Genomic DNA, 144,179 nt, shown 5'->3' with positions numbered 1-144,179 from the left:
GTACAGATCAGAAAGTTCTCACAGTGACAAAACAATTAATAAAAAAATTATGTATCTAAGACTAAAATATCAATCTGTACACATTCAACATCCAAAGAATTAAGTATAAAGACACCATTACCAGTCAGAGAAAAACATGACCTTGTTGCACAGCCAAAATATAGGTATCTACAGATTGTAGTACCCTGAAAGAACATACGTGTTATATTTTATATGGTTTTAATTTACTAATAACAAAATCAATACTTATACCAACAAAATCATTATCCAAAGATTTAACTACTGTTGAATAGGTAAACCTTTTAGATTTTTTTATTCAAATTGTATCTAAATTTCCAGGCTTGATTAACAACATCAATGTAAAATTTAGGATGTTCTATTTCATTTGAAATAAGTTTTCTACAGGACCAGTAAAACTTGCACACCAAATATTTGTATTTATGAGTTAACTGCAATTTTAGTCATGTTGACATATTTGTAGATCTTATCCTGATCATTTTCCTTTTTAGAAGAATTTTCTTCAGAAATAGTTGTTTTTATGATTTCCAGACTGTGCGTCTGTTAGTTCGTTCATCCGCCAGTCTGTCCCACTTTAGATTTAAGTTTTTGGTCAAGTTAGTGTTTGATGAAGTTGAAGTCCAATCAACTTGAAACTTATTACCACGATAGTGCAAGTGAGGCATCCGTGTACTATGGACACATTCTTGCATGTTTTGCTATTTCTTTGATTTTTGTTCACTTATAATTTTGATATTGATGGCAAAGAATAAACAAGTAAAACTATGAGCTACTGCTCACTCAGTCGGATGATACCCCTACTGTGACTGCATTATATCAATAGTATAAAAAGATGTAATTGTTTGGTAAACAAAGTTGTTGATTGATGAATCTGAAAACACATCACAGGGTATAGCTGACTCATAAAACCTTGAACCCAAATTTCAGAAATCATTGTAAAGTAGTTCCTGAGAAAGATGGGACAAAACATATCCATATCCCGACCTTTTTAAAATAATTACTATGGTCTAATCATTTATAGCTTGTTAAGTCTTTGGAGTGATTTAGAGATGAATATTATTTTCCATTTTAGACTACATGTTGACCTCTACATTTTTTCATTTTAAACTTTTATTTGCTGCCTCATTCATGTCCAACCTTTTGCCTTACTCGTACTTTCCGATTAACTTTTAACCCTGCCACATTCTGTATGTGCCTGTCCCAAGTCAAGAGTGTAATTCAGTGGTTGTCGTATGTAGTTGTGTAGCATATTTGTTTTTCATTCATTATTTTGTACATATTAAAATTAGGCGGCAAGTTTTCTCGTTTAAATAGTTTTACATTTGTCATTTCCGGGCTGACTATGGGGTATGGGCTTTGCTCATTGTTAAAGGCCATTGAGTGACCTATAGTTGTTAATTTGTGTCATTTAGTGACTCTGATGGAGAGTTGTCTCATTGACAATCATACCACATCTTCTTGATGTTATATATCAGACTTCCATAATTTGTTGCAGCTAGAAGTTATAGCTATGTCACTGGAAATGCTAGATCATTTTGACATTTTCTTAAAAAATTAGAACTGACACAAGGTTGATATTTAAAGTTTTTTTATTCCGTCAACTTTTAAAATCAATGTCATTAAACTAAATGTTAAAAAAGATTATAATAGTCCTTGGTCATTTTTTGCTGGTCAGGTGCAATTGTTGCAAGCTTCTTGTATCTCTACTGAACCAGTGCAGTGTATTCCTTCATGTTGAGGAGCTGGAGTATTGCATGACCTTTACCTTTCTCTGTAACCTTGACAACCAGAATTGACGATACATGATGACCATTGTCCCCAATCACTGAATTTTCCATTGACAGCTGTCAAGAAAAAAGCAATTATTTATTTGTGTTGTATATAAACAAATATAATACACAATAGGGTTCCTGTATCTTTTGCTCATGGTTTATTTAAACATTATTTTTAAATGTCTGGCAAAATTTGCAATTTTTTTCAAGTGATAAAAAACCCCTCTTTATACAAGAAGTCTAAAAGAACAAAACTTTTATTTCCATCTATGAACATATTTTTTAAGTGGTATGACACATTTTTATATTTCAATATACTTACGACAAGGATGCTCATTACAACTGACAGAATTCACACCATCTCAAACACAGTCTGTGCCGCCATTTGCAGTGGCAGGATTATTACAACTTCTGTACTGAGATTGCTTTCCACCTGTAACATTGAATAAATATAAAGTAGACAAGTATGAATTTAGAGTAGACAACGAAGCCAGCCTTGGGTTACAGGATGTTTTTTAGCTGTGGTGACCTTGGACTATTTTCTGCAGTGCAAAAATCATTATGGTAAATATGTTCAGTCAAGTAACTAACAAAACTGATTTATCTTACTCTGGTTTGTTCACAGATCACATATATGTCATGTTAAAGTTGTTATGCAAATTTGGTTTACCATGCATAAATGTACAATATTTGACACCTTGCTTTACAAAAACAAAGTGATTAGAATTATGATGAAAAATTAATTATTCTATTAATACTTTCCTTTCAACTTCAACAAGCTATGTTCAATATGATTTTCTGATCTCAAATAATTTCACCGGTGATTTCAAACAATATTTGAGAAAGATTGATATGATGCATATTTTATATCATAAGAAGCTATCAATACCTCCACATGTGACAGAACATTCCTCAAATGCTGACCAGCTTGACCAACCACCATTTACAGGTATTCTGGATGTGAATGGAAGCCGAGATCCTGCACCCCAACCCTGTAAACAAATAAAAATGTATAAATAATTAGGTAATGTGTCTCTTTAGCTTTCTGTGCAGCGGTTTGTTGAATGTTGTCGGTCTTTTAACGATATTATTAAACCATCAGAATTTGCTAAAAATTGTCTTTTCAGGGCATTAATTCATCATTTTGCTGTGTATAATTTTACTTCTGTCTAGAATTTTATTTGAATATCAAAAAAAAAATTGCTAATTTTGGTCAAATCTGAATTTAGGGCAAGTTTTAGTCATTTTTGATATTTTTGATTTGCTGTTCATTTTGTTGCATATAATTTATAGCTATCTATCATAGTTTTTTAAATGACTCTGCAAAATCCTAAAAGATAGTCAAATATCATCATTAAGGTGATACCTAACACTACAGGGAGATAACTCTGTAAAATCCTAAAAGATGGTCAAATATCATCATAAAGGACAATAATTCCTGTAAGAAGACTTTCATGATTTTCTATTATGTTGCATTTTTGCACATCTTATACTGATAATTATTTTGCAGTTTAAAGTATATGTATAACTTTTTTAATTACTGTTTTCAACATAAAAGGCAAACATGTTTAGAGATCAAAATCATTATAAGGACAATAACTCTGTCAAGGAGTCAATGAATGGGTTAAGCTATTTGGTAAATTTGTTGACCTTGACTTGCTGATTATTTCAATGAGAAAAATGCATTTTTTAAGATAATAGGTAAAAATGCACAAATTGGCCATACTCATTATTTAAGGGCAATAACTCAAATTTGTCTGGTCATTTTGGCCAAGTTCAGATGGAACTAGAGTTCCGACTAGAGTTCCATATGAACGGTAAATAATTTTGAAGAGTAAGGTCTCTAGATTACCGGAAATACAAGGCCCCTACTCTGAATATGTTAACATTCAAATTCGATTGGATTGACGTCATAACATCAGGGATATCAAGTCGATCTCTAGGAACCCTGCCACAACCCAGGGTTCCTCGAGTGTTAATGGCGGGCAAGCTATATCCAATCATAACAGGTGTTATATATGACCATGTCAATTCCATCTACTCTAGATATCCATCCGAACTTGGTCTTTGGTGTACATAGAAAGTTGGTATAGATCTTGAAATAGTGAGCATATGATACATCGTCAGATTTTCTATTCTGATTTCTAATTTACTATACAATTAGTTGCATTTTATGGTACCCTTATGTTTTATTTTCAGTAGTGGTTACCATGCAAGTAGATTGCAACGGGAACAAATCTGGAACAAGGTTTCATAACGAGATTGTGCTTGGTTTTAATTCAGTTTACTGGTTTTCAATGGAGAACATGTGTGTGATGCTAATAGCTCACACTAGATAGACTACCAGGTGAGCTAAAAATGCAAATAATCAAAATATATGAAAAACGGCAACTAACATTATTATCATTATTTATCTTTGTAATATTAATCAAATAATATGCCCACTAATTACTATAACATATATGTATTACCTTTGGTGGGCTTGGATCTGTAGCAGCTAATGTACGTGTATCTGTAGACATTTGGCCCTAAAAATGGAAACAAAATTTTAAGCACAGAATAGGGGGTCTCATTGTGGGGTTCTGATCCCAGATCCCGCTTACTGTTTTGTTAGATTCCTGTATCCCACTTACACTATGTACGTAAGAAATTCTCATTTTTTTGTGTTATTTCCTGTGTCCCTCTAGACTTCATTTCCCGCTTTCACGGCACATTAATTTGACTTTCACGTGTCACGCTTAGACCCCAATGAGACCCACATAATATATTGCACCTAGACATCTAGAGATTGCAAAAACTCGTTCATAAAATGACATCAAATCAAGAAGTAGGAGGCAAGTTCAAAGCATCCCAAATCTAAACAACTTGTGAATGAATACAAAATTATCTGTGATCTGTGCAGTATATATTTTCCTTGTTTGGATAATTTCAATCGGGCAACAATATCAAAATTAATAGCTGTTCCATTATTTACCAACTAAGAATGTTAAATATAATTATTCCAATGCCGTCAAAAGAGATGTCACTTAGCACCAAAACTTACATTGCTTGTCTTTCTGTAATTTCCAGGATTGTTGTAGGCAGCCTGACGACAATCACCATTTGACCTATCCCCAGACAACACATCTACTTTTACGTAGGGACAATTACCCTCACAATTTAAGGTTGTAGTATCAGTTCTTGATTCGTAGCTGTCATGAACTTCAAAAATAACATTCTACAAAAAAAAAAATCAAATGTATACGCAAATTAGAACAAATCTTTAATTGAACATAATTTACCTTCCTGAACTGTACTCAATTATTTTCTCTAGGATAATGTTAGAACAATGAACTAGACTTAATAATTTGAACAACTGAAACCATAATTGTACAAATAATTTCTGTAGTGGCGTTTATAAAGATTTTATTATCTGCTGTAATCACAATGTGTACATAAGCATTGGTAAATGGTTTTATTTTAACTTCCGTAGCATTTTAAGAAGTGCAATACTTCAATAGATTCACGCTTGAGAAAATTAAATAATGTTTGTTCAGCATCCAATCATTATATTTACTACTTTATAATGAAGAAGTCTCACTCCATTCCAACCCTCTAATTCTGTAATGACCAAAGCAATTTATTATTTCTTTCCAACCATTTGTTTTGTACTTACCCAATCGACTTATCCCAAAAATATCTGTCTCCAAGAGTATCACTATCAAATTCTTCAATAGATTGTACCTCCGTCCAGTCAACCAATTTAAGCGGCCTGAGTGGGGTCCTTGTAAATAGGTTAAAGGTGGCATCAGATGGCATACACATACCAACTCTTACATATTGGTTCCTGCAATAATCAAAAAGATTTTTAAAGGTGAAATAAATGATTCTTCATTCTTTTCTTTCCTTTTTTAAAACTTCTAATAATATAGTTGAAACAGAGTAATGATCACCAAAGGTGTTAATTGGGCCATTAACATTTCACTGAAAGAAAATCTTTATCATCTCATATTATCACCAAAAGTCTGTTTCTGATCAATCAAAACTAGTTTTTCAGGAGTATTAAAAATCTCATAGTTTAGGTTTTTAAAGATAAAACAGGTAAAACCCTGTCTGAAGTTGTATATATTTAGTTCATAGTGCATTTGCTGATGTATTCTCTAGATCATATTCACGTTTTCATGTAGTTAAACCTTCATGGGGATCTTTCCATGCCTTGATTTGGACAACAATTGTTATAGTTTATTGGACACCTAGATTCATGAATAAATCCATTCATCAAAAAATACAAAATTGAACCCCACGAATAAAAGTCACAGTATTCAAAAGTTTAAAAGATATCAAAATGTGCCAGTTTCAAGAAACAACCATTATAGGCTCTGTGTTAAAGACCGTATTTTGACCTATAATGGTTTACTTTTATAAATTGTGACTTGGATATAGAGTTGTCTCATTGGTACTCATATCACATCTTCCTATATCTATTATCAGCATGAGAATATTATATATCAAACTTACAATTCAACTCCTTTGGTACAAAATGTATATATTGCAAATTTCCTTGGAATTCCATTACTCCAATGTAGTGTGTAGCTATGGGTTCCACCCAAGATGGTCAGGAACTCATTTGTTTTTACACCAGTTAGCGTCTCTGGAGAATCAGGTTGGTCATCTCTGACCATTATAGATTCAGTCTGTCCATGTTCTGGAGAACTTGCATCAATTTTGATATTAAGCTGATGAAAAAGTTATAGAATTAGAAAACATTAATTTTGTAAAATTAATAACTGAAAAAAAGATAAAGTGGATGTTCAAATTCATATTAAGCCAAACTGACAATGACACAGCAAAATATAATAAAAAAAAAAGACCAACTAGTCTACAGAATACAGATGTGAAAATGTTCAGCATGCTCTAACAATGTTTGAAACCAAGTTTACAGAAGCTATCACTTGTAGTTTTTGAAAAATAGCGAGGAAAAATTCATACATGGTCATAATGTTTCAGAATTCTATAGTATAATTCTGTAAACAAGAAGTTGATAAGTGACGAATATGAGAATGCATCTCATGGTATAGCATGCTGACATGAAGCTTGATTCAAAATTTCAGGAACTTTAATTTGTAAATCGAGAGAAAAAAGCTATGAAATTTCATGCATTGTCAGTATGCACAAGAATGTTTCAGTATACATGAGGTTGATTAGTGATGGATATAATAATTCAATAAATGATATATCAGGCTCACAGGAAGCTTGATATCAAATACTTTAAGGTAGATAGGGTGTCTTCCTCCATCTTGGATTTTGAAATACTAGAAAACAAGGTCTAGATCTTTGATGAAATGTGCAAATTTTTATAGTAGTAGATGATTCATGTGTAAGAATTTTCATTATAATATAGAAAATGCCATGTTTGATCATATTTATGATTGTATTTCACAAAAATAAGAACTCTTTTGTTTGATTCATTTTTTTCCAACTTTCTCAAATAAGGGGAAGCAACTCAAATGCAAGGGCAGATAATTCAGATAGTGTTACTTTTACAATAGAATGTGTTAGGAATTTACTCATTTTTACATGAAGCAAGAAAACGAGTCCGGTGACCCCATTTTTTCTTTTTCTTATCTGAAAGCATTATATTGGAGCTATCTTCTCATATTTTATCTTAAAATTCTATGGTATGGTTTGCGTTTTATGGCGGAAAAATGGGTTTTCCATGCATAATCTATACAAAATATTGACAATTTTGCACAACCTGTAGTGTGAAAATAAGTCCGGTGACCCATTCTTTTTATTAATGATTTTAAACAAGCAGGATATGAACTACATTTTGGCAAATTATTAAAAGATTCTATGGATTATAATTTAAACACCCCATCTACCTTAAGCACTGATTTGTGCTACGAAAATCTCTTTGTAGAGAAAGGCAGATAGAGTTTCAATTAAATTTGCTGTCCTTTGAGAAGAGGATAATAAATGTTTTTTCTTCATGTTTCTTTTGCAATGGTGTTGCAAGTTTGACTTCAACTTGTAATTTTGAATTTTCATTTATCTGGTTCTCTTCTCGTCTATGATTCTCAAGTCAGAGGAGAAATGAGCAATTATGTGATTTCTTCAGTTATAGCTTTAGCATGTGATGTAAATATCAAGGTGTCCATTAAACAAATCCTTGCAGGACTAACAATAGCCTTACCAAGACATTGTCACACAATTAAGTCTAGATAATATACCACTGTTCAACATTGAGCCTTATATAAGTGTTAAATTTTTGCTTACAAATAATTTAAACACCACTGTAAACTACCCCAAATCAATCGTGTATGTATATGTGTATGTTTATCATACCTTTGCATACTTGTAAGGACATATAGCCATTTTCCAGTTTTTACGATATATACATGAAGGCGTTGTATAAAATAGGCCTGGTTTGACAATTTGTTGGATTGTTGCCAAATTTGTCACACTTCCATCTTCATCTCTAAACGTGGCCATTTGTCACCATCTAAATTATTAAATCTATGGTCTGTTTCATCACCATCATGAACACGATTTCCTCCTGAAGGCTAGAGAAAAGAAATTAAAGAAAGTGTGTATGCAAGTCACATTAGAATGTGAATGTGCATCTGGAACACCACATACAATTTATAGATAGACCCCTCATGAAATTTATTTTAGAAACACATTTTGTGTGCACTGCAAAAGCCTGAATAGGGATTATTAGTTATGTAAATAAAAAATATATACAATTGAATATATAAATGTAACCAAAATCAACACATTGTTAACAGTGTGCATTAATAAAAAAAATAAAAATGTTTTCAAATACAATAAGCATAAGCTAAATATGTACAGAGGAAATATTTGTCTGTTCCTAATTGGATATCTAAACTGCACTAATAGTACCAACAGATTTAACAGAAAACAAGCAAATTTACTAAGTTTTAGATGTATCATTATTTTTGAAATGCTAAGACCATACACTTTAAGTGTATGTCATATTTAATGTTTAGTATGGGTATATTTATTGTGCTTACTGTGGATTCATTTATTTTCGTGGATACCAATTTTCGTGGTTTGAGGAAAACTTGCATATTTGTTGATATTTAATATTGTGGTTTTGGCAAAGTCTGCATACATTCCTATTAAAAAATTGTAATTTGTTGAACATTTAAATTCGTTGTTCCCCTGTGCCCACGAAATCCACGAAAATAGGTTTTCAATGAATATTACTGAATCCACAATATACATCATTGTTGAAGTAAGTAGTGACAACATCAGGAGAACTTTTGAGAGTTTAAACATTTAAGTGAACTTATATTGCGAATTGAACAAATATTTAACTGCCATGCTTTTAGATACTTACATCACTGTAACTAAATTTTAAATTAATGGCAGCACTAACAGGAGAACTGCTAAATTTTTTATTTTTTTTTTTGAATGATAAAGCACCCATGGTATAATTCTCTTTTGGAGTAAACTTGTCAAACCAGACACTATCTAAGTAAACAGGACCATAGTAGAATATAAAACCTTGTATTGGATATTTGCTGTAAAGAAATAAATATGAAAGATAATCTCTAAAATGCTTTGAATACACATAATGGTTTTCTGCAGATTTTCAAAGCAAATAATAAAATTCAACAAAATTTGAATATAGAAGATATCTCTAAAATGCTTTTTAAAAACACATAATGGTTTTCTGCAGATTTTCAAAGCAAATAATAAAATTCAACAAAATTTGAATATAGAAGATATCTCTAAAATGCTTTTTAAATACACATAATGGTTTTCCTTAAGATTTTTAAAGCAAATAATAAAATTTAACCAAATTTAACACTTGATTATTTAGTTTTATCAAAATAAAGGAAGACAAAAAAGGAAATAAAGACAGTTTAAAACATTTCCAAAAAATGTTAAATTTATTATGAAATCTTTGACTGAAAGCAGATGTACTTTTTTCATTTTGAATTTTGTTGTACTAAGGTAAATTTTCACAAAAAATAAAGAATGCAAATATAAATTTATATAGTTTACAGGAAAAGCTGTGAAATTCATAGGCAATATCAAATTCAATAAAATCATGTATGAGGGGGGATAGGACCTTTATCAGGACTCCGGGATTGGGTGTTTTTAAGCTCGGGATTTCAGGATTGACCCTTCCGGGATATGGGAATTCTTTTTTTTGAATTTCGGGACCTCAGGATTTTGTGTTTCTAAGTCCGGGATTTCGGGATCTGGTGTTTTTAAGCCTGGGATTTTGGGATCAGGACACCTCCTACCCCCTCTCATATATAGTAGTCTATTTGAAATTTATTCTAAATGATCTTCTCTATGACAATTTAGTCAAAAAACCACAAATGCTGCTGTAAAAGACTATTGTACCCAAATTGTTTCTTGATACTCATAATTTATATAGATAAGACCAATGGTTTTCCTGTTTAAACTGTTTTACACATTTTGGGGCTCTTTATAGCATGTTATTTGGTGTGAGCCAAAGCTCTGTGTTGAAGGCTGTACTTTGATTCATAATTGTTCACTTTTTTATACATTGTATGTGACATGGATGGATTATAGTTTGTCTCTTTGGCATCATATCACATCTTCGGAGTTTTGAATTAATTAGGAAAATCCTCGTTTAAACTATTTGCAAAACATAAATACAAACAAATAAGTAAGAAAGTTGATTGTATATTGAACACTGTATAAATAAAATCATTTTCTCTATTGCAGCATTTGACGATTTGATCTACTTATAAATCTAATACATGTTGTATACAAATAGTAATAAAGTGACTCTCTTTCTGGTACTTACGGATCCCATGGCATTACAAGTGATCTTGGGTAATCAAGCAGCCTCCTTATACTGTTATCCCAAACTTCTGTTCTTTTACCAATATTATCAGTTTCTCCCATAAACACACTTTTCTCTATTATTTGTGGTGATGGGGTAGAGCTGAAAGAAAAGTTCAAGTCAATTGAAATAACAAAAACCTAGAATCAACATCATTATCCCAAATTTTAATAAGTTTATCTAGTTCTTCAATTTTATATCACATTTTTCTTAAATATTTCAAAGGAAATCATCATCATCATCGTTATCAATTATCACCACCATTATCAATCATCATTATCAATCATCAATATCAATTATCAATCATCAATATCAATTATCAATTATGAATCATCAATATCAATTATCAATCATCAATATCAATTACCAATCATAATTTTCAATGATTACAACAGAACAAAAAAGCTTCTGATGAATTCTTTGAAGGTCTAAAAAATGATTGATATCATAATATAGTCCAAGACTGTACCTTAATGTTAAAATGTCTTAATCATAAAAAAAACCTTGTCATATTGCTTTTTTTCAAAGTCAGCTTTAAAGATTTTATTCATTCAATAAATGAATCTTGTGTTGTAGATAAGTCCAATAATTTTCTTTCATGATCTCTCTGGTGAAAGGAAAGAAGACTAACTTAAACAATTTAAATATATCAATATTCTTGGAACATCATATTCTGTAGAAAAAACAAAGCAAAGGAATAGTTGAAATTATGACGATTCAGCATAGAAAAATTAAATTTGGGTTTAGAACTCAGTCAACTTACGAGTATTGTTGCATTATAATCAAACCACCTCTAACCCATGAGTTCATGAATCTGTTCTTCCAACCTATATATTAAAAATGAATAGAAACTTAAAATATGTATAATGTAAAAATGAAATTAATGTACTTATAATTTTTCAGGAGTTGATAACATTTTTTGTTGCCATTATAAATATTTAAAAGAAAATTGAATTAAAAAATCTTAGAAAATCTTCATACTTCAACAGGGTTATGAAAATCGTTTTAAGTTGTTTCTCTACCATCCTTGGAGAATAGTTCCAGTGAACAATGGTCTTAACTTATTAGCAACTAAGTTATTTTATCATAATTGCTAAAATATCAACTAGCTTTTTTAATTAAGGCAAATTAACAAGAATTAAGAATATAGGCATGCATGTAAAAATGATAACTGCAAAATTTTTATTAATGCAAGTAATATGGCTGGGTGAGTATTGCAGTAAGAAGAACTTGCATTCTGAATCCAATGCAAATGGTTTTTTATGCAGATTTTCTTGAAATCTCAATAAAACAGGCTATTATTTGAACTTGGAATTATTTTTAATTATGGAATTTGCATTATTTCTTGTGCTTGAATTTTTTAATAAATTGTATGTTTATTTGGTATTATAATGTTATAAGCAGTTCATAAAACTTTCCATACAATGTATTTTGTATAAATAGTGTTGTGCGCGGCACAGTACATTTTATGGAAAATGTACTATCTTCTTTGTAATAGGTATTGTTGTGCGCAGCACAGAGCATTTAAGTACAGTATAAGGCAGCAACCATTTGATTTTCTGGGGGGGGCTATGGGTTTTTTTTCTGTGCAAACTTTTTTTTTCGCCTGCGGCGAAAAACAATCTATTTTTTTCGCGACAAGTCGAAAACAATTTTTTTCTTTCAATTTTAGCATTACATATAGTGGCAGCTGAGGGTGAAACAAACAATTTTTTTTTCTCAGAATCAAAAACAAATTATTTTTTTCTCCAAAAACTGGAAACAAACTTTTTTTTCCAAAAAAAACCATAGCCCCCCCCAGAAAATCAAATGGTTGCTGCCTAAACATGGAATTTATTAAAAATTTCAAGCACAAGAAATTATGCAAATTCCATAATTAAAAATAATTCCAAGTTCAAATAATAGCCTGTTATAATTACTCTTCTATTCTATTCAATAATAAATGAATGAAATAATTTCTGAGTTTCCAGTATATGAATTTTTTTATCATTACTATCATTACTTTATTACTTGTTTCTTTTAATAATTAATTTAACGATCAATGGATGGAGCTATTGTTTAAAGTCACTTACAGCACTATTGTGTTATGGCAGCCAGTTTTAATTGGTGGATGATGCTGGAGTGCCAAGAGAGAACCATGACTTTGGTAGGAAAACTGACAATTTACCCTAATCAATTAAGATTAGAGTTGAATGCACCTGCCATGTGTAGAATTTGAACTCACAACCTCATGGTAGATCGGCTAGCTACCTTATATATAGTGAAACAGTTGCTTGACTACTTAGACCACAAAGCCACCAAGGCCAAATTATATAAATTAAAGTCCTTCTTTATTTCTATTTATACTCTAATTACATATACCAAATAATAAGAACAAGAATGTGTCCATAGTACACAGATGCCCAACTCACACTATAATTTTCTATGTTTGGTGGATTATGAAATAGGGGTCAAAACTCTAATTTGGCTTTAGAATTAGAAAGACCATGTCACAGGGAATATGTGTACTAAGTTTCAAGTTTGTTGAACTTGAAGCTCATCAAAAACTACCTTGAACAAAAACTTTATCATGAAGTGGGACAGACGGACAAACAGACAGAGGAGGACAAATGAACAGACGCACAGACTTAAAAAAAACCATATTGCACCTAGGTGGGGCAAAAAAAAAAACTGAATGATTTTTGTCTCGCCTTGACGGAGTCAAAAAGAGAGACATAGGTATGCTGTTTCCGGCGTCAACAATGTATCAGTTTGTGATTAAATCTAGTTTATTTTTAACCACAAGTGGTATGTCAATCATATTTGGTATGCAGTTGTATAGGCATTGGCACATCTGATTTCCATGGAAACTATTTGGCCCTGCCCCCTAAGTCATGGTCTATTGACTTTGAAAATTTTCATGTATCATTTTGATATTAGGTCAGTTGAAGGGGAACCATCAGTGGCAGGCCAATGTTAATTAGTATTCAGTTGTATAAATATTGGCACATCTCATTCCCATCCTGATTATTTGGCCTCGCCCCTCAGTCACAGTCTAATGTCTTTGAAAAACTGATCTTAGTTTACATGTATTAGTTTGTGATTGGATCAGTTCTAGATGAACTGTTCAAGGCCGTAGCTAGGCATCTTATTTTAGTGAGGCAAAATAATTGAGCCGAGCGAAGCGAAGCGAATTTTTTTTTGGAGGGTATGTAATGAATGGTGCAAAATCCTGCATTCTAGGCATTTTTAAAGAGTTTGATAATGTTTTGAATTTGGACACATTTTATATAAATTTTTCATTTTTTTAGACTTTTACCAAGGATTTGTATGTAGTTTACTATACAAATCCTTGCTTTTACTAACACCAAATTTTTAACAACTTTATTTAAATTTATATGTAAGATAATCATCCAAATATCACTGATTTGAGTCTGCTGCCAGAACATAGAACAAACATCGATTCAGTAGAGTTTTCCAAAGTTTTATATGGCCGGTTCAGTCAAATCGTTTCAGAATCATACTTTGGTCTGCTGATATCCTTATCGCGATTAACATGGAGCATGGCAAGACCGCACAATCTCTCGCCACTCATGCATGCTCTTTTCCAAGTTTTCAGTTGTTTCAGGGCAGTCTGTGTTTCTAAAGGTAGCACATCATCATCAACACAATGATCAATGTCTTCTTCCAATTCCTTCTCCATCAGCAATCAAGGCCGTAGCTACCATTGAGGCAAGTGAGGCAATTGCCTCACTAAAATTTCGACACTGATTATTTTTTTTTATACATATATATAAATATAATAGTCATTTGTTGTTCTGTCTCAACCTTAATTTCTATAACTTGTCATCATTAGTTTTAAACTATTCTTCCTGGATATAACTAAGCATCTCAACGGGTGATGTTTCTCGATTACATTAACCTATAGTAACGATAATCATCATGGATCTTGAGTTAAAAACAGGCTCTTGCAGAAAAAGGAAAAGCGACACTGAAGGTAAAGAAGGAACAATATCTAGTAAACTATTTTTTTTTTGACAGAGTCTGAGTATAGCATATAACTTCATTAGAACAATCAAAAAACGATAAGTAGACTGACAAATACAGTACTGGTCTTCGGAAGGGGGCAGTCCTGTCTGCGTATTCATTTCTCCGTTTCAACAACTTTTGACAAATCAAGTACTGGGCATCGCAAGGGGGCAGTCCTGTCTGCGTATTCATTTCACGAACTTTAAACTTTCTCTTTACAGATAAATGAAATATAAATAATATGAAACATGAATGCATGGATTTGTTATTATCCATGTTTCTTTAACCTTAAAAATTGAAAGAATATCCCATATTCCAATTTGATATTATTGAGGAATGGTAGAACCTTTAACACAGGATTTTGTCTTTACTTATTCGGGACTACGGAATTTCGTCTCTTTATATTCGGGGTTTCGGAATCAGACACCCCCAAACCCTAAACCCTAAATTTATAGATTCTGGAACTAAAATACCACCAACTATTTCCAGAAATAATTTGAAATACGGAACTACATGTACAAACGTCAAAAAATCCATTCCAATTCTCCTGTACCCATATATACTTACTCTATAGATAGAATCATATACATGTATCTTATCTCATTCTATCCCTAGTTTGTCTACTCTTTGTCAGCATAAAAGCGAGTTTAATATTTTGTAACTGCGACTGTATGATGGTGCTTACTGGAAAGCTTATTTCCCATTTGCAAACAAAACTGTTAATACCGATGCTGCTACCAGATTGCTGATGGAGAAGGAATTGGAAGAAGACATTGATCATTGTGTTGATGATGATGTGCTACCTTTAGAAACACAGACTGCCCTGAAACAACTGAAAACTTGGAAAAGAGCATGCATGAGTGGCGAGAGATTGTGCGGTCTTGCCATGCTCCATGTTAATCGCGATAAGGATATCAGCAGACCAAAGTATGATTCTGAAACGATTTGACTGAACCGGCCATATAAAACTTTGGAAAACTCTACTGAATCGATGTTTGTTCTATGTTCTGGCAGCAGACTCAAATCAGTGATATTTGGATGATTATCTTACATATAAATTTAAATAAAGTTGTTAAAAATTTGGTGTTAGTAAAAGCAAGGATTTGTATAGTAAACTACATACAAATCCTTGGTAAAAGTCTAAAAAAATGAAAAATTTATATAAAATGTGTCCAAATTCAAAACATTATCAAACTCTCTAAAAATGCCTAGAATGCAGGATTTTGCACCATTCATTACATACCCTCCAAAAAAAATTTCGCTTCGCTTCGCTCGGCTCAATTATTTTGCCTCACTAAAATAAGATGCCTAGCTACGGCCTTGGCAATCTGGTAGCAGCATCGGTATTAACAGTTTTGTTTGCAAATGGGAAATAAGCTTTCCAGTAAGCACCATCATACAGTCGCAGTTACAAAATATTAAACTCGCTTTTATGCTGACAAAGAGTAGACAAACTAGGGATAGAATGAGATAAGATACATGTATATGATTCTATCTATAGAGTAAGTATATATGGGTACAGGAGAATTGGAATGGATTTTTTGACGTTTGTACATGTAGTTCCGTATTTCAAATTATTTCTGGAAATAGTTGGTGGTATTTTAGTTCCAGAATCTATAAATTTAGGGTTTAGGGTTTGGGGGTGTCTGATTCCGAAACCCCGAATATAAAGAGACGAAATTCCGTAGTCCCGAATAAGTAAAGACAAAATCCTGTGTTAAAGGTTCTACCATTCCTCAATAATATCAAATTGGAATATGGGATATTCTTTCAATTTTTAAGGTTAAAGAAACATGGATAATAACAAATCCATGCATTCATGTTTCATATTATTTATATTTCATTTATCTGTAAAGAGAAAGTTTAAAGTTCGTGAAATGAATACGCAGACAGGACTGCCCCCTTGCGATGCCCAGTACTTGATTTGTCAAAAGTTGTTGAAACGGAGAAATGAATACGCAGACAGGACTGCCCCCTTCCGAAGACCAGTACTGTATTTGTCAGTCTACTTATCGTTTTTTGATTGTTCTAATGAAGTTATATGCTATACTCAGACTCTGTCAAAAAAAAAAATAGTTTACTAGATATTGTTCCTTCTTTACCTTCAGTGTCGCTTTTCCTTTTTCTGCAAGAGCCTGTTTTTAACTCAAGATCCATGATGATTATCGTTACTATAGGTTAATGTAATCGAGAAACATCACCCGTTGAGATGCTTAGTTATATCCAGGAAGAATAGTTTAAAACTAATGATGACAAGTTATAGAAATTAAGGTTGAGACAGAACAACAAATGACTATTATATTTATATATATGTATAAAAAAAAATAATCAGTGTCGAAATTTTAGTGAGGCAATTGCCTCACTTGCCTCAATGGTAGCTACGGCCTTGCAGTGTTAATATTAAGTCTATGATATTTGGTATGCAAATTTAAAATAAGTATTGTTTTCATGGAGATTATATAGCCTTCACCCCTCTTCATGGTTTATTGACTTTGAAACTTTTACATAATTTACAAGTTAATGTTTGTATTGCAAGTATTGATTCCATGGAAATTATATAGCCCCACCCCCTTTTCATGGTTCACTGACCTTGAAACTTTTACATAGTTTACAAGTTAATGTTTGTATTTAGGTCTTGGGAAAGACTCATAATTAGTCAATGGTATTTGGTATGCAGTTGTATTAGCATTGGCACATCTCATTTACATGGAGATTGTTTAGCCATGTTACTCATTTATGGTTCATTGACTGAATATTTGCATAATTTGTGTAAGAATCTTAAGTATAATTGCTATTTTGATTTCAACATTTGCATAATCAAGATTACAAAAAGGCAAAACATATCTCTGTGTAAGAATCTTAAGTATTACTATTTTGATTTCAACATTTGCATAATCAAGATTACAAAAAGGCAAAACATATCTCTGTGTAAGAATCTTAAGTATTGCCATTTTGATTTCAACATTTGCATAATCAAGATTACAAAAAGGCAAAACATATCTCTGTGTAAGAATCTTAAGTATTGCTATTTTGATTTCAACATTTGCATAATCAAGATTACAAAAAGGCGAAACATATCTCTGTGTAAGAATTTTAAGTATTGCCATTTTGATTTCAACATTTGCATAATCAAGATTACAAAAAGGCAAAACATATCTCTGTGTAAGAATCTTAAGTATTGCTATTTTGATTTCAACATTTGCATAATCAAGATTACAAAAAGGCAAAACATATCTCTGTGTAAGAATCTTAAGTATTGCCATTTTGATTTCAACATTTGCATAATCAAGATTACAAAAAGGCAAAACATATCTCTGTGATAACATTTTATTTATTTACTGTAACTATGCACTTACATGTCTGTTTAACAATGTATACTGGATCTTCTTCTGACAAGGGGTTGGAAGGATCTATTGGCATAGTTTGAGGGTAATACACATTTGTAAGGTCGGCTATATAGTCTAGTCTGTCTACGGCAAATATTGCATAAATCTAAACAAATTGCAACAGAAATGATTTCAACAGTTTTATAATACCAAAGCATGACACAATCATATATGAAAAGTCTAGAAAAATCGTATGATCGGAAATCACCATTTTGGGCTAAAAACATTGATTTTAACAAAAAATCGAGGAAAATTGTGAAAAAATTTTGAAAATCGAAATTTTGGCACTATGTTAGCCAATCAAATCTCAAAAACGAATTAAGATGACTAAAATAACTACAAAGAACATTTCCGATGTAAAATTTACAATCCAAAGTTAGAATTTATTGGTAGAATTATCCCTTTTAATGATAAAATCACAAAAAAATGCCAAAAAACCCGATATGTTTGAGATTCATATATGGCTGTTTTCAAACGTTTTATTTTGAAGGCAGCTTTAAAGTAAAAACATTAAACACAATTATTTACAATTATTTGCGAATAGAAAAAAGAAAACAAACAGTTGTTTTAAGGAAAATCTATTTATCTATCATCGAAATTAGCCCAAAATTACCCTCCCCCCAAAAAAAAAATGAAATAAATTTCTAAATAAAATGTATTAATGTTAGATTTGTTACAACAGTCATTGAATTAATATTATAAATTGCCTAAACTGTTCAATAATTGATTACTTTGTTTTTACTTGGTTACTTTTGTTTTTATGTAAAAGTATTAGAATGGTAAATACAATTTCTGAAAAATTTATCTTTGAAAATATTAGATTTTGTTTTAATTTAACCAAAAAACAGACAATTTTGATATAAGTCTTCCTAATGTATAGTTAAATGTCTCTGCAATGTACATGCATATTGATGCATTCACATGTCGTCAAGTTCATCGGCTTCTGTAATGTTACTTGTATTTGAACAATTCATTCCCCGACATTCCCCACATGCTGGGGAACATGCAGTCTATTCCGTGTTTACGACAGGAGCATCTTTTTGTGTCACAATTCAATTTGCAATTACATCTGATTATCCTAAGAAGCTTTTCGGGAGCCGGTGGTAGTATTGCTCTAATTGGAAGCAATTTATTGTCCTCAACATGCCAACCCCAGTCCTTTGGATCTAATTTATCACCTTTCCCAATCCAAACTTGGGTTTGATGATAAACTCTCATGTAATGTAGCTTAGCAGCGTCAGATGTTGGTGGGAGAGTGTGCACTTGTACATATATATTTCCAAACTTTGGAGGCGAATATTCTGTAACGCAGCATATCTAATGTTTCAACATCTTGTAACCCTCCATATAATGCAACAAACATTTGTTCTCCTGCTTTATGAATGCTCTCAACATTGGACTCCTGGTAAAAGACAGCTGCATGATCTTGTAATTTAAGGTTAGTACTTATTTTCTTGAAAACCGTGCCCTTGCCTTGACCAAAAATTCGAGATGTTGTGTCGCATCCGCTAAAGGCGTGAATGAATGGCAAAATATTGCAAACAAGTGGTCCAATTTTTCTCCTTGTCTCTGTTATGTCCCAAATCTTTATTTTGTGAGTGTTTTGCTTGGCTTCTGATTTGAAGTAAATCTTGTTTATAGCATCTTTTGAATGATAACAGAGCAGTATGAGTAGGTCAGTGTCCTCTCCTATGACGGTAGTTGTATGTTGTTTCGACTTTTCTATTGCTGTAAGCACAATCTTTAGATCAGCATCATCTTCTGCATGGATAACTTGAACATGTCCGTCCTTAAGTTTTTCTCCAAGGGTATTGATAAGGCAGCAACCATTTGATTTTCTGGGGGGCTATGGTTTTTTTTGGAAAAAAAAGTTTGTTTCCAGTTTTTGGAGAAAAAAATAATTTGTTTTTGATTCTGAGAAAAAAAAAATTGTTAGTTTCACCCTCAGCTGCCACTATATGTAATGCTAAAATTGAAAGAAAAAAATTGTTTTCGACTTGTCGCGAAAAAAATAGATTGTTTTTCGCCGCAGGCGAAAAAAAAAATTTGTCCAGAAAAAAAAAACCATAGCCCCCCCCCCCCCCCCAGAAAATCAAATGGTTGCTGCCTAAAGTGCTGTTTATTTTCTGAATTTGAAAGAAATTCGTCTTTTTTTGTTTTGATTGGTGTGGCATTGTTAAAATTGACTTTTGGAGATATGATTCCTTTAGTACGTCTGAAATGAGTAACGTCTTTTGTAGTTGGAACTGATGGATATCCGTCAAACACAACAGTTGCATCTGTATAGTGATTTTTAACATAATTGACGTAAGTCATACATATGGTGTCAACTGTAGCTCCTTTTGTCCATGGTAAACGGTGTATAAGAGAACCACCATCAAGTACAAAGTGGGTTTCTGTTGGTGCTTTTGGTTTAAGTCCAGTCAAATTCCACATATATTCGGCAAGGGTTGATTTTTGAGGCTCTCTTGGAAGGCCAGTGGTTTCAAATATTGATGAAGGAACTCCACATAATTCAAATTGAAATATCTCTGAAATATCTTCGAAAATACCATGTGCAGCAGTGGTGCATCTCTGAAAAAGGAGCTGTGAATCTATTCTAAGAGGTTCGCCGTCAAGTTTTGCCTGAACTTTGTTGCCAAGCGTAATGGCTTGTTTCTTTCTCTTAAATGTGTGGTCAGCTATATTCTTTCCTACTAGTTCTTGTAGAATGGAAGTCCCAACCTTTTTGGCATCATCCACATTCACGGTTTTATCAGCTACTACTCCTGTCTCAATGTTTCGTAGTGAACGGTCTACCTCTGAATCAATGAATGGATTACGACTTTTCAAGAATGTAAGAAGAGTTTGAATGTCGTTAGTGTCCTTTTTTTGTCTTGCATGTGTTTCGTCTTTGTGTTGTTCACTAGAAAAGTATCCTACTCCGGACAAATCCTGCATAGCTTGTTTGATCTCAGCACATACTGGCATGGACATAAGCCAAAGGGAACGCTGGCTTTCAGTCATTCCTCGACCTCTCGTCAATCCACCCGCTGTTTTCACACTTCTCATTAGAACTTGTTCTATAAATAAATCTGAAGATATTCCAGCCCAGTATACCTATTGCTGCGTCTGATGACATGATTCCCATTGATAAAATTAGCATAAACATCAGGATGGTCTTCGTCTAAAGATTGCATTGTCATTAAGTAGACGTATGCTGTTTTCGTGAACAGATTATGTCCAGATGCTGCCAAAAAAGGCAACATTTCTTGGTTGCTTTGCAAATGAAGAGGCCAGTTTCCGGTTCTCTCTGCTTTGATAAATTGTCTTAAAACCTGGACCATTTCTGAATATTGCAGCCACAACTTTGCTGTACGACTTTGCTTTAAAATTTCAGTTTTTCTCCGGACCGTTGCTTCTAGGTTTTTCAAGATGTCCGATTCACCCGCTTCTGAAGCTGACAGCTCTCCAGAGGATAATTGAGAATATAATTCATCAATTTCCTTCATTTCAGTTGTTTCAAGGGTTGAATTGGGTTCTTCCAAAAGTTTAGATACGTCAATATTAAATATATCTGCAATCAACAAACAATAAAGTGCTGTATCCACCAACATGTGACCTCTAAAAGCTCTAGCTACAGCTTTTCCGCTAAGGATATGCGTGACGGCATTCGGAGTGTATATGAGTTCTAACATCTCTTTCAAACCAGTATTACTCATAAGATTTCCTATTGAGCCGAGGAAGCTCATCTCTGTGTGGAATGGTCCTAATCGTAAAACCATCGACTTCAAGGTGCTTCCTGGATTTTCGTTTTCAACAATTGATAAGGCTTTCCAATACAGAGGTTGATCAAAAGTTAAGATCGCTGTTATGTCATAACGCTTTGCTTGGTTGGCGACGAAGTTCAATGTAGAATAAATACATGTCATGTCCGAAGCATTCAAATCTATCATAGGCAGGAATGAAACTGATGATTTTCCTGGGTAGTCTCCCATCTGAACCATCTGCATGAAGCCAGACCACATTGGTATTGGATACTTTAAAGGCCAAACAATAACCGACAGCAGATCAAGACGGAAAGTCTTATCCAATGTGTTTAGGTTTTTCAACTCAGCATAACTTAATTCAGCCATACGATCTGATTGAGGTTTGTAATATTTGATCTCTATCTTTGCTAATGCCTTTATTTCATCAGTAGAAAAAGCTATTCTAGGAATGGGTTGTGTTCTCTTCGTACCAGGCGTAATTCCAGCTATTATGCCCATGCCATGAAAAGTGTTGAGGCCATCTATCGTTCTTGTGTTGTGGTCAAAGTTATCTGCTACAAATAGTACAAAGCTGTTGCTTATATCACCTGGAAGGTCAACTCCTTGTACAGCTGCAGCACTTGATTCAAACTTCTGGACTTCATAGTATGAGGAACAAAATCCTAAGCTGTTCAATGTGGACACAAGAAATCGTGAAGCGAAGTTGTGATGCACCTGTACTCCTAGACCGAGTTGAAGTGGTGTTATAAGTGCTCGAGGTCGCGAGGCTTGCATTACTGCTTGTCCTATGGAAGCTATTTTCACTGATGGGTCTTTCTCAGAAAATATATTAGAAAGGAATAACAGCAGGCTTTCGAGTAAGTATGATAGATTATTATCAACTGATGCAATGTTGGCTGGAGTTGGATAGATAGACTTTGTGGTATCTACAGATCGGATGTCGCTTTTTATCAGTTTGGCAGCTGCTCTGATCAAAGCTCTCTTTTCGTCATCTGGATTTAAATTGCTTGGTCTCTGGTAATAGTCCTGGAGAATACAAGTCACGGTTTCTCGTAGAGTTACAACACTTTTTCTACCTGGTATGTCTGTAATAATGATTTCGTCTCCAAAATGTTGCTTCAATCTGTTCTTTAAATACATCTGGCTATAAGCATTTCCATCACACATTTCGTCCATTTTTTCAACAAGATCTGATATAGAAATCTGTTCGTCGTCATGATGTTTAAGGAAGTCGACTATTTTGTAGAAGCCGTCTTCTTGCAAAGCTGGCCTTCCTCTTTTGTTTTCAGGCTTTGCGTCTGGTGATATTGGAGAACGGAATACAGGAGTATTTTTGCACGTGCGGAAGTTGACACTACATGCCTGGTGATAAACAGCATCCGCTGCATGGAGGTCGCTTACGCTCTCCAGTCTTTCGCGTACCTCGGCTGCCCAATCATCATTTCGGAGATCACAAGCATCTTGTATGCGACTATCAAAATCATCAGTTCGAACCTGAAATACATTTTTGTCTTTTTTCTTTGAGTCCGTTGCTTCATTTCCACAGAATAAACAATGATGTTTAAAATCAAAATGGGACTTTGATCGTAATTTTGGAGTATTTGTATTTATTTCTCTCAGAACAAGTTTTTCTTTTTTGTATTTCTTTATGTCATTTGGATTGGTATATGTTTTCCTGCAGAGTTGATGGACAAAATTACCCTCTGATGCGGACAAACAGTCTCCTCTTTCCTGGCTAGCTTTGATGATTCCAAGACATCCTTTTTGTCGCAATTTGATCAGCGTTGTTGGGTGGTCATCTTTTAGGCACACAATACATTTCTCCATGGTATAGATGTAGATGAAAAGAATTAGTTCACACATCATTTGTTGTTGTATATTTTAATCATTATATATATGTGTCATATAACATATCAATACACATTAAAATATTATTCAGAACAACAAGAATAAACAACATCGACTCTAAATGAATAATGTTTTCTTGTCCGTGTGATGTTTCTTTTTTAGTGTGTCTATACACTGTAATTCATTTGTCCATTTCTCAATTTATTATGAATTCTAGCACTACTGAAGATAATGCATTATTTGAAAAGTGTCAAAAAGGGTGACAAGAGAAATTGAATCAATAGGCTTAAATCGCGTCAGAGAAAACGAAAAGGACATTGAGACAAACAAGACAAACTATACAAAGTACACACAGAAACGAGCAGCTTGAACTTAAGTACAATATTTATTATAAAGCATTAAAAAAGTATACTATGTTCGATGTTTTCCCTACTTGGAAACTTTCGATTGTGTTTTATTGTAGCATATTGTAGTTGACCACATAAATATTTAGTGCATTTGTTAATACACACCTTTAAAAATAGCAAAGGTTAACTCATTCAATGACCAAAGGAAAAATTACCATTCAATGTTTCAAAAACATGTATATATCATTCATGTTGTTACTCAAGTTTTTGAAGTGAATATATTCCAATAAAGTATTCCATGGAAGGGTGAGGAAGAAAAGTAGTTTTATAATAATTGTGCCAGTGAACACAACATTGAACATTAAACTTAATTACAATAACTTTTAGGATTTGAACTAATTGATATTTAGGTTTATGTTACCTACCTAAACTTCTTGCTTGTCCCATGTTTTCTAATTCCACTCCTTCAATATGAATATTCTTAAAATGACGAAGTACCTGTTAAAGATAAATTCATAATTAAGATTAAGTGCACAAATGAGGATATATCACAACATCTACCATATATAATAAGCTGCAGAACCCTCCCTCACCTACATCCTTAAATCCTTAATTTTATTCCAAAAGTCAAGCTCTAACGATACCCAGTGAAGATTATTCTAAAAACATTTTTCTGCTGTACTTACATACATTACCGTCACTTGGTCATTGCCACTGCCCATTCAGAAGGATGCTATCAGTCAAGTTAAGCCAGTTCTTCAGTACTTACATGATTTGAATGGTACAAGAAATTTTTATATGTGATATTCAGCAACTACTAAGACTTGTTTTTCAGTGGAATTCGTCTGGTTCATGTTTTGTTCTATGTAATTTTTGAAATATTATGTTTTCATATATTTAGTTTTTGTTGGTCAACATTTTATCTATTGCTTGTCATGAAATAAAATTTTTATCTACAATAGTCACTTTGCCAATTACCGATTTAAATCTGTCATTTCACACCTTTTTAACAAATTACTGTAAATTTAGAAATTATTGCGTTTATTATTGCGATTTTGTCATTTGAGACTTAAGGAGGCTCGCGGGTATAAGATTTTCAGAAAAAAAATTAAACATTTATTTTTCATTACAAATTTCATTAGTTAACTTTAGTAGTTGTTACTTTATCATATGGTATAAAAATAATTCCAAAAAATCAATACATGTTACGGGGCGCCGAATGGGACTCTTGTGGTTTTGTACAAAATTCAATTCTGTCATAACAAAATCATTTTTGTCTTACAAAACTATGTGCTACAGACTTGTTTTGTGAGAACTTCAATTTTGTGATGACAAAATTCATTTGTGTAGACAAAATTAATTTTTGTCATGACAAAATTCATTTTTGTAGACAAAATTCATATTTGTCATGACAAAAGTCAATTTTGTCTAAAAGGTATGCAAATATAAACATATTTGCATACAAAATTGACTTTTGTTACCTGATATGGAAATTAAATCACAAAAGTCAATTGTGTGAGGTAAGATTCAATTTTGTGAGACAAAATTGACTTTTGTGAGACAAAATTGACTTTTGTGAGACAAAATTGACTTTTGTGAGACAAAATTAACTTTTGTGAGACAAAATTGACTTTTGTGAGACAAAATTGATTTTTGTGAGACAAAATTCAATTTTGTGAGACAAAATTCAATTTTGTGAGACAAAATTCAATTTTGTCAATTTTGTTGAGACAAAAGTCAATTTTGTTAATTTTGTTGAGACAAAAGTCAATTTTGTCAATTTTGTTGAGACAAAAATCAATTTTGTTGAGACAAAAGTCAATTTTGTTAATTTTGTTGAGACAAAAGTCAATTTTGTTAATTTTGTTGAGACAAAAGTCAATTTTGTCAATTTTGTTGAGACAAAAGTCAATTTTATGAGACAAAATTGACTTTCGTGAGACAAAATTGACTTTCGTGAGACAAAAATCAATTTTGTTGAGACAAAATTCAATTTTGTCAATTTTGTTGAGACAAAAGTCAATTTTGTCAATTTTGTTGAGACAAAAGTCAATTTTGTCTCACAAAAGTCAATTTTGTCAATTTTGTTGAGACAAAAGTCAATTTTGTCAATTTTGTTGAGACAAAAGTCAATTTTGTCAATTTTGTTGAGACAAAATTCAATTTTGTCAATTTTGTTGAGACAAAAGTCAATTTTGTCAATTTTGTTGAGACAAAAGTCAATTTTGTCAATTTTGTTGAGACAAAATTCATTTTTGTCAATTTTGTGTAACAAAAGTCGATTTTGTATGCAAATTAGTTCACAGAAACCAAACTAAACTAATTTGAATACAAAATTGACTTTTGTCGCCCAATTTTCAAATTAGGTAACAAAGTTCAAGTCTGTGTAACAAAAATGAATTTTGTCATGACAAAAGTGACTTTTGTCCGCTGATAGATAATTTTGTATGACAAAATTTTAAATTTGTAGTATGATACAAATTTTGTTAAACTGAACTTATTTTTGTTGAACAAAAGTCACTTTTGTCCGTACAAAATTGAATTTTGAGTACAAAACCACAAGAGTCCCATTCGGCGCCCCGTACATGTTGGCCCCAGGTGACTTTTAAAATGTAGATAGCATTGAAAAAGCTCCAAATTATCTCCCTTTGGTGCCATTTTTTGGCATTAAAATTGAAAAATCTTTTTTTAACTCATCGGTGACCTATATTTTTTATTGTTGTTCGAATAAGCTGTACATAAACTAAATAATTGTAAAATTCAAGCGATTTCTGCAATTTAGTTCTTTTTTATTTCAATATTACCATTATTTCTAATATTAGTTCAACAAAAAAAAAGAACATTAACAATAATGTATGTTTCTTTCTAAGGCAGATTGTGAGCGTAAATGAACGGTGACCCCATTTTTTTTATTTCATTTTTCTATTAAGTATAAGATAAAGTTCATTTATAGAAAAATATAGCGAAATCCTATATTAAATTAAAAAAAAATGATTTAGACCCGGAAGCCCCATAAATGATTTTAATTTTTGATTTTAAGAAAAATCCTGATTAATTTATTAGAATATTTCAAAATGTGAGTTTATATTATTGCATTTACAACTCTGTTGCATTTTTCGCAATAATAAAAACCTCGCAATAATTCTGAATTAACAGTACTTACCATTGTCAATGGTAGTCTGGTTCTATATATACCAGACAAAATTGGCTTTTGTGTACACAAAGCATGATAAGTTTAAAGTGAAATATAGGCATTCTATTACATACTTTTAGTGAAAAATATCAAAGTATCTTAATTTAACAGCAAATTAAATGTACAGTTGAAAAATTATAACTTCTTTTAACCAACGCCTGTGTGAATCATTTCCATAGAGTCCCTAAGGCGGCAACCATTTGATTTTCTGGGGGGGGGGCTATGGTTTTTTTTGGAAAAAAAAGTTTGTTTCCAGTTTTCGGAGAAAAAAATAATTTGTTTTTGATTCAGAGAAAAAAAAATTGTTTGTTTCACCCTCAGCTGCCACTATATGTAATGCTAAAATTGAAAGAAAAAAATTGTTTTCGACTTGGCGCGAAAAAAAATAAATTGAAAACCTTCAAAGTTACATACTTTACGTACTGATGATAATTTGCTATTTCTGCTAGGGCTCCATTTTCCAAAAGTAAATTAGATGTCCCACCTAAGGGAGACAACTAAAAAAGGGATCTTTTATATAAACAGGGTCAATTATTGAAATTGGCAAACAGAACATTCCAATGCTAATCCTAATATTACCTTAACATGTCTACCAAATGTATCAGGTGTGTAGTCTTTACAGTTACCATTGACAGTGGGGCAAGCAAGTTCCATTTCCCCTCTTATCTTTATGTTTCTAGTCAATATAGCTACTTCACCATGCATGTCAACATTATTCTCTAGTTCTCACAGATGGATTCATGACAAAATTGTATTTTGGTGTTGGTGATATGTTTGTAGATCTTACTTTATTGAACAATCTTGCTGCTTACAAATATCTGTATCTATAATTAAATCATCCCAGAATTGACAGTGGAAAAAATTTGTAAAAATTTACGAAAAATTTACAAAATTTATGAAAATTGAATATAAAGGACAATAACTCATTACAGGTTTCAATTGACCACTTTGGTCAAGTTGACTTATTTGTAGCTCTTACTTTGCTGTATATTATTGCAATTTATATAGTTTATCTCTATTTATAATAATATCCAAGATAATAACCAAAAGCTGCAAAAATTTCTTAAAATTACCAATTCAGGGGCAGTAGCCCGACAACAAGTTGCTCGATTAGTCTGAAAATTTCAGGGCAGATAGATTTTGACCTAACGAACAATTTTATTCACAGCAGATTTTCTATAAACGCATTGGTTTCAGAGATTTGAGCCAAAAACTGCATTTTACCCTATGTACTATTTTTAGCCATGTCAGCCATCTTGGTTCACTGGCCGCGTCATCGGACACATTATTATAATCTACATACCCTAATGATGATTGTTGACAAGTTTGATTTAATTTGTCTTAGAAGCTTCAGAGAAGAAGATTTTTGTAAAAGGTTAACTTACAAATATTTATAAAAAATTGTTAAAAATTTCCGGTTTATCAATTATCAATTATACAAAAACAAAGCAAACAACATTATATGTACCATTGTTTGTTTGATTTGTTTCCATTGAATAAGTTTGGGGGTATCTACATATACACGACTTATTATGAGTATAAAATACACTTTCTCTTAAAAAGTACTCAGTCAACAGATTTGGCTGTAAAATAACAAACTCTGTCATCATGAGAAATAAATAAAAACTTTTCCTCATTACTCAAATTGATATTACTACTTTCTATATTACATACACTGTTTAAAAATATCGTTTCGTAAATCTGCATATTCTGTGCATTCTAATAAAACATGTTTTTCGTTTTCAATTATATTCAAATATTTTTTTCTACATTTAAAACAAAACCTTTTATTTACATCTATACCTGCATATCTGCCAGTCTCAATTTTAATTGGAGCAACACCTGCTCTAATTAAGCATATGCACTTTTATATTACCGGGCATAGATTATGTATATAGAAATAAATAGAAAGCGAACTCGCGCAATTGGATTTTCTAGTTCTGTTTAATTTCATATTATAGATTGAGAAAAGATGTTAATCTTCGTTTTAACCTGTATACAATATATGTGTTGTAGATCGAATAAGCCAATCAAATTATTTACCTTTATTTCACTTTCAATGTTGGCATTCTTTTCCTTTAAATAACCGAACGCATATAATTCATACCTTCTCCATCTCTAGCTAAGGGTGTTAAATCGAAGTTCACATGATACAGATTCAATGAGATGTAATTATTCACTTGCAAGTCAGTAATTCATCATTAATTTTTCTTATCTTAATTTGACAAAATCATAGTGAACCATACTGGCTTCCAAATGCGAATTATTTTTTCACTATTTCACTTTCATTCAAATGATTGAACAAAATCATGCAGCGTTTAGATATTTTTTTATATATCTCGTAGCTAGTCTCTTTAAACCAGAGACACATGTGCATATATGTCTCTGTTTAAACTGATACAAATATTCATGTAATATCAGAGACATATATTTTCCCCATTTCCATTATCTCTGTTAATACTTTAATTAGGCCTTTAAGTTAAAAAATGTGCCCGTAGATTAATATTCTAAAGTTCTTACCGAATAACTTCAAAATTAGCTGAGACAACTTTTGTGTTAACTTATAGTAGTCATTTTATGCTGGTTAATATCAGGAACATGTATATCATAAACTGTTAATATCAACAGGAACATACATACTCAATGCAAGACTCAATGTTCCCAGATATTAATTTATATTCGAAAAGAAAGAAAAAGATATTATATAAAACATTACTTAAAATTTAAGTGCCAAAATTTTCGTATACAAAAACTAAGAAATACGAAACTCAGATACATATTTATTTTAACTTAGCACTTAAATTTGTTGTTTTTCTTGCAAAGATGATTATTTCGAATGATAAATAACTATTCAAAAACTTTTTTCTTGTATTAGAGTGATTGAATTGCAATCTTTACTCTAGCAGGTGCCCGTAACTCTAACCAATGGTGTCGCTATTTCAACCCGACGTCATATCCAGGTAAACATGGTAGAAAGTTGGAGGGAAGAAAACATGTTTGAAAATCCATTGTTTACATGGAAAGTATGTTTCTTTGTGTTAATTACGTCAATCTACACATTTCATTAGGTATAATTGCATACTGTTTACAGATTGAAAATACCAATCAACGTATTCTGTTAGACAAGTTATCATTTTTACTAACTTTCTTTTCTTTTTTGACATATCAGAATTATTTATCATACACTTCACTTAGTACAAATAATGAAGTATTTATATCGTCAATGATGTGATTCCAATATGTGCAATATTAGGATTATACAGAGAAAGGCATCATGATACAATGATTTTACAGCAGTTAGTAATCATTAAAAATTTGATGGATAACTGGATACCATAAGAAGAAGAAGAATGGAACTACAGTACAGTGGAAAGAACTTTTAAATCTACAGACTACACTAGTTTAAACATATTTATTTATAGTGGATTGGGAAACAAGTTTTGCAACTTATATTAATCCCTTTCCACTTTGCGGGTGTAAGTGCTGCCTTGTAGCGGCATTAGCCTGCTCTTTTTCGAAATCTACAAGGGTGTCTTTAACGTGCAAGAGATATGTCTCTCTCTTAACACGGGTCAGCCATTTATCGTCCCCTTCCGATAGACTATCATCATTTCCTCAAGACCATACTTGCAAATGGTAAATCTACACTACACCCACTAGTCCTAGATTACAGTCTTCAGGAAATGAGCTCAATTTTTGAAATTTTTTGTTAGACTCGGTGGCCTGTACAGATGATTTTACCCGACAGTTATTTTACAAGTTTGGGCTGCTGGGCCTTTTGGTGTGATTAAGCGTGAACAATGGTGAAGACTGATTCATTTTACAAATTGAGATAACTATGAGGTTGCAGTGGTAAAGATTATTGGGGTCTAAGTGTGACGTAGGATTGCCGATTTTTTGTAAGCGTGACATGTGAAAGTCAAATTATTGTGCTGTGAAAACAGAAAAATAAAGTCTAGTGGGACGCGGGAAATTACTAAAAAATGAGAATTGCTTACGTACATAGTGTAAGCGGGATAAGGGGATCTGACAATAGTAAGTGGGATCCGGGATCAGAACCCCCGAATGAGACCCCCTACATGTAGTGTGTGCTTGATACAGCACTTGGTAAATTCTGACACTGTGTTGCTGGAAATTTCAGTATATACATAATATAAGAAGTAATTTTCATACTACCACTCACAACCAGACCAGTTTCTTCTAGATTCTACAAATGGGTACTTTGGGGGCCTTGATTGATCAAAATTGCCCCAAACTTTGACCAGGAACATATATATTGAGGGGATTTAACACTTCCTAAACTGATTTTATTATCGGGTCATATTTAATAAATAACACGTTACCGAAATATGTGATACTGCAGGGGTGTGGAAATGCTATGCCCGACTCGCCCGACTTGTACATGTGAACACCTGGACAAGTAATTATTTTTGTCTTGGTTGCCCGTGGACAAGTAAAAAAATATAAAAGACAAACTTTAAATCCAACAAAAATATAGAGTTAGTTTCAAAACGTATAAAGATGTTTAATTTATGTATAAGAAACCAATGGTCAGAAAGTAAAAACATCAATGTTCATAATGATAAATATTACATAATACCGGAAATAGATCGATTACCAAAATAAATAAAAATAAGTACGCGAACCTGAGTTACGTAACATTGCATTCTTTTGATTTTTGTATCGAGATTCAGATTGATAAATACTTAATAAAACACCTGACAAGCAAGACAAAAAGAGTTATGAGTCGTGTATAAAACCTAAAATGCAAATGGAGGACACGGAGTATTTAAAAAAAAATGGAAGCAAGAATTTCAGACATCGTGGATATCAGATTGCCCCTGGCCACCTAGGAAAATAAATAAATTTTTTGTCTTATTTCAGGGATGATTCCACTATACAGTTAAGGGCCGCTTATCGGCCCTTAAATCGGCCAGCGGCCCCCAAAATGTTTGTGAATATAAATTCCCAATTGAGGAAAATAAAATAAAAGTCGGTATTTTCGGAAAAGTTTCCGACACCGATACGGCAACTATAATTTTTCATAGTTTGTTGTCAAAATGTAGTAAAATCAGGATAAGAATGTTGACTACGATTGCATTTTATTAACAACAATTTAATTAAACATGAGTTAAACAATTTTAGCAGCCGGTTTCAATTGATTAGGCCAAAAAAAAATATATGTCTGTTTCCTGCTTCCAAGGCAAATAAATCAGGGTCGGTAGGTCGGGATTTTTTTTTTTTTTTTTTTTTTTTTTTTTTATTTTTGCACTCCCTGTCAGATTTGCAGTCGGTTACATGTCATGTTTGGTTAGGGTCCTGTACCCCAAAATGATTTAATCCCTTTAAAGAAGCTTTAATTGAATAATCCTCCCAGTGCTGACATTTTTTAAACCTTAATTGTAGCACATTTGTGCTGGGAGCAGCCATTTTGATTGTTTGGGCATAGTAAAATACGGATCTGGATCGGACCGGAAATGAATTTTTCCGGACCGGAAACGATTTTTTTCCGGATTTGAATAAAAAGATCTAGGGTCGGGGGGTTTGAGTCAGGGTCGGTCGGGAAACAGGAAACAGACATATATTTTTTTTTGGCCTTACAATGTTATGGGAGTATTTGATCTCGTAAAAGTAGATTGCTCAGCAAATTGATCAAAAACATGCTTTTTGTCAAAATGGGTGTCTGAAGCTGACCTCGGCAAAGAGCAAATTCAAATTTTTGTATAACATTGATAAATAAATTTTAATGGGCGCTGATCTCGTTAAAGCAGATCGCCCAGCAGAGCCGGTTATGTAATTTGATGAAAGCTTGTTTTGTAAAAGAAATTATTTTATATTTTGCTCTATTTCATCAAATGACAAAAGTTTGAGCGTGTTTGAAAATAATGTTGATGATAGATCATTCATGAAATGAGCCCCTCCCCCCACCCTCAAACTATACGATGTCATCATTGAACTGTTTCAAAAGATATGAAAATGATCCAAATAATTTTAAAGTTCACTGGTTCAATTGCTTTAAATATCTTATCAATTAAGTATATAAACTTTTGTGATTTTCTGAATTCAACAATTGGCCAGTTCAATTTGAAATACATTTGAATCAAGATAAGTTTATAAAAATGATCTGTTGAAAAAATACCCAATGGATAACTTTTTCAGTGGTTAATATGGCAAGCTGTTTTGCTATTTAATTTAACTTCAAGATATCTCATAAACTTTATAAGATATGATCTTATATAATAGGTCATTAGATATCTAATATAGTTTGTAAGATATCCTATAAAGTTCATGAGATATCTTATATAGTTTATAAGATATCTCATATACTTTTTCTTTGTACTTAAAGTCGCCTGTTTCCTCACTTCCACGTTGAGCAAGCGCTTATATGAATATTTCTGTTTCCTAACCAGTTCATTTTGGGGTCCTCTTCGCGGTCCGTGTTTCAACTATTTCGATTTCTTTGAGAAATTACAGACAATGATTTAGATTTAATTACTAAAGTGTTGGGAGTAATTTCAGGATAAAAACAATATATGTACATTGTATATTTATCAGATATCTTATAAATGATATTAGATATCTTATAAATTATATAAGATAGCTTATACACTATATAAGATATCTTATAAACTATATAAAATATCTTATAAACTATATAAAATATCTTATAAACTATATGATATATCTTATAAACTATATAAGATATCGTATATACTATGTAAGATATCTTATAATCGATATTAGATATCTTCTGTATTATATAAGATAGCTAGTGACAACTCTACAACAGATTTATCCATCGGATCACCAGCTGTGATGGTGATACATGGCTGTGTACATTATGTATATACAACTCGTCTAAACATCAACCCGACAATGTTAGATCTGTAAATTTGATTTCGCAATTTTTTTGTTCTTCCCTTGCCGTGATTCGAACCCATGCTTCTGAGATATAATGACACCAAATCGTCTGCACTGTAGCCGTCCCGCTAGACCACACGATTATGTATATATATATATAATTTATAAAGTATATAAGATACCTTATAAAGTATATAAGATATCTCATAAAGTATATAAGATATCTTATAAAGTTTTAAAACTTTATGAGATATCTTATTAGATATATAATATATCTCATATTATAATATAGGTATATCATATAATTCATAAGATAGCTTTAAAAAATGACATTATATAAGATATCTCATATATTAAATGAGATATCATATATATTACATACGATATCTTATAAAAATCTTCTTATAAAAATCTTATATATTATATAAAATATCTTATAAAAATCTTATATTTTATATAAGATATATTATATAAGATATCTTATATATTATGAGATAATTTGAAATTTGAATTAATAGCTTAACGGTTTATGTTAGCTGGTATATATGTTTTTTGTAATAGGCCTAGTATATCAAAGTTAAGTAAAGATGACAGTGCATCATGTGCAATAATATTCATGTATTACAATTTCCCTGGTCTCAATCTAATAACTTCTTCAATCAGTGTACAGGTGAAATTTAATATACATTTTCCGTTTTTACAGCAAAATGATATTATTTCGTCTTAGATTTTATGCATAAAAAATTCCCAATTTGATGTTCAAGGGACCCATTTGAAAACACCTGGAATCATCCCTGTATTTATAGATGAAAGGTCAACATTATCATGATTATTTGTTGTCAGTGGTACATATAAATAGAAGGGACGCTTTAATTGACCATCAAGACAATTATCAATAATCAAGAAAAAAACAAGTTTGTTAGTTAAGAGAAACACCAAAAAATTATTAGTTTATCTATTATTTAGATTCCATTTCTTCATTCACCGTCCTCAAATTTAGTATATATGTATCTATTGGCTACAATTTTTATTCAAAAACTGCTGCAAAATTGTCCTTTACATTTCATTTCATTTGTTGGTTTGCTGTTAGGTTTGTGTCCCATTGATGTAAACCCATTTCCTACTTACCTAATTTTTTACACACATAAACAAATTGATTTCATTTTGTTTGTTATGCAAAATAGTGCTTAGTAATAGTAAGAATCATATATTAGCTAACAATGAAATACTTCAATATTTATTGTGACCAGGGCAAGTTAAATTTATAGTTTTAATTGCCCAGGGACAAGTTCTCACAACAAATATTTCCACACCCCTGATACTGGCTATTAACTTAAAGTCATATAAAACTTCAAATAAAAAAATCAATCATGCATATGTTTTTTTTATAACTAAATGACTAGTTTTTATTTTAAAACTTGTGTACATATACTTTTTTCTCAAGAAAATTCTATAATTTGTCCAAAGGAGTAGGTCCGGTTAGGACCGATTTTGGCCTCAAATTTCAGGTTCATCTGACGAAAGATTTTGACCACTTTTTAAACACTTAAGTGTCTATTTCATTTGAATCAATTAGTCAATGTGAAAGATTTTAACTGATTTTGTCATTAAAAACGACCCCATTCAAGCTCAAATATTACAAATCTACCAAATATGCCGAAAAATGTCACTTTTTAGATGGTTTTCGTCAAAAATGAAAGTGGCCGCATCCGTGTTCATCCTCAATCTTTATATATGTTATGTATTATCATAAAATACAACTTACATTTTAATATTAAGGATGAACACGAATGCGGCCACTTTCGTTTTACACGAAAACCGTCAAAAATTTAACTAAAATGCTAGAATTGTGAAGATTTCAGTAATTTAGCATGACTTAATGGTGCTAGTACCTGATATATGTGCATTGTATTGTCAAAAACAGCCCATATTTATGTAGCAGAAGCATTATTCTTCCCAAAAAATAACTAACAATTTACATTTTAACAATTTTGTAAAACTGCTATATTTTGGGGCCAAAAAGGGGTCTTACTGGACCTACTCCTTTAGAAGAAATTTTCTGTTTTTTAATTGTTTGCTTCTAGTTAAAAATTGGTCGATACATGTATATGTTTTCTGTATGCAGTGAACTTAGTGTGACCTTTCTCGTAAAAATCCAGTGATCGCAATAAGCATTGATCTGTCATTGAAATAAACTATTATTTGATTGTACATGCTATACACATGGTCAATATCCATGCTTCTTTGTTGATTGTTTTCTAAGGTCAAAATTGGTAAACTACGGCTTCAAAACATGACAATTAATCAGCTGCCAAATTTTCACATCATAACAGACAGAGAATTTTTTTTGAGGATTATACAATATGGATGCAGAAAAAATGATAAAATCATGCACAGAAGACTAAGTTTATGATGTCTACATGGATTGGTTCAAGAATTAGATAGACATTACTTTTCACAAGTCACTCTTTTCATATTGCTATAATATTTTTGATAATGTCAATAAAATAAGAAGTGATGCCAGTGTATTGAATTTGCAATCTGTCACATCAAAATTGTCATAATCACATTCATTTCATCACAGAAGGGTACAGACTCGGTACAGAATGCAAACAGGGTAATGAAAATAGTGTCTATGGCATTTCCATGCCAGTTACTGTGAATTTCATAAACCATTATCAATACTTCACATCCAATAAATCACATTTATGTTGGTCATAGAATGACCAACATAAAATGATAGTTCGGATGAGGCATCCGTGTACTATGGACACATTCTTGTTATAAATATATCAAAAGAACTGAACGTGATGATAATAATTATTGGTAAAAGCAAAAGCTTCCCAGTCATCCCCCTTTTAAAGAAAATTGGTAATATTTGGACTGGAAAAAAAAATCTTTAAACAATTTACCAAAATACTATCGCATTTCCAAAAGTCTTCTTCTTGGTCTAACTTGAAGCATTTTTATGACCAGGAATCATTCGAATGATAATTATAAACAAACGGCTAGCCATCATATTTTGTGTGCACGCTGTTCAGTTGATGATATGCAGCAATAAACCTGATATACAAACATGCCTAACAGTTGCACACTCAAAATTATTCTAACAACAGTTTCGAATTCATAGAACTTTATGATGAAATTGATTGAAAAAATATTTTTAATTAAAACTTAATTGTCTTTTTTTTTGGGGCATGCCTATATATACTATAGCTATGAAACACTAATATGAGATTTAACTCATTAATGGGTTAAGATTTTTACCACTTTAGTTATTCTGTGTATACAAATACATGTATATGTACATATAAATGTGTGGTTTTTTTTCAGGGTGAAGTTTAGTGTTCCTTGAAAAAAAAGACTAGTTTAAATCATTTATCATGGTAAGTACCCTTAGGTTTTGCTCATTGTTGAAGGATGTACAGTAACCTATAATTATTAATTTCTGTGTCATATTTGGTCTCTTGTGGAGAATTGTCTCATTGGCAATCATACCACATCTTATTTCATATTTTAAAGTCACCTTTCATTCACTTTCAGACACTCCCAAATTTTGTCTCTGTAGACTGTACAATTTAGCTCTTTTCAGTGGACACCTTTCTAAGGAGGTTAGCTGTCACCTCATTTTCATACTATATGTAAATCAACATTCCAACTTTTAACAAGTCATGATTTCAATTACCAAGGTAATCATGATAAAAAATACATGTGTTCAGTATTTAGTCAAGTTTGAATTTTAAAAGGTTAACTTTTAGGGTTCTAGAGTTATGTCCCTTTGCTGATTTTTGGTTTCCATTCTCTTACTTAAATTTGCTTCAACTAAATATTATGAAACTTATACACAACGCTTGTTAACACAAAGTACAAATTTGAGTAGCGTCCCTTTTACAGTTCTTGAGTTATTACTCTTTTTAATGTTATATAAAAGGGGGGCATCATTTGTGGACACATTCCCTATTTAATCAAAAATTTTGGAACCTATTTTAAAAGATCACCTCTCTTGACTTTATAATTCCCAAGAGTGACTCGTACTGCTCAATACAGGTTTGACTGTATTATAAATGAAAAAGTAAAGACACCAAGGTCTGACCACCCTTCTATCATGGGGGTCTCATTGGGGGGTTCCGATCCCGGATCCCGCTTACTGTTTTGTCATATTCCCGTATCCTGCTTACACTATGTATGTAAGCAATTCTCATTCTTTTGTCATTTCTAGGGTACCGCTAGACCTCCCGTTTTCACGACACAATAATTTGACTTTCACGTGTCCCGCTTACAAAAAATCGGCAATCCCGCATCACGCTTAGACCCCAATGAGACCCACTATCATGGGCAGCTTGGAACCCTGTAAAGTCTGTTTATTAAAATTCAAGTTGCTGTGATTAAAAGTTTCTTCAGGCTTTCATTATAGAATTAATGAAATGCCAAAATTACAAAACAGTAAAATGCTGAAACTCTAGCTATAGTCTTAGTATAGACATATATGTAATACCCATAGTGGGTATTACATCTATGGTATAGACAAACATACATGTATAATGAAACATTTTGGATTTTATTTCTACCTTTGTGCACTGGCTGTGCTATAAGTTCCCTTAGAATATTCATAGCTGTAGTAATTCTCTATTAGTTACTGTGCTTTGTCTCATGTGCACTTGCTGTCCTATAAGTACTCTTTAAATCGTTATAGCTGTAGTTAATACTGTTTAAATTAGTGTGCTTTGTCTTCTGTAATTCCAGATTTATCGTAGAACTTGAGAATCAATATAACATTGGAGTATGAGTCATCCTCCTGCAGGTGACATACATTAGTTCCTATTGATTTCTATTGTCACAAAAACTATATATTGGATATTGAATTCTTAGAATTATACAGGCTTATTTGTATATTTGATCAAATTGGATGCTGTTTTACAGAGTAGTCTATCTGTGAGACATTGTTGAATTTAATATCGGTAAAGATCATGCAATAAATAAGTTACTTTTTACAGGAGAGGTACATTGCATAGAATTATACCAAATATTGACGACAAACATTTGACAAGTAAAACCTTATGATATTAGTTATTTGTTGAAATTAAAAAAAAAACTCATACCACATCTTCTTATCTCTATTAGCATTTTGTAGAAAAATAAACCCTAGTAAGTAGTTGTGTTTGGTTTTTTGCCTTGTTGGGTTGCTGTCACATTTGCTGATGCCACCCTTTCCCTCCCCCATCACTTAAATTTTGAAAAATTTCATATAAATACTTTTTAAATTGATTAAGAATTAATTATCGTTTTATCCTTTCACATTTACATTTTCATTTCATTTTATTTTTAATTTTAACTTGATGAACTCCGAATTGACCTTTTACAATGTTTTAATTGGGGGTCCATCCAATCTTGTAAGTGTTGTCACTTGTAAAAATCTCTTTCCATATGTTTTTGTGAAATTTATATGAAAGATGTATATATAAATGTCTCAGACTAGTTGTACCACTATGTTAATGAAATTATTTTGGAGTTACATGTATTGCATTTTGAGAAAAAAAATATGTACATTTGGGACAGGGGAGGCAACAATGAAACACCTTTTTGATTAATGATATACTGTAAACCAACTTATTTTCGCGAGCGATTTATTTTAGCGAATTTCGCGAGGAGAAAAATAACGCGAATATAAATCATCGCGAAAATTTAGAAATTAGATCTTTCCTTGCCTAATTACACCAAGTACATTTGAAAATCGCGAAATTAAATTGCCGCGAATTTGGCTAGAAAGTGCTAAACGCGAAATAAAGTATCCGCGAAAATAAGTTGGTTTACAGTATTTCCAGTTTATGAGCAGTGCTATTTTTATGTTCATATTTGAAGTCAGAATGTGCCTTTGGGTAATTATTTTGTATAAATTAATAGAATAAGAAGTTCTACCCAAGAGCTTATTTATTTAGCATGTAAACAGTGAATAGAATAATTCTTTAGACCTGAATATTTTGCTTAAAGACATACATAAATGTACACTTATTATTCTTTGGTTTCATACCATTTGATAGTCAAGACCTCACGATCATATTGATTATAAACTTGAGAAGCTTTGGCCTAATGCCTGCTAAAATCCTCTCATTTTTTGCTATGGATTATATATGAAGTCCAGAAACGTTTCATTTTAGAATTGTCAAATTGATTTATGTGATGTTGGTTAAGTTTTTTTCTCCTTGATGGAATTCCAGCGTTATTGGAAGCATTAGAAACATGTAACTATATATCATATATTGATCAATGGAACATTTGTTTATTTCTTTTTGATTTTAGTAAATTGTTTTATATTCTAATGTTTCCACTGGGAGCTGTGTCATCTGACAATATATGATTATCAGGCTTTAATTTATACTGCTAAATGTTTTTCTCTGGTTGAAGGTGTTTGAATGATGAGCTAAAAACACATCTTTGGGTTTGGTGTTTAGTTATTATGAATCACTGAAATTGACCTGTGATAGATCTTTTGGTTTTGAATCAATAATGTTTTTTTTTCTCCAAGAAAAACATTTTTTTTTCTGCCAGAAGTATGAACTGTTCACATACATGTAAGGCAGGACCTGGCTTGCCTTTGTATAACATTTTCATTGTTAACCGCTCACTGAAATTGACCTGTGATAGATTCTTTGGTTTTGAATCAATGATGTTTTTTTTTCTCCAAGAAAAACATTTTTTTTTTTCTGCCAGAGGTATGAACTGTTCACATACATGTAAGGCAGGACCTGGCTTTGTATAACATTTTCATTGTTAACCAACCTAACAGGTTTCATTAGCCTATTCATGTTATATGATTAGGGAATTTGTTGTTATAAATTCCTATCAGCATCTTTTTATGCCTACTAGGCTTCTATAAAAGAAGGACATTATATTTATGGTATGTGCATCTACATGGTATATGTCCTCCTGTTCATCGATTCCATGAGTTTTGTTCTAGTTAGTTGTTTGCCATGAAGTTGTAGTATCATTTATTGTGGTTTAATTTATTTGGAACTTTGAACACATGATCAAAGTGATTTGAACTTTTTAAAATTGACCCTAGATATCAAAGTTTCACTGAACATGGAGATGTGATATAGTCAATGATAGTGTGAATGGGTAATGTTATAATATGCATATGGTCACATATTGTTGTTTAGGACATGTAAGGTCTTTAAAGTTCCTGAATATCCAATTGAAGAAGCCAGCATCCCTCTTGTCAGTCATTAAAAAGATACAAGTTACATATTAAAAAAAATATTATATATTGAAACATTACAATTTCATTTTCAGGTTTCAGAACATGGCATCATCATCGTATGATGAACTTTTACGACAGGTTGAGAATTTAAGAAGTGAAAACTCCCAACTGAGACAAGAAATCAATGTCAATTCTACGAACGTAACACAGCTGGAAAATGAAGTCACAGAGATGAAAAATCCCACTGCTGCCACCAAAATGGATGAGGAGGATGCTAGTTTTGACGAGTTTGATGAGGAGGGAATCCATGTTTTTGCCCAGGGAGGAGGCGGTGAAAGTAGGGATACAAATCCTAATGGTGAGTTAGAAGCAATGTTTTCTCTGCCGTAGCGCTCAGCTTTGCTTTTTTGTTCTAGAAAGACCTTTTTTTACAGAAAGTACTATTATTATCCCATTAACTCTGCTTTATCAGACATATCCCTAATGGTGAGTTAGAAGCAATGTATTCTCTGCCATAATGTAGACTTTTGCCTTTTGTTCTAGAAATATTTTTTTTACAGAAAGTACCAGAATAATCCCATAAACTCCTGCTTTAACAGACACTGCTATAGAACAAAAATTGACAGAAAACATTAATAAGATATAAGAATTGTTCAATGAAAAGTAAGAACATCTCTGTTGTCAATAAGTTTTCTTTCACTCTTACATCATCTTTTGTTTTCTGATTTAACTCGTAGATTATTTTCGTCTTATTTTCTTCAGGCTTTTAAGACACAAATGTTCAGATCTTAAAAAGCATTGTTAAACTAAAAATATCCAGTTCATATTCCACTTTCAAATTTCATAAATATAGTTTTCTTGCACTGGAGGACTATTTACTTGTCCTTTCAGAAAAATTCAACAGCCTCTTAACTTATAATTGGATGAATACGGTATTTCTATCTTTTGAAAAAGAATGTATTGAAGAATGTTATAATTTAGATCTCTCAAATCCTAGAGTCAACAGTGTTGATCTATGGTGGATTAGAATGTGAATGTAATTGGAATTTTTGGAAGATTTAGTAGAATAAAAGATCAACACACTTTTAACAGATATTTGATACCTGGGTTTAATTAAACTAAAAACTGCTGAAGTTGAAAAAAAATTGTAACAAAAGCAAATGGCTTATAGTGTATGGGGTTACCGGTATCACATTTTTTGTCTAACTATTTGTGTGGAGGTGTCTTTAGGTTTTTAGTAAGCTGAACTCTTTAGGTTGTACTCTATGAGATGATCTGAGCTATCTAACCTATAACCCAAAGCTTTTTTGACATAAAAAAATTATGAAGAATAAAACCTTTAAAATCTTTGGTAAATAGTGGGAACCATAATTTTATAAAAAGTATGCTCTTGTTTTGGAATTTGTTGTCAATGTGCTTTCAATGTCATAAAGCATCTTTTATTGAAAGATATATTAAATAATGAGTTCTTATCTTCAGAATTTCCATTTTTATGATTTGATAAAAAATTGAATGCAGACTTAAAAATAATATGATATATAATAATAAGGAAAAGGATGATAAAAGTTTGGACCACAATTTAAGTGTTCCAACTAATAACAAACTTACTATTTGTTTGTATGCAAATTGGCGAAACTTAGAATTCAAATTTCCACAAATTTCTTTATTCCACGAAAAAATGACCCCCCCCTTTTCCCCCCTATTTTTTTTTAAAAACAATCCACAGTATTTAAAAGTAATGCTGATGCCAGTGATGGCAAGTTTAAATAAGAACTGTATAAATTTAGTACATTTATAAACAGAATAAATGATGTTAGGCCTTAGTAAGTAACCCCCTCCCCCCTTTTGTTTTAAGCATATAAATGATGTTAGGCCTTAGTAAGTAACCCCCTCCCCCCTTTTGATATAAGCTTATAAATGATGTTAGGCCTTAGTAAGTAACCTCTTCCCCCCTTTTGATATAAGCATATAAATGATATTAGGTCTTAGAGTAAGTATCCCCCTCTGACATTGATTATCAGTTAGACTATTGATCTTATAGTGATTGATTGTTATCACCTGATAATTGATTGTTTATAGGTTTATAAAGAGATATTGATACTCTGATAAAGTCAGAGGGGCCATGAAGGAAAAGGGGGGAGAATATAGCATTTATTTAAAAAATGTTTATTTTTATTTTTGACTGATTTTGACACTTTTAGAACAAATTGAAGATTTACATAAAATAAATCATCTGCAAAAATTAAATAAAAACCTGTAATGCAAGCTAATTGAGTATGTTTTCAAGAATAATTTATTCATATAAATGATGGCCTTTTCAGTCTTCTATACTAATACATGTATAGTCTGGTTAAAAGATAGATGATTTGCTTATCTAATTAATCTTATAAATAAAGTTATTGTTACAGTTTTGTGTAAAGTGGTATAAATGATGGATGAATTAAAATAAGTATTGAATAGTTTAAATTCAACATGTAACCTTTACCCCCTCTGGTGAACCCCATGAGAGTTAGCCTTTGATCTTGTACTTGAAAACAACATCAAAGAGCACAGTATGTAAAAACATATTTGATGTCACCTTATTTTTCAATTTTCCAGATATATACATAACATAACACCTGGGTTCCTAACCTCATTCTGAAGTATTTATTTTAATCTTAATATTTTGAATTATAATAAAAACACAATTTGTACAAGGACTCAGTAGAGTACATTTGAAAATGCTACGTTGGTTTAAATGGACTATAATTTAATGGATGATAAAAGTTATGTTAGTATTTCCACTTGAGGTGTATTTGACCAAATTATTACGGAAAGGTAAGTCAAAAATTAAATCGGATATTTGGGGAAGATTTAACACCAGGTGTCATGGATAATTATATTATCAGGTCAGTTTGTCTTAGTAGCTAGTAGGTACCAGTTCTTCTAAAAATGTACAATGACTTGTTTGTCAAGGACTACTTATTTCTTATGTTGAAATGTTGTGGAACTTGTACTGTTTGCCTCAGGCATATCTATACATATATAAACATTGAAATGTTTTAAATGTTTTAAATATACTTTGACCTATAATGGTTAACTTTTATAAATTATGACTTGGATTGAGTGTTGTCTCATATTGCCACTCATACCACATCTTCTTATATCTATCTATATCTAATAATGGTATTTTTGAGATTCTTATTTTCAGTCAATTTTAAGAGACAAATAACTTTTTCGCAACCAATATTTTCCTCTAGCATCATTTCGCAGTATGTAACAAATTTGACAGAAGTCAGAATTATACCTTCATTAGTTAACGCTGAGAAAGATTCTTACTTTTCCATTTATTTTCTACAAAAAATTTCTATGTCTTTCATACTCTAAACCACTCTCTAGTTCTGAACATGCATGAAATATTTGCCACTGGACATTTAGATATATCTGTTCTCCATTCTTCAGCTTCTGGCGCTGGATTTTCTCATGAGTTGACTATCCATTCAATGGTGGCCTTCTAATGTTTTCCGCACTTTGATCATGTTGTTATATAATTACATCTCTTTGACACATCTATTCACAATTTTATTTGCATGTTTTTGTTTTTATATTTGAAACTAGGTATATATTTTTTATTAGGTCCATTTATATTCAGCTTATATTGTCCTTGACACAGAAACCAACACTTGAGTCATTTATTTATTATTTACTCTTTAATAAACTGTGTGTGGGTAGACAGTTATTCACCCTAGAATTCTAGGATAACTTAATTTTCTATCGTCACAATAAGTATTGTATATGGTAATCTAACAGAACGAGTCCGTGAATCATCATCGTACAGAATCTGTAAATACTGATAATCAATTCTCAGTTGAAACTGACACAATATTTAAGGTCTTTCCCCTACATGGGAAAGACCTTATTGTTTTTCTAATGTTTTTTTTTTTTCTTTTTTTTCTTTTTTTTCTTCCAACATTTTTTTGACATGCCCGCCCCTTCTTTCTGTTAAAGTTACCAAGACCAAATATGGACCATTGATAGACCTCATCATGCAGTTTTACCAAATGACCCGGTTAAGGATTTCATCATCCTCTTTAGAAGTTATCTCCCTTTTATTGATTTTTTTCAACACGGCACCCCCTCGTTGTTTTTAAAGATATCATGACATTATTTGGACAATAGGTATATCTCATCATGATTTATTACCATATGAGGTTGAATAGGATTTCATTGACCCCTATGAGAGTTATATCCCCTTGAAACAATTTCTTTCCTTTGCATTTTTCTCAAAAAGTATAAGAGATAGAATTGATTTGAAAACGGTACCATGTACAGGAACAGATGGCAATGTTAATGAACATATACAATCATTTTGTTATTAACCCTTATAAGGAGTTATTCCCCTTGAAAAATTGTGTACAATTTAAGAAAAATTGTATTTCCAGAACCGGAAGTCGTAGAGACTTGGGACCTTCACCAATAATCTTTAATTCATGTGACCTTCAATATGCACCCAAGGTCAAAGGTCACAGAGTGCAAAAAAAAAATTACGCTGCAATTTCAAGATTACATATTAGGAAAACGATAAGACTTTGCTGCATACATACAGCGTATAATTTGTTCCTCTCGACGAGCTCTACATTTTATATAATAAGCCCAAAAATATCCGACCGTCTGTTCAAAAGTTACAACGGGATGATTCTTAAAAGTGTAGTATTTTGTGTATATCTTTTCAAAGGCAACAGATATCAATCTACTATAAACTGCAAAGATGATCAGTAATTCCAGACCTTCAATTTGAGGTCAATGTCAGGTCATGATGAAATTTCACCTTGACCTTAACATTATACTATGACCTTGACCTTGTGATATTTGAAAGGTCAAGTGGTCCTGAGTTGAATGGTGCTAGTCTCATGTCTCTACGACTTCCAGTTCTTAAGTATGGTATTGCATCATATATTTGATGATTAATTGTGACCTTGGTGAACTTTGAAATTGTCCCAATTCTTTTTCTATAATGTTGTCCTTCAACTGTAGATCATTTATCATTTAACAGATTTTAGATATCTATTGTCGTTGTAGAGATAATGCAGTTTGAAGTTTTACGGGCGGAAGCATGTATTTCTGAATCAACAAGAGCGTACCTCTTAAAATGTTTTAGAAATTGAAGAGGTTAACATAGTTATATGTTTGACCAAATACCAAAAACATTCCATGGAAAAAAACGCCAAAAATTCAATTTGAAATTTTCAAGTTTTGCATTGACTTTGCAAGTTTCATAACTTCTATTTATATAGATTAGTTGATATTGCATCATTTTTTGAACTTTATCAAATGGGTCATCTGATATATCAAATTGAAGGTCTTAATAAACTCTACTTAAAAATGAAAATTGTAAACCCCCTTTTCATCCCAGGAGGACGGGTGACCGTGGGGTCATTTAGTGCAAACATTCAAATTTCTCAGATGGTAAGGTTGTCGCATATCAAATGAAAGAACATAAAGCGTACATTTCAAATTTCAAATTGACGTCTCACAAAAATGGGTTGGATGGGGTCATTGAGTGCAAAAAGTAAATTTTCTTTTAAGATAGGGTTGTTGTATATTAAATGAAAGGTCATGATGTGTACATTGGAAATATCAAATCCCGACCTCCAAAAATTAGTTGGATAGGGTTATTAAGTGCAAAAATCAAACTTTCTAGAACATAGAGTTGTTGCATATCAAATGAAAGCTCATCTACTCTATGTTATTTATATCATAATTCCGATCTCAAAAATGTAGGCGGATGAGGTCATTAAGTGTTAAAAGCGGAAAGTTTCAGAAGGTATGCTTGTCGTATATCAAACGAAAGGTCGTACAAGGTACATTACGAAAACATCACTTTTACAGGAAAGACCTTTCAATTGTTTTACAAACAATTGAGATACTAGTTGTAATAAAAGTTAATAATGAAATTGATTAATAAATAGATTATTTTCAAAGGTAATTTAATGCTACCGGTAATGAAATTCCAGAACATGGTTTCGAGGAATTTGGTCAAAGGATATTTTTTACGTTTTTATGTCATTACAGTTAACGAGTAAGTGTCATTTTGTAAATTTTTCTTTTTTCCCAAGGAAATGGTAAAAAAAAATGTTTTTTCTTTCACGGGATTATGCTTGTTTGTCAAAAAAAAACAGTATATATATATATATATATATATTTCAATACAAAATTTAAATGAAAATTGATATGTGGCTGTGCTTGGTGTTTTTAAATTGATTATCTCATTAAATTATTTTTTATCAAAATACATGTATTTAGCATTTGAAAAACTATTGAAATTAATATGTTTGTGGACTCTGTTCAAATTATATCAATAAATATGGCATAAATGCCAAAATTGAATCAATGTGCACAAATTAATTTTAATTGTTCCACTGTTAATTGATTGGATAATTATTATTAATTGCATATTACAAAATGTAGTTGAATATTATCTAACAAATCTTAATTGTTTGTATGAATATCTACTATACAATAATTGATTATATGTCAGACAAGAATTGTAACAGCAGATAAAAATGTTTGTTAATTGATTCCCAAATTAGTATTACACTTTTATTATACATGTATAATCTATACCACTGAAGGGAGAGATAGATTTCATTGAGCTTCAACTCCTCTGAAACCATACAAAGTTGTACTTGCTAAATTTGTCTTTGAAACAATCTTTTCCCCCACAGAGTGACAATTTTTAAGAAAATATCCAAATTCGGAGACCTTTCATGAGCTGTGACTTATACTCTTTCGGGCATGCTCATTCGACGTACTGGAGGCAAGTTTTAAAAACTCGTTTAAATACTTGCCCTGTTGCACCGTCATTTAAAAAAATGAAATACTCACTGATAATGCCTTATAGGATAACTATATTTGGTATAATGGTTTCTTGCAACAACTACATTACTGTTCGGTAGGGATTCACCTGACCTTATCCTCATGATATAGGTTAAAGTTACTTGGTAAAGTCTTTCTAAGATACACTCATGCTATAAGCAGCTGGTCATTTATTTTTGACTGGCAGGTTTCATCTTCTTGACCTTCAATTTTAGGGTTCACTGGCCATGGACTATGGTTTGGTCAGTAGCCAGTTGCCAATATTTCAAGTATTCTTGGTACATATGGAATAATTGTAAGGTGGACACTGTACATGTGCAACTGGGAGATTAGGCAGTTCTAAAAAAGGGGGGTTCCCAACACAGATTAAAGGGGGAGGGGGTTCCAAGCAATATCCCCATTAAAATGCAGTGATCATCCAAAAAAAAAGAGGGGGTGGGGACCCCTCCCCTTCCCTGGATCTGTAACTGATATTGCACTTATATTTTAAAAGTAACAAATTCTGCATTGAAATCTTAGCTCCTTTTAATTATACCCCACCTACGTTAGTAGAGGGGCATTATGTTTTCTGGTCTGTGCGTCCGTTCGTTCTTCCGTCTGTGCGTCCGTTCGCTTCAGGTTAAAGTTTTTGGTCAAGGTAGTTTTTGATGAAGTTGAAGTCCAATCAACTTCAAACTTAGTACACATGTTCCCCATGATATGATCTTTCTAATTTTAATGCCAAATTATAGTTTTGACCCCAATTTCATGGTCCACTGAACATAGAAAATGATAATGCGAAATTCAGGTTTAAGTTTTTGGTCAAGGTAGTTTTTGATGAAGTTAAAGTTACATCAACTTGAAACTTAGTACACATGTTCCCTATGATATGATATTTCTAATTTTTATTCCAAATTAAAGTTTTTACCCAATGTCACGGTCCACTGAACATAGAAAATGATAGTGCGAGTTGGGCATCCGTGTACTATGGACACATTCTTGTTTGTTTTATGGATTTTAATTTTGTATGAAAGCTGAACTTCCTATCCTGTTGCATGATTCAACCTTGGTATAAACCAGCAACCTAAAGTTAGACATGCAATTGATTTTATACTGAAACTTTAACATGCTTTGACATGAACATGATGAAGAAGGGTTAAGAATTACTATATGATGCTGAAATGTTGAATTGATTGATGCTTCTAGCTCTGAGAAATAAACATTAAAGTCAGTGGGGATGTTCTCAAAGGATAGTTTAGAATTATTTAGTGTTACAAATTAATGGATTTTAGGAGTAGGGATGTTCTCAAAGGATATTTTAGAATTATTTAGTGTTATAAAATAATGGATTTTAAGGATAAATAATTAATGAAGAAACAAACATAAAAGTCAGGAGGGATGATCTCAAAGAATATTTTAACGTGATAAGGGTAATAAACTAATGGAATTTAGGGATTAAAAATTTGATGTCGATTGTGGCATGCATAAAAATATTGATGCTTCCTGAAGAGTAATAATGGCTGGCAGAGGAAATAAATCAATGTTTAGCCCTGAAATTTTATGATCAATCAGTTGCTGCCATTTTTGATTTCTTGTTTGAAAAAAAATATTTGTCACGCATCCCAGATACCACATCAAAGATCTAATTTAGAAATGAGAATGGAAATAGGGAATGTATTGAAGAGACAAGAACCCAAACAAAATGTTGGAAACAGCCCAAAGCCTGACCAATGGGTCTTCAAAACAATGAGAAAATCCTGCATCCAACCGTATTACATGTGAGATTTTTCAATCAAGTTAGGTGACATTTTATAACTATTTAAAATAAATGAAGGTTTACTACAAGTGCCACTCTAACTTGGTACTAAATAATTTGTCAAGAACAATACATGTATCCCTGATTGCATTGATATTAGAGTCCAAGAGAAACTCCATTATCCTTGGCATAAAACGACCATAGTTTGGGGTTAATTATCAGGCTGTAATTAACTGTTGATTGTTTCTTCTTAATCACCATAACTCATGGAATCTGACTGTCTCATTTCCTTCCATATGATTCTAACATTATTATATGACAAATATCTTGTGGTTGTTTATTGTGATATTAATCTGCTTCTTGCTTTCTTCTTGAGTGTCATTGAAGATTTCCCCTTGATGATTCCATTCAGTATTGATTGGGGTTCAATTAATGGTCACAATGTGGAAAGAAATAGGAACATAAATGATTTGCAACTCACCTCACCTATCCTCTTCATGCCGGTCGGCATTTAAGGCCCTGATACATTGTTTCCATCTCACACGGTCTTTAGCTACTGTTCTTGCTGAAGCCCAGCTGTTCAATCCAAGTGATGTTCGTTCTGTCTCTACAGTCCATCTCCAGGTAGTTTTGGGACGTCCAACTTTCCTTTTCCCCTCTGGTTTCCATGTCAGTGCAAAATGATTTGCAAAAGATTTTTAAATACACTTAGATCAAGATGTAAAACAAATCTGCATGTAGATATAAAAGAGAAGATCAGTTCTGATTACCAATGACACAAGAACCAAATGACACAGGTATTTAAAACAGCTATAAATCACCATACGGTATAGATGTTTTCTTAGTAAAGCATTTACATTAAGTGTCCTCTTTTATTTTGCTAATTTAGTCGACCAGCACTGACCATATCAGTGAACGTTCCAGAACTTTCTAGAAGGGGGGGGGGGGGGGACCTCTCCAATCCCAATAATGCTTCAGTGATTCCCTGTAGTATAATTAACTGATATATGAAAACGAATTCTAATTGTTTTAATGCCTTGATGAATAAACATATTTACACTTTTGGTATTTAGCTGTATTTTCCCTCCGAATGACCCTATATCTATTCCGAATCACCTTTTTGACGTCAAGTAACAATCACGTCAAATGTTTTGAATTATGATGTCAAAGTTTAAGGAAGCTGGCTTGTCATGTTTTGGATTTTTTGTCAGATTTTCGGAATCCTCTGGTTTTATCAATTTGAATGCCTTGAAAAAATTTGCCCGGTGACCCCCATTTTTCTTTTTGAAAATCTTTTACATGTATAATGATAAGCCATCTGTAAAAGTCTTATAAAATTTTAATTACTTTTTAACAGTTTTTGAGAACTTCCACTTGTCAATGATAAAGCTATGAAAAGTCAAGAGAGAATTTTTTCCCGCCAAAATTTCAATGGGTCATCTCTCGAAAACAAGCCCCGTGACCTATATATTTTTTTTGCTCTTTGGATTCCTTTATCACTTCCCTATCAATATAAACTAGTGCTTTGAAAAGTTAATTACTTTGAAACTGAGAAGCGAACTCCCTTAAGGGAACCTGTGTGATTTTACTTTATGGCTGACAAATTTACATACAAGTGTAAATACATCTATTCTTGCATCAAAACTACGAAGAATTGTTAACATCTGTAATGGCGACTGCAGCTACCAGCTGCAGTTTGTTTGTCTACAGATTATTCAAAATTACAAGTATTGACCGTTGCTGTGTCTATAGATTATTCAAAATTACAATTATTGACCGTTGCTGGGATAGACCTATTGAGATAACCTGTTGTTACTGAGAAATCAGGAAAAAAATCATTGCATTCTATCTGTTCAATTTTACTGATAAATAGTGATTGATAAATGGCACCAACCTTGAGTTGTCAGAATATTGAGATAAACAGATAGAAATATGAGTCTGAATATTGGTTGGTAATTGATCTGTTTGGATGGAGAAAGAAAATTGACCTTTAGATGTATTTTCATATCAGTTTGACAAAACTATCAAGACTTTCTTATCGGGGCCTTTTATAGCTGACTATGCGGTATGGGCTTTGCTCATTGTTAAAGGCCGTACTGTGACCTATAGTTGTTAATGTCTGTGTCAATTTGGTCTTTTGTGGATATAAGTTGTCTCATTGGCAATCATACCACATCTTCTTTTTTATATTTGATTACATTGTGGGGGAACTGATTGTTTTTCGCACAATACATTTTGTACCTAGATTTAGACATTGCTGTGTCTGTCTGCCAAATTTGGTTTCTTGGTACATTTTGCAAAATAGAGGGGCACAAATTAAAAAAAAAAATTAATAATAAAAAGGGGGGAGGAGGATTGTAGATGACTGCCCTAGTGTCAGTATAGACTTTAATAGTATGTAAGGTGTGGAGATATTTATAGTTTAGTATATAAAAAGTAGGTTGTAATGAGGACAGAGGTAATTAATTTTATCATTTGCTTAATTTATAAAGGAAATGTAAATGCTGTGACAATATTATTGATCAAATCTTTGTTAGCTGTAATTTTATAAGTTGACACAATATAATTCACGAAGAATGAACAGCTTCAAATGTATTTATTTCTTGAAATGAAAGCCTTTAGAACGGAGGATATGAAATTACAGCATGATCAAACAAAATCATGATAATCTATCAACGGAAGGGATTATTATAAAATCGATTGAAATAGTGAGTCCTAAGATTTAATTCAAGGTTCAGATTAAAAGAATTGTTGTTCTTGATGATAATGCAGAGCTCTTAAAATTTGCATAAAATGGATATTGCTTTTATTTTAAAGTAAAAAAGAACAAAATTAATCCGATATGAAAATAAGAAGTATATGTGGTATGATTGCTAATATAAAATGGATATTGCTTTTATTTAAGTTATAGAAATAGAAAAAATAATCCATTATGAAAATAAGAAGATGTGGTATGATTGCTGATGAGAAAACTCTACACCAGAGACCAAAGCACACTTATAGATAATATAGTATTGACTATCTGTAGATTAGCATACATGTGCATTATCAATACACATCAGTTATGCAAATTATAATAGTCACGTTTGTGTTGTAAATGACTGGTGGGTAAATGTGTGCTTGATCGGTATACTGTGATTTATATTTGATATTAAATTACAGGATATCAAGTTTTGAACAATACATGTGCATACCTTTCGGTTGACTTTATTTTTACCGAGATGTTCATCTGATGAAATTACAAAGGTTACGTTTTTATCATCCCTTTTTAAACTGCTGTAGGTTAAGTGTGCATATAAATTAAGAATAATTGGTCGTTAACATGAAAGAGATAGGACTAGTATGTTTCGCATAATTTTGAGGATTTAAATTGATTTTTGGAAGTCATTTAGTGAGTTTTATAACAAACGATAGATGTTATCGCTAGGAGACCTAGTATAATGTTAAAGATTAGCCATGTTTTTGTTGAATAGGGATGATACGGCTAGTGTACAATGTAAGGATTAGGTAAAGGAATTTTCGTCAAACATTAGTAAAATATCGGGGAAATATTTGTCATGATGGTATACAGCTTCAATAGATTTGACCTTTGGGATTTATTACCAATTACAGTTAAATTAAATTCTGTCTAGCCGTAGGCATTGCAATATAAATATTTCAATGAAAGAGAACTTTTTTGAAGATGTTCTGAAGTGGGATTTACACATTTACTGATTTTGAATGAAGATTTGGCGAACTTTTTGGAGATCAATGTTCAAGAGGGATTCACACATTTACTGATTTTGAATGAAAATTTGGCGAACTTTTTAAAGTTCTATGTTTAAGAGAGATTTGCGCATTTACTGATTTTGAATGAAGATTTGGCACATATTTCACTAGAAATCTTGTACTCTAAAGAGATGAATCACTTGTTTATTTACATTCAGATTCATTGATTTTTTTGTCTGATTGGAATACTGGGGAAATTGTGTATTGGTTTTAAAGATGAAAGGGCTTGTTAATTACATCATTGACTGTGTAAGTCTTTGACTCAGAAGCAGATATTGATTACCCACACCTTTGTTATTATAATGGAATAGTCTGAACTTTGATGTGGGATAAACCATATGTCTTTGAGTGGGTTTGTGTGTTTCATATGTCATATCTCACAAAATCTCACCAATTTAGATGCTCTGATCAAACATGCTTTTATTTTCACTATACTGGAATGATAAATGATGCAGTTATTATTGGAAAATGTTAGTGATTGTTTTAGGTGGCAGATGCATTAGTTCCAATAGTAAAACTTGAAGGAAATGGGATATAATTTTTTCACACAGTGAATTTTGTAAAAATTTTGTAGATGTCTAGTTTTGTTATTTACACAGGAAGTTGGGGAAAGAAAGCAAATGTGGATAATATTTCACTGATATTTCAAGATAAAATGGATGTTTATTGTTAAAAGAAATGATATGTGCCTTCTGTATTAACACAAGCTCAAAGATAACAGTGGATTTATTGCTTTTATAGTTCCAGTTAATTGTCATCTAGTATTTTATGGAAACACATGCTTATCTTAGATCTATGGTATTTTATTCTTAATTACAAGAAAAAAGGTGTATTGAGAACAAATTCAATTGAAAGTGTAAGAAAAATTAAAAAAAAATAAGTCACAATTTTTACTTGGATGTGTGAAAAAGAGAATTTTGAGAACAAATTCAATTGGAAGTGATAAAAAAAAATCAAAAATTTAAGGCTAAATTTTTACTTGGATGTGTGTATGTGCTATTTTCGATTTTGCAAAAGGAATTTACATGAAAGATATACTCCGCAGTAGATAATTGACATGTCCGATGATTTTTACTTATCATTAGATGAAATAACTGAGGAAGACATTATAATAGGAGATGATGATGAAGGTTAGTAGACAAAATAAACTGTGAAAGTTTATATCAAAAGTTGGAGGGGGGGGGAGAAATATTTTTCTTTGACGTAGGCTGGGGATCCAAACCTGTCATAAGATTGATGTAAGATAAACCAGTGATATTGTTTGCCTCAAATAACAGCCGAAATTCGGCCTTTTCCCCTAGAGAAAATTCCCAATTACTAAAAAAAAATGGCTTAAAATTCCTCCCAAAAGGGTCTACATTTTCCCCCAAACAGTGATGGCATTGGTAGTAATGTTTGTAAATATCGTATTCATGTTATTATTTTGATATTATAAAGCACTTTAGAGATCCGGTTTTCTGATCAGAATCATCATGGTGTTTGTATTACACAAGTGGTTTTCAATGCATTAAGTACCATCATTGCTTCTGTTTCTTTCCCCTCTCTGAAAAGTACCTTAAGGTTGAAAATGTCTGACAACCAAAATAAAAATGAAAAAACAGTGCAAAAAAGACAGCAAAGGTCAGAAAAAAATCGGAGATGTGTTTAGAATAATATTTCCCAATTTCAGTAAAAAATATGCATTTTTCCCAATAAAAAACGGTAGAGGTAATTTTGAAAAAAGACAACAATATCACTGTAAACATAAGCAAACAACAGTTTTAGCTAAAATTTAATGGTCCAACTTTAACCTTAGAAGCCTGTGATACTGGGCCCCTCAGGTATTGTCTTAGGCAGCAACCATTTGATTTTCTGGGGGAGCTATGGATTTTTTTGGAAAAAAAGTTTGTTTCCAGTTTTGGGAGAAAAAAATAATTTGTTTCTGATCCTGAGAAAAAAAAAATTGTTTGTTTCACCCTCAGCTGCCACTATATGTTATGCTAAAATTGAAAGAAAAAAATTGTTTTCGACTTCTCGCCCAAAAAATATATTGTTTTTCGCCACAGGCGAAAAAAAAAGTTTGTCCGGAAAAAAAATCCATAGCCCCCCCCCCCCCCAGAAAATCAAATGGTTGCTGCCTTACCCCTGAAATTATACATATTTGTCTGTGAAATTTGTGTTCTTGAAATTGTGATGTCTGAATGTCCTGACTACTTAAATTTTGCAAAGGACACAATTTTGGTACATGTATTTTGCAATTGAAATAATATTGAGGAGCAGCAGATTTTCTTCAATGACCATCAGGGAATTATTTTTTCTCGAGAACCAATCCTATTTTGGTATAAAGATATTTTTGTCTGAACAAACAGGTGTTAGATTAACATAGGTTAAACTTCTAGAAATAAAAGCAGTTTCCACAGGTTCTGTTTTAGGCCAAATAAAAAAGTATGTGTGGTTCCAGTTACATCTGAAAAAAAGTTAGGGTAGGTAGGTAGGGATTTTTTTTTATTTTAAGTTTTTTTTTTACATTGAGTCTATGAGAGCCACATTCTGACTTTAACAGTGCTTAATGAAAAATGACAATAAAATCTTTAGGGTAGGCTATTTTTAAGCCGAAAAAATAGGGACGGTAGGGTTACTGGAACCACACATATATTTTTATTTGGCCTTAAATGTTGTTGTAGACTCATTCACTGTATTGGCCTGAAGTTTTACTTATTTACTCATGCATGAAATGCCCCTTGTTGACATTAGATCATTGAAAAATTAATGTGGTCTCCTTAACAATATATTATTCTAATAATGTATTAATAAAGTCAGTTTGATGACAAATTTGAGCATTGAATGTAAAAAAATTTAGAACTGAAGAAAAAAATATTATCATTATTGATTGATGAGAAATGCCATTCTAGAATAAATTATGATGGCTTGATTTGTAAAATGAAAAAAAAAAAAAAGTGTGATTTTAGTTTTTATTCATCCAATTGTTTTATCTTTTTATATTCGAAATTTAAGTGTAGATTATGTTTTCTTTGCTTATTCCAAAGTTCAAAAATAAATCTAGCCTTTTATTTTGTGTGTTTATATATATCTATTGGTATTAAAACAATTTTCATCACTAAATTTCATTTATACGGTACATCCAACATCCCTGCTGTGATATACATTACATTAAGTATTATAAACAAGTGACCTGTTAAACTTGGCTTTAAGATTCATTTCTATAATATATCTGATGATATTTTATTGCTAGAGTGTTCTTTTACTATTGTGAAATATTTATAGTATTGGGCCAAACAAAGTAAGCATTTTGTTGTGTTTCCCTCCTTAAGAAAAATAGGGTAGAAAGATATGGAGTATTTTTTATTTTGCTATTTTATTCATCTTCAGTGTATAAGGAGTCAAGCCCAGTAAGTTTTGTCAAGTTTCACTATCATAAGTGCCAATGCAATCTTAAGGGTACTGTTAACCTACTTATTTTGCGATTGATTTATTTTCGCAAGTAGAAAAATAACGCGAATATTAATTGTCGCGAATATGTAAAACTTGGATCTTTCCTTATAACACTTTATCAAGTAAATAAGAAAATCGCGAAAAATAAATCGCCACGAAGTGATCAAGAAAGGGTAAAACGCGAAATAAAGTATCCGCGAAAATAAGTTGGTTTACAGTATGCATTTTAAGCAGACAAAAAAAGAGTATGTTTGGAATTCTAAACATGGGTATTCAATATTTACTTATTATACCATTACACTCTTCTAGTTCACTATGACCTTTTTTTTATGCCCCACCTATGATATTAGAGTTATTCCCCACCTACAATAGTAGAGGGGCATTATGTTTTCTGGTCTGTGCGTAGGTTCATACATCTGTTCAATCGTCCATCCGTTTGTTCGTCTGTCCGTCCATCTGTCCCACTTCAGGTTTAAGTTTTTGGTTAAGGTAGTTTTTGATGAAGTTGAAGTCCAATCAATTTCAAACTTAGTACACATGTTCCCTTTGATATGATCTTTCTAACGTAAATGCCAAATTACATTTTGAAACCAACTTCATGGTCCACTGAACATTGAAGATGATAGTGCAAATCAAGGTAGTTTTTGAAAAAGTTGAAGTCCAATCAACTTGAAACTTATTACACATGTTCCCTTTGGTCCCTATGATGTGATCTTTCTAATTTAAATGCCAAAAAATCAGATTTTAACCCCAATTTTAGGTCCACTGAACATAGAAACTGGTACTGGTCGGTAGTGCGAGTGGGCCATCCGTGTACTGTTGACACATTCTTGTTTCCTCATTGCTTCTTTAATTGAGATGTTCCTTTTTGTCATCATTTCTGTTAGTCAGTGAATTACAAAAGGCAGGTTTCCAATGTTATGATTAATTGTAAACTTGTAAACTTGTTAAAAGAGGGACCTAAGTGAGAAAAAAAGGGGGGGGGGGGGGGGGGGGGCTGGGGCTGAGTCAGTTAATTGAATGTTCAGTCACTTTCTATTTAACCATTATAACAACAGATGTTATTCTGTCTGTAACTCCATTATGTGCCAAGAATCCTGGCGGTGTAGAAAGTTCTTCACATATCAGAATCAGTGGGCTCCTGTTTATATTGTATTAACAATCATCCATTATAGATTACACAACATTTCAGGTAGCCCTGTGAACAGTAGGCTTCTATCATAGTTCATTAAATCTGATTACATAACAAGTTCATCAGGTATACCTAATACATTAGTGATATGAAAGAATATAAACACACAAGCTCGATTTAATTGACAAGCATGTGTTGATTTCTACATTGTTTATTATAGATATTTATAGATTTTGATGATGATGATGATGGATTTGGGATTTAAGTCCAGGGGCAAATATCACATGCATATCTGGATGAGAATATGTTCATGGGATATTATGCAGACAACCAGACTTTCCTAATACTCTTAAATAGTGTAGTTGATGTTCCAATTTTTTAGTCTTTTTTTTATGACCAAACAGGCAATCAAACCCATCCCTCTTGTACAAATTTATGAAGGGCAGATGGGTTGATATTTAAAGAGAACCCCATTCAAGGATTAACAAGAATGAAAAGAAGGACCCCAAAATTGACAATCTAACAAAAGAGTTAACTCAAAACTCCTGCTGAATCTCAGTGCTGACTATTGACCTTGTTGTTCTTGTCTACATGTTTGTCTGCATGTCTAGCACATAAAAGATAATAATTAAACATTCTCGTAGGTTATAGTAGCTTTCTAGGGCATACATGTAAATATATGCATGCACAGGGATGAAAATGTGCAGTCATTCAAAAACCAATGGCCTCTGAAATTAGGAACTAGCTAGACTACCACAAATAACTCCTTATAACCACCCCTGATGCATGGTGCAACAACCGACTTAACTAAATAAATGTACCATCAAGAAAGCATAAAACATTTAACATGAATGCAAGGAAGCAGTAAAAATTAAACAGAATTCAATCAAATGTCCTAAACATGCTTTTAGAAATCTTTTATTTATTAGCGGAAGCAATTAACCAACATAATGTAACATTTGAGGTGAAACCGACACAAAATCGATAAGTTTTATGTGGCCATTGATAAAGAAAGTTGTTACATAACAATATTATCAGTGGAATACAGCAGATGAAATATCGGAGGTTAATAAAAGGAGAGAGATATTGATATAGATGGCTAGATTGGGAAAAATTGTTTTTAGACATTCAAGATAAGACATTTTATGTCTTGCCAATTGTATGCTGATATCAGCAGTATTTGTTTTGACATAAAATAAGAAAGGCTGCTCAGAATTTTTTTGTATGGTGGAAATTTTGTATAACTGTAATATATAGTTCTAATGATCATCTTGATCTTTTTATGTTTCACAAACATTTTTGACAAATGGGGGAAATTATTAAGGTTTGAATCTTTCTGTATGTAAACATTGGAAACATTTCAGACTTATTGATGTTTGTTGGGTGTTTTTAAAAAGTTAGACTATAGCTCTTAAGTCTATGGTCAGCAAATAATAAATATTTCATAAGGACCCAAGAGCTACAGTTCCACAGCTAGGTAGACACTGTCTCATAGTTATAGATTATCGTTGACCATCTCAATGAGATTGATTTTCTCGCTTGAGCTGGTACAGCGAAAGTGAAAAAAGTAATTGAGTTGAGATGACCAATGATAATCTGTTTATCTCTATTTTACCTATGACGACGTTGTCAATTTCATGTCAATTTCGTTAGCAACGCCACGTGTCCTTAGTTGATAGCGATAATTTTTCCATCTCAAGCGAGTAGCATGATATGAAAATTATCACAAAAAAAGATCAAAAGAAAAATGCACAAAATAGCGATAATACCTATTATCAAAATACATTGTATCTAGGTATTGTTTTATTTAATTTCTCTAGCCAGTGCTTCTCAAACAATCTATAAGTAATTACAATTATATGCTGAAAGCTCATATAACATTCAATGGTCTAGGCTTACTCTAGGACTCTATTATCAGTAGATACTATTGTCAGTTTCAATTTACCTATAGATCACAATGCAATCAGTCTGTACCTATAGATTGTAATTCAATCAGTCTAGGAAATCCTCAATAACCAGAATGTCCCAGAAGATACCAGTTATAAGCTTATATCTGTTGTTGTAATAAATCCTATTATTGATAAGGGGCTACCGAAGGAAAATATTTTGTTCAACATCAATATTTTTACCCAGAATGGTTTCTTTTTAATAGTTTATTGATAAAATGGGTTTCAAACCGTTACAAATTTCAAAATTTTTCAGTGAAATAAAAATGAATGTTTTTTAAGAATTTTGTTTGTTTGTTTGATGACCCCCTGTCAATCTACGAAATTGGTTAGTAATGTCCAGACAAAATCAATGATGATTGTATCACAGGACAAAATACACTAATAATTTCCCAACATCAACAAGTTAAGTGCCAATATACATACAGCATAGAAGCCTTACATCAGGTCTGTTTATTTCTATTTGTTTGATTTCTATTAAGGAAAATGGTTCCAGGGAGATGTTCGTTCAATTTGGCCGTCTGGATTTTCTCTTTACCATATATATATTATATATATTTGAAAATGTAATCCAACCATATATATATATATATATATGAAAATGTAATCCAAATTGGCTATGTGTTTTTTGTTTTTCTTTCATTAGTCAATATTCAAGATGGATCCAATATGTTCATTAATCTCATAATGTAAAATAAAAACTCAACAATGTTTGAAGGTAGTCTCAACAACAGCTCTGCTGTTTTCTACAGAGTGAAAATGTCCAAATGTTCTTCATCCTTTTTTTCAAAATAAAAATTTTAAGTTAAAAATTCAAATTGTTTCTTTTCAGAGGATGATGTTTCACCCAATGGCAATCTTACATTTTCTGCCTTCAAGCAACAACAGTCAAAGATGGCAGAAAAAACAGAGCAACAAACACCTAATGAGGATCCGAGACAAAACCAGACCAAACAAACTGTAAAAGGAATGTCCACCAATGATATATTAATGCTAGCCTTGCAGGAATTACACAATGAAAGGTAATGGTTGTCTAATGATATCTTAGTGTTAGTGTTTCAGGAATTACATAATAAAAGGTCAAGGTCATCACATATGGTCAGGGGTTTCATTATCTTTCATGTTGACTGGTACTTTCCCCGTTTCTAGGTGGTACTTTTCAATTTATTCCATGAATATCTTATATAAAAATTCCTACATTTAGGCGGTACTTGTCAATAGCATGAAGGGTAAAAGTACCAGGTACCGCCTCCTAATGAATGGCCTGTATGGTGATACATGGTGATAGGTCATTAAAAGGAATGTTCAGGAGATTTTGACAGAAAGTTTAAACATTTCTCCTTACAGCCTTAACGCATTGTTGTACCCTGATACAGCCTTCATGATAAACTTTGAGTGCACAAGCCCGAGGCTCAATTTTTTGGCTTTGTAGAGAAGAATTTTACAAGCCTGAAAGCAAGTTTACAAGCCAAGTTTGTAGGCATTAAGCCTTAAGGCTGCTGGTGCTGGTGCTTTATTTTCTCCCATAGTGCTATATTTGATGATTTTAAAAAAGAATGTATTGGGCCGTTGGGCTACATTTTTCGGAAACCAGTGCTATGAAATCCTGGGGAGAACCCAGGAGTATCATAATCAACTGGATGTTTTTACTCTATGCTCAATATAATATAGATATACAAACAGATGTTTTCTATACAAATGTGTTTTTATAGTGTTTTCATTACAACAGATGCATGTCTTACACTGGCAGGTGGCCAATTTTCTCTTGGCAGACATGCATATATTAATGTGACATCCATATTTTATACAATTTGTTATAACTGCCATAGGGCCTTTCTCAGAGTATTTTTCTACACTTTAGGAAAATATTGTTTTCTAAATATACATGCATAGGAAGTGCATTTCTTGTTTTCAAAATTATAGAGTGTGCATGCCAGCCAACCCTGGGTTAGGGTCTTTGTAAGTTTGAAGATCTGTTTAATGAAAAATGGAAAGAACAATTTAGATTGTATAAAGGACTAGTTCTTTTTACTATTTTCCTGATCAGTGAGTGTCTCTATAAGGCATTGTAAAATTGTATAAAAGGAAGAAAATACTTACTCACTGTGTTGAAAACCTTTGGCTGTTTTCTGCTCTTTTGTCTGGTTGTCACTTTGACACATCCCCCATTTTAGTGTTTGTACTGACTCAGTGTGCAGGACTCTCATGGGTAGTCAAGGTTGTCAAAACCCCCTAGCTGTAGTAGCAGTTTTTGCAGTTCACTGCATACCCAGGATTTTCTTTCATCCTGTTGGATTAGAACTCAAATTAGGTACTACCAAACACCTAAGCTTTATACTGTACATATATTGTATCTAATCAAAGCCAACAATATTAAAGATTAAAATGCAACCCTTGTTTTGGGGAAAGAGGGGAAGGGTAAATCTTTTAGAAAAAAAATCAACAGCTAAAAGTTTAAAAAGAATTAACAAAAACATGACAAATCATGGTTAATGCAGAACCCTTAAAAAGTAACTATGTGTATACTAAAAGTGCTATGAATCCACTTCTTTTCACATAAAAGTAAAGCAAACTGCATTTGGCCTTACTCATCTAGTCGGATGTTTACTATTGAGAAATACAAATCATCTATTAGTTAGATAATAGTTTTGGAAAGTTCCCCAGAAACTTGTCAGGCAGATGGAAAAAGTAAAATATCAATTGTTTTAACATAAAACACAGGTGCAAAACTTGTTTTTCTACCTCAAAATAGAATCTCTTAAACTTTACCATTATAACTTAATTGATATTGAACAGATCAGAAAGCAATTACTTTCCTTGTTTACATGGAAGTAAATAGTCTTTTGAAAATTAGTTTGGAACTATTTACCTTTAATACAGGTAAGAACCAGATGCTAAGATACTTAGGAACACAGGTGATTAATTGTAAGAACTAAATTTAGTTTGGCATATAACTTTTTTTTTTATGGCAGATGTAAGATTTGAAAATACAAAAATGTTTAAACTTGAATCAACATGTGAATAACATATGTAGTAAAGTATACTTTATAAAATTGAAGGACGCCTCTGGGTGCGGGAATTTCTTGCTACATTGAAGACCTGTTGGTGGCCTTCTGCTATGGTTGGGGGTGGGGGCTTGTCGTCTCTTTGACACATTCCCAATTTCCATTCTCAATTTTATTATGTTTACACTCAAGACATGTGAGTTACATATGTAACAAAGTAAACTTACTATAAAGATTCACAATTTTGTATTGTGTGGTATGTATACCAATGAAACAGCTATCCACTTGGTAGAGTACTCATGAGGTAAATCTATGTACATAAAGGCAACAGTAGTTTACCAATGTTCAAATCTAGTAAATTGACCATAGGTCACTCTACAGCCTTCATCAATGAGCATGACGCATACTGTACAACTTAAGGATATTAATTTCATGACAATAGGCTATTGTTTAATTGCTGATAATTCAGCCCTCTTATAATGCACAAACTACAGAACAAAAATTACGTATTCATCAATGAAGTTGCAGTCTCAAACATAACTCAACATGTTTTTATTGGCCATCAAACCAATTTTAAAGATGAAGACCTGACAGTGTACCCCATTTTATGATGTAGTTTCAAACAAAAATAATGCTAACAAAGAAAAGGGATATGATTGTATTTTTTTTCTAAAATAAAAACACTCAGAATTCAAACTTAACAGTAAGGACATATATATCAGTATAGCACACAATGAATTTTAATCACAAGATTGTTGTAAAAAGATTACTAGAACTGTCAAACATAGATACAAACAGAAATTCAATATTCTATAAACTACTTAATATAACTCAATAGAACAGAACAGTTTAACAGACAATCCACTAGACCAATATATGTCTTTATATAGAAACTACTGCATATAAATCATCTATCAAAGTAATTCCTTCCAGACTCGTTTATTCTCATTGTAATGCTAGTTATTCAAGTTCTATTGAATGTAAAACTTGAATAAGTTTAGAAATGATCTTCTTTGAAATATTAAAAGGTTAAAAGAGGAAAAATATTTTATGCCTTGTCTACTTTTGGAAATATTGGGGCATTGTGTTTTCTGGTCTCCCCGTCTGTGTGTCAGTCCACCATTTTCTTTTCCTATCTGACTTGTTTTGTTACTCTGTCTGGTGTCAGGTTAAGAGTGCATTTGTTTCTAACCCAAATTTTGTCATCGATGACTATCGTTTAGTAAACGTTAAGCTGCTAGAAACAAATACATCGTTTAATAAACTTTATCGACCTCACGTTGTCAGACAATAATAGATTAGTAATTATTTAAACAACAGAAACAAATTTATTTTTTACACGTCTCAACGATAAACGATCAATGACTACGCGACTATTTTGTGCGTACATCGTTTATGTGAACGATGTCAACGTTGACCAAAAAATGTAAGAAACAAATGGATTAAACGACTACACGCGTAGTCGTTTACATCGTTTAGGTTAGAAACAAATGCGCTCTAAAATCTTTGGTTATGGTATTTGATTGAATACTTAAAGCAAAGAATTACCAGAAGCTGTTTTTCATTCAGGTTCAGGAAGAAACTACAGAGACAATCTTTTCAAAGTTGATGGTAAAAAGAGGCCAATTTTTTAGCTCATTGAATTTGATAATCGACTAGAGGTTTAACTGAGTTCATGTTGCTCACCACAATCAATCTGCATCTTAAACAATGGTATGCTTAGCATAATCACATCTGATTTTTTTTACTGTTCTTGAGTTATGTCCCTTTATAACATAGATCTCAAGTCTTCATTTTATTTTTTGACTAGGTGGGGTCTGCAAATAGTAAAAAAATAATATTGGGACCTAATTGCTACAGTTTCCCTGCAGCGTTATATACGAGTGGTGCATCATCTGTGTCGTGTCCCATGGACACATTCCCCATTTATTGGTTTATATATTATATGAAAATATTGTATCTATTTCAGAGCCAGTTTATTGAGAGATTTAGATGAAGAAGATCGGCACAGAAAATGGTATTTTGAACAACTAGAAAACATTCGACGTAAAGTGGACTCCCTACCTTCTGATTTGGTAATGCTACATTAAATACTTTTTTTATTGGGCCAAGAATAAATTTAGACTGTTTGATTTTGCCCACCTACCAATTTAAAAAGCAGACTTACCAAAAATTTGCTAAAATTTTGAATATAATGTTTTCTCTCTAATGTTGTTTTCTTGTCCAAAACATGAAACTTATGGTCTTGGCCAAAATAGAAATAAAAGTCCAACCTACCTACTTAACCCTACAATACATGTACTTAGACAACATCAAACACAGATTTGTGTAAGGGTGGCCTTAGTTATTGTTAAATATTAGAGAATCACTCTCTGCTTGAGGATTATTCTTAAATGACAAGAGTTCTTTGTTTTATCCTTTTCATAGTTTGTTGGTCAACTATAATTTCCTGGTTAGATCTGTCCCACTATTTTACAAGCATTAGGGAACCTACATTTGTTGGTCAGAATTTTCTGAGGTGATAAGTTCATCTGACCTTGACCCTTGTTTTCATGGTCCTTGATCAATTTAAATTTTACATAGTCTAGGCTATTTTTCTGATATTTAAAGCAAAAGGTCAACTGAATTTGTTGTATTAAATTGTTGTAAGGTCAAGGTGAACATATCCATGATATCTGTATGGCAGGGTCCATCTGAACTTTGACCTCTTGGTTTGTTAGTCAACAAAGTTTTCAGGGTTAGTTTTGCTTCTTGGATACTATAAATTATAGGTTAAATAAAATAATTGTGAGATGTACATGTCAGTCTGGCAGAGATCATCTAACCTTGACTTCATTAACATGGATCATTGATAATGATAAGTTAAAAGTAATGCTTACAGTAAAACATAAAATGCTTCCAACCTTAAGTCAATCTAGTTTTGACAGTAATTGTAAAGCAGGTGAGGCATTTCAGTGATTGATAGAGTTTATAATTGAATAAAGAGTTTATGTCCAAAATAGTTAAACAAGAAGGTTTTACCAGCTTCTAGGATAGCAAAAATATTTTTTACTCATATATATTTTCAGTATAGTTAGTCATTTCTAATCAGTCTTGCACAATTTCAAATATACAATTTATGTTCAACTTAATTAATGATTCATAGCTAAAAGGTAAAAAGTCTGGTTATGCAACGGAGAAAAAAACTTGTTGATGATGTAATAAACAGGAATGTGTAGAATATCATAGAACATATCACCAGCTTCAATGGAGAAAATCATTTAGTTTTTTATTCCATTGATTGTATAAAATTTCCAGCAGTGAAAACAGTTGGATTTTGATTTCTAGAATTCAGATAAATACAACTTTCTTCTATAATGGAAATTGATTGTAGAATTACAGTGGATTTTTAAAATACAACAAATTTTTATAACACACATTCTTCTTCTTCCAAGTAAGGAACAGAATTCATATTGAATGAGTATGGTCCCGCGAAAACTTAGCGCAGTGCCGGGCAAGGCAGCAAGTCATTTCAAAGTTATTTACATTTAAAACGTTCGCCAATTTACAAATAAAATTATATACACTCTATGCTGTTCACTTCCTTCAAGAGCCTGCTTTCAGAGCAGCTCTGAATCCCTCTATCGAGTCAGCCGATGTTGTTTTAGCTGGAAGTTGATTCCAATTCCTGATGGTCTTTGGGAAGAATGACTATCCGTAGGTGTCAGTTTTTGTTCTTTCCTGGTAAAATTATAATTAATAATTTGGTTGTGAAAGAAGATTTAAGTGTTCCAGTAATTAGTGTTAAGATTTTAATTAACGAAAAATATAAAATCAAAATTAAATTGCTGAATTGTTTTAATAGTAGCTCCAATATAAGCTTATGATAGAAATGTTCTGGACTTTCAATAAAATTGACAATGGAAATGGGGAGTGTGTCAAAGAGACAACACCCCTACCAAATAGAAGACAACAGCCAACGGCCACCATGAATGGGTCTTCAGATCTTTTACCCAAAATAACTTGATTTATATCTATTTTCTCTGTAATTTGATGTCATGAAATATACTATTGTTGGTAAATCATTGTCTCTTTAAAAACAACAATAGCAAAAGTTGACCTCAAACTTCCTGTACATTTTGTACATTTGAATAATTGAGTATCTCTGAGACGTTTGCTCTTTGATATAAACCTGCATGCTGAATTTAACTATTAAATGTCAGTCACAAATCAATATTAATTCTGCCAGTGTCATTAGGTTTACTTTTTTTTTTTATCCAAATAAGAAAATTTATCTCTCAGGCTCTTATTTAAATCTCTGGAGAAAAAGAATTAAAAATAATATTTGATTGAAAAATTATTTTTTTTCCCTCATTGCTACATAATTGCAAGATTACAACATTAAATTTAATTTTAAAACCAGAAGTTTTATGTACTTGAAGGAAATTGCTTTTTTGCACGACTACAGCTATGTAAATTTGCTTTATTGATTAGAAAATAATGTTTAATTGTATTGTAAATCATCAATAATATTATATAACAATCTGGGGATTGTTAAAAATGAAGTATATTTAATTTAACTGTAGGATAGAAAGTGTTGTGTGGCATTTTACTGAGTAATGCATGATAAGGAATTGCAATTAAGAAAAATTAAAAAGTGGAAATGTTTCTTGTAATAAATAATTAAAGAATTGTTAAAAGAGGGAAAAGGGGTTTCGGGAAGTCTTAGAAAAGAGATATATTGAAATAAATGACACTTAATTCCTACACAAGCTTGACAAAATCTAAAGCAAAATCAAAAGTTCAGTGCTTGTATTGGCGTATCCTTCCATGACACAAAAAGCACATGTTGCCTTTAGAGCTGTTCTTCATCTCAAAGTCACAGGCAAACTCCAGGCAAAATCGCACAACTCACTACAAATTTAAGAAGTACTTTAGCATTGGTTTCATCAGAATTCTTAGCCCTTCATCTGTTTGATAACATAGCTGAAGGGTGATATCAGGAAACAGATGAGGGGTAACATTGACAGACTATAAAAGGCAAAGATATAGTAACACATCTTGTTGTTTTTGCTGCTGATTATATAGTGGAGAATAGGTGTATCTGAGTTTGTCATTATATTATGTAAGATCCGCCAATCTTTTATGTTTTACTATAAGAGATAAGGATTATATAGAATTCAGGAGGCCATTATGTCAACACTTTACCCTTCAAAACGATTCTTATCATATTATTCTTGCTGTTATTTGAATGAAGGTTCTGCCATCTGTGTTAAACCCAAAAATATATTACTGTGTTTCCTCTTACATCCTGAAAAAAAGTAGGTAAATAGATGGGCAATATTTTATTTTACAAACATTTTTCAGCTGGTTTCTACTATGGAATCAGTCTGACTTTAACAGTGCTTGTGTTAAAACTGGCTTTAACAGTATAGAGAAGGTACTAAAAATTATGGTAGCTAGGGTTAGTAGAAACACATTTTTGGCCTTGAATTTTTTTTATAACTTTTGTATTTCTCATTACTTTTGTCTTTCTCTGTTCAATTAACGAGTTTTGATTCCCCCTATGGCTTCTTCCATCTCAGTTTTATATAAAATCTTTGAACTTTGAAGTCTTTGATCACATCCTGAAACCTCTAAGGATTAAGATGAAATACCTTGAATGATAAAGGTTTATTTAATGGCTTCTAGAAAAAAACATTTTTTAGTGAAACAGACTTCTGAATCAACATCTGATATTTTGTTTCTTTGAACATCAATATTTGTGAATGAATTAGTTATGACTTTTAAGTCTCCCTCTTGTTTTGATAAAAAGCTAAATGAAATTCTTTTATTTTATGTTTCTGTATGTTATTGTTTTTCATAATAATTGATGTAAACTTATCCATGGGTCAAGGTTTTCTGAAAAATATTCTTTTAATGAACAAAAAGTTTATTCACAAAAATACTAAACTCAGAGGAAAATAGTTCCTTACAAACATACAAATACATAAACAAAGAGGAACGAAAGATACCAGAGGGAGAGTCAAACTCATAGATAGAAAATAAATAATGCCATGGCTAAAAATAAAAAGACAAACAGACAAATAGTATAGAAGACACAATATAGAAAACTAAAGACTAAGCAACATGAACCCCACCAAAATTTGGGGGTGATCTCAGGTGCTCCAGAAGGGTAAGCAGATCCTGCTCCACATGTGGCACTCGTTGTGTTGCTCATGTTATAACAAATCCAGTAAATATTCTAATTCGGTAGGTCACATTCGTGAAAAGGGAAGAGTATTGTAATTACGACGTAAGGAATATATCCGATATCATCTGTGAAATGGTTATTCCATAAGGTCAACCAACTTGTGATGGTGTCCGTATAATTTACGAAGGGATGATTTCAACTCATCATTTGGTTCTCTTGGTTTAATAGCTTCCTTGTGAGTAGCAATCCTCTATCAAGGAAATCATGATAGGAAATACAAGCCCGGGCATATTGTATCAATTGGGAGATATTTACTCCTGTATGCAGGTGCTGCTGGAATGTTGCTACATAGAAATAGAAAGTTCACAATTGGGAAGCTGAAATCATCTCTTTTGTCGTACAGTTTTGTTTTCAACCAACCCTAATTGTCAAGGGTACCAATTATACTGCAGCAGATTTGCAGTTTTCATCTCTTCAGGGATGATTGTTAAAGATGAAGTTATGGAGAATGAACATGTATAAAACTACCAGATTAATTATTACAATTTCAGAAAAAAGCTGCATAAGATCAGAATGTGAGTTCTTATTATTGCAAAACTTACCCAATCACATTTTTCACATTGATAAAAACCTCACAATAGTTTCTGAATTAACAGCCTCAACTTTATAACAAAAATTGCCTGTACAATGTTACATAGAATATAAGTGTCATTAAAAAAAAACCACTTCTATAATTATAATATTTAATTTCAGCATAATAGACAGTTAGACTTAACGAGAAGACAGTATCAATTAGAGGCAAAGAAGGTACGGGACACGTTTGAGGAGACACTCGGTACTAATGAACAGATAATACAAAGACAAGAGGCTCGTTTACAGAGAGTAAGAATTATAGAGGAAGAGATTATGAGGTTACACAGTCAGCAACAACGAACTCGGGTATGATAATCTATAAGTACTCTGGTATGAGTATAAAAAAAAATAGAAGATGTGGTATGATTTCCAATAAGACAACTCTCCACAAGAGACCAAAATTACACAGAAAATAACAAATATAGGTCACCATAGGGCCTTCAACAACGAGCAAAGCCCTTAGTGTCAATGAGACAACTCTTCATTCATTTAAGTCACAATTTGTAAAAGTAAACTATTATAGATCAAAGTACAGCCTGCAACACAGAGCCTTGGCTCATACTGAACAGCATGCTATAAAGGGCCCCCAAGTGACTACTTTAAAACTATTTAAACAGGAAAAACAACAGTCTAATCTATATAAAAACAAGAAACATCTATGCACCACACCAACAATCAACAATCAAAAACCACTGAACAACAGACTCCTAAGTCAGCACAGTTGCATAAATATGCAGTTGGTTTAACATGTTTAAACAGGCACCAACCTTCACCCTAACCTGAGTTCTCACAGTTACTGAAAGCTAGTTAAAATCCACCATTGTCTTACTAATGATGCTTGATATTTTCTTGCAACTTCTATATAAAAATAAGGAGATGTGGTGTGATTGCCAGTGAAACAACTATCCACTAAAGTGCAACTGAAGTGGATGTAAGCAATTATTGGCAACTGTACAGCCTTCAACAATGAGAAAAATCTGTATGGTCAGCTATTAAAGACCCAATATTAAAATATGAAATAATTCCATGTATGCAGCAAATGCTGTAATATGATTAATTTTAACCAGATTTTCGAAGTAAAAATCAGTTATTAATTTGGAGATGTACAGTGGTGGCAGGTGAGCGGATGGGCGACTGCCAAACAGTGTGTCCACCACAACATGAAAACGCTTTGCCAATTTTTCAAATTTTAATTTGTCTATTTCAGCAACAACAGATGCAGTTATCTAATATGTCAGAGTCTACAGATAATGATCAATCAGAAGATATGTATAACCAGGTAAACATAGAAGTCAGGGAGAGAATATAAGGGTTCATTGAAGTCAGGGAGAGAATATAAGGATTCATTGAAGTCAGGGAGAGAATATAAGGATTCATTGATATTCATTGGATACCAATTTTTGTGGATTTCATGGGTTCAGGAGAATCACGATTTAAATGTTCAAAGAATTACAAATTTTCTAAAGGAAGAATACAGAGTTTGCCAAAACCACGAAATAAAATATCCACGAATATGAAAGTTTTCCTCAAACCATAAAAATTGGTACCCACAAAAATAATGAATCCACAGAATAAGGATTCATTGATATTCTTGTCATTTGATGGGTTTTGGTGAACCTAAAATATCAGTGTTTTCCAAATATGATGATAAGAAGATCTGTTATGAATATTTATAAAATAACTAATCGAAGAATTTGAGTAGAGAAAAATATTCAACGAGTAACTGAGCAACATATGAGTTAATAATCTGTGTTGTTCTGTCCCAAGTTGAATATTTTTGGTATTTGAATTCCTTGATTAGTTATTCTTTTTATTTCATTGGCAAAGGCTTTTTTTATATTAAAAATTAAAGTAGAAAATGTAAGGAACCATATCAATTTTCTACGTATTCCCAGAAACTCATTTATAAATTTATAAATTTCATTTATTGTTCAAAACAAGCAATTATAAACACATCACAAACGATTAATGGATGCAAATTTCTAAATTCACAGTTTCAACAGACACATGACAGAAATGCATTCATTATTCTATCCACAAAAATTAGTACCGATGAAAATAACCAAAATCCACAGAACGTTAATCACAACACTGAAGGCAGCAGTACTTAAGATTAAGAATGAGACCATTTATATATTTTAGTAAAAAATCAGTGGATCTATAGTTGAATTGAGAAGGGGAGATAATTATGAATTAAAGCAAACATACTTACGGTACTGGCATGAAAATACGGATTTTTTTGTGTTATTGAAATTTGCTGTTACAAAATAATAGAAGTTATTATAAATTAAGGAATGTATCTCCCTCATGCAAAGCTCTGATTCCTTTCACAGATTTGGCTATACTTTTTGGACCTTTTGGATTATAGCTCTTTATCTTTTATATAAGCTTTGGATTTCAAATATTTTGTCCACGAGCATCACTGAAGAGACATGTATTGTCGAAATGCGCATCTGGTGCAAGAAAATTGGTACCGTTAATTTTATTACAAAAAATAAACAGTAATAAATCACCTGGATCATATGGCTTTTGAAAATAACAACATTTGTTCATTAAAATATTGGAAGTCTTATGTGTGAAATTTTTAATAAAGGTAATATTAAGGGTAACTAAAAGTATCTTAAAGCATCAATGCAAGCAGGAAACCCTTTCTCAATGAATTCCTGGTAAGGAACACAAGCGTTGGAACTTGGAATATTGCATCAACTTAGAGATGTACAAGTAAAACAGTGTTCCCTCCTGCAAAAAAAGCTTAAAACTGATTACAATATCACATCTTTTTAAAGATGTACAAGTAAACTGATTTAAAGAAAATGATAAATCACTGGTCCCCAACTATTGATCAATAAACTGATACCATGCATGCATGTTTTTCAGGAACCAGAACAAGATCAAGAGGAAGTAGATAATATCTCCATAGCGATACAGACAGCTGACTTAACGACTGATGAAGCTGCAGATGCCACCATTATTGACCCTGATGCTAGTTTTAATGTATCGTCCCTTTACCATGGTGCCTGGCCAATCAGCCCTCTCAAAAAAGGTAAAAGGCTGCAGGGTTTTGTTTCTTGAACCATTACAAATATTTCACATTTTTATTCTCTCACCATAGTGCCACTTAAACAGTTCATGAGTTATGCCTCTTAAAAAATGTAAATAATTGCTAAATCTGTTTGTTTCCATTCTCTTACTTTAGTTTGCCTCAACAAAATGTAAGAAACTCAGCATATGTGGCCCATAGACACATTATCCATATTTTTTTTCTTCAAATTTAGACTTGTTATGTTGTTTTACAGTAAACAGTTTATCAGTTGAAACAGTTTATAAGTTGCATGCTTACTTATTGGTTGGATTTTGGTGTTTTATCACCTCTTTTAAGTGCTACATTTGGGCTATTTTGTGGGGGCAAGTTTTTATTGATGGAGGAAGCATCTGGAGAAAACCACTAACCTTTGATAGAAACACTGATAATCCTAGTCAATTAAATTTGGAGTCTAGTACACCCGCACAAGCAGGGTTCGACCTCACAACCGCAGTGTTGTCTGGCTAGTGATCAAAGTAGTAGAATTACTTAGACCACTTGGCCATTGATTATTTGGATGTGCCATTTCTCAAACCTATGTGTCATTTGGATGTGCTATAATGATTTATTGTTAGCCTTGTTAAAATACAGAGTATCATGTTGTTTTAAAATAAGTTTCATTTGTACATATAAGTATTTGCCCATGATTATAAGAAAAATATGTTCTCATATGAAAAAAGACGTCTTCTATGAAAATGTTATTTCAAATTTTTATGGAAACATCCTGAATGATGACATTTTAAACCAATTAAGGTGATACCTGACACCTGCACTAAAATTAAGTTGGCTTGTTTCATTTTCATAAAATTTTGACAAAGTATTTACTTTGACCCTTTGACAAAAATATCAAAATTTCAAAAAATTTGAACCAACCAATTAAGGGACGACATCAAAAGTTCAATGTAGGATAAAAAACTTAATTCACATAGTTTTTTCACTGACCCCCACACCCCCCCTCTTAACTTAATTTGGGAAAAATTGATTTACCAATAGGAATATATGTAAAAATCGATTTTAGATATACAAAACTTGCAGAATTTTAACCCCCCCCACCCCCAAACTATTTGATTTAAGTTTTTTATCCTACATCGATCTTTTGATGTCGTCCCTAATCAGAAAAAAAAGACACTGGTTATATAGCAGTTTGACAAACACTAATTTTGATCATTGAGAAGCTTAACATTCCCTTAACAACACAATGTAATTAAAACGCTCAGCTGACTTTACAGAGTTATCTCCCTGTAGTGTTAGGTACCACCTTTAACCATTTATCTTTTGTAGACTCTAGAGAGAACAGTATCCAAGGTATTTCTCAACAACAACAGCAACAGGACAGCGCTAGTATTATGTCCTTCAACTCTACAAATACAAATAACTCCCAGAATTCCAAGTTACCTAATAAACCTCATCCTCCTTCTATTGGAGAACCACCTGAGGAATTGAATGGAGCTGCAGGCCAACCACAACCATTTGGAACTAAGGTAAAATGATGTTTTCATTACTGTAAATTATTATTGCAATTTTGGCATTTACTAGAATGCAATTTTAGTTTTTGAGGTATTGAGTAAAATACTGTTTAATCCATATTAAAAATTTCAAAGTGCGAGTTTAAATTATTGCGATAATAAGCCTGTCCCATTTTTTGCAAAAATAAAAACATCGTAATAATTTCTGAACTTGCAGTATTTTGATTAAAGTCACCATTCCAATTTTATCGTTCTTGAGTTATACCCCTTTATAAATGGTAAAATTGCTGAATGTATTGTTTATGACCTTTTTTTTCCAAATTTAGTTTGCCTCAACCAATTGTTATAAAACTTCTGCACATTGACAAGCCAGTGGTTTTCTGCGACCAATAGACACATTCTCAATTTGTATTTTCCAACTAACTCATATCTTGATATTTATAATTATAAGGATGAACTTTTGAGACATTTTAGACAATATGAAAAAATGATACAAGCATTAAAATTTTTGAAAGATTTTTTTTATATATATATATATAAGCTGAGAAAGTCTAGACAACATTAAAGTATGATACAAATATAAATGTTTGTATATTTACAGGTTGAAATGGTGTATTCTCTGTTGAGTATGTTAGGAACACATGACAAAGATGATATGAGTCGTACGTTATTAGCGATGTCTAGTTCACAGGACAGTTGTATCGCCATGAGACAATCTGGTAGGTGTTCTTGTCAAATCATATTTTGACATTTTTATGAATTTTCATTTAGTGTAGAACTACTCGTTTTTGTAAATAAAAGTTCAGGAGTCGATCCTGTATAGTTTAGACTCAATCTTAAGTTAATGGTGAAACTGGAGAAAAAACGTTTATGGATAAAAGTATTGCTGACAGGTCAGCCTAATGTGACAATGTGTCACTGAAAGTGTTAGGATACTCTGGAAATTGATTACTGCCTCTATGATATAAATATAGGAGTAAATTAGGAGCAATGATCAATGTGGCAGCACCCCTCCTCTAAAAAGGTGACTAACGCAGCCGTCAAGAGAATTTTAACCGACCTTCAACAATGGACACAGACCTTCATAGAAAATCAACCAATTGTTTTACATATTGTTTGAAGATTCAACAAAGCATGAAAACAAACAAATATCTAAAAATGAATACAAATGTTTGAAAATTAATGTTTAGAATCTTGTGTATATAATGTGTATTCATTGTCTATTCTTAATTTTAAACATATTTATCTGTGATCATTGCACATATATATATATCAATTTACAAAAATACATTATGATAGTAGAATTCAGAAAACTAGCTGTACATAGCTTATAATAATATAATATAATACCAATACCAAATTGTTTATTATAGTGACATGTGTTTTACAATAATAAACAATATTTCAATAAGCGGTTGTAATTACATGTATCAACACCTGGCCCTTTGGACCTATAGGTCACTTTAAACATTTATACATATAAAAGAACAATATATATTAATTTTTGAAAAACTTGCATAAATAATTTATCATTTTAGGTTGCATGCCACTCCTGATCCAGCTTCTCCATGGCAGTGACAAAGACTCAGCCTTACTGGGGAACACCAGGGGGAGTAAAGAAGCACGAGCAAGGGCTGCTGCAGCTTTACATAACATTGTACACTCACACCCTGATGACAAACGTGGACGGAGGGAGGCTAGGGTGCTCCGATTACTGGAGCAACTTAGAGCACACTGTGATCAGCTGAGAGATAGTCTGGATGAAGATGATGAGGGAAAACAAAAACCAGGTATGAAACTTTTGTAAAATGACTTGTAGATTTACAAATTAAGGTGGTACTTAACACCTTGACTAAACTTAACTTGTCTTGTCTAATTTTCATAAATTTTTGACAAGATATTAACTTTGACCCTTTGAAAAAAATATAAAAATTTAAAAAAAATTGAACCAATCACTTTCTTAGAAACAAATGGTTGGATATAAAGCAGTTTGACAAACACTAATTTTGATCATTGAGAAGCTTTATATTTCCTTAACTATACAAGTTAACGTAATTAAAATGTTTATATAAAAAAGAAGATGTGGTATGATTTCCAATGAGACAACTATCCACAAAAGACCAAAATGCTACAAACATTAACAACTATAGCTGATTTTACAGAGTTATCTCCCTGTAGTGTTAGGTACCACCTTAATGAAAGTATTCAGTTAGGGCTGTCCCAGAATAAAAAAGATTAGGACATGTGGTATGTGCGAATAAGACAACTATTCATCAGAGTTCAAATAAAGAGGATTTAAGTAGATATAGGCAACTGTACGGTCTTCAACAATGAGTAAAACCACTACTGTATAGTCAGCTATCAAAGGCCCCAACTTGAAAAATGTGAAACCATTCAAACTAGAAAACTAATGGCCTAATTTAAAAAAAACAATTTAATACCAAAAATAGTAGTACAGACATGAACCAAAGACAACCACTGAACTTCCGGCTCCTAGCTTTGAACAGCCACATGCAGAATGCAATGCGTATGTAGCTAAAGGTAATAATTTTGTTTAGCTTGCTTGCTAACTGAACCATGAAGTCATTGTTAGATTAGGTAAACTACCCTCCTTTAAGAGTAGACTAGTCCGACATATAACCAATCAATCTGTCTGTAGGACTAGCCTACTACTAAAGTAGGATAGTGTACCTTACCTAACAAAGGCTTCATGATGCAGCAAGCAAGCAAGTTAACCAAAGATATTACCTTCAGCTACATAATCATTCATATTGAAATTGGCTGTTATGCAAAAATTGCAGTATTAAAAATTATCGGTTAAGAATTAAATGGTTCTTTTGTAATTATATTGGGGCGTGAATGTGTTGACTGAATAACATTTTGTAGTGACTGTCGAAAAGCTTTTGACTAAAAATGTGTGTACAATCAACAATTTTACACCCTCTTAAAATTACAAAAAGAAACATTTAGTTCTTATAATTAAATTCTTCCTGTAACAATAAAATAAGGATTAAAATAAAGCTTTTTCGTTTATTTTTCTATACATTAATGTTGTCACAGAGATCACCTTCCATCATAGATGTTACATTTTATGGGAAATAAAATATAATTTTGAAATACCCAAGCTGTTGTCGTCAGCCAATCAAAATTAGAAAGTCCTATGAAATGCAAAGTAATGATGTTATACATATGAATATAAAGCTTAGAATAACAAATTTTTGAAATGTACCAAAACGCATTACCATTATAAAAATATTTTTGTTATAATTCCAGCTCCTAGGACGGGTGACATGGAGCACCATCCTGGTCCTGCAGTAGCTGCTCTGATGAAATTGTCATTTGATGAGGAACATCGCCATGCTATCTGTTGTCTAGGTTAGTATTTTTAGAATTGTTCAATATGTGTTAACAGTATAGTATACACAAAATGCTGTTAATTCAGAAATTACTGCAGGCATTTATTAATACGATTTTGTCATTTTAGACTAAAAAGTGATTTTAATTTTTGCGATATTGAACAAATTCATATAAAATATTACAAAATGCGAGTTTAAATTATTGTGATTATAATTATATAACCTTGTTGCATTTTTTTCTAAATATTAACAACATTGCAATAATTTCTGAATTTACAGTAATTAATACATACTCAATGTGATGTCATGGGTTCTGATTCTGGCTGTTTCAACCCAAAGACTTTAAATTGTTGTTTGCTGTTTCTAAGACAACAAAGTATCATTTTTGAGCTAGAATAAGACTGGTTGGCTGGAGTCTGAAAAAGAATGTATTGAGTAGGGTATATATTCTTCAGCCATGTGAACATACACATAAAAAATCTAAGTCTTTGTGACAGAAACCTATTAAGGGCATATCTCTCATTAACATGTTGTCCTAACTATGCATGTAATGAGGGACGTAACGGGGGGTATTTGCACGGAAGAACGCGAAATAAAATTGCCATTTCACGATGAACAAACAATTAAAATTTCCTTTTACCGATTTAACAAAACATGGGAAATAACAAACCTTTTTCACGGCTGCACTTGAAATAAAAATGGCAAAACAGGTTGGACAAAAATAACTCTTTACCACCATCTGTAATTATTGCTGCTAAACATGTGCAACTTATTCTCTATCAAATTACAAAAGTTATCATAGAAAATGGTGCTATAAACATTTTGACACAAAAAAGATCTGTATGCAAAAACAAATTGCTTACTTACTTATATTTAGTCAATCATACAGTACTAAAGTACATTCTTTTGTGAAAAAAAGGTAAAATGCACTCACATATTTTGATACACATTAAAAATAATTAATTGATGGATAACTGAAAACTAATTTTTGTAGACTTTGCCAGTAGAAAAATACTGTGGATTCATTTAGTTTTATGGGTATCAATTTTAGTACTTTGTTCGACATTTAAATTTATGGTATACTTTTACCTATAAACTAAACAAAAGTTTGTAATCCAGAAATAGAAATTAATTTACAATATTGCAAATAATAATTGTCCTAAATATGTGTAAATATCTTAAAATATCGCTGGTTAGAAGGTGTTTAATTCAAGATAAGTGGATTATCCACAAAATCATTATCCTGTATGGTTTTTGAAAAAACAAAACATTGTTATTGTCTTGTCATAAACTTTTTGTTTTAATTTTACAGGTGGTGTACAAGCAATAGCTGACCTAATTGAAGTTGATCAGCTAACTCACGGCCATACAACAGAACAATACAATATAACATTACGTCGTTATGGCTGTATGGCGCTGACAAATCTGACATTTGGTGATGGAACAAATAAAGCTCTTCTCTGCTCAATGCATGGATTCATGGAAGGACTTGTTGAACAATTAAAATCTAGTTGTGAAGATTTAGTGCAAGTTGCTGCAAGTGTTTTGCGTAATCTGTCATGGAAGGCTGATTTAGCTAGCAAAAAATCGTTACGGCATGTTGGTGCAGCTACAACTCTAATGAGAGCTTCAATGGTTGTGAAAAAGGAAGCCACGTTAAAAAGTATTCTTAGTGCTCTTTGGAACTTATCTGCTCATGGAAGTGAAAATAAAGCAGAAATATGTGCTGTTGAGGGTGCTTTGGAATTTCTAGTCAAAACATTAACATATAAAAGTCCGTCCAAAACTACTGCTGTCATAGAGAATGGAGGTGGTGTTTTGAGGAACATTTCAAGTCATATTACTGTGCGCGAGGACTATCGATTAATTCTACGGCAACAGAACTGTTTACCACTATTACTGCGACAGTTACGATCGGCTAGTTTAACAATTGTTAGCAATGCTTGTGGCACATTGTGGAATTTATCTGCACGTTGTGTTGAAGATCAAAAGGCATTATGGGATATGGGTGCCGTCAGCATGTTAAAAAATCTAGTGAACTCGAAACATCAAATGATTGCTATGGGAAGTTCAGCGGCATTGAAAAATTTGGTAGCTGCTTTTCCATCGATCAAAAGTATGAACATGGACTTAAAACAAAATATGAACAGGCCAATGCTACATGTTAGAAAACAAAGAGCACTTGAAGAAAGTATTGACCAGAATCTGTCGGAAACTTGTGACAATAATGAAAGTCCGCGTGACAGCCCAACTGATACAAGTCAAGGAGATAAGGACCAATCACACTTCAGATTTCCTGTCAATCAAAATATAAACCAAAGTGACGATGTTGATGGAGGTCTACCGAGAGGTCCTGTATATCAACACAGTAATAGTGGGGAAAATTCACCTAGATCTGACAGTAGATTATTGTCTCCCAAACGTGTCGCTAGATCCGGGAGTCAGGACAGTGTTGGAAGTACTCATTCAGATATTTCTCACGACAGGTTACGATATCATGGTATCAAACAATTACAGGATCATCATGGTGGAAGTTTGGATCGTAACACTGGACAGAGACAAAATGTTCCACAAGAAAATTCTCAGCTCAAAAATCCTAATAGTAGAATAGCCCAGACAATGAAAGAAGTGGAAGCTCAGAGATTGTTGGAAAGTAATATGAATCAACAAGCTATTGTCAATCCTCAAGCCTCAAAAGCAGACGGACAATTCTCACTTCCACACGCCTTACTTTATCGTAGCTTTAATATGCCATCTAGTGGTAACCAGCAAGTTGTCATGATGAACTATGGCAACAATCCTATTTATGGTATGCCACCGACTGGCAATATGATATACAATGCTCAGTCATCATCAGATGAGGACAACGATCAGCCAATAGATTATAGCATGAAGTACACTGATGTTCAGAACACACCTTCACCACCGACCATCCGACCACAGTTACCTCCTGCTCCCAGACATGCCTTCGTTAGACCTGCATCAGATCAACATGTAAACATGGGACCAAGGCTGCCAATGAATCATTCATTTTCGGGGCAGCCATCATTTAACCGTTTTGGCTTCCAACAACAAGTACGAATGATGTCACCAAGTTTCCCACCACCTCAAGTCATGATGAAGATGTCGTCATCATATACAGAAACTGATCTTGACCATGATGACCAACCGACTGATTTCTCCGTTCGATATGCTGAAAACCATGATGAACCTTACATTGAAAAGCAAAGAGGTTATGAACCTGAAAGGTCAAGATCTTATGAACCTAGAGAACAGGACCCATACAAAAACTGTGCAGATTGTAAGTTAGAAGAGGCAAGATGGATGAATGATCGAATAGAAGAAATGCATTGTAATGAAGATCAAGTCACGACATTTTACACAGAAGGCACACCAAGATATTATTTGTCGATGGCAAACTCCTTGACCGATCTATCAAAACCTGTTCATGATCATGACCATAATGATACAGAGGATGGACAGATGAAGGAAGAGCCCACAGATTATAGTTCTCAGGCTGATGAGAAACAAAGTGGTTCTGGATCAGAGAAACGAAGTGGATCTGGTAGCCTGAACACAGACCATAATACTGGTTCAACTGTAATACCCAGATATAGTCGTAATAATGAGGACAAGGAAATGAGTCCAGATAGCAGTAGAGATGAAGAGAATGACATCCAGCAGTCATTCCATGCTCCAGATGATGATGATACGGCCGAAGACCAAATTAAGACTTATTGTGAAGAAGGCACACCTATCTGTTTCTCGCGGGTTAGTTCATTGAGTAGTTTACATAGCAGTGAGGCTCACGATCGAGGCGATAAAACTCCAACAACAGGAGTCTCCAATCTACAAAGTATTAATGAACAGGATGATACTCCTCAGAAAAAACCGATGTGTGCGCCAAAATATACTCCTATTACAGGAAGGCAGAAATTGATGAGCGATTCAGACAGTACAGAGTGTTCAGAAAAAGAACGAAAAACTGTTACATTTGATGATAGTCACCATGTTGAGGACACTCCATTGATGTTTTCTAGGTGTAGTTCTCCAGACTCATTGACTAGTTTTGATGGTCATTCTGTCCATAGTTCAGTAGTGAGCGAATATAGTCGCAGAGCTAGTGAAGTTGTCTCCCCTAGTGAACTGCCAGATTCACCAAGTGAAAGTATGCCTGGAAGTCCGAACCCTGAACAAGAACAAGAAAAGGGATCAGATGCTGGAAGCAAACAGAGTGACTTCCCTTCCTTGCCAAAACAGTTTACAAACCTGCTGGGAAGGAATGTTCAAATGGTTAGACCTCTTCCTCCTGGTCCTCAGAACCCAATTAAACGAATTCCAATGGACACTGCCTCAACTGTAAGCAAAGATGAACCACCAAGAATTTACGCTGATGAAGGCACCCCGCCATATTTTTCTGAAACTTGCAGTGTTCTCAGTTCATTGACAGTTGATGACCCTGAACCTATCAAGCCACTGGATTTGAAGAATAATATAAATATTTTGACGAATATCGATGAAAATGATGAAACTGTTGTTTATGACCATGAGAAAGATGAGTCATCTAATTCTGAGGTCTCCGAAGGGGAAGAGGATATTTTGAAACAGTGCATCAGTGCTGCTATGCCTAGAAAGATGCGTAGAAGCTCCTCCGACAACATGATAAAAAAGAAAAATGGCTCAAAATGTGAATCGCCCAATAAATCAGACAAACAGAAGCAAAAAACCGCTATGAGAATGTCACACTCTGAAGATTTCACCAATAGTGCTGCTGCCGATGATGATGTCAAGCTGTTCGCAAATGAAGGTTTACCACCTCAGGCAAATGTCAAAAAGGTGCCACCAAAACCACAACCAAAACCTAAAAACAACTATCAATTAGGAAGTGAAAATCAGGATAGTTTGAAGAAGTATGCTGACGAAAATGTTCCTTATAGTAAAAATCAAACATCTGCCAAACAACAAAATCGTCAGCCTCAAGGGGGAAGAGTTTTACAAGCACAGCAAACAAATTCTCAAGTATTCCATAAGGTTGGACCTTCTGCTCAGCATCCACAAGGTGATACTTTACGTGTTTATGCAAATGAAGGGGCACCACCGATCCAAAATGCAAACAAACCTAAAAACTTTCAGAAAATTCAAAATATATTGAGAGGAGATGTCGACATTTATGATTCTTATGGAGATTCTGTTACATCATATGCCACTGAAGGAACGCCGATGAATGGATCAGCTGCTGTGTCGCCAAGCGTGAAGAAGGCCAATCCATTTAATTTTGAAGATGTTGACGAAGTTGAAATTCCGGATGATGATATGGTAATGTCTTATGCTGTGGAGGATACTCCCTATAATATGTCAATGCCAACTTCTCCTAAGCATGAGCAGTCAACAGATAAAGCAAAACTAGAGCAGAAACATAAAGAAAAATTAAAACAGCTAGCTGATCTTGATAGACATGAAGGAGAAGATGCCGTTACTACTTATGCCACTGAAGATACTCCCATTAGTTTTTCACATGCAACTTCTCTAAGTGACCTTAGTGTAATTACTACAAATCTGTCTGTAGGGGACGAAAGCTTGAGTCCAAAACCTGAATTAAAAGTGAAAAGTGAAACTGAGAATGAAAATGAACAGGATGATATAGAGCAAGACAATGCTGATAAAACATTAAAAGGGGAAGACAATGATACAGAGTCAGAAGGAAGTTCGTTTGACGATGATAGTGATGACCTACTTTCTGAGATTATAATGTCTGCTATGCCGAAAGGGAAAGAATTAGGAGATAAAAATACTCAGGCGAAAAATTCTCAAAAATATAATACTGATCGTAAGGCTGAAGGAACAGAAACAAAATCAAATACAAAGTCTTTTCAAATGATGGAAAAGCAAGCACAAAGTCAACCAGAATCTCATCCAAAGGCCTTCCAACCTCAGAGAACCTCAAGTCATATTAGTTCAAGTATACAGAACATGGATACAGATCAGATGTGTACATATGCAACTGAAGATACTCCAAATAATTTTTCAAGTGCTACTTCTATGAGTGATTTAACAATTGATTCATCGGACATACCTATAAATTTCTCTCATCCAGTAACAACTGGATCAGCAACTTTCAAGGAGTCCATATCTATCAGTAGAACATTTCAAAATTCAGTTGACGATTCGGTCTTTATTCATAGCGAATCTGCAGATTCTGTTCGTGTTTATAATGTTGAAGATACACCCCAGAGTTTCTCCTGCAGTGATTCATTAAGTTCACTTGGTATTATTGATGATGATAAAGATTCAACATCAGAAAAACTTGCTAAACTTCTTGGAAGTTCAAAAACATCTAAAAGTTCTGGATCATCCATTTTACCAGATCCTGACCTTCAACGTGAAGTTGAAGGTCAGTCAAGTGATGAAACAAAGTCTTCAAAATCAGAGTCAGTAAAAAGTTTAGAAACTGAAGAATTAAACAAAACTAATATTGTTGATGAGGATGATGATGACGATGATGATGATGATGCAGAATTCTCAGAACTTGACGAGGCTTTGCTTAATGACTGTATTACATCTGCTTTACCGAAGAGTCGACCAAAAAGTGAATTGGACAAATCACAAAGTTCGTCAAGACGAAGTGTTCCAAATTCTTCCTCTTTGAAAGATATTTCATCACATGTAAGGAAAGACAGACATTCCATCGATTCAGGTCTCCCGTTTTCTGAATATCACGGCACGATTGAAACACAGGCAGAAGTTCACAGCAGAATGTCTAGAAGTTGTTCTTCTGCTGAAGATTTTGAATACATGAACAATGGCCGAAGTCGACATCAAACATCGCATGAATCACGTTATTCTTCATGGCAAAAGACAGCACAGGATAAACCATCTGAGTTTATTTTTGCCAAACCAGCAGATGTGAAGCGAGGTGCTTGGAAACGATCAAGATCACAAGACAATGAAGGAATAAAAGAAAGAAAAGAATTTTCGAATATGGAATTAGCAAAATCAGGACAATATCGTGGACATACAATGCATTATTCTGTAGAAGCAATTCCAACTTATCAGGATAATAACAACCAAACAATTCATGGATACCATAGCTTACCACGACGTAAGAATGTCCGTTCTAATGATCAGTTATATGACAAGAGAATGAATCGTAGCTTAGAAAAGTTCAATCAGCAGTATGATAATATAACCGATTATGGACCCATTGATCATCCAAAACAAGCAAGTTATGAAGAGGTCAATGAAATTGCTCGGGAAATTGCAGCACACCCTATAATTGGACTGGATAATTTTGGTTTTGATTCTGGTGGCAGTAACGAGGATGTAGCTTTGGATAGCGCTGATGTGACCTTGAAAGATAATGTTTGTAGTGCTAACGTAACAATAACAAATGAAGATATACAAAGTGCAATGCAATTTGTCATGCCTGAAGATGGAAGTGAAGATCCAGAGTGCTCCTTTGAGGAGGAATTTACAACAGAAAATGAAAGTAGTCTGTTGAACGATGCCAGTCGTATTGTGATGGAAATTCAACACAAACGTATGATTGGTAGTAGCATGGATGAAGATATGTTTATTGATAATGAGACAATGTCATTAGTTTCTTGTGGATATACGTCAGATACTGCTTCAGAAAAGTCTGGGACTTGGTCTGTACATTCGGAAAAAGTAAGTGACTTTTCGGGATCAACTCCAACTGAAGATTCTTCCATTTCAAGTGGACCAAGAATTGTGAAACCCAACGAAAAACAACCAATGACACCACAGAAAAGTGTGGACTCTGATAAGTCTGTCAGAGGCCGTAGGAAGCCACTGTATAGTCCAAGGACCCCACATTTACAAAAACCTACACCAACTAAACAGGAAATGAATGCAATCAATGCAAAGCAGGTCAATACAACAAAAGCTATGGCCAGACCAGGCGGACCAGCAAGGTCCAGGTCTCATCCTCAGGCTAGTAGCACACCAACTAAAGCACAAATAAAACCTAAGATTATTCCAAAACCAAATGGTACTACACCAGTTAGCAGACTATCAGTTAATGCAAAAAATAGTCCATCACGCTTACCTACAGCAACAACTCCGAATCGTAAAGTCATAGCTAATAGCGCTGAAAAACCTAAACCTTTAGTAAAACAAGGAACATTTACTAAGGAATCGTCATTTGAAAACGCACCAATTATTGGGTCTTATGAAGACAATAGGAAATTGGAAAATGTGGACAATGTAGATAATGGACAATCTGAATTGAGTAGCGGCAAAAAGCAAAATAAGGAAAATGCTGTGCCTGATTCATGGGTAAAAGCTTTAAATTCTCATAACTTTATAATGGACTCAACTGAAGAAAACTTGGAATCAAATAAGACTGTTGCCAAAACAATGAAAACTATTAAAAGTAGTGGACCTAGTCAGACAACTAAAACACCAGTGAAAAACACTAAAAATAAAGTTGTGAATAGTGATCTGAAGAAGACTCTTAGTGGCACACAGTTAAACGTTACTAAAACTGGAAGTGGCAATTCATTGAATAAAGTTGGCACAAACTTGAATAAATCAGGCAGTGGACAGATGTTGAATAAGTCTGGAAGTGGACAAATGTTGAATAAATCAGGCAGCAATGTTAACTTGAATAAATCGGGTAGTGGCAATTATCTAAATAGATCTGGACAAAATTTGAAACATACCGGATCAAATCCTAACCTGAAGAAAGTGTCAAGTAAAAGTGACTTGAAGAAATCTGATAGTATTGCAAGTCTGAAAAATAACTCTAGGCCTTCAACACCAGTAGGAAGAAAAAATTCTGCCACTAACCCACCTTCTAATAAAAAAAGTGAAAGTCAGTTAAATAAGTCTTCCTCATTCTCTTCTGAAAATCGTAGAGGTAGTGCTGGTGTTGTGGGCAAAAAACAAGTAGGAAGTAAAATAGCTGGTTTATGGAAAAAAGAAGACAGTTTCAATGAAGGCACGCCAAAATCAAATAATTCAAAACTTCCAGTTTCTACAGTATCTCCATCAAGATTACCGAGAGCAAATTCAGGAAGTAAACTCCAGCCACCGAAAACTGATACATTGAGTGCCAAAAACATTTCGATTGATGAAGAATCAGAAAATCAAAAGGATGAAATAAGTCGTAGTTCAACGTACGATAAGTTAGTGACTGTGAATCGTTGTAGTCAATTACCATGCCCAGATAACGAATCTGATGAAGAAGTTGATAATGAGGTCATGAAATTGTCAGGATTATCACTTCAAGACAAGGATGATGATGGACTGAAATCTAAGGGAAATAACTCAAGTGTAGGAAGAAAAAGTTCACAAAGTAGTATTTCCTCAGAAAAAGAATCTACGAGTTATTCAAAAACTAGTTGTTCAAGTAGTAAAGATGTTTCACCAGATAAAAATAAATCTGTTGGAGACTTTGATTTGAAGTCGTTGGAGAAACGAATCGATTCTGGAACATGGAAGAAAAAGAAATCTGACTTGGATAAGAGTAGTGTTCAAGTTCCTGATGCAGACGAAACAAGCAAATCATTAGAAGCTGTGAAACTGCTACTGGAATCGTCAATAGCCAATGGGAGCATAGCTGGTAGTGTTATGAACGAAAGTGTTTCTAGTCAAGCAAGTTCAACTATGAGTTCGTGGAGGAGAAATACAGAGGAATCATTTGCTAGTGTAGCTAGTGATGACGAAGATTCTATATGGGTAAGGCGAGATGGCAATACTTCTCGTTCAGAACCTGAGCTAAATAAACATTCACTTAGTCCAAAAAAGAAATCAAAAGAGAAAAAGGAAGGTAGCAAAAGTTTTCTTCCCAAAGGACTGAAAAATATATTCAGTAGGAAAAGTTCAGAATCGAAAAAATCGGGATCAAAAACATCGTTATATTCATCACGTGAGAGTATTCATTCTATTCACTCGGTTCATTCAGTTCATTCTGTGTCTGTATGTGAAGTCAGGGAAATTGAAAAAATGAATAAAAAGAAAGGAAAGAAGGAAAAAGATAATAAGAAAAGAAACAGTAGTGTATGTTCCCTTGATAATGTAAAGACAAGTCCTCAATCTGCATTGGTGCCGCCATTTAATTACAAGCCATCTACTACTGTTGTCAAATCAGACACTGAGAGTAAAGTGGACTTGAACAAAAGTCGGATAGACGATGATGATGTGTTCTTAAAGCCAGCAGCGCCACCTAAGAAAACTGCACAGACACCGGTTTCCCAGCATGCAACAAAAACGGAAATGTTGATGGCTCGTAGACGAGCTTCGTTTTTGAACAGTGTGAAATCTGAAGGAAGTTCAGGTGACGAGAAGAAAAGTAAAAGTTGTAAAGTGACTACAGTTTAAGCTATTGCTCATGATATATATCACATAGGCCAAACAAAAAAGTATGTGTGTTTATTGTCACTTTCTGGGGAAAAAATGGGTAGGTAGGAAGGGATATATTTATTTATTTTTTTTTTTTTTTACATTGCGTCTATTGGAGCAACATTGTGACTTTAACAGTGCTTAATCAAAAGTGTTAAAAAGTACTTTAGGGTAGAGGATAAAAATTAGGATAGGTATGGGTACAGTAAATACATACTTTTTTCTTTGGTCATATCGTTAAATGACCTATAGGTTGTATATAGATCTTCATACATCATTGTTGTAGCACACTTAATGCAAGATCAGTTTGAATAAGATTTTTTTACATTATCGGTTAGACTGGTCAAATAGGTCAAATATAATTTGGGCTGTGTCGAATAGAAATCAAACTTATGAAAATGAATATCAATACATCTGTTAACTTATTTTGTGTTTAAAAAATCTCTTTACAAAGTCTGTAACTGTTTGAAAATTAAGTTGGTATAAGAACTCTTCAAAACAGACCTTTTATTTCATAATTGGCATTGGCGGATCCAGGGGGGTGGTTCCGGGCGTTGGAACCCCCCCCCCCCCCCCCTTGTTTTAGCCGATCAATACATTTGAATGGGGACATATAGTTTGAACACCCCCTTTTTAAAATGGCTGGTTCCGCCCCTGATTGGATGTCCTAAAATTAATCAGTCTTATACAAGGACATTTGCATAAAGTCAATTTCTATCCAACACAGCTCAATTATTGAAATATTTAATGTTGTCATTATATAGGTTGTCGAAAGGTCTTCATTTATCATTGTTTAAACCACATTTAATGAAGGTCATTCTGAACAATAAGATTTTTTTTCATCACACACAAAGACTTCTGACTGTCCAAATATCATTTTAAAATTGAAATGTTTAATGTAATTGTCTTGTTTTGTTTAGATATTGTCACCTTTTCCATACAAGCAATTTTGATATTAATATTATACATTTTTTTCAAATTTGTAATTTTTACCTGCCAACTGTCACTATTTGCGGGGGATTTCCCCCATGGAGGCTCCCAAATTGGAATTTTTAAAGAGCAATTATGTCCACAATTTTAACAAAACAATTAATTTTACAATGAATTGAGGCTTATAAAAGTATGAAGAAGCCAAAAAAACAACATTACACTGTAAGCCCCCTTGAAGGTTTTTTAAAAGTATGACAGCCATCTTGCACGCAAAACCCCCATGGCCATTTTGAAAACTTGGCAGGTATGAATTCAACCATCTAAATAATGGAATAGAACAGTAAGAAAATTTATTCATGACAGAAAAGGATCTGCTAAAATGGGGAATCTTGTCTAAGGATCTGCTAAAATGGGGAATCTTGTCTAAGGATCTGCTAAAATGGGGAATCTTGTCTAAGGGTCTGCTAAAATGGGGAATCTTGTCTAAGGATCTGCTAAAATGGGGAATCTTGTCTACTAAGGATCTCAAATAATTTTAAGTGCTGTAGAAATAGTGACGTGTACAAATAATACAATAGTTTGAGTTGTAACTGTTAGTAAGAATGTATTTTGAATATGTTGTGTCCATGTAAGTATATGAATTATAACTTTTACATACCTTTTGTACAAGTTATCAGTATTTTGGAAATCTCATAATTAATTTGATAAAACAAACAGACAGTCTTTAATTTAGCTTGTTGCTGTCAAAATTTGATTGGCTGCAAAAATTAGACAATTTTTTTTGAAGGGCATTATAAGATATTTTGGGCATTAAAATCTGGTATAAGTCAAGAAAATATTAATAGTCTAAACCAATCATGTAATGGGAGTATTATTTTATTCCGAAGTTGACACTACTTACTGTGATTTAAACAACATCAAGCTCATCTGGTTAATTCTTCTTGATACACTTGTACACCTGATGAAAAAAATCAAGTTTCAAAATAGTGATAACTTGTACATTAAAGTCTAAAATGAAAACTTGTACAATAAAGTCTATAAAATGAAAACTTGTACAATAATGTCTATAAAATGATAACTTGTACAATAATGTCTGTACAGAATCAACTTGTACACAACATAAACCTGTATGAGTGAGAGTTCTTTTTTTTGCTCCAGTATTTTATATCAAATTTAGTAAATAAAGTTGTGCTGTATCTTTATTACATTTCTCTATGTTGATGTAAGATACATGTTTTGTATAAACTGAAGATCATGATTAGTATTTGAACTGTAGTCACTAATTTTCTATGTTATAAAACGGTTTGTTGACATGTATTTGAACTGTAGTCACTAATTTTCTATGTTATAAAACGGTTTGGTGACATATCAGTCACTGATTAAATGAAGCATGGGGAACACACATAACTTATCAATCTTAAAAACTTATATCCAATTATTCTATACATTTGTGAAAATTTAGGATGCATGAACTGAGTAAATATCCCTTATTTCAGACTTTTTTTTTGCAAATTGTTTTTGTTGAAGTTATAAATTGAAATAAAATCAGTGAATTTAATTCAAACCTTCTCCTTTTTAGACCTCTTTTTTCTGATGGATTTAAAGTTTACAAATTTGTAGCAGAAATGTCAATTTGTTGGTGCATTTAGCTGTATGTTGATATACATGTATAGTTAGCTGTTTATCTACCTCTATCCTCTATGAAATATACTGTAAATGTACAAATGTTTGGTAGATTATTAATTGTACAAACTTTTGGTAGATTATTAACTGTACAAACTTTGGTAGACAATTAACTGTACAAATTTTATAGACGTTTTTGTTGTTATATAATGTAACAAATTTGATGTTGATTGTCAGCTTTTTATACAAGCATATACTTTTTGTTACTTTTGCATTTAACATTTATATTGCAAAAATGTCCATGTAATTTTGAGCACATTTGTTTGCCTGTGTGAATGAGAAAACACAGTTAAAGAGAGATAACTCTAACAAGTATCAGAATTTTACTGAATGAAGCGTCTGTTGTATTGATGTATCTGTTTTTTATGGTGAAATTTTCTATGGATATATGAATGAAAAATTGTATAATGTATCTGACATAAGAAAAAATATATCTGTATTGATTCCCCATAAATCTGGACTGAGATCAGACAGCAACCCAAATAATAAAAAAACATTTAAGATTTTATAGAAAGAGTGCACTTTTTTTAATGTCTCCATTAAAGATCATTGTGACTCTTCGTACTGAATTTTTTTTAAATTCTACAAGATCTAATATTGATTTATTAATTTTTAGGGTAAAAAAAAAAACCAATAGTTTGTATAAAAAAATATGCAAATTAATACAAATAGGGCCATTGTTCAATCATTCCAGTAGGAAAAACTTTAGACAACTGTTGTAAGAAGTTTGGTAGTAACTTTGTAGGATTTTATATTTTTTACTGCTTTGCAAAAAAAAAATTCTTTGATACAAGATGCAGTCCAAACTTAAATCATATTCCAATTTTCCTTTTGAAATAGTCATAGTTTTTTGAAAAAGTGACCTTTAAAATCAGTTTCAGAATGTTTATTATTTTCCAAAATTTGATCTGTTGAAAGAGAAGGTTGTAGTTTTTATAACAGATTTCATGAACTTAAAAGCTTCAAGTTATTGAAAGGTTGTAAAATACGTTTTTAGTGGAAAAAATGGGCATTAATTAATTGTTAAGAATATTTCACTCATATGTGCCACAAGATTATTATTTTCAATATTTAAAACAAATTTCAAATAACTAAGACTGTATTTATAATTTGATTTCATCTTTAATTGCTGAAAATGGGTATTCTTGCTTAAATTTATTTAAATAGGCACTTTCTTGATATAAATGGACATGCCTATAACGTTTTATAAATTGGTGAGGATGAGAATATTGTAAATGTGAATACTAGTACTGATACTGACCATAATATTACTGGAAAATGTTACAATTCACCAACTCTGCATTTGCTGAAAAGGCCTGCTACTTATTTAACAAAAAATATTAAGAGAAACAAAACTTGTTAAGTAATGAACATCCGTACAATGTATAACTTACCATCAATTTTTGTTGTAAAGTTTTTGTGAAAAGAGCCCCTGTATTTTATCATGAGAGATTATTTACTTAAAATTTACTACATAAAAATAATTCATTTACCTCCCTACAGCAGTCATTATCATATGTACAGGTTAAAACTTGTTGTGTGTGTCGGATCATGTTAACAAGATGTGTATATTATGTGTAAACAAGTTGTGTATATTGTGAAAACAAATTAACTGCCATTTTGTAGTTGTGTTCAGTGACTGGATGCTGGCCTTTTGTGGCTTCTAATATAAGTATCAAAACTTTAGTGTGTTTATATTTTATCTGTGCCATAGACATTGAATTCTAATCATTTTCTGAACAAAAAGTAAAATTACAAAAATACCAAACTCCAAGGAAGTCTCTTAATAGTTATCAAAGTTACCAGGATTATAATTTAGTATGCCAGGCACGCGTTTCATCTACATAAGACTCATCAGTGACGCTCATACTTAACAAATGGCAAAATCAAATGCTCAAACACATCAAACAAATGAAGAACAATATTCCTCACTTGGTGAAGGCATTTCCTTATGTAGAAAATGGTGGATTAAACTTTGTTTTATAGCTAACTAAACATCTCACTTGTATGACAGTCACATTTGATACCATTATATTGTCAACAATGTGTGAGCAAAACAAAGACATAATAGGTAAACGTGTCAAACATTGGGGTACAGCAGTCAACAAAGTAACAGCTTAGAGACAGTCAAAAAGGAGAGATAATATAAAGGAAATGATCAAATCAAAGAAAAACATAGCAACAAGCAAATAGGTAAGACAAGCAGATAAAAATCGACACTACAGTACACAGAAAAATAGAGCAACATACGTATAAGACGGACAGGCAGATAAAAGATGACACTACACTACACAGAAAAATAGAGCAACACACTTATAACGGACGGACAGGCAAATACAAAAGTCGACACTACAGTACACAGAAAAATAGAGCAACACACTTATAAGATGGACAGACAGATACAAAGTCGACACTACAGTACACAGAAAAATAGAGCAACACACTTATAACGGACGGACAGGCAAATACAAAAGTCCACACTACAGTACACAGAAAAATAGAGCAACACACTTATAAGACGGACAGACAGATACAAAGTCGACACTACAGTACACAGAAAAATAGAGCAACACACTTATAAGACAGACAGGCAGATAAAAGTCGACACTACAGTACACAGAAAAATAGAGCAACACACTTATAACGGACGGACAGGCAAATACAAAAGTCGACACTACAGTACACAGAAAATAGGAGCAACACACTTATAAGACAGACAGACAAATACAAAATGACACTACACTACACAGAAAAATAGAGCAACACACTTATAAGACGGACAGACAGATACAAAGTCGACACTACAGTACACAGAAAAATAGAGCAACACACTTATGAGACGGACAGGCAAATACAAAATCGACACTACAGTACACAGAAAAATAGAGCAACACAATAATAAGACAGACCGGCAGATAAAAGTCGACACTACAGTACACAGAAAAATAGAGCAACACACTTATAAGACAGACAGGCAAATACAAAATCGACACTACAGTACACAGAAAAATAGAGCAACACACTTATAAGACGGACAGACAGATACAAAGTCGAAAATACAGTACACAGAAAAATAGAGCAACACACTTATAAGACGGACAGACAGATACAAAGTCGACAATACAGTACACAGATAGAGCAACACACTTATAAGACAGACAGGCAGATAAAAGTAAACAATACAGTACACAGAAAAATAGAGCAATAGAAATGTAACGCCACCATGTCTAAGTAGGTGGATTGATTATTATTAGTGGTACATGTATATCAATTATTATGGATTTCTTAGGTAACAACACATTTATATACTCAACAAAGAACACATTTTCTATTGGCATAAAGAGAGACACAGGTAAAATCATGAAAATAAATGAATCCACAGTAAACAGGTTATTATTTAAATTTGGAATTATTATTATGACCCATTTATTGGCATTATGTTTTATGGACTGCACGTGCGTTTGTTCCACTGTCTGTCCTGCTTCAGGTAAATTTTTTGATGAAGTGGATGTCCAATCAACTTGAAACTTAGTACACATGTTCCCTATGATATGATCTTTCTAATTGTAATGCCAAACTAGAGATTTTATCCCATTTTCACAGTCCACTGAACATAGACAATGGTAGTGCAGATGGGGCATCCGAGTACTAGGGACACATTCTTGTTAATTATGGAATTTGCCCAATTTCTTGTGCTCAAAATTTTTAATAAATTCAATGTTTATTCAGTATTTTAGTATTCTGTGCAGTAAGGGCACAACACTTTCTTTTACTAAAAAGATATCACATATTCAATAGAATGTACTGTATGGCACACAACACTATCTATGCAAAATAATTTTTATGGAAAGCTTACCCGTTTGAATGGTTTTACACTAGTAATTTTTGGGGTTCTTTATAGCTTGCTGTTTGGTGTGAGCCAAGACTCTGTGTTGAAGGCCGTACCTTGACCTGTAATGGTTTACTTTTATAAATTGTTTCTTGGATGGAGAGTTGTCTCATTGGCACTCATACCACATACCTATATCTTTTTTTCTAGTTGCCAGACATTAACTTGTGTGTAAGTGTATGGATCTCTCTGACATTGTACCACTAGGTTCCATATCACAAAGGGAAGACTGGGATTGAGTTTCGGGTTAATTGCCTAAAACATGTAGAAATTAGGGGCCAAAAAGTGCCAAACACAAGTATTTTTCTAGTTTTCAGACAATAACTTGTATTTAAGTGTATGTATCTCTCTCAAGTAGTACTACAAGGTTCCATACTACAAAGGAAAGACTGGGATTAAGTTTTGTGGTTATTGCTCCATGGGGTGTTTCAAAAAAGGGGGGGGGGGGGTCTTTTCGAATTTCGAACTTTTGAAAAGTAAGACCAAATCTTCAGTTCCACAGTATTGCGTAATAGAATTTTAATATCTTTGAACACATTTGTTTTGTGTCAAACCTATATTATGTAAAAAATTGATCACAATCCAAATTCATACAGTATCAAGCTTGAATATCGTGTTCAGTTCAAATTTGCCCCAACTGTTCAGGGTTTGACATCTGCGGTCGTATTAGGCTGCACTCAGCAAAACATTTTATTGTTGTTTGGTCTATTTCTCAGATACAAAATAATAGGGTCACTTTATTTGGTGTATTGAACTGATCGAAAGGTTTACATGTCCGACATGCAGGTTTCATCTGACCTTGACCTCAGTTTCATGGTTCGTTTGACAATGTTTAGTTTATATGGATAGGTCTTTTTCTCATATATTATAAGTTGGGCACTGCCAATAAGTGTATGGAACGTTTGTAAGATGTACATATCTGTCTGGCAGGGTTCATATGGCCTTGACCTCAATATCATGATTCATAAGTCAACAAGTTTCTTAACTTTGTCAGTTTATCAGATACTATAAGCAAAAGGTCAACTATATTTGGGTTATTGAATGATTGTAAGGTGCACGTGTATGTCTGGCAGGAATAATATGCCCTTGACTTCAATTTCATGGTTCATTGGTCAATGTTAACCTTTTTGGGTGAGATCTGAATCACGGGTATCACTAGCGATAGGAATAAAATTGAGAATGGAAATGGGGAATGCTATATTTGGAGTATGATATAAGTATAAGGTGTACATGTCTGTCTGGCATGCATGGTTCATCGGACCATGACCCCATTTTAAACAAACATTTATAATGTTAAGTTTATGTGATACTTAATGAGGAATTTCAAAATGAATAACTTGGCCCGCTGGTAATAACTGAGAATTATAAAGGTTCTTGTATTTCTCGGAAAATCGTGGTATCGCTCTTGATGAAGGCAGTACACTGAGCTGTAATTGGTCAAATACTTGTTGTTGGTCTTTACGAATAATTGCCTCATTGGAAATCCCGAACATAACTGTTTTATTCTTGAAACGTTTTTGATATACTGAGCATGTCTGCATCCCTTTAGCTAGCTGTTTAGTGTACCATTAAAGTTCAACTCTGGTCTTGGCATTTTCCCTGCAAGGTACACGATTATGTCCACCCCAAAAACACATATTCTATCTTGCAAGGAAAGACATTTTCAATACAACTATTAATTTTCCTTTGATGGACATGATTTAATCCTTAAATATCACAAAATAATTGAAAATATGAATCAGATTTAAAATTGACTGACTATATATGTGTAAGTTAAAACAGCTGCTTTAAAAGAATCGACAGTAATTGGCTCATCACAATGGTCCAGTCCCAGTCCCACTAGACCACGATTGCACCACGCTCACCACGTTCTAAAATAAATTCAGATCTAGGTGAGGTCGTGGTATGAGCGGCAAGAACATTTTTATTTTCGTTGTTTTCACGGTGATACTACGTCCTCATTACGTGTCTACAACGATCTTGCTACAATCATACCACGTTCTCACCACGCTTTTTCAACATGATGGTGAAGTTGAAATCATCCCTTCGTAAATTTTACGGACGCCATCACGAGTTGGTTGACCGTTAGGGTATAACCGTTTCACAAATGATATCGGATATGTTCCTTACGTCGTAACTGTTGCTTTTCAAATTTTTTGAATGATAGAAATTTATGTCCTGCACCATTACTACAGGGCAGAGTTGGTCCTAAATATACTTTTAGAAGTAAAGATTTAACCAAAAGATCATTATTAGATTATATTTGTGTTCCTGAATATTTGTCAAATGATATTTTTACCTTAGAGGTTAACTCAAATTGTCCGTATGAAGTTTCTGATCATTATCCAGTCTTTGTACAGATGAATATTGATCTGTTAAGTAGGACGTCAAACGCATACAACATAAATAAAAAGACATTGAAATGGTCAAAAGCAGATGATTTTGAACTCAAGATGTATCAAACTGAAATCGATAAACTTTTAAACTTTGAGACAAACTCTGATAATTTATCAAAAGGTGACATAGAGAGATTCTCCTCGCTTCTTATAAACGCTTTTAATATGGCGGCAAATTCTTGTTTTCCAGTTGGAACATTCCGACCGTACTTTAAAAAACCTTATTGGAAAAAGCAAAATCTTAATAACAGTCATTTCGAGCAAAGAAATGCAAGACGTAAATGGGTAAACAACAACAAAACAAAGGAACAAACTGATCTCAGCTATATCGAATATTAAAATAAAAAACGAGAATTTCGTAAGCGAAAACGAATCGCTGAAAAACTTTGGCAAGAGGAAAAATTCGAGGATATAAAACTTGCTGCTGAAATGGATATTGGCGAATTTTATCAACGAGTACGCCGTATGCGAAAACACGGTCCATCAACTACAAAGTTGTCATACAATGGTACTGAAGCTACAAACGATAGTAGTATATGTGAATTATGGGGTGAATATTTTTTTCGCGATCTATACTCTGAGCAACCAACTGAATGCTTTAATGAAACTTTTTCCCATGAAATTACGTCAAAAGTGCAAACATACTTTGAAAATAGTGATAAAGCATCTATTCCAGAACTTGAAAAAGAAATTACCTTAGAAGAAATTCGGGAACAAATAAGTACTTTAAAGTGTGGGAAAGCACCGGGTCCGGATCGTATTACTAACGAACATATACTATATGGCGGTGATCAAGTGATCAAATGATTGTGTAAACTTTTCAATATGATCTTGAAAACTGAATATCTACCTGTTTGTTTTAGACATGGAATTATTATTCCTCTGTATAAAGGGAGTAATGAAGATAAAACTAATCCCAACAGTTACAGAGCTGTGACATTAACATCAGTTTTAGGAAAACTTTTAGAAAAGATATTTTTGTCTCGTATTCAAAATCTGTTGGAAAATATAAACAATGTTGTACCTCATGGCTTACAATTTGGTTTCGTAAAGGAGCATGGATCAATTCCTGCTATCTATACATTAAAAGAGTAAATAAGGTACTATATCGAACGTTGCTCTTATGTGTTTTTAATATTCTTAGACAACGAAAAGGCCTTTGATCGTATTTGGCAAGACGGACTTTTGTTTAAATTATGGAATGCTGGAATCACCGGTAAAATGTGGAAAATAATACATATGTCATTTAAGACAGTAACTGTACATGTACAATATAACCGTTTAAATAGTCAGGTGTTTCAAATAAAAGAAGGTGTAGGACAAGGTCGAGTTATGTCAGCGTGGCTATTTGCTTTATTCATCAACGATTTAATCACTCAACTATTGGAAACAAACTGTGGGTTGATGATTGGACATATACATATACCTACAATTTTACTAGCGGACGACACCACTTTACTAAGTGGCACGAAATCTGGTTTACAACAAATGTTCTCTTCAAACCAGTAAAAACTACTATAAAACATAATGAGTCCAAGTATGAGTTTTGTCTTGGTGAAACACAGGAGGTCCCTATGAAGCAAAGTATTATTTATGCTGGAACTTTGATTGATAGTAATATGAAATCATACGATCGTACTGGTAAGGCGTGCAAAAAGATGAAAATGAATCTTCATTCTCTATACAGTATATAGGACTTAATCGGAGTGGCATGAACTCAATTACAAATACTACTATTTGGAAACGTATTGTGTTACCAACTGCACTTTACTCGTGTGAGCTTTGGAGAACGTTAACATTTGCTGAAACCAACTGATTCTTGTACAAGTACTGTAGGGCTATGGTCTATACAAGGACTCATCGATAAATTCAAATTATTGTTCCTCGGAAGGTTGCTCAGAGCTAAATCCAATACAACTCATAAACAATTATTTATTCTACGTCTCAGTCAACTTTTGCTTGATGAATGCGATAAACGTTCAATAACACTAGAACACACCCGCGAAATCGCGGGCATATACAGCTTGTAAACTGTTGTAGGATGCTGGGGAATTTCATATAAGGTATCAAAAGGCCTCTCCCTTTTTTCCAAAGTCCGTTATGTGTTTCCTTTCTGTTAAATTCAATTAATTTTCGTGTTTCTGGCCTTCCCCTTTGCTACAATGCATTTTTTGGTAAAAGTCAAATTAAAAAAAAATATTCCCGCATCCCGTAAAGATCAGTTCCGTAATCCCGAGCTTAATCACCCAATCCCGACGTCCCGAATAAGTCCTGCCTCCCGCTAATCTCTAACCTACTTTCATTTTGGCCAAATCACTACTTTCACTTTCAACAATAATTTTTTATACACCATTTATGGGAATTATGTTTTCTAGTCTGTTCGTCCGTTCGTTCGTTCGTCCGTCCTTCTGTCCGGCTTCAGGTTAAAGTTTTCACTTTCAACAATAAATTTTTATGTCCCATTTATGGGAATGATGTTTTCTAGTCTGTTCGTCCGTTCGTTCGTTCGTCCGTTCGTCTGTCCCGCTTCAGGTTAAAGTTTTTGTCGAGGTAGTTTTTTGATGAAGTTGAAGTCCAACCAACTCGAAACTTAGTAAATATGTTCCCTATGATATGATCTTTCTAATTTTTATTAGAGATTTTACGCCATTTCACGGTCCACTAAACGTAGCAGTGGCGGATCCAGGGGGAGGGGGGGGGGTTCCGGGGGTGCGCACCCCCCCTTTATTTTTGCCGATCAATGCATTTGTATCGGGACATATGTTTTGCACCCCTTTGCACCCCCCCTTTGCCCTGGGTTAGCACCCCCTTTCGAAAATTCCTGCATCCGCCCCTGCGTAGTAAATGATAGTGCCGATGTGGCATCCGTATACTATGGACACATTCTTGATCATTCTTGTTTCCACATGTTTTACTTATTTCAATATATATGCAACTGGTATGACCCCTTAGATAGTAAATATTTCAGAAAAAAGTAGACAGAATACAGAGAGTCTCTGTATATTATAGTAGTATAATCGTAGTTTACAGGTGGATCAACGCGAAAACATAATTGTCTCTGAGGAGGTATAATAGTTGTAATTCTTACGATCTAAAAACCATCATATGGAGAACGCTCGGATTGTCTTATTTATTTTTCATTTTTGTAATCTATCATTCGATTGGTTGTTCTTGTGCATGTTTAAAACCGGAAGTCTTATCTATGACTAAAAGTCAGTCTGATAACGGAAACAATATCCGGACACCTATTGGTGTCATACCACCAATTAAAAGTCCCTATCTGTTCAACCAAATTTTACAATTTTCACAGCTTTCTAAATATTTTACCTTAAGTTTAACTTCATAGAAACCAGGTATATCCTGAATTGTACATGTATCAGCTTTCTACATGCCAATTTTCAACAGGTGTTTAAAATCATATAAAAAAGAAAAGGTCTTCCGAATAGAGGTACCACTAAAAATAACCCCTGGTTTTCTGGAAATCTTAAATTAGTATACTATGGGGTGCATTAATCCTCAATTTTGAATGCAAACTCATAAACAAGTAAATTTTAGCTCAAAATGGTCTTAACATATTTCTCTTTCACCAAAAGTTTCATTTCTGCCAATTTGTTGGTTAGTTTAAGTAAACAATGACATCAAATGCACTATTTTTTGTCCGAGTGGGCCTACTTTCACATACGTTCTAAATTTAAGGGCGTAATTGGTGGTTTTGACACCTAAAGAGACAAAAAAGTTGATTAGAAATCTTTTATTTTGCTTTATTCCTAATCGTTAGTCAATTTGTAGTTAAAAACAGCCTATCTGAGCATTATGTGACTTATATTAAAAATTTCACAGCTCAATTTAAACTGACTGTAATGTATGACTTTGATAGAAAATACTTGAAAATTTCATTTTGGGCTACAGGAACATAAACTTTCAATATCAAGATCAGTTTTTGCTGATTTTTCCTTGTTTGTTCTACATCTTTAAAGACTTTCCACAATTTTTGCAATGAATTAAGTAAAAAATCCAAGGTATTGAAGTGTCAAGGAATATTGACCCCCCTTTTTTTCATCTGGTGTCAGTAAAGTACTACAAATTGATCAAAAGTGCAGTCATGGTCATTTAACTGTGTTTATTTACATCAGTTAATAAAATATAAGATATAAAAATTTCATTTGGAATAATAAATGGTACTTTTGTGAGTTTCTGCAGTGTTTACATTAGGCTATGCTATCTGCCAAGAACATAGTATGACGCAATGATATAAGGGGTAAAAATCAAATTATTTCATTAAATCTGCATGATAAAATTTGTTTGGGGGTAGTAAACAACCTATGTTTCAATGTTTCACACCACAGAATAATTTTCTGTGCATTTATAACATTATTTATGACATTTTTTATATAAAAGCATATTGTCAGGATGGGAAAAGCTAAAAATAGCACAAACTCAAGTTTTAGGCTCTAAATTTGCAATATGTGTCATTTTGCCCCCAAAAAGATTGAAATGTGGCTACTATTATCTCAAATGATCAGTTAACACAAAAAAAAAAACAATTGTTTTTTGATTTTGATGTTTCACCGCATTTTGCTTTAAGGTGTCATACCACCAATTAAAAGTCCCTATCTGTTCAACCAAATTTTACAATTTTCACAGCTTTCTAAATATTTTACCTTAAGTTTAACTTCATAGAAACCAGGTATATCCTGAATTGTACATGTATCAGCTTTCTACATGCCAATTTTCAACAGGTGTTTAAAATCATATAAAAAAGAAAAGGTCTTCCGAATAGAGGTACCACTAAAAATAACCCCTGGTTTTCTGGAAATCTTAAATTAGTATACTATGGGGTGCATTAATCCTCAATTTTGAATGCAAACTCATAAACAAGTAAATTTTAGCTCAAAATGGTCTTAACATATTTCTCTTTCACCAAAAGTTTCATTTCTGCCAATTTGTTGGTTAGTTTAAGTAAACAATGACATCAAATGCACTATTTTTTGTCCGAGTGGGCCTACTTTCACATACGTTCTAAATTTAAGGGCGTAATTGGTGGTTTTGACACCTAAAGAGACAAAAAAGTTGATTAGAAATCTTTTATTTTGCTTTATTCCTAATCCTTAGTCAATTTGTAGTTAAAAACAGCCTATCTGAGCATTATGTGACTTATATTAAAAATTTCACAGCTCAATTTAAACTGACTGTAATGTATGACTTTGATAGAAAATACTTGAAAATTTCATTTTGGGCTACAGGAACATAAACTTTCAATATCAAGATCAGTTTTTGCTGATTTTTCCTTGTTTGTTCTACATCTTTAAAGACTTTCCACAATTTTTGCAATGAATTAAGTAAAAAATCCAAGGTATTGAAGTGTCAAGGAATATTGACCCCCCTTTTTTTCATCTGGTGTCAGTAAAGTACTACAAATTGATCAAAAGTGCAGTCATGGTCATTTAACTGTGTTTATTTACATCAGTTAATAAAATATAAGATATAAAAATTTCATTTGGAATAATAAATGGTACTTTTGTGAGTTTCTGCAGTGTTTACATTAGGCTATGCTATCTGCCAAGTACATAGTATGACGCAATGATATAAGGGGTAAAAATCAAATAATTTCATTAAATCCGCATGATAAAATTTGTTTGGGGGTAGTAAACAACCTATGTTTCAATGTTTCACACCACAGAATAATTTTCTGTGCATTTATAACATTATTTATGACATTTTTTATATAAAAGCATATTGTCAGGATGGGAAAAGCTAAAAATAGCACAAACTCAAGTTTTAGGCTCTAAATTTGCAATATGTGTCATTTTGCCCCCAAAAAGATTGAAATGTGGCTACTATTATCTCAAATGATCAGTTAACACAAAAAAAAAAACAATTGTTTTTTGATTTTGATGTTTCACCGCATTTTGCTTTAAGGTGTCATACCACCAATTAAAAGTCCCTATCTGTTCAACCAAATTTTACAATTTTCACAGCTTTCTAAATATTTTACCTTAAGTTTAACTTCATAGAAACCAGGTATATCCTGAATTGTACATGTATCAGCTTTCTACATGCCAATTTTCAACAGGTGTTTAAAATCATATAAAAAAGAAAAGGTCTTCCGAATAGAGGTACCACTAAAAATAACCCCTGGTTTTCTGGAAATCTTAAATTAGTATACTATGGGGTGCATTAATCCTCAATTTTGAATGCAAACTCATAAACAAGTAAATTTTAGCTCAAAATGGTCTTAACATATTTCTCTTTCACCAAAAGTTTCATTTCTGCCAATTTGTTGGTTAGTTTAAGTAAACAATGACATCAAATGCACTATTTTTTGTCCGAGTGGGCCTACTTTCACATACGTTCTAAATTTAAGGGCGTAATTGGTGGTTTTGACACCTAAAGAGACAAAAAAGTTGATTAGAAATCTTTTATTTTGCTTTATTCCTAATCCTTAGTCAATTTGTAGTTAAAAACAGTCTATCTGAGCATTATGTGACTTATATTAAAAATTTCACAGCTCAATTTAAACTGACTGTAATGTATGACTTTGAAAGAAAATACTTGAAAATTTCATTTTGGGCTACAGGAACATAAACTTTCAATATCAAGATCAGTTTTTGCTGATTTTTCCTTGTTTGTTCTACATCTTTAAAGACTTTCCACAATTTTTGCAATGAATTAAGTAAAAAATCCAAGGTATTGAAGTGTCAAGGAATATTGACCCCCCTTTTTTTCATCTGGTGTCAGTAAAGTACTACAAATTGATCAAAAGTGCAGTCATGGTCATTTAACTGTGTTTATTTACATCAGTTAATAAAATATAAGATATAAAAATTTCATTTGGAATAATAAATGGTACTTTTGTGAGTTTCTGCAGTGTTTACATTAGGCTATGCTATCTGCCAAGTACATAGTATGACGCAATGATATAAGGGGTAAAAATCAAATAATTTCATTAAATCTGCATGATAAAATTTGTTTGGGGGTAGTAAACAACCTATGTTTCAATGTTTCACACCACAGAATAATTTTCTGTGCATTTATAACATTATTTATGACATTTTTTATATAAAAGCATATTGTCAGGATGGGAAAAGCTAAAAATAGCACAAACTCAAGTTTTAGGCTCTAAATTTGCAATATGTGTCATTTTGCCCCCAAAAAGATTGAAATGTGGCTACTATTATCTCAAATGATCAGTTAACACAAAAAAAAAAAACAATTGTTTTTTGATTTTGATGTTTCACCGCATTTTGCTTTAAGGTGTCATACCACCAATTAAAAGTCCCTATCTGTTCAACCAAATTTTACAATTTTCACAGCTTTCTAAATATTTTACCTTAAGTTTAACTTCATAGAAACCAGGTATATCCTGAATTGTACATGTATCAGCTTTCTACATGCTAATTTTCAACAGGTGTTTAAAATCATATAAAAAAGAAAAGGTCTTCCGAATAGAGGTACCACTAAAAATAACCCCTGGTTTTCTGGAAATCTTAAATTAGTATACTATGGGGTGCATTAATCCTCAATTTTGAATGCAAACTCATAAACAAGTAAATTTTAGCTCAAAATGGTCTTAACATATTTCTCTTTCACCAAAAGTTTCATTTCTGCCAATTTGTTGGTTAGTTTAAGTAAACAATGACATCAAATGCACTATTTTTTGTCCGAGTGGGCCTACTTTCACATACGTTCTAAATTTAAGGGCGTAATTGGTGGTTTTGACACCTAAAGAGACAAAAAAGTTGATTAGAAATCTTTTATTTTGCTTTATTCCTAATCCTTAGTCAATTTGTAGTTAAAAACAGTCTATCTGAGCATTATGTGACTTATATTAAAAATTTCACAGCTCAATTTAAACTGACTGTAATGTATGACTTTGAAAGAAAATACTTGAAAATTTCATTTTGGGCTACAGGAACATAAACTTTCAATATCAAGATCAGTTTTTGCTGATTTTTCCTTGTTTGTTCTACATCTTTAAAGACTTTCCACAATTTTTGCAATGAATTAAGTAAAAAATCCAAGGTATTGAAGTGTCAAGGAATATTGACCCCCCTTTTTTTCATCTGGTGTCAGTAAAGTACTACAAATTGATCAAAAGTGCAGTCATGGTCATTTAACTGTGTTTATTTACATCAGTTAATAAAATATAAGATATAAAAATTTCATTTGGAATAATAAATGGTACTTTTGTGAGTTTCTGCAGTGTTTACATTAGGCTATGCTATCTGCCAAGTACATAGTATGACGCAATGATATAAGGGGTAAAAATCAAATAATTTCATTAAATCCGCATGATAAAATTTGTTTGGGGGTAGTAAACAACCTATGTTTCAATGTTTCACACCACAGAATAATTTTCTGTGCATTTATAACATTATTTATGACATTTTTTATATAAAAGCATATTGTCAGGATGGGAAAAGCTAAAAATAGCACAAACTCAAGTTTTAGGCTCTAAATTTGCAATATGTGTCATTTTGCCCCCAAAAAGATTGAAATGTGGCTACTATTATCTCAAATGATCAGTTAACACAAAAAAAAAAACAATTGTTTTTTGATTTTGATGTTTCACCGCATTTTGCTTTAAGGTGTCATACCACCAATTAAAAGTCCCTATCTGTTCAACCAAATTTTACAATTTTCACAGCTTTCTAAATATTTTACCTTAAGTTTAACTTCATAGAAACCAGGTATATCCTGAATTGTACATGTATCAGCTTTCTACATGCCAATTTTCAACAGGTGTTTAAAATCATATAAAAAAGAAAAGGTCTTCCGAATAGAGGTACCACTAAAAATAACCCCTGGTTTTCTGGAAATCTTAAATTAGTATACTATGGGGTGCATTAATCCTCAATTTTGAATGCAAACTCATAAACAAGTAAATTTTAGCTCAAAATGGTCTTAACATATTTCTCTTTCACCAAAAGTTTCATTTCTGCCAATTTGTTGGTTAGTTTAAGTAAACAATGACATCAAATGCACTATTTTTTGTCCGAGTGGGCCTACTTTCACATACGTTCTAAATTTAAGGGCGTAATTGGTGGTTTTGACACCTAAAGAGACAAAAAAGTTGATTAGAAATCTTTTATTTTGCTTTATTCCTAATCCTTAGTCAATTTGTAGTTAAAAACAGTCTATCTGAGCATTATGTGACTTATATTAAAAATTTCACAGCTCAATTTAAACTGACTGTAATGTATGACTTTGAAAGAAAATACTTGAAAATTTCATTTTGGGCTACAGGAACATAAACTTTCAATATCAAGATCAGTTTTTGCTGATTTTTCCTTGTTTGTTCTACATCTTTAAAGACTTTCCACAATTTTTGCAATGAATTAAGTAAAAAATCCAAGGTATTGAAGTGTCAAGGAATATTGACCCCCCTTTTTTTCATCTGGTGTCAGTAAAGTACTACAAATTGATCAAAAGTGCAGTCATGGTCATTTAACTGTGTTTATTTACATCAGTTAATAAAATATAAGATATAAAAATTTCATTTGGAATAATAAATGGTACTTTTGTGAGTTTCTGCAGTGTTTACATTAGGCTATGCTATCTGCCAAGTACATAGTATGACGCAATGATATAAGGGGTAAAAATCAAATAATTTCATTAAATCCGCATGATAAAATTTGTTTGGGGGTAGTAAACAACCTATGTTTCAATGTTTCACACCACAGAATAATTTTCTGTGCATTTATAACATTATTTATGACATTTTTTATATAAAAGCATATTGTCAGGATGGGAAAAGCTAAAAATAGCACAAACTCAAGTTTTAGGCTCTAAATTTGCAATATGTGTCATTTTGCCCCCAAAAAGATTGAAATGTGGCTACTATTATCTCAAATGATCAGTTAACACAAAAAAAAAAACAATTGTTTTTTGATTTTGATGTTTCACCGCATTTTGCTTTAAGGTGTCATACCACCAATTAAAAGTCCCTATCTGTTCAACCAAATTTTACAATTTTCACAGCTTTCTAAATATTTTACCTTAAGTTTAACTTCATAGAAACCAGGTATATCCTGAATTGTACATGTATCAGCTTTCTACATGCCAATTTTCAACAGGTGTTTAAAATCATATAAAAAAGAAAAGGTCTTCCGAATAGAGGTACCACTAAAAATAACCCCTGGTTTTCTGGAAATCTTAAATTAGTATACTATGGGGTGCATTAATCCTCAATTTTGAATGCAAACTCATAAACAAGTAAATTTTAGCTCAAAATGGTCTTAACATATTTCTCTTTCACCAAAAGTTTCATTTCTGCCAATTTGTTGGTTAGTTTAAGTAAACAATGACATCAAATGCACTATTTTTTGTCCGAGTGGGCCTACTTTCACATACGTTCTAAATTTAAGGGCGTAATTGGTGGTTTTGACACCTAAAGAGACAAAAAAGTTGATTAGAAATCTTTTATTTTGCTTTATTCCTAATCCTTAGTCAATTTGTAGTTAAAAACAGTCTATCTGAGCATTATGTGACTTATATTAAAAATTTCACAGCTCAATTTAAACTGACTGTAATGTATGACTTTGAAAGAAAATACTTGAAAATTTCATTTTGGGCTACAGGAACATAAACTTTCAATATCAAGATCAGTTTTTGCTGATTTTTCCTTGTTTGTTCTACATCTTTAAAGACTTTCCACAATTTTTGCAATGAATTAAGTAAAAAATCCAAGGTATTGAAGTGTCAAGGAATATTGACCCCCCTTTTTTTCATCTGGTGTCAGTAAAGTACTACAAATTGATCAAAAGTGCAGTCATGGTCATTTAACTGTGTTTATTTACATCAGTTAATAAAATATAAGATATAAAAATTTCATTTGGAATAATAAATGGTACTTTTGTGAGTTTCTGCAGTGTTTACATTAGGCTATGCTATCTGCCAAGTACATAGTATGACGCAATGATATAAGGGGTAAAAATCAAATAATTTCATTAAATCTGCATGATAAAATTTGTTTGGGGGTAGTAAACAACCTATGTTTCAATGTTTCACACCACAGAATAATTTTCTGTGCATTTATAACATTATTTATGACATTTTTTATATAAAAGCATATTGTCAGGATGGGAAAAGCTAAAAATAGCACAAACTCAAGTTTTAGGCTCTAAATTTGCAATATGTGTCATTTTGCCCCCAAAAAGATTGAAATGTGGCTACTATTATCTCAAATGATCAGTTAACACAAAAAAAAAAAACAATTGTTTTTTGATTTTGATGTTTCACCGCATTTTGCTTTAAGGTGTCATACCACCAATTAAAAGTCCCTATCTGTTCAACCAAATTTTACAATTTTCACAGCTTTCTAAATATTTTACCTTAAGTTTAACTTCATAGAAACCAGGTATATCCTGAATTGTACATGTATCAGCTTTCTACATGCCAATTTTCAACAGGTGTTTAAAATCATATAAAAAAGAAAAGGTCTTCCGAATAGAGGTACCACTAAAAATAACCCCTGGTTTTCTGGAAATCTTAAATTAGTATACTATGGGGTGCATTAATCCTCAATTTTGAATGCAAACTCATAAACAAGTAAATTTTAGCTCAAAATGGTCTTAACATATTTCTCTTTCACCAAAAGTTTCATTTCTGCCAATTTGTTGGTTAGTTTAAGTAAACAATGACATCAAATGCACTATTTTTTGTCCGAGTGGGCCTACTTTCACATACGTTCTAAATTTAAGGGCGTAATTGGTGGTTTTGACACCTAAAGAGACAAAAAAGTTGATTAGAAATCTTTTATTTTGCTTTATTCCTAATCCTTAGTCAATTTGTAGTTAAAAACAGTCTATCTGAGCATTATGTGACTTATATTAAAAATTTCACAGCTCAATTTAAACTGACTGTAATGTATGACTTTGAAAGAAAATACTTGAAAATTTCATTTTGGGCTACAGGAACATAAACTTTCAATATCAAGATCAGTTTTTGCTGATTTTTCCTTGTTTGTTCTACATCTTTAAAGACTTTCCACAATTTTTGCAATGAATTAAGTAAAAAATCCAAGGTATTGAAGTGTCAAGGAATATTGACCCCCCTTTTTTTCATCTGGTGTCAGTAAAGTACTACAAATTGATCAAAAGTGCAGTCATGGTCATTTAACTGTGTTTATTTACATCAGTTAATAAAATATAAGATATAAAAATTTCATTTGGAATAATAAATGGTACTTTTGTGAGTTTCTGCAGTGTTTACATTAGGCTATGCTATCTGCCAAGTACATAGTATGACGCAATGATATAAGGGGTAAAAATCAAATAATTTCATTAAATCTGCATGATAAAATTTGTTTGGGGGTAGTAAACAACCTATGTTTCAATGTTTCACACCACAGAATAATTTTCTGTGCATTTATAACATTATTTATGACATTTTTTTATATAAAAGCATATTGTCAGGATGGGAAAAGCTAAAAATAGCACAAACTCAAGTTTTAGGCTCTAAATTTGCAATATGTGTCATTTTGCCCCCAAAAAGATTGAAATGTGGCTACTATTATCTCAAATGATCAGTTAACACAAAAAAAAAAAAACAATTGTTTTTTGATTTTGATGTTTCACCGCATTTTGCTTTAAGGTGTCATACCACCAATTAAAAGTCCCTATCTGTTCAACCAAATTTTACAATTTTCACAGCTTTCTAAATATTTTACCTTAAGTTTAACTTCATAGAAACCAGGTATATCCTGAATTGTACATGTATCAGCTTTCTACATGCCAATTTTCAACAGGTGTTTAAAATCATATAAAAAAGAAAAGGTCTTCCGAATAGAGGTACCACTAAAAATAACCCCTGGTTTTCTGGAAATCTTAAATTAGTATACTATGGGGTGCATTAATCCTCAATTTTGAATGCAAACTCATAAACAAGTAAATTTTAGCTCAAAATGGTCTTAACATATTTCTCTTTCACCAAAAGTTTCATTTCTGCCAATTTGTTGGTTAGTTTAAGTAAACAATGACATCAAATGCACTATTTTTTGTCCGAGTGGGCCTACTTTCACATACGTTCTAAATTTAAGGGCGTAATTGGTGGTTTTGACACCTAAAGAGACAAAAAAGTTGATTAGAAATCTTTTATTTTGCTTTATTCCTAATCCTTAGTCAATTTGTAGTTAAAAACAGTCTATCTGAGCATTATGTGACTTATATTAAAAATTTCACAGCTCAATTTAAACTGACTGTAATGTATGACTTTGAAAGAAAATACTTGAAAATTTCATTTTGGGCTACAGGAACATAAACTTTCAATATCAAGATCAGTTTTTGCTGATTTTTCCTTGTTTGTTCTACATCTTTAAAGACTTTCCACAATTTTTGCAATGAATTAAGTAAAAAATCCAAGGTATTGAAGTGTCAAGGAATATTGACCCCCCTTTTTTTCATCTGGTGTCAGTAAAGTACTACAAATTGATCAAAAGTGCAGTCATGGTCATTTAACTGTGTTTATTTACATCAGTTAATAAAATATAAGATATAAAAATTTCATTTGGAATAATAAATGGTACTTTTGTGAGTTTCTGCAGTGTTTACATTAGGCTATGCTATCTGCCAAGTACATAGTATGACGCAATGATATAAGGGGTAAAAATCAAATAATTTCATTAAATCTGCATGATAAAATTTGTTTGGGGGTAGTAAACAACCTATGTTTCAATGTTTCACACCACAGAATAATTTTCTGTGCATTTATAACATTATTTATGACATTTTTTATATAAAAGCATATTGTCAGGATGGGAAAAGCTAAAAATAGCACAAACTCAAGTTTTAGGCTCTAAATTTGCAATATGTGTCATTTTGCCCCCAAAAAGATTGAAATGTGGCTACTATTATCTCAAATGATCAGTTAACACAAAAAAAAAAAACAATTGTTTTTTGATTTTGATGTTTCACCGCATTTTGCTTTAAGGTGTCATACCACCAATTAAAAGTCCCTATCTGTTCAACCAAATTTTACAATTTTCACAGCTTTCTAAATATTTTACCTTAAGTTTAACTTCATAGAAACCAGGTATATCCTGAATTGTACATGTATCAGCTTTCTACATGCCAATTTTCAACAGGTGTTTAAAATCATATAAAAAAGAAAAGGTCTTCCGAATAGAGGTACCACTAAAAATAACCCCTGGTTTTCTGGAAATCTTAAATTAGTATACTATGGGGTGCATTAATCCTCAATTTTGAATGCAAACTCATAAACAAGTAAATTTTAGCTCAAAATGGTCTTAACATATTTCTCTTTCACCAAAAGTTTCATTTCTGCCAATTTGTTGGTTAGTTTAAGTAAACAATGACATCAAATGCACTATTTTTTGTCCGAGTGGGCCTACTTTCACATACGTTCTAAATTTAAGGGCGTAATTGGTGGTTTTGACACCTAAAGAGACAAAAAAGTTGATTAGAAATCTTTTATTTTGCTTTATTCCTAATCCTTAGTCAATTTGTAGTTAAAAACAGTCTATCTGAGCATTATGTGACTTATATTAAAAATTTCACAGCTCAATTTAAACTGACTGTAATGTATGACTTTGAAAGAAAATACTTGAAAATTTCATTTTGGGCTACAGGAACATAAACTTTCAATATCAAGATCAGTTTTTGCTGATTTTTCCTTGTTTGTTCTACATCTTTAAAGACTTTCCACAATTTTTGCAATGAATTAAGTAAAAAATCCAAGGTATTGAAGTGTCAAGGAATATTGACCCCCCTTTTTTTCATCTGGTGTCAGTAAAGTACTACAAATTGATCAAAAGTGCAGTCATGGTCATTTAACTGTGTTTATTTACATCAGTTAATAAAATATAAGATATAAAAATTTCATTTGGAATAATAAATGGTACTTTTGTGAGTTTCTGCAGTGTTTACATTAGGCTATGCTATCTGCCAAGTACATAGTATGACGCAATGATATAAGGGGTAAAAATCAAATAATTTCATTAAATCTGCATGATAAAATTTGTTTGGGGGTAGTAAACAACCTATGTTTCAATGTTTCACACCACAGAATAATTTTCTGTGCATTTATAACATTATTTATGACATTTTTTATATAAAAGCATATTGTCAGGATGGGAAAAGCTAAAAATAGCACAAACTCAAGTTTTAGGCTCTAAATTTGCAATATGTGTCATTTTGCCCCCAAAAAGATTGAAATGTGGCTACTATTATCTCAAATGATCAGTTAACACAAAAAAAAAAAACAATTGTTTTTTGATTTTGATGTTTCACCGCATTTTGCTTTAAGGTGTCATACCACCAATTAAAAGTCCCTATCTGTTCAACCAAATTTTACAATTTTCACAGCTTTCTAAATATTTTACCTTAAGTTTAACTTCATAGAAACCAGGTATATCCTGAATTGTACATGTATCAGCTTTCTACATGCCAATTTTCAACAGGTGTTTAAAATCATATAAAAAAGAAAAGGTCTTCCGAATAGAGGTACCACTAAAAATAACCCCTGGTTTTCTGGAAATCTTAAATTAGTATACTATGGGGTGCATTAATCCTCAATTTTGAATGCAAACTCATAAACAAGTAAATTTTAGCTCAAAATGGTCTTAACATATTTCTCTTTCACCAAAAGTTTCATTTCTGCCAATTTGTTGGTTAGTTTAAGTAAACAATGACATCAAATGCACTATTTTTTGTCCGAGTGGGCCTACTTTCACATACGTTCTAAATTTAAGGGCGTAATTGGTGGTTTTGACACCTAAAGAGACAAAAAAGTTGATTAGAAATCTTTTATTTTGCTTTATTCCTAATCCTTAGTCAATTTGTAGTTAAAAACAGTCTATCTGAGCATTATGTGACTTATATTAAAAATTTCACAGCTCAATTTAAACTGACTGTAATGTATGACTTTGAAAGAAAATACTTGAAAATTTCATTTTGGGCTACAGGAACATAAACTTTCAATATCAAGATCAGTTTTTGCTGATTTTTCCTTGTTTGTTCTACATCTTTAAAGACTTTCCACAATTTTTGCAATGAATTAAGTAAAAAATCCAAGGTATTGAAGTGTCAAGGAATATTGACCCCCCTTTTTTTCATCTGGTGTCAGTAAAGTACTACAAATTGATCAAAAGTGCAGTCATGGTCATTTAACTGTGTTTATTTACATCAGTTAATAAAATATAAGATATAAAAATTTCATTTGGAATAATAAATGGTACTTTTGTGAGTTTCTGCAGTGTTTACATTAGGCTATGCTATCTGCCAAGTACATAGTATGACGCAATGATATAAGGGGTAAAAATCAAATAATTTCATTAAATCTGCATGATAAAATTTGTTTGGGGGTAGTAAACAACCTATGTTTCAATGTTTCACACCACAGAATAATTTTCTGTGCATTTATAACATTATTTATGACATTTTTTATATAAAAGCATATTGTCAGCATGGGAAAAGCTAAAAATAGCACAAACTCAAGTTTTAGGCTCTAAATTTGCAATATGTGTCATTTTGCCCCCAAAAAGATTGAAATGTGGCTACTATTATCTCAAATGATCAGTTAACACAAAAAAAAAAAACAATTGTTTTTTGATTTTGATGTTTCACCGCATTTTGCTTTAAGGTGTCATACCACCAATTAAAAGTCCCTATCTGTTCAACCAAATTTTACAATTTTCACAGCTTTCTAAATATTTTACCTTAAGTTTAACTTCATAGAAACCAGGTATATCCTGAATTGTACATGTATCAGCTTTCTACATGCCAATTTTCAACAGGTGTTTAAAATCATATAAAAAAGAAAAGGTCTTCCGAATAGAGGTACCACTAAAAATAACCCCTGGTTTTCTGGAAATCTTAAATTAGTATACTATGGGGTGCATTAATCCTTAATTTTGAATGCAAACTCATAAACAAGTAAATTTTAGCTCAAAATGGTCTTAACATATTTCTCTTTCACCAAAAGTTTCATTTCTGCCAATTTGTTGGTTAGTTTAAGTAAACAATGACATCAAATGCACTATTTTTTGTCCGAGTGGGCCTACTTTCACATACGTTCTAAATTTAAGGGCGTAATTGGTGGTTTTGACACCTAAAGAGACAAAAAAGTTGATTAGAAATCTTTTATTTTGCTTTATTCCTAATCCTTAGTCAATTTGTAGTTAAAAACAGTCTATCTGAGCATTATGTGACTTATATTAAAAATTTCACAGCTCAATTTAAACTGACTGTAATGTATGACTTTGAAAGAAAATACTTGAAAATTTCATTTTGGGCTACAGGAACATAAACTTTCAATATCAAGATTAGTTTTTGCTGATTTTTCCTTGTTTGTTCTACATCTTTAAAGACTTTCCACAATTTTTGCAATGAATTAAGTAAAAAATCCAAGGTATTGAAGTGTCAAGGAATATTGACCCCCCTTTTTTTCATCTGGTGTCAGTAAAGTACTACAAATTGATCAAAAGTGCAGTCATGGTCATTTAACTGTGTTTATTTACATCAGTTAATAAAATATAAGATATAAAAAATTCATTTGGAATAATAAATGGTACTTTTGTGAGTTTCTGCAGTGTTTACATTAGGCTATGCTATCTGCCAAGTACATAGTATGACGCAATGATATAAGGGGTAAAAATCAAATAATTTCATTAAATCTGCATGATAAAATTTGTTTGGGGGTAGTAAACAACCTATGTTTCAATGTTTCACACCACAGAATAATTTTCTGTGCATTTATAACATTATTTATGACATTTTTTATATAAAAGCATATTGTCAGGATGGGAAAAGCTAAAAATAGCACAAACTCAAGTTTTAGGCTCTAAATTTGCAATATGTGTCATTTTGCCCCCAAAAAGATTGAAATGTGGCTACTATTATCTCAAATGATCAGTTAACACAAAAAAAAAAAAACAATTGTTTTTTGATTTTGATGTTTCACCGCATTTTGCTTTAAGGTGTCATACCACCAATTAAAAGTCCCTATCTGTTCAACCAAATTTTACAATTTTCACAGCTTTCTAAATATTTTACCTTAAGTTTAACTTCATAGAAACCAGGTATATCCTGAATTGTACATGTATCAGCTTTCTACATGCCAATTTTCAACAGGTGTTTAAAATCATATAAAAAAGAAAAGGTCTTCCGAATAGAGGTACCACTAAAAATAACCCCTGGTTTTCTGGAAATCTTAAATTAGTATACTATGGGGTGCATTAATCCTCAATTTTGAATGCAAACTCATAAACAAGTAAATTTTAGCTCAAAATGGTCTTAACATATTTCTCTTTCACCAAAAGTTTCATTTCTGCCAATTTGTTGGTTAGTTTAAGTAAACAATGACATCAAATGCACTATTTTTTGTCCGAGTGGGCCTACTTTCACATACGTTCTAAATTTAAGGGCGTAATTGGTGGTTTTGACACCTAAAGAGACAAAAAAGTTGATTAGAAATCTTTTATTTTGCTTTATTCCTAATCCTTAGTCAATTTGTAGTTAAAAACAGTCTATCTGAGCATTATGTGACTTATATTAAAAATTTCACAGCTCAATTTAAACTGACTGTAATGTATGACTTTGAAAGAAAATACTTGAAAATTTCATTTTGGGCTACAGGAACATAAACTTTCAATATCAAGATCAGTTTTTGCTGATTTTTCCTTGTTTGTTCTACATCTTTAAAGACTTTCCACAATTTTTGCAATGAATTAAGTAAAAAATCCAAGGTATTGAAGTGTCAAGGAATATTGACCCCCCTTTTTTTCATCTGGTGTCAGTAAAGTACTACAAATTGATCAAAAGTGCAGTCATGGTCATTTAACTGTGTTTATTTACATCAGTTAATAAAATATAAGATATAAAAATTTCATTTGGAATAATAAATGGTACTTTTGTGAGTTTCTGCAGTGTTTACATTAGGCTATGCTATCTGCCAAGTACATAGTATGACGCAATGATATAAGGGGTAAAAATCAAATAATTTCATTAAATCTGCATGATAAAATTTGTTTGGGGGTAGTAAACAACCTATGTTTCAATGTTTCACACCACAGAATAATTTTCTGTGCATTTATAACATTATTTATGACATTTTTTATATAAAAGCATATTGTCAGGATGGGAAAAGCTAAAAATAGCACAAACTCAAGTTTTAGGCTCTAAATTTGCAATATGTGTCATTTTGCCCCCAAAAAGATTGAAATGTGGCTACTATTATCTCAAATGATCAGTTAACACAAAAAAAAAAAACAATTGTTTTTTGATTTTGATGTTTCACCGCATTTTGCTTTAAGGTGTCATACCACCAATTAAAAGTCCCTATCTGTTCAACCAAATTTTACAATTTTCACAGCTTTCTAAATATTTTACCTTAAGTTTAACTTCATAGAAACCAGGTATATCCTGAATTGTACATGTATCAGCTTTCTACATGCCAATTTTCAACAGGTGTTTAAAATCATATAAAAAAGAAAAGGTCTTCCGAATAGAGGTACCACTAAAAATAACCCCTGGTTTTCTGGAAATCTTAAATTAGTATACTATGGGGTGCATTAATCCTCAATTTTGAATGCAAACTCATAAACAAGTAAATTTTAGCTCAAAATGGTCTTAACATATTTCTCTTTCACCAAAAGTTTCATTTCTGCCAATTTGTTGGTTAGTTTAAGTAAACAATGACATCAAATGCACTATTTTTTGTCCGAGTGGGCCTACTTTCACATACGTTCTAAATTTAAGGGCGTAATTGGTGGTTTTGACACCTAAAGAGACAAAAAAGTTGATTAGAAATCTTTTATTTTGCTTTATTCCTAATCCTTAGTCAATTTGTAGTTAAAAACAGTCTATCTGAGCATTATGTGACTTATATTAAAAATTTCACAGCTCAATTTAAACTGACTGTAATGTATGACTTTGAAAGAAAATACTTGAAAATTTCATTTTGGGCTACAGGAACATAAACTTTCAATATCAAGATCAGTTTTTGCTGATTTTTCCTTGTTTGTTCTACATCTTTAAAGACTTTCCACAATTTTTGCAATGAATTAAGTAAAAAATCCAAGGTATTGAAGTGTCAAGGAATATTGACCCCCCTTTTTTTCATCTGGTGTCAGTAAAGTACTACAAATTGATCAAAAGTGCAGTCATGGTCATTTAACTGTGTTTATTTACATCAGTTAATAAAATATAAGATATAAAAATTTCATTTGGAATAATAAATGGTACTTTTGTGAGTTTCTGCAGTGTTTACATTAGGCTATGCTATCTGCCAAGTACATAGTATGACGCAATGATATAAGGGGTAAAAATCAAATAATTTCATTAAATCTGCATGATAAAATTTGTTTGGGGGTAGTAAACAACCTATGTTTCAATGTTTCACACCACAGAATAATTTTCTGTGCATTTATAACATTATTTATGACATTTTTTATATAAAAGCATATTGTCAGGATGGGAAAAGCTAAAAATAGCACAAACTCAAGTTTTAGGCTCTAAATTTGCAATATGTGTCATTTTGCCCCCAAAAAGATTGAAATGTGGCTACTATTATCTCAAATGATCAGTTAACACAAAAAAAAAAAACAATTGTTTTTTGATTTTGATGTTTCACCGCATTTTGCTTTAAGGTGTCATACCACCAATTAAAAGTCCCTATCTGTTCAACCAAATTTTACAATTTTCACAGCTTTCTAAATATTTTACCTTAAGTTTAACTTCATAGAAACCAGGTATATCCTGAATTGTACATGTATCAGCTTTCTACATGCCAATTTTCAACAGGTGTTTAAAATCATATAAAAAAGAAAAGGTCTTCCGAATAGAGGTACCACTAAAAATAACCCCTGGTTTTCTGGAAATCTTAAATTAGTATACTATGGGGTGCATTAATCCTCAATTTTGAATGCAAACTCATAAACAAGTAAATTTTAGCTCAAAATGGTCTTAACATATTTCTCTTTCACCAAAAGTTTCATTTCTGCCAATTTGTTGGTTAGTTTAAGTAAACAATGACATCAAATGCACTATTTTTTGTCCGAGTGGGCCTACTTTCACATACGTTCTAAATTTAAGGGCGTAATTGGTGGTTTTGACACCTAAAGAGACAAAAAAGTTGATTAGAAATCTTTTATTTTGCTTTATTCCTAATCCTTAGTCAATTTGTAGTTAAAAACAGTCTATCTGAGCATTATGTGACTTATATTAAAAATTTCACAGCTCAATTTAAACTGACTGTAATGTATGACTTTGAAAGAAAATACTTGAAAATTTCATTTTGGGCTACAGGAACATAAACTTTCAATATCAAGATCAGTTTTTGCTGATTTTTCCTTGTTTGTTCTACATCTTTAAAGACTTTCCACAATTTTTGCAATGAATTAAGTAAAAAATCCAAGGTATTGAAGTGTCAAGGAATATTGACCCCCCTTTTTTTCATCTGGTGTCAGTAAAGTACTACAAATTGATCAAAAGTGCAGTCATGGTCATTTAACTGTGTTTATTTACATCAGTTAATAAAATATAAGATATAAAAATTTCATTTGGAATAATAAATGGTACTTTTGTGAGTTTCTGCAGTGTTTACATTAGGCTATGCTATCTGCCAAGTACATAGTATGACGCAATGATATAAGGGGTAAAAATCAAATAATTTCATTAAATCTGCATGATAAAATTTGTTTGGGGGTAGTAAACAACCTATGTTTCAATGTTTCACACCACAGAATAATTTTCTGTGCATTTATAACATTATTTATGACATTTTTTATATAAAAGCATATTGTCAGGATGGGAAAAGCTAAAAATAGCACAAACTCAAGTTTTAGGCTCTAAATTTGCAATATGTGTCATTTTGCCCCCAAAAAGATTGAAATGTGGCTACTATTATCTCAAATGATCAGTTAACACAAAAAAAAAAAACAATTGTTTTTTGATTTTGATGTTTCACCGCATTTTGCTTTAAGGTGTCATACCACCAATTAAAAGTCCCTATCTGTTCAACCAAATTTTACAATTTTCACAGCTTTCTAAATATTTTACCTTAAGTTTAACTTCATAGAAACCAGGTATATCCTGAATTGTACATGTATCAGCTTTCTACATGCCAATTTTCAACAGGTGTTTAAAATCATATAAAAAAGAAAAGGTCTTCCGAATAGAGGTACCACTAAAAATAACCCCTGGTTTTCTGGAAATCTTAAATTAGTATACTATGGGGTGCATTAATCCTCAATTTTGAATGCAAACTCATAAACAAGTAAATTTTAGCTCAAAATGGTCTTAACATATTTCTCTTTCACCAAAAGTTTCATTTCTGCCAATTTGTTGGTTAGTTTAAGTAAACAATGACATCAAATGCACTATTTTTTGTCCGAGTGGGCCTACTTTCACATACGTTCTAAATTTAAGGGCGTAATTGGTGGTTTTGACACCTAAAGAGACAAAAAAGTTGATTAGAAATCTTTTATTTTGCTTTATTCCTAATCCTTAGTCAATTTGTAGTTAAAAACAGTCTATCTGAGCATTATGTGACTTATATTAAAAATTTCACAGCTCAATTTAAACTGACTGTAATGTATGACTTTGAAAGAAAATACTTGAAAATTTCATTTTGGGCTACAGGAACATAAACTTTCAATATCAAGATCAGTTTTTGCTGATTTTTCCTTGTTTGTTCTACATCTTTAAAGACTTTCCACAATTTTTGCAATGAATTAAGTAAAAAATCCAAGGTATTGAAGTGTCAAGGAATATTGACCCCCTTTTTTTTCATCTGGTGTCAGTAAAGTACTACAAATTGATCAAAAGTGCAGTCATGGTCATTTAACTGTGTTTATTTACATCAGTTAATAAAATATAAGATATAAAAATTTCATTTGGAATAATAAATGGTACTTTTGTGAGTTTCTGCAGTGTTTACATTAGGCTATGCTATCTGCCAAGTACATAGTATGACGCAATGATATAAGGGGTAAAAATCAAATAATTTCATTAAATCTGCATGATAAAATTTGTTTGGGGGTAGTAAACAACCTATGTTTCAATGTTTCACACCACAGAATAATTTTCTGTGCATTTATAACATTATTTATGACATTTTTTATATAAAAGCATATTGTCAGGATGGGAAAAGCTAAAAATAGCACAAACTCAAGTTTTAGGCTCTAAATTTGCAATATGTGTCATTTTGCCCCCAAAAAGATTGAAATGTGGCTACTATTATCTCAAATGATCAGTTAACACAAAAAAAAAAAAACAATTGTTTTTTGATTTTGATGTTTCACCGCATTTTGCTTTAAGGTGTCATACCACCAATTAAAAGTCCCTATCTGTTCAACCAAATTTTACAATTTTCACAGCTTTCTAAATATTTTACCTTAAGTTTAACTTCATAGAAACCAGGTATATCCTGAATTGTACATGTATCAGCTTTCTACATGCCAATTTTCAACAGGTGTTTAAAATCATATAAAAAAGAAAAGGTCTTCCGAATAGAGGTACCACTAAAAATAACCCCTGGTTTTCTGGAAATCTTAAATTAGTATACTATGGGGTGCATTAATCCTCAATTTTGAATGCAAACTCATAAACAAGTAAATTTTAGCTCAAAATGGTCTTAACATATTTCTCTTTCACCAAAAGTTTCATTTCTGCCAATTTGTTGGTTAGTTTAAGTAAACAATGACATCAAATGCACTATTTTTTGTCCGAGTGGGCCTACTTTCACATACGTTCTAAATTTAAGGGCGTAATTGGTGGTATGACACCTATTTTGTCGTTTTTCTCCCAAAATAACTCAATCTGAATATTAATCATAAGAAGGATGACAAATGCGGCTATGCATGTTACCTAAAGTACACAGAGGCATGATGATTAATTTATTGTGGAAGGAAGAGAAGCGACACACAAAATGAGGTCTTCTCGTTTAATAGTATAGATACGACTTAATAAAAACTCTAACTAAATATGACATGCATTCCTTTCTTGAGAATTAAATGGATGACTTGTATATCCCGGATAAAAAACCATGGTCCAAAATTGTGAATCAATCAATTGAAATCCGAGAAGAAAATATTTGGAAATCATCTATACAGTGTCGACCAGAACTTTGTCGTTACTACGAAATTCAAAACAGATTAACTATTCACAGACTTTTACGTCTTGCCGTTGTCTATCCGCATTTGAATTAAAAACTATTAGTCATGGTAAAACTTGACTCAATAGCAATAAAGGATGGCCAGTGCTCTTTATGCGGTTGTTATTCTACAGATGTCGTTCAACACTTAATGTTATACTGTGAAAAACTTTGGATGCAAGAAATAACATGTTTTACGGAATTGTTGATGTTTTACCTGTCCAGGAATATGTACGTTTTTTTTTCAGCAAAATGATGGCGATATAATCGTAGCCTTACTTGGTTGTATTACAGATTTTATGCAATCTGTGAACTCTGACAACTGGAGAAACATGATATGTTGCTTGGCAGATCATATATTTCATCTGTACGGAAAATGTAAAGGCGAATTATCTGAGAATAGGTTTAATTTTGGTCACTGAAATATCTGAACTAAACAAATGTAGCATATAGATAAACATATATATAAGAAACATTGTTTTTTGTTTGTTTGTTTGTGTGTGCTTTGATTGTAGTCTGTAATTATATGTTGTCACAGTCATTTCTTGTAATTAGTATATTTGTGTTATAAAATGTAAATCTTCAGTATAATGAAGGAAATAAAGAGAATCAACCAATCAATCAATCGTTATGCAAAATATGCATAAATCCACACTTTTATTTCGAACCATCCAAATCTTTATTTTTTTATTTTAATATGTTTGCCACATCCTTTGTATGTTATCTAAAGGTCCAAAATATCGATAGCCTAAATCCATCAATTGGAAATACAACTTTAAAATTTTGATGGATTCAGTCGAGGATTATGCGAGGCAATGGGCTAAGCGCGAGAAGGAAGACGTAGACACTCTTTCGGAATGGATTTAGGCAGTGAGGTCGTTGATACAAATCAGAAATAAGAAACTGAATGGGTCTATCAATGCCTATGCTACGTCAATCTTTAAAGACCCAAATGTTGCAAAACACCTATCCTACCTCCATGACAAATATGTTGTTGTCCCCGCAGATAAAGCCCCAAACAACATCGTTTTTGTGTGTAAAACTCATTACATTAACTGCTTGATAAACGAATTAGGTATTGACAATTCACTTGGAAACTCAACATATACCCTCACGACACTTACCAAAGAGGAAATCCGGGATAATCATAAGTCTGTTCTATGTTCCTTTGGAATTTCAACCAAAGATGAAGAACTGGATCTTCCATAACTGTATTGCATACCTAAACTACATAAGTGTATTGGATACCTAAACTACATAAGTGTATTGGATACCTAAACTACATAAGTGTATTGGATACCTAAACTACATAAGTGTATTGGATACCTAAACTACATAAGTGTATTGGATACCTAAACTACATAAGTGTATTGGATACCTAAACTACATAGGTGTATTGGATACCTAAACTACATAAGTGTATTGGATACCTAAACTACATACGTGTCCTTACAAACAACGGTATAATGCTGGGTCTTCCAAGTGCTCCACGAAACCTCTTTCTAAATTATTAACATATATTTTATCATCAATCAAAGACGGGCTTCAAAGTTATTGTGAAACTGCCTATTCTAGAGGTGGCGTGAATCAGATGTGGATATTTAAAAATTCCAAAGATCTTTAAAAGTACATACAATCTAACTGTCTTTCATTTTGTAACAGTATTAAAACATTTGACTTTTCTACTCTTTACACAAGTATTCCACATTCCAAACTAAAAGACAAATTGAAAGAGTTGGTATTGCTTTGCTTCATAAAAAAGAATGGCCAACGTAGATACAAGTATCTTGTATTAGGGAGGGATAAATCCTACTTTGTAAAGTATCACTCTGATTCAAACAAAAAATTCTCTGAAACTGATATTATCAAGATGCTTGATTTCTTGATTGACAACATATTTGTTACGTTCGGAGGACGTGTTTTTCAACAGACTGTCGGCATTCCAATGGGAACAAACTGTGCCCCTCTACTTGCCGACTTGTTTCTTTATTATTATGAGACTGACTTCATGCAGAAACTTCTTAGGAAGAAAGACAAGAAGTTAGCAATATCCTTTAATTCTACTTTCCGCTATATAGATGATGTTCTTTCACTAAATAATTCAAAATTTGGTGACTATGTGGAACGCATCTATCCCATCGAACTAGAGATAAAGGATACTACAGATACAGTTAAGTCAGCCTCATATCTTGACTTACATCTAGAAATTGACAATGAGGATCGGTTGAAAACAAAACTTTACGACAAAAGAGATGATTTCTGTTTTCCAATTGTGAACTTTCCATTTCTAAGTAGCAACATTCCAGCATCACCTGCATACGGGGTACATATCTCCCAATTGATACGATATTCCCGTGCTTGCATTTCCTATCATGATTTTCTCGATAGAGGGTTGCTGCTCACAAGGAAGCTATTAAACCCAAGAGTTCCAAATGGTGAAGTTAAAATCATCCCTTCGTAAATTTTACGGACGCCATCACGAGTTGGTTGACCGTTATGGAATAACCGTTTCACAAATGATATCGGATATATTCCTTACGTAGTAACTACAATCCCCTTCCCTTTCATGAATGTGACCTACCGAATTAGACTATTTACCGGATTTGTTATCACATAAGCAACACGACGGATGCCACATGTGGAGCAGGATCTGCTTACCCTTAAACCCACCAGCACCTGACAGGACCGAATCACCAGCACAGAACCTTCTATTTCCGGAGCACCTGAGATCACCCCTAGTTTTTGGTGGGGTTCGTGTTGTTTATTCTTTAGTTTTCTATGTTGTGACATGTGTACTATTGTTTGTCTGTTTGTCTTTTTCATTTTTAGCCATGGCGTTGTCAGTTTATTTTAGATTTCTGAGTTTGACTGTCCCTTTGGTATCTTTCGTCACTCTTTTATACACAGATATCCACACTTTGTTATATTTCCTGGTGCTTGTGGTAAAATAAATGTCGATACTGTATATTTACTAAAAAATCTATATCTGTAGCTGAGAATTTTAGTAACAAAAATTCTAAAGAAAATTGTCATAAATCAGAAAATGGTATATGCGCTAATAGCTTTAGCTCAAAACCTAAAAGTGATGGAAACAAACATTATCAAAAAAAACTGTCTTCATTTAAAATGTAAAGGTTTCAATGCTGTATGCCTTAATGTTAGACATATTTTATCTAAATTTGACGAGTTAAAGAATATAATTACAATAAACAACAAATATTTAGATGTGTTTGGATTAGTTGAAACATTCTTAAAACCTGATATTAACAATGAACAATGTAAAGTGCCAGGATACAAAATTTTCAGAAAAGATCGCCAGAGTAAGGATGGTGATGGCCTATTGGTTTATGTCAAAGATTCTATTGCAGTTAAAAATAGATCTGATTTATCCATTAACACATTATGTTTAACTTTATGTTTACAGGCAGAATTTCCAAAATCTAAATCTTTCTTCATTTGTACTATTTATAGACCACCGAATTCCCCTCAGTCTTGGATAGATCTTTTTGAGGAGGAATTAAATGCAGCTCTTTCAGAAAACAAAGAGATAATTTTAATGGGGACTTTAATATTGACTTGATAAAAATTGAAAATAAAAAATGGATGAATTTCATAAACAATTTTAATCTTCAACAACAAATTTGCACTGCAACACGTATTTGTGACAAATCTAAAACTCTAATTGATCATTTTCACACTACTAATGATGAAAATATTGCCCATTGTCATGTTCCTTCATATGCTTTAATTGACCACTACCCTGTATGCTTAAATAGAAAAATCAATATTAAGATAAAGAAAGAAACTCATATCGAAATAAAGTATAGGTGTTTCAAAAAATTTAATGAAGATGCCTTTTGTGCAGACTTACATCAAACCCCTTTTCATATTGTTGAAATGGAAGATGGATATTGATATTGCTGTCGACAAATGGTATGAACTTTTTAATCAAGTTATTAACAAGCATGCACCAATGAACATAGAATTGTCCATATTTTGAGTTAAAGCTGATATAGTTTTCTATAATTTTGATATGATTTGTGTCAAAGGTAGTACACTACATTGTAAAACCCTCTTGAGATAGAGCAGGTACGATTTGCTTTATTTGAATTTATTTTCTAAAAGAAATGCACTACGAAATAAATGTGTGCTCGGCTACATACAAGGTTACATTTGAATGATTGTATTTTCTTTTTTAAGATTGTTTTAGTAAAATCAGAAAAGATCGATAAGATTCATTTACATCATATTGATGAAGGATATCTAGTATCCGAAATATTTATTGATACTTCTATTTATTGTATTCTTTTGTAAATAATGGTGTTTTGTACACGTACCGTTTTTCATAACGATCCAACGCCAGCCTAACGATGACTAATATCTAGACGTTTTAGATATGTGTCTGTGTGTGTGTGTCATGTATCAATAATAGTTTTATTTATTATATGCATCACAGTGGTAATATTTAAATCTAAAAAGTCAGGTACTCACCAGAAGATCAATAAGACTCTTTCTATATGTACTTTACAAAAAAGTTAAGGACCACGAACTGATTTTACATTACAATGAAATTAACGGTCATGTCTAAACATTTTCTACAGCAGCCTTGCATGGACTAAAGAGTGGCACAGAGGAACATCGCTTTGTCAGATTATTGACAACTGCTAGTAACTCGGTGTAAAAAAATACAGATTTCTGAAATTCGACTTTGTCCTTTAAATACGACTGTAGATAAAAATGTGTTTGGTTTCATTTAAGACTGATTCTGTTCACAAAAAAGTCTTTCTTTTGATTTGGTTGTTAATGAGAATGTGCAACTTTTTTTCATTTAGAAGTTGCTTAATTCTTACCCGACTGTCTAAATTTAAAAAAAGAATCTTGAAGTTGTAAAAAAAAATAAAAATAGGTACTTGATTAAAAACATCATTATTTCAGTCATTTTTCTATTGAAACAGCTAAATTTCCTCGAAATTAACGATGAAGTGCTATTTGAAAACTAAAAAAAAACTAATTAAAAGTAAAATAAATGAAATGATGATTGGAAATTCTTGGCATGATTCTGACAAAACACCACGCAAGGTGTCTTGTATATTAACTCTTTTTCTATAATCCTTGATGAAAATATGATAACATGATAACAGTATTTCATATTGAAGTGGTTCTTAATTTTTTGTCGAGTACATTTTTTTTAAATACCATGCAAAATATGAGTAATCCATGTATTATTAAATGAATTATGAATGATATAACAAAATCTGATGTACACCTTGCAGATATATAGCGCTTTGGACTCACGAGATTTCTAAACAATTTTTTTTTTAACAACTTTACTTTTTCAAAAATAGTTGTATAGGCAACCATTGACATATATACTTAACTGGAAAGATAATTCGAAAGGATAACGATAACAGTTAGGAATACTTGGAATTAACATTAATTTGATATTGCTACCCAGATGTGTATCTCTTCAATTATGCACATAATACTATTCACACTAATTTTTAACTGGAAATGAAAACCATTTTGGACACACGAAATCGATAAAAATTGTATTTGTATTCCCTCGATAATATCTACGGTCAAACAAGTGCTTTATAAAGTCATTTAATTCTAAATATATATCCTTTATAAATAATTCAAGCATAAGTGTTCCTTCAACACAACCTTTTTGGTTGTCAACGTAAAAAATATCATGGGATTTAAATAGATTTTGTAGCAACTAAAGGTAATGATTTACATCATATTTTCTAATTTTTTTTTACATGTATGGGATGAATTATGACTAATTCAGGCAAACAAGTTGTTATCGGTTTGCTTCCAAACATTGGTGTCTGAACTAACTTTGTTGCACTTTTGACAGGCCTTCAACTTCTTGCCCTAAATTGTCGTTTTTTACCGTCACAAACCTCTGTTGTCTTCCAAAGTGGTCAACAAGACGTTCTTATGTTCAATTAGACGCATGAAATTTAGCCCACAGCGCTTTCATGTTCCCATCTCATTCAATCATATATACGATATATTTCACTCCACTACTTAACGTACGTTCTACATACTTGCGTGGCATTAACGACAGTTTTCAGTATAAAACTATAAAACCTACATATTTTAAACTTCTAGGGATTAACTGTTGTTCAACCTTTTTTTTTTATCCTTATTGCTTGGTAGTTATTATGAATGTCCAGTATAGTAATATGTGGTACGTTGAACCAGAGGGTTTATTTTTGTTACGACCCAAAAGTATTGGTCTGTCATTGTCAGGTGTTAAGTATGAGATGCTCGCCGAGTTCATGCAGTTCACAGTCTAATTCACTTAACTAGCAACAAAATATCGGTCAATTATGGAAATATGTTAGCTTAAATAATGTTTAAAAGTGACATCGGTTTACATGTTTGGAATGTACATGACTTCAGCAAAAATGAAGACATTATGTTTAAGTTATTTGTCACTGTGTTCTTTTAACTACATGTAGTCTTAAAGGGGCATTAGCTACGAGATATAAAAAAACTTTTAGATAGAAATTTGTTTTGTTCAATCATTAATGAAAGTGAAATAGCGAAATTAATAATTCGCTTTTAACCGCCAGTTTGGTTCCATTTTGTCAAATAAGCTAAGAAACATCGCTGATGTATTATTCACTTGAAAGTGAACAATTTGACCTCATTAACTCCGAATTCATGTGACCTTCAATTTGACCCCTTAGTTGGAGATGGGTTACGCATAAACTAGGCGTGCTCAGCTATTTGAAGGAAAGGAATGTCAACATTGAAAGTGAAACAAGGGTAAACCATTAGATTGACTGATTCGATCCACAAACACTCATTCTCGTATAGGCAAAAACAATGATTAACATATTTTTTAAACCTAATATGAAATCAAACAAACCTAGAAAAATCCAATTGCACGTGTTCGCTGTTCATTTATATTCATATTTATGTTTATATCGGGTTATATGACTGTCGGTAGTCTTCTAAATTAGAACGTGTCTAGACTAAAATACACAAGGAATACTGATACATATTGTTTATTTAAGACTCTTTATAATTTGGATGTACGTTTTAGTATGTTATAAATCAAATATGAGAATTTGAGTCAAATTGGTGAACATTAATTTGACAGCTAATGTCCCTTCAAACTTGATTTTATAGACACAATAACAGCTTTTGAAAGGCCATTTAAATTTCTAAATATAAAGATTGCTTTGAAAATCATCCACACGTGAATGGATTTGAAATATAATCATATCTATTGTAAAAACTTATGCCAAATTTGTATAGATAACATAACATTATTGTCTTTGAATGAATTAAATAATATGTGGTTGTATTGAAGTTTGAAAAAAATGATATTCACTAAGGCCAATAATCGTAAACTGATTTGTCACGTAAGTACTATTTTACCAGTAAATTATTTTTGTTTATCTAATGAACGAGTCTTTGCAGAATTCAATGCCCTTTCTGTTGCAATATAGTACATATTATATTAAACATAATGCATGTGTTTTCTTTTTATTGTCTAAAGATCGAAAATGTTGATTATAATATATTTTACAGAGATCTTGAAATTGTGACAATTTCAACCCTATATATCGCTACGTCAGATGAACAACAATGACGGACGCAAAGTAAAAGAAAAAGGTAAAATATTCACAAATGGCCCTTCAAGCAAGACATTCTTTTTTTTATTTTCCATAAAACACTTAAGAAATATAACTTTCTACCAATAGATGTTTTCAGATTTATTCGATTTCAAGTAATTAACTTAAGTAGTAAAGGTCAGCACCACATTGCTATTTGTAAATATTCACAGCGGCCAAAACTACTTTTCTATAAAATGCCAATTTGTGACTAAAATACTCCAATTAACGAAGCAAATTCTTTTTATTTTGGATTACCAATGTTGCAAACCAGAAATTAGGCAAACAGTTTAATGTTAGCTCTGATCCGATGCATTATAGACTGGATCGCATCGTTAGCATGTGCCATGTTGTGATTTCGTGGTGTTTTTTTAGTTGCATTTGCTGCCTTGTATCTTTTAAACAAAAGTGATAGATGGGCTCCGTATCTTGGTTCGCAATGTAAATTTGGATTTATGCTGATATAATCAATGTTGAATAAATGATATTGTGTGATTAAACAAAGTAATGCGACTATTTAAAGGAGAGAACAAACTATTAAATATATCAGTATAACTGTTATTTACCGTAAAACTGTATTACAAGTCTTAAACATATTCGCTTTTTATATTTCGATATTTAAAGATTAAATGTATGCAACTGCGAAATAACAGATGTTCCCAATTCCTCAAGCAAAGCACACATTACTAATTTTCTTTTTCTAGACGTGTTTACTCATTGGCCCCTTCTTACAGTGTATATTTCCCAACTTGTTTGCTTTACCAGTGTTTATTGTGTTATTTTCGATTTCAATGAACTTAATCTATGTATTATTGGCAAAACAGTTGATCTACATGCTACAACATAATACTACAATCAATTATGTACCTTGTTTTAGCACTTGATTAAACAGAAGAAGGAAGCTATGCATCTATCGATTCATAGCAGATATATAGAATAGACTAGTTGACTTTGATATACATTTATCTAACAAGAAATCTGAAATTAGACTTCAAACAAACATTATTTCACTCAAATAACATTGTACAAAGTCATTTTTTATGTTTATTTATTATTTCTAAACACCCATGTGATATTATGTTGCTGAATTTGTTTTCCGATTTAAACGATAGTCACTAGCTTTAGTCAGGCAATATAAGTATTCGTAACGTAGGTATACAATTATGTGACACGATTATTGTTTTGGTGAGTTATTTTAGGAGGGGTTGGGGGTTTAATTTTAAGAAAATAACTTTAAAACATTTAAACTATGACAATAATGACGATGTTCATGTTAGATGTAATGAATGGCAACAATCAAGCACCGAGACCGATAAGGAGATATTATGAAATCACGCATTATACCTAGTTCAGTTGCAAGTCTGCACAACAAGTATTCATTTATAACTTAAATTCAACACACTCGATATGATATCAAAGGTTCAGCAAGCAATCTAATTAAAACATTTGTCAGCAGCAACATTAAATGTTCCTAAAGAATCTGAATAATTGAGACAACTTAATTCACTTGTATAACACTACCTTTTATTTTCTTGTATAAAGGCCACCCAATGTGTGATAATCATGGAGGATCTTAATGAGGTATTATTATTAACAGTTTCAGTTCATTTTTACAAGTGTTTACAATTTCATTGATTAGAAAACTTTTGTCAGTATTCAAATTAACTTTGAGCCTTACAGCTCATCAGTATAATCAAGTACATGTACATTATATACATATGGCATATTACATACAATATAAACAATATGCATAATAAACAATAGGTGACGTCAGAAGTTTCATCAATACAAAATATCTTTTATTACAATAAGCTGTTTCTTAATTTAAAAGAGAAATGTATAAACTTTCCCAAGTTACAAAGCTGTTTTGTGTTTTCACCTGACAATAATTCTATTAATTTAAAAGTTGATGGCCTAGACCAGTAATATTTTTTTATATATTTTTTTATATATTTTTTTCGCAAATCAGTATATCTACTACATTGTAGGATAAAATGAAATTCATCCTCTATTACTCCTAAATCACAAAAAATACAATTTCTTTCATTTCTATTAGTACCAACATAACGTCCAGTTTCAATACAAAGGTTATGTGAAGACAAACGAATTCTTGTTATACATTTACGAAAAAGTACAGGAATGCATTTCTGTAAATAAAATTGCAAAACTACATTTGTTACAACATACTTATATAATCTACACTTTGAAGAAGAATCTAATAAAAATTGTAACTCTTGGTTAACAAACGCTGTCTTATCAAAGGTAAATATGAGCTGTCTACATTTAACAACCACTGATTATCCCACAAATTATTCATTCCAAGACTATATATCAATCTTTTAACATATGTTGCCCAATTCATACATTTTGAACAATTTAACACAAGTTCTTTATAACAAGACCTTAATATACAATTGTCACTAATTAAAATTTTGAACCAAAATTTAAGTATTCTATAATTACGCTCATACTGCAATGGAAATCTACCTAATTCAAAATAGACCATCACATTTGAGGTCGTTCTTTTGACACTTAATAACATTTTGCAGTAGTCCAAATGGACCTTTTCTATCATAGGAGATTTGTGTACTCCCCATATTTCACACCCATACATTAATATGCTATTAACATAAGTATCAAAAAGACTAAGCATTGTAAATACATTTAAACATAATGATGATGTAGTTCTTCTCATACTGAACATAGCTTTTCTACCTTGTTCTGCACAATGTTTCTGTGTATTAAGAAATTTACAATTATACGGTATTAATACACCTAAATAACAAAATTGTTCCACAATATCCATTGTTTGACCGTTATAGACCCATGTCTCATTAGGCCGTACAATTCCACCCTTCCTGAAAACAACAATACGTAGTTGTCATCTTTTGTTTAATGAGAAAATATTTACAAACAGATTAGCAAATAATCTAGTATTATTCTGATCTATTGATGCAGCACCGTATAAAATTTTGATTTAGAATTTTAAAAACCTAAAAGTTCTGTATTTACATCTTTCGTCTGCAATATGTTTAAAGGAAATAAATAAAGATTACGGGCGTTACATAGTTTTTACATCCAAGATAAAGCTAGATGTCTATCCTTGTTAATTTAAAAGAAAATGGAAAAAGTGAGAAATGATTGGGGGCTATTGAATTTGGTGGAAACTTTCTGTGACGAGAAAAATTGTCTGTGCAAAATTAAGCAAGAGTGTTCTTCATTCATACTGTGACACCGTTAAAGTCCACAATTCCTCTAAAGTCCACAATACTGCTAAAGTCCACAACAAATGTCCGCTAAAATCCACAAACTTTCCGCTAAAGTCCACATAAAGCACCGTTAAAGTCCACACACTTTTTTTTTTATCAAAAACATCAATTCGTTGGTTTTTTTTATCCCGTTAGTACAATACAAGATAAAAGCATGAACCTTTCTTCTCTCGGTAGTAATTGGTTTATCACTTCGATAAATGAAAAGAGTGCAGTATCTTTAGATGATTTTGTTCTATTAATTTTGGACTTTGTATTATGAAGATGATGGCCAATTTGGACATCATTTCTGAAAATTCATTGGTTATTAACTTTTTACATTATTACTGCATTTTTCAAGTCCTTTTTTTTTTTTTTTATCTTTTCTTATTCTTTGCATATAATCACTTTTTGACGTAACTGATGTACATTTAGCAAACGTGCCTCCTAATCTATAACATTTGAACGTCATTTATTCAGACAACAATCAAAACTTTTAACCATTAATATCGGTGTTCGTTATAGAAAACAAGGAAAAATAATGTGTTATGATTTTCAGAACGGAAACGTGAAGCCAGTTTGATAAATTCTAAATAAAAAAGAAAACATTTTATAATGCTTTAAATTATATTTTTATCGATTAGTATCGGATATCCAGGCGTTGAATGTGTGTCTCCCGAATTGTCACAATAAAACCTGAGTAGAGTACTTTTCAATGAGACAGCAACTCAACAATAAATGTAATACATATTTACACCACTCGTCCGGAAACCAAAGTGGATATTTAAATATTACTTGTATCATACTTGTATAACATTAATATCAGTTAATAGAATAGTATTTAGTTTTTGACCTAGTAAAATGAATTTACAAAATTTCGCACAATAGTGTACGTGTTGTACTGTTTCATCACTGTTCCAGGTTAGGGAAAGGTTTGGCGCCAGCAAAGTGTTTAACTTCGCCACATTCTGTATGTGCCTGTCCCAAGTTAGGATCCTGTAACTCGTTGGCTGTTGTTTGTTGCTGTATATCATATTATTTTCACGTTTATTGTTATGTAAATATATAAGGCCGTTACTTTTCTCGGTTGAATTGTTTAACCTTTTTATTTTTATTTCGGGCCTTTTAAAGCTTACCGTTAGGTATCGATTGTGCTCATTATTGAGGGCCGTACGGTGATCTTAATAGTTTAAAAATTCTCCGGTATTACAGCGTATATTTCCCTCTTTCTTTGCCCAACAAAAAAACTTTCCGCAAAGCCGTGGATTGCGGAATGTCGTACGCATATTTCCAAAATGTTCCCGTAAATTGATGACCTATCGTGTTAAAACAGTTAATAGCAAATCAAATCGATATACATAATGTATGTGGTTTAATCTGCACAGCTTGGGATGACCATTTAACCCGAACTCCTGCGTCGTTCTGTTTAATTAGGGTCACCCGAGTCGTGCAGAATAAATCATTAAATACATTTTTGACTTGTTTGTTCAATATCTATTATAACATAAAAACAAGAATGTGTCCATAGTACACGGATAACCCATCCGCACTATCATTTTCTATAATCAGTGGACCGTAAAAATTGGTTAAAAACTCTAATTTGGCATTACAATTAGAAAGATTATATCATAGAGAACAAGCTAGACGGACGGACGAACGGATAGTACAAATTCATCGGCAAGTGAATGTAAAAAAGAATTACAAAACTACATTTGACGGCATTTACAGTTGGATTTTCACAAACCATTTGTTGAAAGACGCAGAATTCTCTAAATATATATTTGTTTATTTAGGCATAATTTATTTCGGCTATTTTTGTTTTTCCCCTAATGCAAATCAAATTTTTGTATAAAATATAAACTTTGCGTTATATCATCAGAAACTGATAATTAACGCTTCAAAATAAATATATTACCAAATAAACAAATAAAACTATCAATTTTGATTAAAATCTTACATGAAATAGTCCATAGATATTTTTTATGAAAAAAAGAGTAAATGTTCATGATATATATAAAGTTACAATGTAGCGTCACTTTTGTATTTAGTTAAAGTTTTTATTTTATTTTTGACTCTTTATAAATTTGACAAATGCACGTGTATGGTCGAGATCGTACTAGACCTTACGAGCATACGTTCGAGTCTGCTTATACGGTCCAGACGCGTATGATCCAAATACTCATATTGTCTGGAACATATATACAGGTAGCATTGTTGAAATAAAATCTTGTATACTTGTACTCAGCATGGGTAATACACTATACAGAACCGCACCCGTGTATAATTATATTAATTCATCTTTCGTTCTGAAACACATACATTTTCCTTTTTGAAAACAAAACAAACATGCAAACCAATGAGTGATGGAAATCTGCTGAGCACCACAAAATGCATTATTTTGATTTCAAACAAAATCATTATGGTTCAAAGTCTATTTTTGAGATTTACGGACCATTTTGGCTACTGTGGAGCCTAACAGACACTGAATCGAAATCTTTCTTATGTTTTATAGACATTTGCAAAGGAAATTTAAATGTCAAATAAAGGCTCAAAATTATGTCAGTGTCTCCAGCATATACATAAAGAGAACGCTATGTTGGAGTTTCTTAGTTATTGATAAACAAATGTTTACTTAAGAATAAAAAGAGCACCATAGCTAGATAATTTTACAGAAATATAGTCTGTTTGATTGATAGAAATAAAGGCAACAGTAGTATACCGCTGTTTAAAACATTTTAAAAATTTTAATACAAAGATCAAATTTATGGGAATCAACAGCAGATACCATAATCTTTTCATTTACCAAAAATATAATTCAAGCTGATAAGAAGTACTTTCCAAGAACAAAATTCCATGTTTTTTTTATTAGATTTATACTATCGGGAGTAAAAAAAAAACAACGAATTGATCTTTTGATAATAAAAAAAAAATGTTTGGACTTTAACGGTGCTTTTTTGTGGACTTTAGCGGAACTTGTTATTGTGGACTTTAACGGTGTTTTTTTGTGGACTTTAGCGGAGGTCATTTTGTGGACTTTAGCGGAAAGTTTGTGGACTTTAGCGGCGTTGTGGACTTTAGAGGAATTGTGGACTTTAACGGTGCCACACATACTATTTCGAAAATGCTACCATTGTCGCCTATGTAGATAAGCTCATCATAGATACCAGGATTAAAATTTTGTACGCCAGACGCACATTTCGTCTTCAAAAGACTTATTAGTGTAACTACTTTCTGCATTGTAACCTAAACGTTTATACTCCATGCTTCAGACGATTCAAACTAACAAGTCTTAAGTAAATGAGAATGTGAATGCAGGAATGATGTAAAGGCATTAGAGAAGCATTTCCGATACACGTAACTGACACACACACACTAATCAACATTGATTAAACGTTGATCAACAACGACCACACTTGATAGTCTTACAATACAGACCATTAGTTAATCAACAATTGTAATACGTCACTCGACATTTACTTGAAACAATACACATTAATTCACAGTATAAAACTTTTACAAATTGTGAAACAATATGAAAAAATGACAAAATATCTATATCGAATCAAACGTACCGTACTAATATCGAGTGAGAGTTTGGAAGATATTGAAATGCATTCATCATAATCATGATATGTTCTTTTTTGTTCTTGTTTTTCTTTACATATATTATTTTTTTCCATCTTTTTCCAAATCTTAAAATATAATGAAAACCTATCTGCTCTGGCGACGGCAATAAAAGATTTGTAAATGAGAAAGTAGTGCTAATATGCCGATTGTTGTTCTGGTAAAAGTTGATGAAATATATAAATATATATACAAGTCTAAATTGAAAACAACGTTCAAACCTATGACTGCGTTGGATAAAAACCGCAATTTTTATACGTGTGCACATAACAAATTTCGTTGTAGAGGGGTCTAAATACGGCACAAACAACATTTTCCAAAAGACCAAAGGAGTCAAAAAATATATTTTAACAAAACGTATTTGACTAACAGGTCGAACAACTGATGTTCTTAAACCCTGCTGACTGCCATTGACGATTGCCAAATAAATTGATCACAAGGTGTAACAAAATGGATCTCTATATTAATTTAATACCAAGTAGAAAACAATAAACTTGCGGCAAAGATGATAAACCACAACATAAGGTGCTAATTTTTTTTACACCATATCCGGATTTCGACAATTAATGTCTCTTCAGTGATGTTAGGGATCGAAAAGTATTTGGAAGGCCATTTAATTTACCTCAATTTAGAATAGACTCTTGAATTTCAAAGAGTCAAAATAGGATGAACGGATTATATAAACCGGAGAGAAAATATAATACAAGCCCAAACGAAATAAATATAACCAAGTCTAAATTGAAAACAATGTTCAAACTTATGATAGCGTTGGATAAAAACCGCAATTTTTATACAATAGTACATACACATGAATTCTGCACGCTTATAAACATTTTTTATTACAATTGATCGAATAAACGATTTCCTATGTAAACATACAACCAAACTGTTATACAAAATGTTTCGTTCTCATCATATTGTTATAGGAACTTTACTGGGCAGCCAAGTCGGGAGATATAATAAAAGTCAACGAATTACTAGAAGAAGGTGCCTCAGTAGAATATAAACAGAGATATGTAAGTTAATGCCGCATACACTAGTAAACCAATTTTTAACTGAAGTGCTCTTAAGAGACTCGATCAACAATAAATTATTAAGTCAATTTAAGTCTTTCAGTCAATTTTCAGACTTATTCACTGCGGTATATTAACTACTGTTCAGACAATTCGCTTGGATTTCATTATAATTGTAAAACGTAAAATATGTAAACACTTCACACATTAGGTTATATTATATCTGACTATGTATTTTCGTTCGATTTGCGATTCAATCATAATGAAAAATTGAACATTAATGAAAAAACATTTTCGATCAAAATGCTGAGTTCCATTGTGGCATTTATACCTCTTTAGATTTCAATCTACAGAAAGTCATCACACATACGTGTTATAACAAATTAGTACGACAGATGAAATCAGTTCTTTGAAAGGCCAAATCATTAAGGGCATTGAAAAAAATATCCAAACAAAACCGATATGTACCTAATCTTCCTTAATCTATCTGTGCCTGCGGTTAAACCAACCCGTGTGTTTCGAACGAATTGTACATTTGCTGACTTCTGATATGATGACACTCATCAGGACGAACTGTCTTCCAATAGAAGTATTGACCTAGGTTTTGTATCAGACTTATAATAAATATATATAATTAAGACTCACCAGTAGCGCTTGCGTTAAGACAGTGTGAGGACCAAACAAAAAGTGAATATCTGTTAACACAAAACATCAAAAAAGGTTGTTCCAAAAAATGTCGTTATTTCTCAATTTCTAAAATGTTTGTGAATGGAGAGAAGACAAGAAACGATATTTTGAAAATCTCTTACACATGTTCTTATCAAGGTAAGAAGAATTTGTAACTGAATTAAAATGCCAGCAACAGAGAGAACAATATTAGGAGAAATCACCCTTATAAAACATGTAAAAGTGACAGTATTTCTTTTTCGAAACTATTTTACATTTCCTCTCTTCTACATTTTGGTGACCAGCATGCCTTTTGTGCATACAAAAAGGCATAGACGTTGTAACAGTTCTTGTGTTTATGTGACTTTTTTCAATTTCCTTTTCTTGAAATATTATGGGGAACATTCCAAAAGGGGATTGTCTTGATGATGTCTTTGTATCAAAATATCTTTTATTGCACATTTGTAAGTTTCTGTATTCTAGTAAAGTTCACAAAACCTATAATTCTTTTAAAATATGAATGAGAATTATAACTTTATAGTGGGAATAATGTAAACTATTGATTATATACAGCTGGTAACTCCTGTTATTTTCTTATCTTTAACTGTCTAGACAAGGGAGGAGTCTATATTTAATCACTACGTTAAAGATGTTTGTCAAATCTGTGACGTAACTCTCATCAAATGCTAAATTGTTGTTGTTAAAGGATGGCCAGTGCACAAATAGTGAACAATGTTCAGTTTAAATGTATAAGAGGCTTTGTGGTTCTATTGATAAAATGATGGTGTCAGAATACTCCTTGGTTGTTCAAAGTGACATTTTGGTATTTGTTTTGCATTTGTCGAGGTTCATGCGTGGAAATCAGTTTTGAGCTGATTTTTCATAACAGTTTTGCACGATAATTGTTATTATTAATTAAAAAATAGAAACTTTTTTGGTACTCCCTACGACTTGGCTTTGGTATTTGTGATTTAAGGGATATGCTACAAAAGAATATACCAGTTTCTGAAGAATATATGAAGGAATTTAAAGGTCTCCAAAGATGAAAGATGACACGAAGGTTAGCACTAAGCTGTAAAACCAATATATTTTGAGACTAGAGGCGTTTTAAAAACATAATCTAAGATACAGTTTAAAAACTGTTGTAGAGGGAATTGAAGGGATGCATTTTGTTTTACAATCCTTTGACCTGAATGTGCTATTTCATTGGCGGAACACTTTGTTTGGAAGTTACTGAACTATATTTTCCATTAATCATGCCAGTAAAATTTTTATCTATAGATTTAGAAAGAGTAATAAACCAGCTTTAAATGAGTAATAAATAACAAAAAGTCCTTTTGCAGTTTTTGAGAAATAAATCTAAAAAATATATCAAGAAATAAGTCATACTATAGTCTGTGCTGCCTTATTGTGGATTTTTATTGAATGAAAACTATGACAGTTTTCATTTGTTTATATATTTATTTCTTTTTTAAGTACGAATAAAATTACATGTTTGATATACGTACACGAGACATTGACCCAGCGACACAAAAAGGCAGTATGAAGGAGTCCAAGAAAGTTCTAAATCGAACCAAATCTTGAAAAAGTGTGAGAAAATCTGCCAGACACACCAAATTCACTAAGGTTCAAAAAATAAGAAAAAGGATAAATATTTGTATATTCTGTATATAGAAAACACATTTTATTATTTTTTAACATAATGCGCAAATATTTTTTTTTTATATTTTATTAATTTAAGAAATAATTCATGGAAGCCATAGATTGTTGGAAATCTCGCTAACGCTCAGGATTAAATTCGAATATCACGGCCCAGGTCATGTGTAAATTTCCAACAATCTATGGCTTCCATGAATTATTTCGATTCTAATAAGACAAATACGGTCATTAAAAAACTGAAGCGAGGGTAGGTATGCTGTGTGTGTGGCTGTTCTTTTTTACTCCCTGTTAGATAAATCTCAAATATCTTTATAAATATGTAGCTTGCGTAGGTTATTTCGTGAATAACCGCTAGAATTTTTTTTTAATTCTTTAAATTCTCAAACCCAACATTTGCCATTTTTAAATTACATGTTTTTCTCATAAGCTTCCGTCAAATCCAAAGTTGACATTTTGTAACTAAGGAGCCACCATGTTGACTTGCTGAAATGAGTAAATATGCGAATAATGCAATAGAATAGAAAATAAAACAAAACCTACCTCAAAAATCAGTTTTAATACAATATCATACCAATTCCGATGGTTCACGTACAGAAAACTTTCAACTTTAGCGGATTCAGTTGTATGACGTCATGTTTTGAAATGACTTAAATGCGCCAAAAAGATTAATAGACTTTCGCGGAATTTTATTTAATTTTTATTTAGTTGACTTCTCCGAGCTCTTGTGCATTACTTCTTTTTATTATGCATACGAATAAGAATAAAAGTTATTTTGTCTTATTTTAATTGCACTTTTTAAAACAAAAAAATCGGCAAAGGGTCTGCAAATAGGTTCCAATATATGTAGATTTACGTGGGAAGTATATTGTAACAGCCATTATTATGTATATCTCTGAGTCAAAAAGAGTAAAAGACCCGGATGTGTTGTGAGAAGGCTGTACGGAAATTTGCTCTCGTTAAAAATCCAAGTCTTACATGTATGAAGGAGAGTATCATATGAAAAAACTATGTAAATTTAACCAGCATTTCATTCTGAGTTAAAAGGTAAGACTGGTCCAGTCAAACACCGCACCAAAGCCATAATTTTTATAATATTCATTCAGCCTAGACTGTTGGAAAAAACAACGCAACGAATAACGTCGTCATAAAGGGGAACTCGATTGTTCCACTTAGTAACGCTATTGTTCAACAAAATGGTAGCCTAACTACGGCCAACTTTTTTTTTTTTTTTTTTTCTTTTTTTTCTTATTTCCTAAATTGGAAACAAAATAATGAATTCCGATAGCTCAAATGAAGAAGCTACAATTGCAGAACTTACCGTTCTTGTAGAAATATTAAAGACACTTACAAAAATGGAGGAAAGAATGGGTAAAATTGAGAGGAAATTTGACCAAATAGAACGAATTACCTTCAAGCTAGAAGAAATAGAGAACGCGGTCAAAACTATAAATGAAAGAAACGAACAGACTGAGAACAGTTTTGTAGGTTTAAGCACAGTGGTGGATGACGTTATCAACCAATGTACCGGGAATAAACAGGAAATTCAAGAGCTGAAATTGGAAATGGAAAAAATAGGATCGGAAGTGAAAAAATCAAACACCGCAAAAGTCACTGATCAATCTAACGTTATTCAAAAAATGGAAGAAAGTTTGATAGATTTAAAGTGTCGCTCTATGAAAAATAATCTGATATTTTCTGGTCTACAATACCAGAAGGATGAGCATGTTGAAGAAAAACTTAGAAATTTCTTACAAAACGAACTTAAAATAAACCATCGAATAGAGTTCGGAAATGCCCATCGGTTTGGAAAACAGGGCTTTAATGGAACGAGGCCAATAGTTGCAAGGTTTTTGTTCAGAAAAGATTTAGAGATGGTGCTTTCTAGTGCTTACCACCTTAGAGGAAAACCTTTTGGGATTAAAGAGCAGTTTCCGTTTGAAATTGAACAAGCGCGGAAAAAGCTTTATCCTATCTTAAAGAAAGCCAAACAGGACGGCAAAATGGCAAGCCTGGTACGGGATAAACTATTTATAAACGGGAAATTATACATGGAAGAGAAAATAAAGACACATTCTCAAACACCGGCAAAAATGACACAACAGAAAATTGAGGCAACCAACCAGAGCCCGCCAATCCCACCGAGATCAAAACGAGCTAGGACTGAGTCAGATAACAGCCCTATAAGAAGAAATCTCAGAAACAGTGATTCCATACCTTCTCCATCAACACATGCGAACAACACACAACCAAACCAATATTAGAGTGGCCACGGAGAACAACCAGCTAGACAACATACAAAAACGAATATTGAAAATGATTTTAAAAGCAGTAATATATTCTCACTCCCGAATTCAGACATTTATAATGCTTCGACTTCAACCAGTAGTGATACATGTAACAGTCCTAGAAAAAATATTTCAGCTGGTAGTGATCTAAACATTTTATGCCTGAACTGCTGTGGAATAAAGTCTCGCGTGAATTATCCAGAATTTAAAGACATTATAGATAATCATGAAATAGTATGTCTTGTAGAAACTAAAACCGATGACATTGATGTGATAAATCTTCCCGGTTATGAATTCAAAATGAAAAACAGGAAAAAAGTTACGAAAACGAGATCGGGTGGTATTACAGTTGGCTACAAAGAACATTTGAAGACAATGATAGAAATAATAGACACAGAATGTAAATATGTAATGTGGTTTCAAGTTAACGGTAAAGCATTTAATTTAGATAAACCCGTTGTTTTTGGAGTCGTTTACATACCTCCGGAATATACTAGGTATTCCTCAGATGAAGCTGTTAATGAGATTGAACAAGAATTTCTACGCTTTTCGAACATTTCAAATTACATATGCCTCTTAGGGGATTTTAATGCCAGGACAGGTTGTGATGATGATTTTGTAATTATAAATGAAGATGAACATGGTGATAATAACTTGTCTGACTTTATCGAAAACCCTATTAATGCTCTAGAAGCTCTGTCTATTCCCACGAAGAGGGAAAGTATGGATAAAGGAAAAAATAGATATGGCAATATGCTGTTAAATTTTTGCAAAGGCAACGGGGTTTTTATACTAAATGGAAGATTGGGAAGGGATCAAAATATCGGGCGATTTACTTGTCGTAATGCCAGTGTAGTTGATTATTGTATAAGCACTCCTGAACTTTTGAAAACGTTTAAGGACTTTGAAGTTTTAGATTCAAGTAAGTTATTGTCAGATGTTCATAACCCACTCTCTATTACTTTTTTCTGTGATAAAAACTTGGCAATTGCCCATGCGGAAAATGTCGATTATTTTAGTAAAAAGAATACGTTTACGAAGATAAAAAGATGGAATTCTGAAAAGATAAAAGATTTTCAAAATAATATTGATGTAGAAAAAATAGCAGAACTTGAATACAAACTTACAAATACTGATTTAACTGTAGTGAATAAGAACATCATTAATTCACTTATAGATGATCTGTGTAATATTTTTGTCAAGTCTGGGAAGACAACTTTTGGTACTTATACTGTAAAACAGACTAAGAAAAGGGGAGATTTTGGAAATAAGAATAAACCCTGGTTTGATGAGGAATGTAAATTTGCACGTCAAAATTACAGGAAATTAAAAAGACGTTTTAAGTCCAAAAATCATTCTAAAAACCATTCAGACATGTTAAATGCCGAAAAAGCGTATAAAAACATTCTCGATAGCAAATTTAGAAACTTTAGAAAAGATCTTTCAGATAAAATTCAAAATTTACGTGGCAAAAATCCGAAAGAATATTGGAAAATTTTAAATCAGAATAAAAGAAAGAAACAACCCGATATTGACATTGGAAAATTACACGATTTTTTCAAAAATTTAAACGCTGCACCGGAAGATGAAAAAAATGTGCAATTTCCAGAGATCAATCCCATGCAATGTGAACAGATGAATGAACATATAAATTCGCCTTTTTCAAAAGATGAAATTCTCCAGTCTATTAAAAAACTGAAGAATGACAAAGCTTGTGGTGAAGACGAAATTATAAACGAATACATAAAATCCACATCAAACCAGTTTTTATGCATTTATGAGAAACTTTTTAATATTATATTTGATAAAGGTCTTATTCCACATAGGTGGCTTATAGGTACAATTAAACCAATTTATAAAAACAAAGGAAACTCCAAAGATCCAAAGAATTATAGACCAATTACTATCGTTAGCTGTCTGGGAAAACTATTTACAGCAGTTTTGAATAAAAGACTTAATGATTTTTCAGAAGAGTTTACCTTAATACAAGAAAATCAAAGTGGTTTTCGGCAAAAATATTCTACTACAGATAATATTTTTACCTTGTATTCTTTTTTTGAATTATTGAAATGTAGGAAAAAGAAATTATATTGTGCCTTTATAGATTTTGAGAAGGCTTTTGACACAGTATGGCGAGATATCTAATATGTACTGTGATACTAAATCTCGTATATCATACAATAATTGTAATTCAGAATACTTTGCTTGTGACAACGGCGTACGACAAGGAGAAAACTTATCACCTTTCCTATTTTCTTTATTTTTAAACGATTTAGAAGATTTCTTGGTTAGTAAAAATATTACAGGACTTAAAACCTTATCAGAAGACCTTGAAAGAGAATTAAAAATACATCTAAAACTTTTTATCATATTATACGCAGATGACACGGTGCTGTTGGCCGAAACAGCACAGGATCTGCAGACGCAACTCAGTGCCTTTCATGACTATTGTAAGGTTTGGAAACTGAAAGTAAATGTTGACAAAACTAAAACCCTAGTATTTGGTTTGAGACGTTTGCCAAAAAATCTCCAATTTACTTATAATGGCATAAGCATTGAGTTAGTAAAGCAGTTTAACTATTTGGGTATTGTTTTTACTAAAACAGGAAACTTTAATATGACTAAAAAATATTTATCCGATAAGGCCTTAAAAGCCATGTACGAAGTCCTGAAAATAGGAAGGATGTATCAGCTTTCTGTTAAATGTCAGCTTGACCTTTTTGACAAAATGATCAAGCCCATTCTATTGTATGGGTGCGAAATATGGGGCTTTGGTAATAATGATATCCTGGAAAAGATTCATTTAAAATTTTGTAAAATTCTTTTAAACTTGAAATCCTCAACGCCAAATTATATGGTTTACGGGGAACTAGGTCGTCATCCGATC

General features: G+C 32.2%; 3 protein-coding genes and 1 long non-coding RNA gene across 7 annotated transcripts; 1 reads left to right on the top strand and 3 right to left on the bottom strand.

The window, feature by feature from the left end:
- Nucleotides 1-1,589: 1,589 nt before the first annotated feature.
- Nucleotides 1,590-2,802, bottom strand: LOC143051306 (uncharacterized). Its single transcript, XR_012970695.1, has 3 exons — nt 2,680-2,802; nt 2,113-2,223; nt 1,590-1,862 (listed from the first exon to the last, which is right to left on the bottom strand). It is a non-coding gene; the product is annotated as an uncharacterized LOC143051306 (long non-coding RNA).
- Nucleotides 2,803-4,260: 1,458 nt separating this feature from the next.
- On the bottom strand, nt 4,261-18,071 carry LOC143051305 (cell surface hyaluronidase-like). Its single transcript, XM_076224253.1, has 9 exons — nt 17,985-18,071; nt 11,384-11,447; nt 10,582-10,722; nt 9,133-9,316; nt 8,115-8,332; nt 6,288-6,505; nt 5,446-5,616; nt 4,834-5,007; nt 4,261-4,318 (listed from the first exon to the last, which is right to left on the bottom strand). The coding sequence occupies exons 5-8, from the start codon at nt 8,259-8,261 to the stop codon at nt 4,950-4,952; spliced, it is 594 nt and encodes a 197-aa protein (XP_076080368.1). The 5' UTR covers nt 8,262-8,332; nt 9,133-9,316; nt 10,582-10,722; nt 11,384-11,447; nt 17,985-18,071; the 3' UTR covers nt 4,261-4,318; nt 4,834-4,949.
- Nucleotides 18,072-24,375: 6,304 nt separating this feature from the next.
- On the bottom strand, nt 24,376-27,966 carry LOC143050855 (cell surface hyaluronidase-like). Its single transcript, XM_076223961.1, has 2 exons — nt 27,731-27,966; nt 24,376-24,456 (listed from the first exon to the last, which is right to left on the bottom strand). The coding sequence occupies exons 1-2, from the start codon at nt 27,854-27,856 to the stop codon at nt 24,376-24,378; spliced, it is 207 nt and encodes a 68-aa protein (XP_076080076.1). The 5' UTR covers nt 27,857-27,966.
- A 2,115-nt stretch (nt 27,967-30,081) lies between these two features.
- Nucleotides 30,082-92,451, top strand: LOC143052601 (uncharacterized). 4 transcript variants are annotated; one of them, XM_076225665.1, is made up of 13 exons: nt 30,082-30,174; nt 37,346-37,398; nt 41,303-41,568; nt 60,911-61,100; nt 65,053-65,158; nt 70,009-70,194; nt 71,096-71,167; nt 72,766-72,931; nt 74,252-74,451; nt 75,038-75,155; nt 75,975-76,226; nt 77,710-77,811; nt 79,105-92,451. In XM_076225665.1, the coding sequence occupies exons 3-13, from the start codon at nt 41,313-41,315 to the stop codon at nt 88,131-88,133; spliced, it is 10,677 nt and encodes a 3,558-aa protein (XP_076081780.1). In that variant the 5' UTR covers nt 30,082-30,174; nt 37,346-37,398; nt 41,303-41,312; the 3' UTR covers nt 88,134-92,451. The 4 variants fall into 4 exon arrangements, with proteins under 4 accessions (XP_076081780.1, XP_076081781.1, XP_076081783.1 ...); XM_076225666.1 differs by lacking the exon at nt 37,346-37,398 and having other exon boundaries at nt 30,094-30,174; XM_076225668.1 differs by lacking the exons at nt 30,082-30,174; nt 37,346-37,398; nt 41,303-41,568 and adding an exon at nt 43,931-44,027.
- The last annotated feature ends 51,728 nt before the right edge of the window (nt 92,452-144,179 follow it).

This window comes from Mytilus galloprovincialis, chromosome 11 (assembly GCF_965363235.1).
Source record: "Mytilus galloprovincialis chromosome 11, xbMytGall1.hap1.1, whole genome shotgun sequence".
Taxonomy (NCBI): Eukaryota; Metazoa; Mollusca; class Bivalvia; order Mytilida; family Mytilidae; genus Mytilus; species Mytilus galloprovincialis.
This window is presented reverse-complemented; position numbering and strand designations above follow the sequence as displayed.

Bases quoted from the DNA above. Each gene is read 5' to 3' on its own strand.
- LOC143051305 (XM_076224253.1), bottom strand. From the start codon at position 8,261: ATGGCCACGTTTAGAGATGAAGATGGAAGTGTGACAAATTTGGCAACA. The intron at 6,506-8,114 runs GTATGATAAACA...CTTTTTCATCAG, and splicing joins GTCCTTACAAGTATGCAAAG to CTTAATATCAAAATTGATGC. The intron at 5,008-5,445 runs GTAAGTACAAAA...TTTTTTTTGTAG, and splicing joins TTTTGGGATAAGTCGATTGG to AATGTTATTTTTGAAGTTCA.
- LOC143052601 (XM_076225665.1), top strand. From the start codon at position 41,313: ATGGCATCATCATCGTATGATGAACTTTTACGACAGGTTGAGAATTTA. The intron at 72,932-74,251 runs GTAAAAGGCTGC...TATCTTTTGTAG, and splicing joins AATCAGCCCTCTCAAAAAAG to ACTCTAGAGAGAACAGTATC. The intron at 74,452-75,037 runs GTAAAATGATGT...GTATATTTACAG, and splicing joins CACAACCATTTGGAACTAAG to GTTGAAATGGTGTATTCTCT.
- LOC143050855 (XM_076223961.1), bottom strand. From the start codon at position 27,856: ATGCATGGTGAAGTAGCTATATTGACTAGAAACATAAAGATAAGAGGG. The intron at 24,457-27,730 runs GTAATATTAGGA...TATCTTTAACAG, and splicing joins CATTTGGTAGACATGTTAAG to GTACTTCGTCATTTTAAGAA.